This window comes from Sphaerodactylus townsendi, linkage group LG05, assembly GCF_021028975.2.
Source record: "Sphaerodactylus townsendi isolate TG3544 linkage group LG05, MPM_Stown_v2.3, whole genome shotgun sequence".
In the NCBI taxonomy this organism is placed as follows: domain Eukaryota; kingdom Metazoa; phylum Chordata; class Lepidosauria; order Squamata; family Sphaerodactylidae; genus Sphaerodactylus; species Sphaerodactylus townsendi.
Genome location: NC_059429.1, coordinates 83,709,946 through 83,835,447, shown reverse-complemented (window position 1 = coordinate 83,835,447; position 125,502 = coordinate 83,709,946). Strand labels below are relative to the sequence as shown.

At 43.1% G+C, this 125,502-nt stretch overlaps 2 protein-coding genes across 2 annotated transcripts; both read left to right on the top strand.

The window, feature by feature from the left end:
- Positions 1–3,807: 3,807 nt before the first annotated feature.
- Positions 3,808–14,190, top strand: PGC (progastricsin). Its single transcript, XM_048496179.1, has 9 exons — positions 3,808–3,863; positions 5,042–5,192; positions 5,420–5,537; positions 6,171–6,289; positions 7,173–7,372; positions 8,839–8,961; positions 12,895–13,042; positions 13,748–13,846; positions 14,038–14,190. Exons 1-9 carry the CDS (start codon positions 3,808–3,810, stop codon positions 14,188–14,190), a joined length of 1,167 nt encoding a protein of 388 aa, XP_048352136.1.
- A 5,227-nt stretch (positions 14,191–19,417) lies between these two features.
- Positions 19,418–106,349, top strand: TFEB (transcription factor EB). Its single transcript, XM_048498668.1, is given in 10 exon segments — positions 19,418–19,592; positions 88,581–88,817; positions 89,059–89,307; positions 90,902–90,946; positions 90,948–90,986; positions 94,911–95,031; positions 95,153–95,209; positions 100,008–100,083; positions 101,431–101,578; positions 103,796–106,349. Coding segments are annotated over 9 exon segments (1,383 nt in total). The 5' UTR covers positions 19,418–19,592; positions 88,581–88,619; the 3' UTR covers positions 104,246–106,349.
- The last annotated feature ends 19,153 nt before the right edge of the window (positions 106,350–125,502 follow it).

Here is a 125,502-nt window from a genome sequence, read left to right as displayed (position 1 = left end):
TTTCAATGTAATTAGCCCATTACAACCTATTATCTATTAAAACAACAATTAAACAATACATGGGAAGGAGGGTCAGTAAAAGAACAACAAAGCCAGATAGATCATTAAGTTCTATACTATACTAGATCATTAAGGTCTATACCAGTGGTGGCGAACCTTTGGCACTTCAGATGTTATGGACTGCAATTCCCATCAGCCCCTGCCAGCATGACCAATTGGCCATGCTGGCAGGGGCTGATGGGAATTGTAGTTCATAACATTTGGAGTGCCAAAGGTTCTCCACCATGGGTCTATACTCAAGGTCAATACTAGCACCTTGAGTTGGGCCTGGAAGCAGGAGTCAGCATAGGTGAAACAAGACTGGAGTTATATGGTCCCTATGATCCATGCTAGTGAACTTTCTGGTTGCAGCTTTTGTATCATTTGTAGCTTCTGGCAGTCTTCAAAAGCAGTCCTATGTAAAGCAAAATGCAGTAGTCTAATCTACACATTCTTTTAAAAATGTTTTTATTGAATTTCAAAACAAATAGATAAAATAACATATAAGTTGCTGTTAGGAAGCAATACATCCTTTTCAATCCATTTCGTGGAAATAGCATAGTACAAACATCTCTCTTCCATTAATTTTCACAATATTGTTGTTATATGCACTTCCTTTACTATACCACCTCCCCCACTAACGTATATTGAGGAAATAGAAGATTGCTATTAAGGTTAAAAACATTAAACATTAAATGAGGGGATCAAACAATCTACCCATTTATCTAGATCCGTGGTGGCGAACCTATGGCACTCCAGATGTTCACAGACTACCATTCCCATCAGCCCCTGCCAGCATGACCAATTGGCCATGCTGGCAGGGGCTGATGGAAATGGTAGTCCGTGAACATCTGGAGTGCCATAGGTTCGCCACCACGGATCTAGTTTCCCCTCATCTTAACACCCTCCCCCCTACAATGACTTCCTCTACAGAGCAGTTATCTGTTAGTTATTTGTTATAATATATCTAAATCTTGTTGTAATATTTAAATAAAAGTAAAATCTTAACATCTTGATACTTTCTTGATGGTTATTAGTAGTTTCTTGTCTGCAAATGAAAATAAGAATGAGCAAAACTTAGTAAATGTATCACAACAAAGGGAATAAATTCTATCATTTGTTATTATCTATTAATATTAGTAATGCCTTGTTTCCTTAAAAATAAGACAGGGTCTTATATTAATTTTTGCTCCAAAAGACACATTAGGGTTTATTTTCAGGGGATGTCTTATTTTTTCCCCACAATTTTGTGCCCCCACCTCATGTGACTAGGTCAGCTGCACTGGGGAATCTGTAACTAGGGCTTATTTTTAGAGTAGGGTTTATATTTCAAGCATCCTCCAAAAATCCGGAAAATCATGCTAGGGCTTATTTTGGGGGTAGGTCTTATTTTCGGGGAAACAGGGTGTTAATAGTATTCATTTTTATTATATTAGTAGCTGAGCTAGTATTCCATCATTTCTCCATCATTTCTTCACGCACCGTGTGATTGGTGTTTGGAATATGCTGCCACAGAAGGTGGTGATGGTCACTAACCTAGATAGCTTTAAAAGGGGCTTGGACAGATTTATAGAGGAGAAGTCAGTCTATAGCTATCAATCTTGATTCTCCTTGATCTGAGATTGCAAATGCCTTAGCAGACCAGGTGCACGGGAGCAGCAGCAGCAGAAGGCCATTGCTTTCACATCCTGCATGTGAGCTCCCAAAGGCACCTGGTGCGTCACTGCAAGTAGCAGAGTGCTGGACTAGATGGAGTCTGGTCTGATCCAGCAGGCTCTTTCTTATGTTCTTATGTTCTTTACACATTTGACTTACCGTAGCTTCATCAAAAACTATCATAGTCTGAACACTTCACACAGCAACTGTGTTTCAGCCAATGTTCGCTATTTTACAGACCATCCTGATGGAGCATATGTGAAATGCATAGGGGTCTCAGAATTAATTAAAATTAATTCTCCCACTTTACTGTCTATTTTATTTTATGCTCCATTCTTGGTGCCGTGTTCCTTTTTTCACTTCCATATTCAAACCTAGCACTTGAGCAGTGCCACTTTACAGGTGGAAAAAAACACCAGGAGCCTCTGGCGTGAGTAACAGATGACCTTGAAGGAAACAAAACAGAACACTTTTGGTTAGCCTTTTCTTTGAAAATCACAGGGAGGTCTTTCCATTGTTTATCCAGCTGGTGACCGATAGTGTTCATTGCTTACTTCGATGGATATTTTTTTCTCTCTCCTTGGTTCTGTGTGATACTGAGATTGATAAGGAAAATTTGCCAGACTTTATGCTTCATAATTACATAACAGTATAAACAGTACCAGTTTTTCCATGAAGGACTTATACTGGTGTTTCCTGCCACACATACTTCTTAAAAGCCTTTCCCTAATGTATGTCATGAATAAAAGACATTAAAACATTTAGCTTAGTCTACCTTTCAAAAAGCTATTTAAATGTGCTTGACTATCACCACTGCAGCAATTAATTTCATAATTTCATAATTTCGAAATAGTTTACCCCTCCCTCTCCTCCCTTGCATGCCACCCCTCCCTCCTCTCCCTCCCTCCCCTTCCCTTGTATGCCACCCCCTCCCTCCTCTCCCCACCCTCCGCTTGGGTGGGTGGACCATGTCCAGATGCTGGGACCCCTCCCTCCCCTCCCTTGCATGCCACTCCTCACTCCCTTCCCTCCCTCCCTCCCTCCCCTTCCCTTTTTTCTCTTCTGAACCTACCACCAATCAGTTTAATTTGGTGACTCTTCAGTTCTAGTTTTTTGAAAGATGGAGGGGAAAAATCCTATCCACTATATCATTCATCATTGTACAATTAATGCCAATTTTAATCTTATTTTTCTAAAATTTCAAGTTACAGACAATTTTGTTACCATCTCTGTCCTGATTATTTAAACTCCAGGTTTACATTTTCACTAATGGTGCACACAGACTTGAACAGTGAGCTGTTCATCACAACTCCAAGATCTCTTTCTTGGGTAGCCACAGTCAGTCTGAACTGATCCCATCAGTATAAATACAAAATTAGGGGTGTTTGTTCCAACATGGTTTATTTTACACTTATATTGTATCTTATTTGCTGTTCTAATGCTCATTCATCTAGTCTGGAATGACATCATTTATGTATAAATAAAATAGAATGGGCTCCTGTACAAATCCTTGAGAGATCCACTACTTATTCTCCTCCATTATGAAACCTGTCCATTTCATTTCTACACTGTTTCCCATTTTTAACTGTAAGGGCACCTGATTTGAGAACAATTCTTGCCAATAGTCCATGACTTCACATTGAACAAATACTCCCCACACTGATTATCTGTTATTTAGATTGGTAGTAGTAGACAGCAATAGCATGAAAAATCTGCTGAGATATAGCTTGTGAATACCACCCTTTTCATTTACTTGTTAAACAAGACAATGGGTTAATAGCTTTTTGTTCAATGGATTTAAAAAAAAATAACTTTGGGGCTGAGGTGAAGAACAGTATATCTTTATCTTAATAACCCCAAGATAGCTATATTTATTGCTCCTTATCATATCTAAATAATCTCATATGAATAGTTTTTAAAAACAATAAAATGGCAGTGGGATGATAAAACCTTTCTTAGTATATTTTAGGTCACTGATAATGGCTGAGTATAAGGGAAATACAGTGTAAACTTCTAAGGTATAAAAAGCAGGAGCTCCAAAACTGAGACTTCAGCGCAGTTTCTGTGGCACAAAGCTCATTCAGGCACCGTGTGCAGGAGAAGCTGAGCACCATGAAGTGGTTGATCTTGGTGTTGACTTGCTTCCAGCTTTCAGAGGGTCTAATAACGTGAGTAGTCTTGCCCATCTTCAACAACGACAAGTACAATAACACTGAACTTCAAGTAGCTTAGCAATTTCCAGCAGCTTAGCAACATGCAGCTATTTTGATCGCTGGGAAATCAGGATACTTTCTGACCTCCTCAGGCAGGCCATTCCACAAGGTGGAAGCCACAACAGAGAATGCACATGTATGGGTATGCATGTGTTGGCAGGATGGCACCCTCAGAAGGCTTTGTAAGTGGCCATTTGTGCATGCACTACTTACCCTGTGGCTGTTTGCTTTGCAGTGGGGTTTTCCCACTTTTTTTGTTTGCACAGGGATTCTCCCCCTTTGAAATGTCTCTAACCAATCTTTAGCCATTTTGTAGACATACCACTTCTTTGTTCTTTCCTTGCAACCTCCATTTGGGGAGGTTGACTGACACCCGTGTGCGTGTGTGTGTATGCGCGCGCGCATGCATGCGTGCTGTCTTTGGTCTAGCATTATTTTGTTAGACCAGGTCAATTTCATAATTTTAAAAAAGACTTTTTGATTGTTCTGACATGGTGGCCTGAAGAGTAGGAAAAACTGCTATTGTGTGGACAAGAGAAGGTGGGGAGGAGTGAGAAAACTTGAGGAAAGCTTAACACAAAGAGATCTCCTTTGCTTGCCCTGCAAAAGGAGGCAAAAGTTGCACTTTGGCTTCAGAAACTGAGGGGATTCTCTGAACTGAAAGTGCAAAGAGGGGGAAATGTGTGCATAACTGAGACTCAGACTTGAAGGCAATGTATGCTCAATCCGAAGAAGACCACAAGTATGTAAATAGCCAGTAACTTTTTTCAGCATTAACAGACTGAGCCTGGAATAAATAGATCTAGGATTAAGAAGATTCATAATACCAGCAAAATGTTTTGTCTAAGTTGCCATATGGTAGGATCTTCACTAAGTACAACATACAGCACACCATCAGTTAACCTGTGTGTAACAGACTTCCCTCTCTGATACACCTCTGAAGATGCCAGTCACAGATGCAGGCGAAACGTTAGGAACAAGATCCACCAGACCATGGCCACACAGCCCGGAAAACCCACCAGAACCAATTAAAACGATTGGTTGATGTCCCATTTGTGTGGCAATTGTTATTAACCAAAGAATGTTTAAAGGCTACCCTGTTTATAATTTACACTTTGCTTCTCCCCTTTTAGTGTACCTCTGAAGAAAGGAAAGTCGATTCGAGAGGTGATGAAGGAGAAAGGTGTGCTGGAAGATTACCTGAAGCACCATAAGTATGACCCAGCCAAGAAGTATCACTTCAATGAGTATAATGTTGCTTTTGAACCAATGGCATACATGGATGTGAGGCTCTTTTCTTTTCCCTCCCAAGTTTATGTTTTCTCCACAAGGACAGAACTTAAATATGTTTTTCTTTGTTCTATGTGAAATCTTAAAAGGCAGGAAATCAATGCAGTTTGCTCTTTCTGTGTCTCCTCCTACATCTTCCTCACTTGATCCTTTCAGTCCCATTTGGGCCACTGGACACTAGCATCCTTCTAAAATTCAGATTGTAATATGCTTTTCTCTAGGCATCATACTATGGTGAAATCAGCATTGGAACTCCACCCCAGAGTTTTTTGGTGCTGTTTGATACTGGCTCTTCCAACTTGTGGGTGCCATCTGTCTACTGCCAGAGCCAGGCCTGCAGTGAGTAGTCACTCTTCAAGTGTTCAAAACTAGCTTAATTGTCAACTGTGATGGAGTCCACTGTGGTTGGATAGAGACTGTGTTTCAAGAATGCCCTGCTACAAAGAAACTGAATTTCTCAGCACATTGCTGTTTGCTGCTTTAAAACAAAACAGGAAATGTAGAGAGAAATAGGAAGTGCTGGAAAACCTATACAGTGCAATGAAGAAGTTCTGCATGATGAAAGGACTTCCCACATAACCTGTATCACCTGCACAGTTTTCCCAGCTGCACAAGCATCTACATTATCTAGGTTTACCAGGTCCTCCTCAGTCAACAGTGGGGAATGGGATGCCAGATCCAGGTTGGGAAGCTCTTGGAGATATGGGAATGGAGCATGGGAAGGACAGAGACCTCACTGGAGTACAACGGCATCAATTCCACCTTCCAAAGCATCCATTTTCTTCAGGGGAACTCTTTAGTATGAAGTTGAGCTGTAATTCTGGGGGATCCCCAGGCCCATCTGAAGGCTGGCATCCCTAACTCTATCTTAAAACGGCATTGTGACTTATAGGGGTTAATTGAATTAAGTGAAAGAAGCTGAAATATCTGTGCAGTCTACTTCACATTATTTGATATCCTTTTCCCTTCTAGGTAGCCATGCAAGATTCAACCCCAGCCAATCCTCCACCTACTCCAGCAATGGGCAGACATTCAGCTTGCAATATGGCAGTGGCAGCCTCACTGGATTCTTTGGCTATGACACTCTGACAGTAAGGGCTGCTATGGTTTATCTTCAGAATTAACGTTTCCAACTAATCATCACCAAGATCTTATTGTCAGAAATTCATAATGCACAGCCCTTGGCTGGAACCGAACTTGCTGACTTTTCTTGATCGTTGGGTAGACACAAAATATGGAATCACATAAGCCATTGCCTTTCAAAAAGTTGTCAGATAATAAATGCCATTAAATATCTATCAGATACCAAGTTGTGTTGATGGCCAGCTGTAAGATATTGGTAGATGATAAACATCATTACATACCCACTGTCAAAAACATACATTTACAGTCATAACTAAATGCAGCCTACTGATGCTACTTTCTAAGGCACCTTTGCTTGGGTGAAAGTTCAGCGGAAATCTGTTGGATTCATTTAGGAGTAAACACAAATAGGATAGGATTATAAATAACATTGCTTATTCTCTAACCTGAATGACTATACACAAAATTCTATGCCTTTCATCTATCAAATGCAATCAGATGTTAAATACCATTTCATGTCAGCTTTATATATAAACTTTCAAATGATATAACATGTCAATAATCAGATATTGTCAAATATCAAATATTAAAATCAAATAAGATGTGAAACACCCACACCCACATATATATCAGAATTTCAGCAAATATTCATGTATTTAGAGAATATCTGGAAACATTTGCAACTTTGAAGAGAATTTCAGAGATCAAGATGGTTTCCATTCAAGGTGAGTCCAGCATTCTGTTTCTGACAGCAGATGACTTTGGAAGTTCACAAGCAAGGCATGAAGCTGACAGCAGCTTCTGCCTTCATTCAGCATCTCGTGTCATTCTGTTCTTTTGTATCCTGTGTCCATCCCATGTGACAGACTTTCTTTTTTTGGTCTCCTTTAGCTCCAGAACATTGTTGTCACAAACCAGGAGTTTGGTTTGAGTGAAAACGAGCCTGGCACCAATTTCATTTATGCCCAGTTTGATGGCATTCTGGGAATGGCCTACCCTTCTCTGGCAGTAGGGGGTGCTACCACTGCTTTGCAGGCAATGTTGCAGCAAAACTTGCTAACCCAACCAGTCTTCAGCTTCTATCTAAACAAGTAAGGGTTTTTAACTATGTTTTCCTCCAGTTTTTTTGTTTTTGTTTTCCCCATTGTTTTGCATATATCATGTTCACAAAGTATGTAAGTGATTATTACATTATTACAAAGTATGTATCATGGTAATTTTCTCATTTTCTCATTTTCTATTTTATTTATTTGCATTTATTAGCCATCATTCTACCTCATAGAACTCAAAGTGGCTTACAATGTAAACATAGAAATAGTTGGGGTGGGGTGGGGGCAATATCACCCAAATGACTCTTCCTGACTAATATGTCTGTGTCATCAAAAAATCATTAGAGACCCCCATACTTGTGCTTTATGGTGCTGTGCAGCCCGACACAGCATGGGACAGTCACTTCCCTTGCCCAACAAATTCATTTTAAATTATTTAAATTCATTTGACTTTTATAAAGTATTCAGTTGATGAAGCAGCAGTGACCTAGATGAAGTGGAAATGACTGCATTAACCTAATTCTGACCGTGTTAAAAACAACAACCCAGATTAACTCACTTGAGAATTTTACTCTACTGCTTGGGCAGCCCCATCCAAAGCCTGAGTAGGATGAGGACAGTGCTGCTGCCACACCTCCCTGCTGCCTTCAGAGAGCTTTCAAGGTGGTGCTAGGAGGCAGAAAGAATAAAAAGCCTTCCCAGCCATGCAGAATCCTTTTATGGGACTAAATGGACTTATCTCTTTTGGGTGGCATAAGTCTGGGGCACTGACTGCGGCACGCGGTGTGTGAAAACATAGCTTGAAGCTGACAATAGTGGGCTGCACCCCTGGGAACTCTCTGACCTGCCCCTCTCTCCCCATGCTGGTGTCCAATTGGATAACAGCATAGTTCCACAGCAGCAACCATTTCTGGGTTTGCTGCTGCGGGGCTGGGGGGCTGTTGGACACCATTGTCCTTGCCCTCTCTTCTGGTTAGGGTGCCCCTTATGCTGAGGAAGGGGGCAAAGATCAGTAAGAAAACAGGCAATTCACAAATTTCATTATTATCAAAGTAAACAATGAATAGCAAACTACTAACAACAGTATATATCAAACTGTATTTTAATATATGGGACAACAAATTCAGAATATTTAATTTTTTGTGAACATATGATTGGGATAGTTGTGAGACACAAGAAATGCCCACTGATAATTCCTCTCGGAGGTGAGCAGGATGGCATTTACATATATCATACTAAGTCTACATCTTTATACAACACACTTTTTATTTATTTACTTCCCAATGGGAACCCAAAATGACTTACAACATTCTCCTCTTCTCCTTACAGCATCCTTATGAAGTAGGTTAGCCTGAAATTTGAGATAGCTTAAGGTTTCCATGTCAGATTGGGGATTTGAACAAGATTTTCCCAGATCCTAGGTTAATACTACTCCCAAACTGGCATTTTTAGTAATCCCATGACAATTAGTAAATTGTGAAATTTAATTGTTTCTCTTGTGTTTGCAGCCAACAAAGCTCTCAAACTGGTGGTGAGGTTGTCTTCGGAGGAGTAGACACTCGCCTTTACTCTGGACAGATCTATTGGGCTCCTGTTACCCAAGAACTTTACTGGCAGATTGGGATTCAAGAGTAAGTTGTATTTTTTTGTAAGTGATTTTTAGGGAAACTCATAAAAACTGTTGGAAGAATTTCCCAGCCTACTCGCAATCCCTCCATTTAAACAAGGGCTCTACTCCACTTTTGGAGAGATTTGAGTGATATCCTTTTAGTGGTTTGAGTTGAGGTGTAAAAGCCAGATGTAAAACCCCTTCTCCAATTCATCTTCTAAATTACTCCATTGGTTACTTTGCAGTTTTTCCAGAGTAAGCGATCATACGAGAACCTTTGGGTACAAAGGCTAGTTAATGTGTACTTCTGCCCTGTGCACTGAGAATGACTCAGAGTAATGGAGTGTGTTAAAAGCACAGCATAGTGCAGCCACTGGGCACATAAGTGACACATATTCTACCATCTGTACATTTGCTGAGGATAGCGTGAAATGGCCACACATCTACTGTTGTACTGAGAAGTTTCTGATCTGGTTGGTAAAATGGAATTAAAATCAGTGTCATGACAGATCATTATCTGAATAAAACAGGCATGTAGTGGCATCTTAAAAACTAATGAAATTTATTCCAGCATAACTGTACCCTCCAATCTCTCTGACTCATGTAATCTTGCACTGGAATACATTTTGTTAGTATTTAAGTTTCCAGGAGCCCCATGGTGCAGAATGGTAAGCCACAGTACTGCAGTCAAAGCTCTGCTCATGACCTGAGTTTGATCTGGACAGAAGTAAGTTTCAAGTAGCTGGCTTAAAACTGAATCACCTTTCCATCCTTCTGATGTCAGTAAACTGAGTACCCAGCTTGCTGGGGGTAAAGTGTAGATGACGAGGGAAGGCAATGGCAGACCACCCCATAAACATAGTCTGCCTAGTAAACAAGGGTTGAGATATCATCCCATGGGTCAGTGCTCACACATCTTTACTTTTAAGTTTCCACTGATCTCCAGTTTTACTTTGCAGCTAATCAATATCATGGCTACCCATCTGAAAAGATTATCTGCTGAGGGTGAATTGGGTTTTGCAAATGGGAGGAGCAGTCAGATTAGTCTATCTGCCACTCTTTGCACAGTATGCCAATATTAATGTAAACACATTGGCTATCATCATGCTTCTTGGCTTGTTTAAAAGAATTGGTTCTAATATTCAGGGACGGAGTGAGGGGGAAATTGCCCGGTGCACTGGTGCATCCTCCACCCCTGCCACGCCCCATCTGCCCCGTAACACCCCCAGAATGCCCTCGCCACACCCCTGCAGGGACGTGTGCCTGGTGCGTTGCGCACCCCCTGTCCCCTTGGAGCTACGCCTCTGCTAATATTTAAAGCCCTTCATGGCCTGGGCCTCCAAACATCTCTCTATATGAATCCAGTTGCCATTTCTACTTGGCCTGGCCATCAGTAAGGACTGCTGCCATCCACTTTGAGAGCTTCATCTGTTGTTTCGCCAGCCCTTGGAAGGGGATTCCAGAGGCTGTGTGGAGGATTCCATCTCTTTCATCCTTTTGGAAATTATGTAAGGCTGTGTTTTCTGAGAGACTTTCTTAGAGATGCTCCAACTGAAGTGATCTAAATCTGGGATCTTTGGATTTGTACTGTGTACTCTTTATGGCATATTATTTGCACTATGGATATGCTTACTGTAGGTCAATTTTGTTGGCCTTTGTATTTGTTGGTTTTTTCTGTGTCACGTTTCCTATTGTTGTAAGTTATTCCAAAAATAGGTTAGCAAGTTTTAAACAAACAAACAAACAAACAAATAAATGCCAACTGCGGTGCATACAGATGGGTGTCCTTCAGGGAAGCATTTTTGAATGTAGGTGCATAAGATCAGACTGCAAAATGAAGATGACAAGCCTCAGTCTCCACAAACACAGGCTCCGCTGTTTCCATGCATCCTGGCAGCCTTCAAGCTGCTGATATCAGGTTGCACCATCTCTCTCCAAGTTCTCAAATAACAGCAGTACAGAGGGAATTCCACAAGTGTAGCTGAACAGTCCAGGTTGGGGAAGCCAGAGAATTTACAAAAAGTCAGTAATGCAGTCCAAGGGTCAAAGTTCCAGGAGTCCATCAGAAGGGCCTCAGCAGGTTCAGCATTAGCAAACTAATTGTATCCATGCCCAGCAATCCCCTTCCAGGAGGTTTCATAGCCACTGACAAGGAACTCAACATCAGAGGCATTGGGGGGGGGGGGGTGGCACCCAGGGAAAAACCTGCTCTGGGCATCCCCCACCCCCTTGCGCTCCACTTACCTGGTTGAGCCACCACCGGGCATGCCCTGCCCCGCCAGGCTGCTCCTTCAGCCAGCGGAGCTGGGTTGAGGGGTGCCCAGCAGTGGCCCAGCCAAGCAGCTCCTTTGGCAGGTGGAGGCTCCGCCAGCTGAAGGAGCAGACTGGCGGGCTGAGGGGAGGGGTGGGGGGAGGGGATTCTCTTCCCCCCATGTAACCAGCTGGCATGCATCTCAGGACATGTGACCCCACATGTCCCCATGAGCACTCCATCTCTGCTCATCATACAGCCTGCCTTCCAGGAGTCATCCTGTGAAGACTCATCCCCATTGTGAGACTGTAGCTTGCGTTGAGCAGCTAGGTGCACAAGCAGTTGTGGGATTCTAATGCTATAACTACCGGTTCAGCCCCCCCCCCCCCACTGCATGCCACCCGCCACATGCCCCCTGCTCCGCCCCTGCCACCCACTTACCTATCTGCTGTGCCCCCCCTTTTCAATGTTGGGCCGGGGGAAGGCAAGTGGCGGCAGTGGCTTGGCCCAAAGGGGCCGGACTTCTTTTACCGGCCAGCCACAGTCCACAGTGAAAGAAGGCTGTACAGCCCAGGGGGGCCTTTCTCTGGCATTGGCCAGGAGGCTTGAGTGGGCAGCAGCAGCTGCCACCCCACAGGAGGTTGGCTGGCCACAGATTGGGCTGCATTTCTGAGCTGGTGGCGTGGCCAGGGAGAAGGAAAGATGGGACTTTAGTGCCTCAAAGCAGCCGGCCGCTTTTAGCAACTGGTTCGCCCAAACTGGTGAAAACCTGCTGAACCCCACCACTGTGCACAAGGCATCTTTGCGCCTGCAGTTTTGCCCTCAGCCACTTTCTATGGCAATGGTTTTCAACCTGGGGGTCGGAACCCCTTTGGGGGTCAAACGACCCTTTCACAGGGGTCGCCTAAGACTCTCTGCATCAGTGTTCTCCATCTGTAAAATGGATAAATGTTAGGGTTGGGGGTCACCACAACATGAGGATCTGTATTAAAGGGTCGCGGCATTAGGAAGGTTGAGAACCACTGTTCTATGGGATTCCAGGGGGGTTGGTGACCTTGGAGAGCTGGCACCAGGTGGCTGGTCTGCCCTGGCTGCCATAGAGTCAAATGTTGGAGGTGCCTTTGAGCTAACTGTTAACATTGGCTTCCTCCTGGCCATTGGCCAGCTTACCCCAGTGGTCAGGACTTTCGACTTATGGCATTTTAAAATGTGCCATAAGTCTATTAAGCCCAATAGGAGGCTTCTCAGGCATAGGGAGGCATTTTTGCTTTGGAAGCCTCCCCACACCACCGGGAAACCCTTATGAGAGCGGTCAAGCGGTGCACCTGCGATGCTGCAGCTGGCTTCCTGGCTTCTTGGTTGGTCAGCCCATCTCTATTGAACCGCATGAGTAGTTACTTACTTACTGAATATTGATGTGCAAATAAGTACTGATGTGCAAATGTTGAGTGTGACTTGTTTGCTTGTGCCAGCACTATGATTGAGTGGGTATCAGCATTTAATCATCTCATACTTTATGGGATGCAATGTCTATTGGTCTATCTATCTACTTCTGCCTGCATCACAATGGAAAGCTGTGCGATGGAGACCTCTTCCTAGAGGCAAATCCTTTAAAACTGCATTTGAACCCAGTAGGAACCATGTCTTTCTGCATGTGGTTCACTCCAAACTTTACACAAAGTGATGTTATATGTTTTCCCTCAGGTTCTCTATTGGGGGACAAGCTACTGGATGGTGCAGCCAAGGCTGCCAGGCTATAGTGGACACTGGAACATCCCTTCTCACTGTTCCTCAACAGTTCATGGGGAATTTCCTGAATGCTGTGGGTGCTCAGCAAACTCAGTATGGAGAGGTAGGTGGGATTTGATGTTATAAAAGCAGGGATATCAAATCTTGTTGAATATGTGGGCACTTGTGGATTTTGAGAACAGTAGTGGGCAGTTGCCAAGTTGGTGCGAAGGCACAATCAATCCCAAAATGGCTGCCACATGTGCATAAAATGTTGGAAGGTTCTATGCCAAATGTTTTTCTGCAATGGAGGCAGCTGTTTGACTCTTTGCTTTGAGAAGAGATGCTTCACAGAAGAAGAAGAAATTGAGCACCAGGGTGCGCCCAGATTCCTATGAGTGTCACATTGGAGACGACTGTTTAAAGGATAGCATACTGAGCAGGGTGAGACTGACACAGAACTGCATGTAGGAATGTGTGCAGCTGTTCACAGAAGTGAGTGTGACAGTGTGTCACAGAGTCATGAAGAACCCTGGAATTGATGACTGCTAAATAATTCAGTTAGGTCTATGCAGACCCAGCTGCCTACTGCTATAAAAGATAACTGCACCCTGTTTGAGGTTGCCAGCTCCAGGTTGAAAAATTCCTGGAAAACTGGGAGGGGTAGCTTTGGGAATATTAAGTTTGGGGAGGGAACTCAGCAGGGATGTCATGCCATTGAGTCTTCTTTCCAAAGTTGCCATTTTCTCCAAAAGAATTGACCTCTGCACTCCAGAGATCAGCTGTAATTTTGGAGGTTGGCAAACCTAATCCTGCCTTCTTTTTACAGTACGCAGTTGACTGCAGCTCTGTCCAGAATCTGCCCACCATCTCCTTCGTCATCAATGGAATCTCCTTCCCTCTGCCTCCCACTGCCTACATCCTAAGTGTACGTATCATGGCTTTGAATGTCACTCATCTGTGTTCTTTCAGCAGTAGAACTGTAGAAGGGAGAGCTAGAGTTATGGAGACTTGGGGAAGGAAAAGACAGCAACAGCCTTATGGGAGTTTCATCATGGTGTTTATCTCACTGTATTTTCATCTGAGTACCACTCACCAGTCCTCTTTATTGTTTCACAGAACAATGGCTATTGCACAGTTGGGATTGAGCCCACCTATCTGCCCTCCCAAAATGGACAGCCTCTATGGATCCTGGGAGATGTCTTCCTCAGGCAATACTACTCCGTCTATGACATGGGCAACAACAGAATTGGCTTTGCTACTGCTGCTTAACCATCTTTGCCTTTGCAGGAGCTGAAAGAGTTAGTTCAGTACCTTCCCATGTTCCCATTAGGAGTTCCTCACCCCATTCTTTTAAGATATTTGTGTACCGTGGATTTTGAGCTATCTGGTCTGTGGGCCACGCTTTTTCTTCTCTAATTATCGGCTACTGTTAAAATGATTCTTGCAGTGGGTTGGACAATAAATAGTTAAAATTATGCTGAAGTCTCCTCTGTTGTTTTGCTATCAAAACAGGATCTCAAAGATTTGTTGTTGGAACTTGTATTCTTTGGGATAAAAATAGTTTATGCTTTTTTAAAAATCCTTTCTACTTTCCAGGGAGCTCAAAACAGTGTATATAATCTGCTGTCTACGCTCACAACAACCCCACCAAATAAGTGGCAAGGAGAGTGACTGGTGCTGAGCAAGTTTCATGGCAGAGTAGAAACTGGAATCCAGGTGTTTCAGATCCTAAGCCAGTGCTAACAACTATACAATACCAGCGGTGTTTTTCATGGTAGCTCAGAGCAATATTTGTTCATAATCCTTCCCTATTTTGTTCTCTAAGCATTATGAGGAAGTTAGGCTGAGAAAGAGAGACTAATCCCAGATAACCTAGTGAGCTTAAGGACAGAGGGGGAATTTGTCCTCTGCTCTCCATTATTGGTCGAAATATTTGTGGTGGCCTAAGGAGATATCCCATAGTTAGAGAATAGTAACAACAACAACAACAAAAACATTGGGAACCCATAAAAAGAGAGGGGCAGAGAGAGAAAGGGTTTCCTCTGTAATTAGCTGCAGGAATTGGACAAAAATGTGTCTTGGAATGAACACATGGAGATATGCATAAGGACACATGCTTGCGACTGTTCTTCTGCTTCCAGTGAATTTGTCAGTGTGTGTGTGTGTGAGAGAGAATTGTTTTATAGAATCATAGAACTGAAAGTGACCAAAAGATCAGAACACCAAAGTCATTCATCTACTCTTATAGTTAAATCCTCACAATTCAGATTACAAAAATATAACAAAGGATAGAGTGTGTGCACTGCAAGATGTGCTGAAAGAACAATAAGGGTCTGCATTTCTCATGCTAATGACCAGCAGCATATGCACATACAGTGGGTCATCAGACAACCTGGCCTATTGCACACCCTGCAAATTCACCATTCAAGCATCTGGAGACCATGTGCTCTTCCTTCTGTGCAATTCATACATGTTTTAAGAGCAGTAAAACAAAATGCTGTTTTTCAAACAAGAATATTGTGCTGTGAAGGTATTTCAGATTTTTCCCCTTTGGATCAGCAATGGACAGTAGAGTTAGAAAGCATGATACACCAGCAATATTTACACAGACAATGAAAAGATTAAGGGTGTTAACTCACTTTAATTGACATCTACATTCTGAATGGGCTTGCACATTTGAATGGAAATAAGAAGGTGCACGTCATTAAAAGAACTGCAGATTGATAACACATAAACGTTATGTTTCATCTAGCACAGTGGTTCTCAATCTTCCTAATGCTGCGACCCTTTAATACAGTTCCTCCTGTTGTGGTGACCCCCAACCCAACATTTATCCATTTTGCAGATGGAGAACACTGATGCAGATAGTCTTAGGCAACTCCTGTGAAAGGGTCATTGGACCCCCAAAGGGGTCCCAACCCCCAGGCTGAGAACCACTGATCTAGCAAGTGATACATCCACCAGCTAGTGTGCACACATCTGTTTAGCTGGACTGTGAGGGAGTGGGGAGCAATTCCAAGTCCTAATTAACAGAGAGAAACATGATGATCTGCACTGTAATACTGCCCCCTTGTGGGTCTTGGTCTACTTTCCTGCCCAGAAATGTGCATATATTATGGTGCTGCTGATACAGGTCCAGCAAGTCATGTCTGATTATCTGGAACCTGTGGCTTAGTCCCAAATGTATTTGTTTCTTAACATGGCAACCATCCACTTGAGGCTTTTATAATGGCTGGCTTTTATAATGGCTAATTATGATTATGAGGTGTGGAGAAAAAGGCATTGTTCTTACACTGAGAGGCACACCCTTTACTTCTTTATTAGTGCATATATTCCACAACTGGACCCAGGACCTGCATTAACAGCTTTCACAAAGAGAATCACAAGCTTTATGATTTATGATACCAGCTTCCAGTTACTCACATTCGGCATTCAAATTCCATCTCCTACAATTTCTGCTACCATTTTGTCACTGGTTCCTATGCATGGCAAGCTGGCAATTACCTATGAGGTTTCAAAGAACATTCTTGCACATTCCTACTCAATCATTTGGGACTTATGGATTTAAAAAATGCCACATTTATAATTTGTCTCTCAGGTGAAAGAACTTCTGTGGTTTCAGTCAGCGGTACTGAAGGTTTTAAAGTTCATTATAGATTTATATTCCCATCTGTGGATTTCATTAGAGACCTGTAGAAGCTGTTACCACACGTGATTAGTCATTTGTTTTATTGGTATATATGCATATGCATGATATCCCAGGTTAATGATTTGTTGAAATAGTCTGTTAGACCTGTTAGCCATGCAGAAATGAGGAGATGCTCTACAACACCCTTGGAATTTACAACAGGATGCCTGCCTACATCAAATAATTGTAAATAATGATGGAGTCCTCTATGAACTGGCTGAACTGAGATCCTGGATTACTGAGTCTCAACCATACATTTGGTTTTTCTGAGCTTTTAACTGACATGCTGTAGCTTGATATTGATACTCTATTTCTAAACAATGTAACATATTTTACATACTTTTATCAGCTAATCAAAATACACAAACTTGGGGTGGGAGGGGAGGGGGAGGGGGTGGTGTTTTGGACATTGGGACTATCATACCCTGCTTCCCCAAGTATAAGATATCCCCTGAAAATAAGACGTAGTAGAGGTTTTGCTGAAGTGTGAAATACAAGGCATCCCCTGAAAGTAAGACGTAGCAATGTTTTTGTTTGGAAGCATGCCTGACAAACAGAATACAGAAAAATAAGACATCCCCTGAAAATAAGACATAGCACATCTTTGGGAGCAAAAATTAATATAAGACACTGTCTTATTTTTGGGGAAACACGGTAGTAGCAATGTATGTTATATGGTCCAACCTCAGATACAACACTGAAATCCACTGAGTTGTATGCAGACAATGCTGACTTCCTGAGAATTCCTTTAGGCCCCTGGCAGACTCCCACAGAAAACCACCCTGATAGCTAGAGATACATAAGCACTATATAGCAAAATCCTCCACTACACTAAAAGGGCCTACAAGCCAACAGGAATGTTATTCATGATGATACTACAGCACAGCTGGCCCCAACCATTGCCTACTTTGTACTCACTCACAATAACTTCTGATTTGGGGACACTGCATTTTTATATTAACAATAACACTGTCACACAGTTCCACATGTTCATCACTGATTCTAGAGCTGTTATGTTCTTCAGCACGGGGATTTCAAAGGAAAGCTTCTGCATGAAATTGCTGAATTATAATTTAGAAGAAGAGTTTAGATTTATATCCCCCCTTTCTCTCCTGTAAGAAGACTCAAAGGGGCTTACAATCTCTTTCCCCTCCCACGCCAACAAACACCCTGTGAGGTAGGTGGGGCTGAGAGAGCTCAGAAGAACTGTGACTAGCCCAAGGTCACCCAGCTGGCCTGTGTTGGAGTGCACAGGCTAATCTAGTTCCCCAGATAAGCCTCCACTGCTCAAGTGGCACAGTGGGGAATCAAACCTGGTTCCTCCAGATTAGAGTGCACCTGCTCTTAACCACTACTCCACTGCTGCTACCTTTTTAGTCAGAGGTATGGCTGCATTAATGAATTAACATTGAATAATATTCACATGAGCTGTCATTCCCTGGTTGTTGAATGATTTCGTGATACCTTCACAATGACTTGTTATCTTGTAATTTAAAAAAAAAACCCTTTTCCAAAAAGCCTACAAAAATCCTTAAGATTCTTTTTTTGTGGAGTAACAGGCAGAGTCTCTGTCCTGGAGAGCCAGTTTTTATATAGCTAAGCAAAAAAGAGCCTTAAGGATTTTTGTGAGCCCTTTGTAGAGAGACTGTTTGGTTTATGTTTCTTTGTGTAAATTATCATACAGCAATAAGCCTGTGTAGCTATTGTTTATGCCACACAGTATAAAATCTTATTTATAATTGTTTAAGTGTATGTGTATTGAATACTAGGGACATGGGTACATTAATACCATTAGCCATACAGGTGCTTACTTGGATTGTTAACTTTTGAGCAACCTCCCCCACTTTCATCATGGTTGATTCACAACCTGGAGGGTGGCAACCCTAACTGTGGAAGCTCACCTTGGGACAGTCACAAATTCCCAGCCTAACCTACCTCACAAAGCTGTTGTGTGAATAACAGTGAGTGAGGTGAGCAGAATGATGTAAGCTGCTTTAGTCCTTTTGGGCATAAATGGAGTAAATAGAAAAGAAATTAAGCTAAAGATAGGGGGGGGGGCATATTAATGGTAGGTTAATTAGTGGGAAAGAGAGAAGGAAGTAGGGAAAAGTGATGTTATTGGAGTTGCCAGGTGGAGGAGGGGGGAAAAGCATTGGGGCATAAGAAGTGAGGAAATAGAGTTCCCTCCACACGTCCTTCAGGTCCCACAACAAAACGTGCTCTGGCTTAGTGTCTGATGCCACACAACTGAGCCATTATTTTTTCAGGAAGAGGCTGCCAGGGAGAGGGAAAGCTGAAGACTATGGGGCAGAAAAAAGGTAGGTGGGAAGGAGAGAAGCAGGGAAAGCGAAGAAGCCACAGCCCGGAGTGTCGAACTTATCTGTTGCGAGGGTCAGACAGAACATCAGTGTGCTTCTTTGGTCCAGCCGCCTGGTAAGGCCGGGAGCGCACTTGACGAGCGCCTGGACTGGTGAGCTCGCAGAGGGGTGGGGTTGCCTTGAGAGGGCTTTTCAGGCCCCTGAGCCAGCTAAGTCCTCTACCCACCCCAATCTGGCCTGACCAGACCAACCCACCGGGAGACAACGGAGAAAAGTGCAGCGCCCAACGCAACACCGACCTGTGTGCCCGTTCCTAAAACTACAGCGTCTAAGCAGAGAACTATGAGACTCTCGGAACTACATTTCCCAGCCGGCAAAGGAGAAGGGGGTGTGGCTTGATACAGTTGAGTGCTGCCCTCTTTTGGGTACACCTAGGAAGTTGAACGGGAGAAGGTGACAGCAAATGAGGGGGAGGGAGAGCTCTGTCGCGTCCGGGGGGCTGCGGGAATAGAGGAGCCCCAGGCGACGGACAGGGGAGTGAGCGCGACGAGTGACCGGAGGCAGCGCAGCGGGGACGGGGAGGCGAAGGGAGGTTGGCGAAGTTGAATCCGGTCTATCGAGTGGCTTCGGTGGTTTTGCCTAAGTGGTCTGACCTTCACGGGAGGGTAAGTACGGAAGGACGGGGGCTTTGCTTTACACACTGCCGGGGGGACGGCACTGTCTCGAGACGATGCTTAGTGTCGGTGGTCTTTTCTACCGGGAGTAGCAACTCCAGTTTCGCGGGTGAAGAAGTGGGAGAAAGGCCGGGAGCGCACTTGACGATTGAAACCCCGTTTAACCTTACCGGGGCGCAGGAGTTTCTAAACTAAACCTGTGGAGGAAGGCACCGGGGGGGGGGGGGGCAACGTCGCGTGCGGGAGGCGGGAGGCAGCTATCACAATTCGGCCGGGGTGGTGGTGGTGGTTATTGACAAGGGGGTAGGAAAGATGCCGCCCGCCAGGAAAGGAGGGGGAGAGGAAGAGTTGTGCGCAGCGCGACTTTGCTTGTTTGTTTGCAACAGAGTGATTTGAGTCGGCGTTGCACCGGGGGAGGGGGAAAGGGGATTAGAGAAATGTTGGGTCGTGATTTCAGTCTTCCCTAAAGAGCGTTTGTGATCACAGGAGGACAGAGAAAGAGACACGCTCCGTTAAAGGGGGTTTGCGGAACTAGCAGCCGGGCGGCAAAAACAGTTGGGCGTGTTGGGGAGGAAAAGGAGCGTCGTTGTCCTCGTGAGTGCCTCCCGGGCTGAGGGGTGAGTGGCGAAGAACTGGGGTGCATTGCTTCCCTCCCTCCCAACGCCGTCCGACAGGGGGGAATCAACGAGGGATCTTATGTAACTGTTACTACCGAAAGCTGGAAGGTTGAGCTGGGCAACTGCGGGGTCAAGTGGGGTTAGCTGGCCTTCGTGTTTTTTTTTTTTTTTTTTGCACCCGGCGGGGATGGTGTGTCTAGTCTTTTTTATGCTCCCTTCGTCCTCACGTTTAGAGAATGCGAAAGAGTGCTACTCGCCTGCCGCAGGACGGAAGTTCCTGGTGACAAGCCTGGAAAAGATCCTCATTAGCTGTAATTAGTGATTGTTATTGTTGATTGGAGTCTCGGGGCGCTCCCACGTGCGTGCCATTACGAGAGGGCGGAAAGGAATGCCGGGTGCCTTACCCAACCGGCCCGCGGCGCTGTTTTGTAGTCCGGGTTGAAATTCAGCACCGAGTGCGAGCAGGGTGACGTTGCAGCTCAACCTTGGAGGCTGGAGTTGCGGGTGGACTGAACTCCTCTGACCTTACAAAAGAAAAGTTGGCTGTTTGGTTTTTCCTGGCCCAGCTGTTGCATCTTTCTGAACTGCCTGATAGAAAACATAAACAGCGTGGTTGTAACAGTGTCACTTGCAGGCTTCATTTCTGTCGATCAGGCAGACATACAAGGGTAAAAACAATGGCAGTGAAAAAGTTTGCAACCTTAAGGGAAGATTCTGAACAGGTGCAACTTTTCTCACCTCTGCAACACTGTGATGCAACAGGTTGCAGCTCTTGAGATTCTACATAACTATTAAATGTATACACAGCTTACACAACACAAGTGTTTCTACTGTCCAACCAGAGTTGCTGTAGTTCAGGATTCAGCAGATGTGTCATAATTTAGGAACTCCATCTTTATATTTGGCCTTGTTCCTGTGCCTTTAACAACCTGAGAGCCAGCATGGTGTTGTGATTAGTGTTGTACTAAGATGGGGGAGACAAACGTTTGAATCCCCAGTTTGTCAAGGAAGCTAACTGAGTGACCTTGGGCCAGTCTGTCAGCCTAATCTACCTCACAGGATGGTGGTTGCTGTGAGAATAAAGAGGAGAAAGGTCAATAATATAAGCTGCTTTCAGCTCCCTTTAGGGAGCAAAGTAAAATATAGCTGTGTAAACTTTAAAATGTAGGTGCTGTATCACTAGTACAGGCACTGCCAGGATTAAGATTTAAGAGTTACAGAGAAACCAAAACCCTGGGTGGGGAGAAGATACTTGTGTGTGTTACAGACCGAGTGTGTAAGCGAGAGTGTGCCTTATTGTTTGAAAAAAGAACACTTGTTTAATGTAGTTTATCAGTTGTCACAATTGCTAGTGACACTGGCATTGTTCACTGTACTTTTCTCCAAAAGAATTTTACCTTTGTTGCTGAATCATATTACCTGTCAGGTTCTTACAGTGTGGAAATGTGTACAGCAGCGGTACACACCAGAGCATTTTGGGGTATGCGGAAAAAATTATGTAATGGGTTTGCTAATATGGGGGTACAATTTTAGGAAAATGGGTTGCCAAGGGATAAGCGAGTGAAAAAAGGTTGGGAATCACTGGTGTACAGTGATGAGTCAGGAGAGATTTTCATGGGTGGTTGATGCTGATTCCCTCCCCCTCCCCTAGGCTCTATGCCTTTAACAGCACCCCGGCAGCCTGAAGTGAAACTTTTATTGTGATAGTTATAACAAGGGGAAAGCTCTCCCTGTTTAAATTCTGCTTTTTAGGATGCTGTTGAAAGCACAGGAGGAAGTCCAGTACAAAAGTGGAATTCCTAACCTTAAAGTGTGTTCACTGAATAAACCATTCCATAATTGTTTGAAGTGATTTTGAGGACTTTGAAAAAAGTATCTTTTTATCAATCTGAGTCTTGGTAATTTTCTTCATGGTTCAAGATACAAAATGGGACAGATGGCAGAAATGTGGACATTCGTCTTCATGCCGTTAATTTTCTGTATTATATTTGTTCGACTTCATGGATGGCTGCCCTCCAGCAAGGGGGAGGTCTGAATGGAGCTGTGCAGGCAGGTCCCTGCCTGCTTTTTCTTGGCCTTTCCTCTGTTTACAGTTGCTGGATATACTATTACAGGTGATTAGCAAGCAGATCTTGTAAATAATCAAAGCAATATGTTCTTTGTTGATAGCCTTTCTTCATTAGTCATGAACTTAAGTAGAGCTTTCCCCTTGAATTAGAAGTTAAACTGACCTGGATCTGTTCTGTAGATTTGAAGGCTCTTAAGTTCAAGTTTATTTTTTTAAATACATTTTTATTGTATCATTTGAATTTTACAGTTTATAATAATTCCTTCTTCATACATTTTCAAACAATACATTTTCCCCCTTTTCTCCCTCCCCCCGTTCCATCTTCCTCATAGTTTTGTCACATAAACAGCAGTAAGTTTATTCTCTGTAACCTCTGTAGCCTTCTTCATTGACTCGAGCTTCTTTCATCCAGTCCACGTATATTATCCATATCTTCAAAATTTCATTCTGTTTATCTTGCCACATCTTCTTTTTGGTTAATATATCGAAAATATCAAGTGTCACTTGTTCCCAGATATATTCTAGCCATTTCTGAAATGTCTATTTTTTCTTTTCTTTCCAGCCCAAGGCTATTGTTGCATGGGCTGCTTTAATCATTATTTTATACATATAGCTATATTTTTATCCACCCTTCTGTCCTCCATTACACCCATGAACATTAAGTCATTATTTAAATCAATATTAATCTTCACCAGTTTCTCGATATATAACAATATAATTGTCCAAAAAATTTTCACTTCTGCCCATTCTATCCACATATGGCTATAATATTAAGTTCAAGTTTAGAGCCTTTGTGGTATAGTGGTTAGTAGCAGGTGGACTTTACTCTGTAGAACTGGGATTGATCCCCTCTCCTCCACATGAGCAGCGGACTCTTGTCTGGCAAACTGAATTTGTTTCCTGCTCCTACACATGAAGCTTACTGAGTGACCTTGGGCTAGTCCTAGTTCTCCAGAACTCTCAGCCCAACCTACCTACCTCACAAGGTGTGAGGAGAGGAGGGGGAAAAGAGTTTATAAACTGCCTTGAGATTCTTTTACAGGAAAGAAGAGCAGGGTATAAATTCAGTTTTTTCTTCCTTAGGGATTTTTAGGCCTGGATCTCTGGAGCCTTGTTTTTATTTTTATTAATGCACCCCATTTATACCATGTCTTTCTCTTCAGTGGGACCCAAAACAAGCTTACATTGTTTCCTGTCCTCCATTTTATGCGCTCAGTGACCCTGTGAGGTAGGCGAGCCTGAAAGTGTGACTGGTCTAAAGTGACCCAGCAAACTTCTATGGCAAAGTGTGGATTTGAATCAGCCTGGATCTCCCAGATTCTAGTCTGGCACTCTAACCACTTCACCAGATTGACTCTCTTTTAAAGCTTACGTATCAAATGTATATGATATAAACCATATGTTGTAGATGTATGGGGTTTCTGGTGGAAAATCTGCAAAAGCTTCAGTGAACTCAAGGCTTGCTGGATCAGATAAGTTCCATATTCTAGTTCACCCAACATATTGTTTTCCTCTGTAGCCAACCAAATGTTTCCAGGCAGCCTGCAGGCATGAAGGCAACAGCCCTCTCCTGTTGTTGCCCTCAGATTTGGTATTCATTGATGTACTGCCTATGAATATGGAGTAATTAAGAATTCTAGCTTGTAAGAAGCCCCTGATAGGCCTATAGCCCACCTTCCCCTTTTAAAGCTCTCCTAGCTGGTAGCTGTTACCCCATATTATGGTAGTGAGTTCCACAAACTAACTGTGTGCATTGTGTGAATCAATTCTTTCTTTTGCATTCTCTGAATCTATTGCCCATGAATTTCAGTTCCACATTTTAAAGAATGGCGCAGATGTGAAGTGTCATCAGGTATGGCTTTTTACATGATTGTTCTACAGTGGCCAGAGAAGCTACTTTAGATAGCCTAATTGCTCTATCCTTTCACCTTCACAAAGAATCCCAAAATAAGGTGGTTTGCACCAAATATACAAACTCTTGTGCCTCTGGAGCAATCCGGAATGTTGCATGAAGTTTGAAACTGTGGCTGTTCCTCAAATGAAGGTCAGCAGAAGTAGCATGAAGTAGTACTCCTGATGTGAACACTGCTGTAGGAAGTTTTCATACATGCTTTTAAAAGAGATCTCGGAATTTTGTGCATCCTAAAGCAAACGTAGAAGACGATCTGTAAAATGTTTAAAAGTGCCACAGGCAATATTCTCAGGTGTGTATACACAGTGCACAAGTGGTTCATAAGCACCATTGAAGTCATGTGACATTATGCCATAATGATATGGGAGCCCCATCAGTGGCTGGGCCTGCTAGTGCTAGAAATCTAAATGCATTCTGAACCCGTAAAAGCCATGAAAGCAGCTGTGCAAACACATCTTATTGAGGTGTCGGACCATTCTCTCTGGTTGGCAGGAGGCAAGGAAAAAAACATACATATGAGGTGACTAATTGTCAGAAAACATGTGACTGAGGCAACCATTCATTCCAAGCTACTAGAAGGGGGTGGGGGAGAAATGGTAGATGCTGAGATATTCAGTTAAGTGTGATTGTTGGAGCCTCATTTGATGTTGTAAAATACAAAAAAAAAAGATTGTCAACTCAGGGTTTGAGATTCTAGGGGTGGAGACTGGGAGTTCAGTGGAGTACAATGCCTTGAGTCCAGCCTTCAAAACAGCCATTTTCTCCAGGGAAAGTTGTAATTCTGGGAGATCTCCAGCCCTACCTGGAAGTTGGCAATCCATGAATGTATTGTCAATCCCAGAACTGTTCACTCGCATCCCAATCTCCAGTTTGATGTAGAGAAGAAATAGAGAAGAAAGGGTGCAGAGAGAAATTCTCTTGATATGCAATTCAGTGATCTAAAGAGCAAAGATAGCCATGCCCCATGCGCGAACTGTACTTCTGGGTACATTATTCAAAATTCTGTTGGTTGCTATAAACAGTGTTAGCAAAAATGATTCAAGCATAGCAGGATGTATAAGAGAGTGGAGTTGTAACAAAAAGTGGGCATCCTCAGGTAAAAAAGACCCTTTTATCTGTCTTCCCTACACTGATGGTCTTTAATAATTTTGTCTGATGGTCTTTTATCATTTTAATGGTGGTGGAAAGTACCATCCAATTGGAGCCCACTTATGGCGACCCTGTAGGGTTTTCAAGGCAAGAGACATTTAGAGGTGATTTGCCATTGCCTACTTCAGTGAGCTACCTTCCCTGTTGGTCTCCCATCCAAATATTTATCATTATGGTTGTGTCTAATTGGAATTGAAATTTCAGAAATAACAATCTCTGTGTAGCTCAGGACCCTGACCTGAAATAATGGATAGCCATTATTATCCAATCAGAGATGGGTAACTTTTCTGATATGTGGCCTGGGGTGATAATAGTCTGCCTTATGGAATACTTCAGTATGGTGATACTTTGGAGTTCTGGGATACAGTGGGACCCACAAGCGACTTGTGGAAGTTTAAATCCCTTTTCACCTCCCCTGATCTCCCTCTACTTCTTTTAGTGTCTATTACTTACTCGTCGCTCTCATTTCACCTCTCTCTCCAAATGTCTACTGTCACTCCTTGTCTTTTTCTGCCTTCCTCATCTGATCATTTTTTCTTTCTTCATCAGTCTCCCCCACATCACACTCCCTTTCTTCATTTGTGGTGGTGGCTCACCTGGCCACCTTTCCTGTTCACTGTTGCTGCAGCTCACTCAGTCCCTTAGCAGGTTCATGTTCTTTGTGGTGTGGCAGCACCTCACCTAGCCCAGCAGCTTCACTGTCTCAGCTGGTAGCTAGCATGGACAGGCAATGGTATTGTTTGGAGGGATTTAACCCCCCAATGCAATTTTAAAAAACTATTTCAGATTTTTCTGCAAATCTTGGGGAGATCCCCCAGGTTTGGTGAAAAGTCTCCTTTCCCTTGGTATGGTCCACAGATTTAGATGCCCACACTTCAAAAATAAGTACATTTTAAGCAATGCATATGGGTCTCTTGTGATAAATGGATGACAAATTGGTGCTTGTATGTCACACAAACACACATTTGATTAACTGGGAAGGTGATTAGCACACTTTTATGGGTAAATATTGTTGTCTTAAAACCTGTGCTTGACAGTAGAGAGATGCAACACTTTCACCTATTGTTTATAGAGCGATGTCATGTTGATTGTGATACTATTGCAGTGCCTAATAAAGGTTTCTGATCTGACTAGTGCAGTGATTGAGACATGAAGCCCTTCTGGAGTCTGCAGCCATGGCAGTGGCCTCTGTGAGGCTGCAATTTCATGAACTGTATGAACCTTCAATAACCAATGTTGTGCAGGCTTTGGTGCTGCCTTTCCTGGCCTTTGTTCATTGCTCTAATGGCATTAGCTGAGTTTTCCAGAGTTGCCTAGCAGCTACAGCTGTGTGGAGTACGTTTGGCAAGAAGCCTATTAGGTAAACTGCTGACTGAGACATGAATGTTATGTTTTGAAGTAAGTGACTCTAAGCCCTGCTGCAAGGTGCTGCAACAGTAGCATAAGGCACACAGACTGCCAGCAGGACAAGTTTTCTCTCAGGTGAGGCTTTTTGATTGTTTATGGATGTAGTTGTAGAGGCATCACTGGTACATGTCATTATTGACAAAGTGGGTGTATGTGGACCTCTCAATTATGATAGCTAGCAGCATGTATTGGAGTGTTCATGCTAAGAGCTCCATCTGAGGTCCACCTCAGATGAGCTACTAAAAAGTTGCTTATGCAATCAAGATGTGGAGGTTATCGCAGGAATTTTATCCTGAGATGACAAAACTCTGTTTACCGGGAGAAAGAATGTCAGGGTGTGTTAGGCACACCTCCTGGCTGATGATCTTAGATCCTACCAGTGAGGGCCTCTTCACCTGTTTAAAAGGGCAGTGACAAGCATTTCTTCTGTTCTGCTTTCCACTGTTGTTTGTAATTTGGAAAAAGGGAACTTGCAAATCTCTCCTGTGAGGAAATACTTTGGCTCCAGCTGTATGTGGGGCATATTCATCTCTCCAGTGGGGAACTATAGTTTTGCTTTCCCCCATGATGAAAGAGAGGTGAGCAAAATACCTCTGATGACTAAGATGGCAGATCGTAGGTGTATATAATCGCCTCTCAACTATTAAATGAATAGCAGCCATGAGGAACTGGTCATTTGATCCTAGTCAGTGATGCTCAACTCTTCCACTGTATGTAATTTTGCTAAACGTGGAAAAGGTTTTTGCGTGAATGGTTTTGATTGGAAAATGAGAAAAAGCTAAGCATTCCTTCCCTGCTACTCCCCAGTTAAATTTGGTGCTTACCGTTAACTGCTTTTTATTAACCCAAACCTCACTATCAGTCTGAAGTATGCACCATATATAGGGTGGCCAATCTCCAGGTGGGGCCTAGAGATTTCCCAGAATTTCAACTGATTACCAGATTGATAAGCTCAGTTTCCCTGGGGGAAAAAACAGCTGCTTTGTCGTGTGGACTCAGTGACATTACCCTGGTGAGGTCTCTCCCCTCTCCAAGTTCTGACCTCCCCAGGTTTCACCCCCAAATCCTGCTGAATTTCAGAACTTGGATTTGACAGTTAAATGACAATCTAGTATGGCCTTTAGCTTTCCAGGTTAATTTTTATTTTGTTACATTTTCAACATGCTCAGTGTTTTACAACATCTCAGCAAGGCAGGCTGATTGAGAGACTAACTGACATGAGTCCACCCATTGATACGTGTTGCTGTAGGCTTTTAAACATGGGCTTCTCACTTCCAGTTCAATTCTATAGTTACTGCACTGTCCTGGCTTCCCAAATGTTGAACATACATATCTCCTCTCCTGTGTCGATAAAGTGCAGACCAGAGCAATAACTTGTGATCTGCTCTACAAGGAAGATTCCAAAGGAGCCAGAAAGTTGGGTTTTTTTCTCTTCTTTTCAGTAAAAATTATCTGCATCTCCTTTGAGACTAGAAACAAATCTGAGGGGTGTTGTCCCACTGCAAATGACTGTATTGACTGCCCTAACCGTGCCTGACTCCTTACCATCTTCTGGAAGCACAGCAATCTCTTTGACATAGTCTCTGCAGAATTTGAGGTTGTTTCCAAACATTCATCAGCAGTCACTTTAATCAGCATTACTTAGTTCTTAGATTTTTGTCCTGTTCTTCCTTCAAGAAGCCCAGGGTGTTAGAGACAAACATTTTAAAAATTTAAGTCTGTTGGAAGAAGGCAGGGATCAGAACAATATATTGTTGAAGATATATTTTTCATCTTAAGGCACTACCCAAAAGGTTTACAGTACTATCTGAAGCAAAGTTACACCCAGTGGTGAGATTCAGCAGGTTCGCACCACTTCAGCAAAACTGGTTGTTAAAATGGTGCTTGTAAACAACCAGTTGTTAAATTATTTGAATCCCACCACCGGAACCGGTTGTTAAGTTATTTGAATCCCATCACTAGTTGCACCCTTCCATGTCCATTGAAGACTTAGAATAGGGTAACACTGCTTAGAATGACACTTAGTTAAGGCAGCACATCACTTGGCAGGGCTTGGCTAGGAACACAAGCTTCGTGTGTATCAATGCAATCCACTGCATCACACTTTCTTCTTGGCTGAACATAACGGGGATTTCTAGTCTTGTAAGGCTCCTTAACTCAGAAAGTTCAAAGATCTGGTTGGCTGGTGGTGATTTCCTGAGCGTGAGTCACTGAATTTTGGTGGCTGCTTCTAGATAAGATCCTAGTGTGCTTTATTTTTGTGTTGGGAAATTCAAGAGGAACTTTGCAGTTTTACTATGCTTTTTAGTGTCCTTAAAGATTTTTTTAAAATGACTTTGAGACAAAAATTGCAGGAGAGCAAGTCAGCTGAGTTATAACTAAGATGGGAGGAAATTTAGGCAGGCAATATTATTGTCTATGGGAGAAGACTAGTCTTAAGAAAACAAAATCATCCCGAGTACCTGTGTCATTGGTTATAACAATCCACATGCTTTAGATGAAAAATTATTCTTGATAAAATATATATGCGATCAGCTAGACCAGTGGTTCCCAACCTTTTCCCACTCATGTACCCCTTGGCAACACATTTCTCTAAAATTATACCCCCATATTAGCAAATTCACCAATTTTTTGAGTACCTCCAAATGCTCTGGTGCATTCTCTTAGGAGTGCATGTACCCCAGATTGGGTAACCACTGAGCTAGATACTGAAGATAGAATTCCACAGAAACACAGACAAGGAAAAGCCTGCTGTTTCCTGTTGCTTCACTTACAAGAAGTCTCTCTCCAGGGAGAATCCATTGTTCTCTCCTGCTTTTTATCCTCACAGCAACCCTGTGAGGTAGGTTAGACCGAGAGTCTGTGACTTGCCCAAAAGCCATTCAGCAAGCTTTCATGGCAGAGTGAAAATCTGAACCTGGGTTTCCTAGTCCAATTGCAACACCACACTGTCTTTTCTTTGGACCTTAACTTCAGGAATTTTGGATAACCTTGTGTGGTGGGAAGATCTTGCATTACCTGCCATAACGCACATGCATCTTGTTACAAAGATTCCTAACAACATGTAAGGAGGTTTATTTGTTTTATTTACGTATATCTTATCTTTCCCCCAATGGGGACCAAAAGAAGCTTACACATTTCTCTCTCTTCCCTTTTGTCCTCATAATATCCCTGTGAAGTAGATTAGACTGAAAGTAAGACTGGCCCAGGGTCACCAAGGAAGCTTCCATGGCAGAGCAGAGATTTAAACCTAAGTTTCTCAAATCCCAGTCTGACATTCTGATTGCTATACCTGCTGGATCAAATGCTGCATCTAGCTCATTGCTGGGGTTTGGAAAATAATTTATGTGCTGAAAGATCTGCACTGGCTGCCCATTTGTTTCTAGGTGCAAATCCAAGTGATAGTTCCTATCTTTTAAGGAACTAAATGTTTGGGGCTGGGTGCTTGTGACATTGTTTATCCTACCAGTTAAGATCCTCTTCTCAATTCCTGTTTGTTTTGTCTCTGCCTGCCAAAGTGAAGTGAGTGGTGACTACAGATAGGGCTTCGTCAGCAGAGGCTCTTTACTTTTAGGATGCTTGAAACTCTTTAAGACTCTCATAACACTTTCTTTAGCATCAGGCTTTTAATGGAAGCATTTCAGCTGTTTCTGCAGCTTGCTTCTATCTTTATGCTGCTTATATGATGTTGATGTTCGTGATTTTTAAAATTATATTACTGTATTTGCTTTGTGAGTTGCTTCAAACAGTTCTCTAGGGTAGGCTGCCTGTGAATTTTCCAAATAAAAGGTCTCCCACCATTTACCAGTATTCTTGATTCACAGGTGGAAGAGTGTGTTCCACTTGGGGACTTCTGAAGGGCTCAGCATTCCCATGTGTGCCATATTAGTGCAGAAACATACGGTCTTCTATACCTCCCTGTCCCAAATCAATAGCATTTTAAGGTGTGTGTTTTTAAGGTTCAAATAGCATTACCATGTTTCTTGGAGAAAAGAATTTCTGTTTTTTGTACAGCACCGGGTTCTTTAACAAATGCTTCAAACTTATTAGATAGATGCCATTTGAAAATGACAGTGAAGATGGTGAATTTCTTGCTTTAATCAGCATGAAGTTCTGTTCCTGGAGAAGAGAAACAATAGCAAAAGTCTCTTTTAAGCTGAAAAGAGATCAAATTGCTTATCTTGGTGTTATTTCAGCTTCTGAAAATTTTACTGCAGTTAATGAAACTGTAGTGTTTGTTACTTTGGAATATATAAAAATGTTTCAGTGAGGATTCATCCTCTCTATTCCACTCACCCCCCTGCGGGTTTGGCCCCTGACTGTCTCTTGCAATGTTATTGTGTTCTAGTCACATCAGCTGTTCAAAATCAGGTTTGCTTGGAGACTATCCTGTGCTCAGCCTGGGCTTTCTCATTCTGTGTATACTGGAATAATAGTACCCACTTTACTGTAAATATGACTGAACAAGGGATGCAATATCACATGGTAGTCAGGAGGATGTTAGTCTACCTGCATCCATGTGGTTACCTGCATCCTCATTTAGAGGGGATTTCCCCTTTCTGGGCCGTGGTTTCCCCTTCAGACCTTTGTGCTGAATGTTGAAGTATGGTAGGCACATAGGTACAGTCCAGCTTTGTGCTGCATCTGGTGTAAATGAACTGTAACACTGTGCAATGGGAAATTAAAGACATAATGGAAAGGTCATTCTGCACATGGGCTGCAGCATTTTTCAGCTTGAAGCCTTTTCCTGAAATCATTCTAGCTGTTTAATTTAAAGTTTGTGCAACAACATGGGAAGGAAGGTCAACAGATATATTGTTCAGTGTAGACATTTCCTCCCTCCATACAGGTCTTTAAGATTACCAGTACAATCCTATGCAGATTTGCTTCAAACCCGCTGTGGGCTGAGACTGGAGTATCTCAGCATAGGATTGCACTGGTCCGTATTACATTTTTTTGTGTACATCTTTATTTTGTAGGGATCCTTAAAATAAACATGAAAGTGATAAACAAATGTTTACATGTATTGTACAGGTTGGCTATTGCTCAGAGGTCAAGAGAGACCCAGGCCATTTCCAGCTTTTGAGGCCCCTAGCTATCATAAACATTAAAAGTGATGATGTTGTTGTTGTTGTTGTAAACACTCTTTAAAATCTATATCAGTTAACAAAGCAATTGTACATTTGATTAAATGCTATCTCCAGTTTGTAGTTTTAAAAGCAGAGTGTGTGACATTGTAGAGCAAGTTGTGAAATTTATCAAATGCAAAACAACTAACAAATGTTTAAGTTCGAGGCCTTTTTGAGCTTGAAAGCCAGACCACATGGCCTTCTGCCGCTCACTCCAATTGTTCCTGGCTGTATGTTTACATTTGCAAGCTTGGATTTGCAGTGTGTGGAAAATCCTCTAGGAATTCTCAGAAGCTAGAATATAATGGCCCATTATGCATGGAACGCTTATCTTGGTGCTCTTAGCTGCGCAATGGGGCTGTAGTGTGGTCTCCTCATGTATTTTTGTTTATATGTGAGGAACACTGCCTACTCTGCTGCTAGCTTGCTGAAGTCTCAATGGATCTCTGCTTTTCCTGGTTCTCTTAACTCTGCCTATCAACTCCCTCTTAAAGGCACAGATCTCATCACACCCAGTAGCAAGATAAAAGCTTTGTTAAAGCCAGTGGTGGGATTCTAATCAGTTAACTACCAATTCGCCTCTCAGGGGCTCCCCCCCCCCCCCGCTGACCTGGTTGCTTTTTGATGTTGGGCTGGGGGGGGATGTGAGGGAAGGTGGTGGCCTGGCCAGCGAAGACAATTGGGCTGTGCACCTGGGCCAGCAGTGTGGCCTGCCGGGGTGGCCTGTCCTAGCCAGTGATTGGGCCTGTGCTTTGCCGACCGCTGATTGGGCCTGTGCTTTGCCATCGCTCTGGGTTTCTGCAGCCGCATCCCTGTTAATAAAGAAAAAAGGCACACACCCAACAAGCCCTGAGTGAGCAGTGCACTCCAGAGGAGTCGAGGCAGCAGCAGCAGCAGGGAGATGATTGGGCAGCTGGCAGGCCATGGAGGAAGGGCAGCCAGCCACGCCACCCCACTGTCAGGTAAGAGCTGTGTTTGTTCCCCCCACCCCTTTGACTGAGATTCACAATGGCAGGTGGAGGCTGTGGCACTCTGGCTCCTTTGGGCAAGGTTTGTTTGGTCTGTGCACAGGATGCGCGCTGGCTCTCAGCTGTCTCCCACCGCCGCCCCCAGGTAGGGGCTTGCAAACTTTTCCTTCTTGCCTTGGCACCACAGGAAATTGTAGGCATGACAAACCGGTGGCGCCGAGGCAAGAAGAAAAAGTTTGCAAGTACCTATGCAGTGGCAGCAGTGGGAGGCAGCCCAGAGTCGGCGCGCGCCCTGAGCACAGACCAAATAAAGGAGACCTTGCCTGAAGGAGCTGGAGTGCCACAGCCTCTGCCTGCTATTGTGAACCTCAGTCAAACGGAGAGTGTGTGTGCATCAAACGTGGTGCTTACCTAACAGTGGGGTGGCGTGGCTGGCTGCCCTTCCTCCATGGCCCGCTGGCTGCCCCGTTGTCTCCCTGCTGCTGAAGTTGCCCAGACTCCTCTGGAGTGCACTGCTCACTCCAGAGGAGTGCCTTTTTTTGTTTATTAACAGGGACACAACTGCAGGAACCCAGAGCGACAGTAAAGTGTGAGCCTGGTCTGTGGCTGGCTGGTCCCCTGTGGGGGCTGCCGAGAGACCTGCACACGCGCGCGCGCGCACACACACACACACACACACATCCTGCTGCTGCCATGGGAGAGGAGAGAGGCGTATTATTAAATGGTTAGCTCACCATTCCTGATTCATCCTACAGACATCCCTTCCCCACTGCCAACCTGTTGTTAACTACAGCGGCTCTCAGTGAGAGCATGAAAAAAATGGTTGATCCTCCATTTGGAATTTTTCAAATGCAATAAGACAGCGATTTTGCCGTCATTCTCTGCTTATATCAATATAGTGATATAATAAATAACAAAAATTAAAATAATAACAAATCTGAAAAGCGGGAAGGGGAGAGATGTGCATGAGAGTTCAAGTGAGTGAGCAGTGCACTAATAGTATGCTAATAGTAGAAGCATTCGACCTAAAATGGGGGAGCTAGAGTACAGAGTTTTGAAGGAGGACTTTGATATAGTGGGCATTACAGAGACATGGTGGAATGAGGAGAACCAGTGGGATGCTGTTATACCAGGCTACAGGCTCTATAGGAAGGATAGGACAGGGCGCATTGGGGGTGGAGTTGCCCTTTACATCAAAGAGAGCATAGTATCACATAAAATAGACAATGCAAGGGGAGCTGGTTCCCCTACAGAATCACTGTGGATATCAATACCAGGTGTGAAGGGACAGTTTAATGTCATTAAAGGAATATATTATCGTCCCCTGACCAAAAGTGCACAAGAGAATTCTGAGATAGAAAAAGAAATTAGAGAGGCCAACAAAAACAAAAATGTAGTGGTAATGGGTGATTTTAACTATCCCTTGATATAGAACAGTGAGTGGTGAACCTGTTGGCAAAACTCAGATGTTAAGGACTACAATTCCCATCAGCCTTTACCTGCCAGCATGTGCCAATTGGGGGGCTGATGTGGGGGTGAGTCCACCATGCTGGAGAGCAAGGTTCGCCCTGCACGGGCCATAAGCTAAACTGGAAAAAATGCGTATGTGTTCCAGGGTTCATAGTAAGGAGAGAGAGCATTCCTGGATATGCTAAATGACTGTGGCTTAGAGCAGATGGTTGTGCAGGGAACCAATCCAGGGGAGATGTGGATCCTAGATCTAATTCTATGTGGGACTCCAGGGACCTGGTGCAGGAGAAGAATCCAGTGTTGTTGAGCGATAGGGAACAAGCGACCACAATGCTGTCCAGATTCAGTATCTCAGCATCTTGCGAACAAGTGGCAACTACTAATGTAGTTACATCTAAAACCTTCAGAAAAGAGGAAATTTCTCAAAAGATATGAGGGGGGGATAGTCATGCGCAAGGAAAGCTGGAAAGGGGAAAAATCAAAGAGAGTCAAAACTCGTCCAGGGATGCTTGGAGGTTATTTAAAAACATACAGTAATAAAAGCTCTAGCTGGAATGTGTTCCACAGGTTAGAATAAAAGGCAGCACCCAGTCCAAAAAAAAGAAAAGCCACCATGGTTAACAAGAAGAAGGTTGAGGAAATCTATCAAGAAAAAAGAAAATGTCTTTTAGAAAATGGAAGTCCAGCTCTTGATCACTGATAGAAAGAGATATGAGAGGGAACACAAATGGTGGCAAAAAGAGAAGCAAGTTAGCTGTAAAGAGGGAGGCAAAAAAAAAGTTATGAGGAACGCATGGCTCTGCGAACATCAAAAGACCAGCAACAAACAAGTTCTTCAAAGTACATCAAAAGCAGGGAAAGCCAGCAAAAGGGAAGCGGTAGGCCCGATTAGATGACAAAGTAGAACAAAGGGTGTGCTAAAAGATGGCAGGGAGATTGCAGAGAGAAGCTGAATGAATTTCTTTGCATCTGTCTTCTACCCAAAGAGGAGGTGAGGAACATTCCTGCACCTGGAACCAAGAAAAACTTCTTAGGAGGCGAGATCCGCAGGGAACTTCATGCGAAGATAATAGTGATAGACAAGGAAAGAAGTTCTGGCAGCCATTGATAAACTAAAATGTATACTGCCGTAAATCCCCTGGCCCAGATTGCATTTCACCCCAAGAGTTCTTAAAAGAGCTCAAGCTATGAAATTGCTGATCTTCTCACTTTAATATGCAACTTATCCCCACAACTTCAGGCTCCATCCCTGAAAAGAGAGACTGGAAGATGGCCAATGTCACGCAATCTTTTAAGAAAGGATCTAGGGGGACTCCAAGGAAATTACAAGGCCAGTCAGTTTGACATCTGTTCCTGGTAAATTAGTAGAATCTATCATTAAAGATAAAATTATAAAAAACATGTAGGAAAAAGCAAGACTCATGCTGAGAAAGTAGAGTCAGCATGGCTTTTGCAGAGGAAACAAATCCTGGTCTTTGGAAACTTTTACTATAAGAGTTCTCTTGAGGGTGTAAACAGGCATGTGGACAGGGGTGAACTGATTGGACATTGTCTTGCTTGGATTTCCAAAAGAGCTTTTGACAAGAGTTCCTCACCAAGAGACTGTTGGAGAAAAAACTCCAGCTTAATGAAAGGAGATAAGAGGGGAAGTCCTCCTATGGATTAAAACTGGTTGAGAAACAGAGGAAACAAAGAGTGGAATTGTAAATGGGAGAGTTCTTTCTCACAATGGAGAGATGTTGGGAGTGAATTGTCCCCCAAGGATCCGCTTTTGCCAGGACCAGTGCTCTTTAACCTATTGCATAAAATGACCTGGAAGTAGGGGGGTGGAAGTGGCGTGAGTGTGGCCAAAGCTTTGCAGATGATACCAAATTATGTAGGGTGGGTGGAGAAACCACTCAAGGATTTCTTGAAGAGCTCCAAGGCGGACCTTTGATAAATTAGGTGGGAAGTGGGTCTCCAGAAATGGCAAAATGCTACAGTTCAATGTAGCAACCAAAATGTAAAGTGATGCACATAGGGGCAAAAAAATCCAAACTTCACATTGGCTAACACACTACAGGGGTCCCAAGTGCTATATCAGTCAGCTATGACCAGGGAGAAAGGGATTTGGAAGGCTTCTTAGGCTTGATAGTTCCCGTATGGGAATGTCAACTCAATGCATGGCAGCTGTGAAAAAAGGCAAACTCTCTATGCTGCTGGGGACTCATTAGAAAAGGAATTGAGAGTAATAAAAATTGCAAAGATTGTCATGCCCTTATATAGAAGCAGTGGTGCGCACCTTGCGACTTGGAGTACTGTGTCCAGTTCACGAGGTGGCTGCATCTCAAAAAAAGGATATTGAGGGAGATAGAAAAAAAGTGCAGAGAAGGGCAACAAGGATGATTGAGGGACTGGGAGCACCTTCCCTATGAGGAGAGGCTGCAGCGCTTTGGGACTCTTTAGATTTGGAGAGAGGAGAAGCTGGCTGGAGGGGATAATGATTGAAGTCTACAAAATTATGCATGGGGTAGAAAATGTTGACAGAGAGAAATTTTTCTCTCTTTCTCACCATAACTAAGAACCAGGGGCATTCATTAGCAGAAAATGCTGGGGGGAAGAATTAGGACTAATAAAAGGAAACACTTCTTCACGCAACGTGTGATTGGTGTTTGGAATATGCTGCCACAGGAGGTGGTGATGGCCACTCACCTGGATAGCTTTAAAAGGGGCTTGGACAGCTTTATGGAGGAGAAGTCGATTTATGGCTACCAATCTTGATCCTCTTTGATCTGAGATTGCAAATGCCTTAACAGACCAGGTGATCGGGAGCAACAGCCGCAGAAGGCCATTGCGTTCACATCCTACATGTTTATTTATTTATTTATTTATTATGAGATTTATAAGCCGCCTCACCCCCGAAGGCTCCCAAAGGCACCTGGTGGGCCACTGCGAGTAGCAGAGAGCTGGACTAGATGGACTTTGGTCTGATCCAGCTGGCTTGTTCTTATGTTCTTATGAGTGGGAGGGGCTGGTGGTGGGTGGAGGGAAGATGTCTGGGGCAAAGCTGTGCTTACTGGCAAATCTCCCCTGTTCTGGAGGCAAAGAAAATTAAAATCACACTTAATGTGTTGATTGGTGTGGGGAGAATGGAAATTGAAAGCGGGGGCTCGGGAAATACATCCATAAAGGAAATCTTGCTGCAACAGACATTCATCCCTGCTCCGCAGCAGACACCTGGTGCATAATGGGCCCATGACTACTATTCTTAATTAATGAAACATATGAGTGACCCTCGGGGATTCAGTTCTGAATACAGGAGCCTGTGGGATTACCCATACCTGGTTAAGAATTTGTATAAATCCTGTAGGTGCTTTACAGTAGTCGCTGGCTGTGTAAACCGTTAAAGAGATCTTTGAAAGGCATAGATTACTGAAAACAAAGGTTTAAATAGTATGCAGCATTTAAATAGGAGCTTGAGATCAATGGTCTGCATTCTCAGCAGTGGACCATAGCCCTCATTGTGAAAGATTTACGGGAAGCTCCTTCAGAATGCAATCGTTTGCTATCTCCCACAGAAGTTAGTGGGAGTTGTTCTGATGCAATGAGGGCAGGGCTTCAGAACAGAAGTTCCCTACAGGAATTTGTGATATGATCTTTGTAAGGAAAAAAAGGCTATGCAATTTTTTTTCTCATTCTTTTACATTAAAAGAATGGGATTGAAACTCAGAACTGTAACTTGCAGTCTGAATGTTTTATAGTGATTAGGCATCCTCAGCCAGCCCAAGAATCCTGATTAATTTTTGGGTTCCTAATACTGTGGTTCAAGAGGAGACCCACAAGGATTCTCTGGGTAAGGGAAATCCATTTCCTTTCCTGCCTTCCTCTGCCTTTCCCTGCTTTCCTCCCGTTCCTTTGGTGACATCCACCACAATTTTTATGCATACTTCTTTGGATTAATATACTTGACTAACATGTTGTCAAAGGGTTGATATTATATTAAATTTTAAAAAGAACTCAGCGGTTCTGGTTTGCAGAATCTCAACATGTTATTGTGGCTAGCCTTTTTTTGTGGATTTACATATTTACACGAGGCCCAGTCAATCCCAAACATCTCTTTGCATCAATGCTTAATGTTTTGAGGCATTTTGAGGTTCAAATCCTCATTCTGCCTTGGCAACTCACCAGTTACATACTCTCAGCCTAACCTATCTCACAGGTTGAGGGTAAAATAGAGGAGAATTATGTCAGCCACTTTGTGTTCCCTTGGGTCAGGAGGGCAGAGTATAAATGAAATAGATAAATATTCACACCTGAGCACTTGTTTGCCTCTGTATTGCCAGGACTTTTTTAATTGACTGGATTGTTATCACTGTTCAGTTGGGTAAGTTACTGATGCCCAAGCGTTAGACCATGGTGGAAATTAGAAAACATATTCAAACAAAATCAGCCTCACATAACTTCAGAACTGTAAGCTTTATATCAGGTTATGGATGCTGTTTTGTAGGTTTAAAAATGTTGATGTGGACTGTCACAGAGCGTCCGTCTCCGTCTCACCAAAGAAGTCTATTTCTCTCTTTCCGTGTCTCCAGTATCTGGCTCTCCTGTTAAGAGTCAGAACTATGAATGATATTGACAAAACATGAAGCTAAAATCATAATAATTAGCCATATAACATGTAAGATAGGACAGGGGTGGCCAACCTATGGCACTCCAGATGTTCATGAACTGCAATTCCCATCAGCCCCTACCAGCCCGGCCAATTGGCCATGCTGGCAGGGGCTGATGGGAATTGTAGTCCATGAGCATCTGGAGTGCCATAGGTTAGCCACCCCTGCGATAGGAGGAGGAAAGGAGATCCTGTAAGTAAATCCAAACTACAGATTTCAACAGACCAGATAACACTGGAGAGATTTAACATACCTGAGGCCCCATAGAGGGGCCCTTCAGGCGTGTCTTTCTTTTGTCCGAAGGTTCTATGGAGCTAAAAGCTTGCCTTCTGTTTTCACCCAAAACAATGTACTCAAAGCTAACTTCCAGTTTATGATGGTTTTTCTGGGCTAGCATTGCCTGAGTACTGGAAAAGAAGCTAGGTCAAGTTTGCTTTATTGAGTGAGAGAATTCTCCAGCTTCCTAGATAAACAAAAATCATATAAGTGCTACTTTTTCCTCCCATGACATAGGTACTTTGTTGAACTGTTTTGTTCAGGAAGACATTTGACACAGGATGGGTGAAACTGTTTTTGACTCTGTGGGTGGTAAAAGGAAACCCATCCCTGTTCTTCCCTGCAATTGATTTTGGTTTTCCAGTGCAAATGGGAATGAATACCTATTTAAACATTAGTATTTAAATTAGTATAAACAATAACGTTTTTTTTAAAAATGCTGTTGCATTGATAAATGCAACTATAAACTGGGAGCAGGTTTCTTTTGAGAATGTAGTTAAGTAATTTATGGAGGTATGAAATGTCCTGGGCAACTTCATTCTGAGCTTTTTCTCTTTGCTTCTAGGAATTTTTCTGATCATTAAGGAATTTGGTGAATGTCTCTTTTTACAGTTGGTTGTTTGGCCTCTTGAGCAGGAGTGGACTGGATATTAAACATATCAAGTAAGTATGTGGTGGGCCACTGCCCAGGGCTGGTGGTGGCCAGGTATAAGCAAGCCAAGCCCCACCAGCTCTGCCTGTGCTTCAGAGGCTGCTTTCCTCTGTACCAGCAATGTGAAGGGTGTTTGGTTTGCTCATTGTCTGTTCCTGCACTACCAATGCTTTGTAGTTTGCAGCCATGTGTGATCTGATGCCAGCCTCTAGGTGGGACCTATGGATCCCCTGGAATTATATCTCAGCTCCAGACTACAGAGGACAGTTCCCCTGGAGAAGATGGATGCTTTCGAGGATGGACTCAATGACTCACCTCACTGAGGTCTCTGTCCTTCCCAGGTACCACCCCCAAATCTCTAGGAGTTTCCTAACCTGGATCTGGCACTCCTACTCACAATCCCACATTGGTGGTCAGAGGGTCTTGGCAACTCTAGCTGATGGCCACTGGTGGTGCTGCTGGGCAGATTGGAGCTGATCAGCCCATGCAGTGTTGGCTCTCACCACTGCAGTGTCTGCAGAGCTCGCCTTTCTCCTGGAACATTGAAGCATCCCAGTTCATTCCTGCTCTTGGAGTCCTTGCATTTTTTTTCCTATTTGTGAACCAACATTAGTACAGCTGCTTTGATGATAATAAAATCTTGTCTTTCTTGGTTAAGCCAAGCTCTATGTAGTCTAACATTTTGTTTTGAAGTCATTCCAACCAGATTCCCTGGGAGAATCTCATTTTTCACGCCATGTTAACTAAGTGACCATTGCCACATCTTACAACAGTGGATTTTGTTTTGTGCAAAGGAGTCATTTCTTTGGTCTGACTTGAACTTCCTGTAAATGAACTTCACTATGTGACCTTGAGCCCTGATTTTAGGAGAGGGTTTTTTATCCTGTTAATTTTTTTGTGGGTACTTGAGGAAAATATAGGTGTGGAAGATGATTAAATTCTTTGTGGATTGCAACATGACTAAAGGTTGCTACCAGCCAGCAGGGATGTAGGTATAGATTTTTTATGGGGGGGGGTTGGGGGGGCACACCCCCACCCGCCCCTAGGGCATGGCCATGCCTCCCCAAGCCCCGCCCCCCACCTAGCACTCATAAAAGCAGCTCTCCAAGGCTGGGGATGGCAGACTCCCCTGCCCTGCCCTCCTCTGCCCCCCATCAGCTGAGCTCCCAGCCGTCAGCTGGCAGTTCCTTCTGCCCTCCCCTCTGGGCAGAGGCATAGAGGGAAAATGGAGTCCAGTGCAAAATCTGAGTTTTGCCCCCACCCCTGGCAGCTGCTGTGATGCTGGAATCCACCCCCAAACAGCATCACTTTCAATGGTGTTTAAACTAGAGAACCCAAATTCTCCTTTTAAATCCACCTTAAAGGGAGAATCTGGGGTCCCCAGTTAAACAACATTGAAAGTGATGCTGTTTTGGGGTGGATTATCCCCCGCTGTGAAACAGCATCACTTTCAGTGTGGCATAGTGATTAAAAGCAGGTGCATTCTAATCTGGAGGAACCAGGTTTGATTCCCTGCTCTGCCGCTTGAACTGTGGAGGCTTATCTGGGGAATTCACAGGCCAGCTGGGTGACCTTGGGCTAGTCACAGCTTTTCGGAGCTCTCTCAGCCCCACCCACCTCACAGGGTGTTTGTTGTGAGGGGGGAAGGGCAAGGAGATTGCAAGCTCCTTTGAGTCTCCTACAGGAAAGAAAGGGGGGATATAAATACCAACTCTTCTTCTAAACTGAGGGCCTCCGATTCTCCCTTTAAATCCATGCCAAAAGGGGTGGATTTAAAAGGAGAATCTGGGGAAATTTGGGGGTGCCTGCTGTCAGGGGTGCAATTGTTAAGCTAGCAGCACCAAACTTTTAGGGTATCTTTAGGAGAGACTCCTAATGATACCACCCAGGTTTGGTGAAGTTTGGTTCATGGGGTCCAAAGTTATGGACCCTCAAAGGTGTAGCCCCATCTCCTATTACCTCCCATTGGAAACAATGGGGGATGGGGGCACCCCCTTTGGAGATCCATGGCTTTGGAGCCCCTGGACCAGACTTCCTACAAAACCTGGGTGAGTATCAGTAAGAGACTCTCCTGGATGATACCTCCCAGGTTTGGTGAAATTTAGTTCAGGGTGTCCAAAGTTATGGACCCTCAAAGTGAAGCCCCCATCTTCTATTAGCTCCCATTGGAAACAATGGAGGATGGGGGCACCCCCTTTGGGAGTCCATAACTTTGGACCTCCTGGACCAAACCTCACCAAACCTGGGTAATATCAGCAGGAGATTCCCCCAAACAATCCCTGAAAGTTTGGTGCTGCTAGCCTAAACAATGCGCTCCCTGCAGGCCAAAAACCAAAAAACAGTAAAAATGTTTTTAAAACCCACAAACGGGTGGGCGGAACTTCAGACATGAATGGGGGGGTTGAACCCGAGAAACCCCCCTTACCTACGTCCTTGCCAGCCAGCTATGTTTTCATTGCCTGAAAGAGAGGATTAGAATCTAGGCCTCAAGCATCAGGACTACAAATGGTTACCATCCGACTGTAGTTCTAGTGTTCCTGGACTGCATTGGTCACTTCACCTGAAAAGCCCATCCCCCTTGACCCTTTCCTCTCCCGAAAATGAACCTTGGGTATAAATATTTGTACTGAAATCTGATCTGAGCATTGCCACTGGGAGTGAGAGGCACTTGTTGGGCTGACTTTGTTTTCAACGATGATGTTGACAGCTCCCAATAAGTAGAGTTATTCCATAAGGGAATATTTCTATATTGGGGTGCTGTGTGGTTTCCGGGCTGTATGGCCGTGTTCTAGCAGCATTCTCTCCTGACGTTTCGCCTGCATCTGTGGCTGGCATCTTCAGAGATCCTCTGAAGATGCCAGCCACAGATGCAGGTGAAACGTCAGGAGAGAATGCTGCTAGAAAACGGCCTTACAGCCCGGAGACCACACAGCACCCCAGTGATTCCAGCTGTGAAAGCCTTCGACAATATATTTCTATATTGTTTGTAAGAATTAAACTTTTTGTAATTTTATAGCACTGAGAAGATGCCCTAGAGTTAAGACAAATGGGGCTGTGATGAGAGCAACAGTTGAGAAGTAAAGTCATAGTCTGTCCTTTTCACTTGTTTATTATTGGGCCTTAAGGACAGCTGCAGCCCCTGTACACAAGAGAGAGTAATGCAGCCTCAGTATAATTACAATTTGATAGCCCTCCCAGCTAGGAATTGCACGTTTATAAACATTCTCCTGCCTAAAACTGTGTTCTATACCTCTCAAATAATGTGGGGTGAAGGGAGCAAAGCGTGTTACACTTTCAGGGGTCAGATTGCACCTGAGGGTTTTTCTTTTCTTGGAAGAATGAGATTCATATACCTGATTTTGTATTTAGTACTGAAGGCCATTGTGGGTGTTCTTTGAAGAGGTGTGGTTTGTTTTCAGCTTTTCAAAACAAATGAAGATTAAGCTGTACCACATAATCCTTAAGAGGTCACACAGTGATGAACCTGTAATTAATTGTACTGGTTAGCCTAGTTTATTTGCTGATATCAAATAGTTATCATAGCACTGGTTGTTGTTGTTGTTATTTTTTTAAAAAACCTGGTGTTTGAAGCCGCAGTCATTATATGTACAGTTTTCCATTTTGTTTCAATACAGAATGTAACTGTACTTTTTGGTGTTGGGGCGGAGGAGGGGTGGCGTTAGAAAATAGTAGGAAACCTATGAAGGATTGTCATGGATGGGCATGCTTACACATTCCTTTTGTGGCATGGGCACATCCTGGAAAACTCTGTTCAGTGACAACATCCAGTGCATGTACCTGATGATTAGTGAGTTGCATGCTATTTCCTGTTCGGAAGTTCTTTCTGTAGGAATTTGTATTACATTGGAAGCAATCCAGTGATCAGAATTCTGTAGTTCAGAATGAGGAACGCCCATCTGCCTTCTGTATTAAAATTATTTTGAATGTGAGCATAAAACGGCAACTTTGCCAACCATTTGGCCTTTGAGCTTCCTTTGTTCCTTCCGCTCTCCACTTGTATAGTGACCTAATTGAGATACTTAATTTATAGTGGGTGAGTCTAGGAGGAGTTCAGAAAAATTTCTTTGTTGTTCTATGATGTAAAATGAGGTATATTTCCATTATTCTGAGCTCTAGGTTCAGAAATAGGATTCTGGTGCTGAACAGAAGAGCAATGGCACTAGTGCTTCCATCATGTTTGTATCCAGAATCCATTCCAGAAGTTTCTCCACTGGAGAACTATGGGAAGAGAGAGTACTGCACACATTGTTTTCAACCCACCTAAAAATGTGTCTGTACTGTCTGGTGTACTTCTGGTCTGTACACCAGAACCTCTTCACCCAAACTACTACATCTTGTCTGTCAAGTTGTACCAATAACATAAGATAATAGTACAACACTAGTATTAAATAAACAATTTCTGATATCTGATAAAAATCTCATGACAATGAAATGCAATATGTGTTAATAAAGTTTCCTAATGAGGCATGACTGAAATGTCTAGGGATCTTTCTGTCAACTACTATTACATCTTAAAGGATTTGTCTTTATTTTCTATTTTTAATGTTTTCTGGCATTGTGACAGTTCAGGAAAATGAGACAGGGTGGGGGTAGGATAAAAGTATTGATTTGCTTACTTCCATTGTGTGGGGCCTAGGAGTCCCATGACACAAAGTGGTAAGCTGCAGTCCTACAGTCAGTGTTCTGCTCATAATCTGAGTTCGATCCCAATGGAAGTTGGTTTCAGGAAGCTGATGGATGACTCAGCCTTCCACCCTTATGAGGTTGGTAAAATGAGCATCCAGCTTCCTGAGGGTAAAATGTACATAACTGGGGAAGGCAATGTCAAATCCTTCTTGAATTGACAAGCTGGAATGCAGGAGGGTGACCAAAGTGGTAAAAGGTCTGGAATCTATGCGCTATGAGGAGAGACATGGGGAGCTGGGCTGTTTGATAGTGGAAAACACTGCCTTGGAGTGTGATGGAGTCTCCTTTGGAGGTTTTTTAAGCAGAGGCTGGATGACCATCTGTCAGGAATGCTTTGACTGAATATTCCTGCATGACAGGGGGTTAGACTCAATGCCTCTTGTGGTCTCTTCCAAATGTATGATTCTATTATTCTAGAAGTGCATGTAGAGCAGTTAAACAGAGTTGGAAAGCTATAACATAGACTACAGGAGGAAAGTCGCAGTCTCGTCTCAGATCCAATCCTAAGAACACTTTCTTGGGAATAAGTCCCAATGAATAAAATGGAACTTGATTCTGAGTAGACCTGTTCGTTTATTTGGAAAAATGTTTTATGCCATAATAAATATTAGAAGTTATTAATTAAAATCCAGAATTAAAAACCCAGCCAGAACATCAAAAAATAGATAATTGAGCTGTTTAAAATCAAGTGGTGTTTAAAATAAAATGGTGTTCAAAGATCAGCCCCTTAGCTAAAAGCCTGGGTGTTTTGGCTGGTGTCTAAAAGATGACAACATAGGCACCAGGCAAGGCTCAGGGGGAAAGGCATTCTTCATTCTTTAACATGTGGCGGAAACAAGCCTTTCCCCTTTGCCATGTGGGAGGAGGAGGAGAAGCAGCTGTAGAGAAGGCTCTTGGAAGAAACCACCACCACACAGGGTCACCTCCTCCACCTGCAGCACTCTTGCTATTGGCCAGCTGTTCCAAATTCTCCTGGCTAGTGGTAGCACTCATAATTCCTACTTGAGGTTAAACCTGTTGACCATTAGCATGCATGTACTTTTGTTGCAGTTGAAAAAGAAGTTAGGGTGAAGGTGGTGAAGAGCGCTGAACCCCTTCATTTGAATTTTGGTCTGGCAGTGAATACATGTGCAGTTTTATTTTTAAAAGTGTGTCTAAAGATCAGGATTTTCCATTGATATGATTAACTCATGACAGCATTCAGGAAATCATGGGTGTCCCTGGCATATTGGAAGCGTGAGCTAATGTGTATATGTTGGCTGTACAGTTTTAACCATGCCTATTAAGAGAAAATGCTGCTGCTGACTTTTATTCAGTTTGGAGGCAACTAGGACAAATGTCTGAGTTTTATACAGAAAAGTTTGGCAGCTAGCCCAGTGGTAACTTAATACCTCCTCACCCCCTATGGTCAGGTTTCTTTTCGTCATCAATCCTAACACATACTCTACAATCCTCTATAGTATGCTTAGTTTCTGGGGCAGACTTATTTGTGCATTTTTTATTCATTTAAAATGTTTGCTAGCCACCTTTCTATCTTACAGGAACTCAAGGTAGCTTACACTGTAAAAAATAAAATGCACAATAACCACTAGTTAAAATCAATAATTTAAAACTGCCAGTAGACTGAAGAATTAATCAAATATCTTCATGAATTAAACAGTCTTCAGCTATTTTCTAAAGATCAAGGGGGGGGGCAGTATCTCTTAATTGTGGGGCTGCCAATGAAAAACCCTCTCTTGTGTAACCAACAGATGAACTTTTTTGGTTAGTGGGACAATCTAGAGGGCCTCTCCCTATGATCTTAGTTCCCAGGCATGAATGTATGGGAAAAGATGGTCCCTCAGGCACCCGAAACCCAAATAATGTATGGCTTTAACGGTCAAAACAAGCACCTTGAGATGGGATTGGGAGCGGATCAGAAGCCAGTATAATTGGTGTAGAATTGGAGTCACATGCTGTTGATATCTGGTCCCAACCAGCAGTTTACCTGCAGCATTCTGCACAAACTGCTGTCTCAGAACACTCTTGGGGGGCTGCTTGAAATATAGCTCATTGCAATATAACTAGAAACAACGAAGACATGGATCATTGTGGCTAGGTCAGACTGCACTAAGGGCACCAGGTGAAAGTAGGCGAAAAGGCTCCAAACTACAGCAACTATCTGATTTTCTATGGCAACTGTTGTGTGGAGTAGCACTTGTAAGCTGCAAACCTGGCTATTCAAGGGGAGCATAATCTCATCCCAAACAGGGGAGATCTCCAATCCCTAGGCAGCTCTTCTACTAACCCAGTGAATCTCTGTCTTGTGCAGACACAGACCCTAGAACAGTGATAGCGAAACTTTTCGAGACCGAGTGCCCAAATTGCAACCCAAAACCCACTTATTTATCGCAAAGTGCCAACACGGCAATTTAACCTGAGGTTTTAGTTTAGAAAAAACGGTTGGCTCCAAGGCGTTTGTTACTCAGGAGTAAGCTTGGTGGTAGTCGGTGGCTTTGCTTTGAAGCAACCATGCAACTCTTCCCACAAGTGAATCACGACCCTAGGAGGGTTTACTCAGAAGCAAGTCCCACTGCCATCAACTGAGCTTACTCTCAGGTAAAGGATCACGCTTTAGTTCTTTGCATGAGAATCAGTGGGGTTTAACAGCGCTTAACAGGGTTGCCTACACTGCTTCCCCAAAACTAGGTCTTAGGTTTAATGCCAATAATCAAGCCCAACGGCCCAGGCCAGCCTAGATGTGTGTGGGGTGATGGGGGCGACTCTGTTTGCTCGTGCCTACAGAGGGGGCTCTGAGTGCTACCTCTGGCACCCATGCCATAGGTTCGCTATCACTGCCCTAGAAGGTCAGAGCAGAAGATGGGAATCATGGTCAATGTAGCAAGTCTGCTCTTTCTAATATTAATTTCTAAGTTATATCATTAGTTAATAAAGTTCAAACGGCATACTGAATCCTGAAAGTTATTCATAAAGAATGTGACAAAGGAATTGAAAAGTCACTGGAGTGTCATCTAGATGTGATGTCGCATCTATCCCAAGCTCCATTCTCCTTAGACATCAACCCCCCCCCCCCAAAAAAAAATGTCTGGATGATGTTGTAGGAAACTTCCTCCATCTCTTTAGTCTTTATGGTAGAGATAAGATAAATGTAGTCCGCAGGGCATGGGATGATGTCACATCACAACATTTGGTGGGCAGGCTATGTTTATGGGGTGGTTTGCCATTGTCTTCCCCAGTCATTTACAATTTATCCCTAGCAAACTAGGTACTCATTGATATCAACCTTGGAAGGATGGAAGGCTAAGTCAGCCTTAAGCCACGTACCTGAAATTCACTTTTGTCATGAATGAATTCAGATAATGAGCAATACTGCAGCTTATCAGTCTGTACCATGGATTTCTTGAAGCCTGTTTTACAAATACCTTTTTAAGTTGTTTGTGGTGTTTTTATGCCCTTGCTTGATTTTATTAACTTGTTTGTTATTGATTCTGGAGAAGCAACATATATATATTCTAAGCAAATAAATGAATGACAGAGAAAGTATCTCTGAAAGGTTGTCTGTCACTACTATTAATTCTATACAGTATGGAGCCACAAGAGAATGCTGTGGTTGAGGGCTTTCTTTTAGGTATTTTGGAGCAAAAATGAAGACCAACAGACTTGTCCAATATCTCTGAGGGGTCTTCCCTAAAATACTGCCCCCAATATAATATCATCTGCAAATTTCTTAATTTCATATTCACCACTTAGATTCAGTCACATTTCTCTGCTAAAAACCAGCTTTCTGTACAGATGCTCTTACAGGCATTGTGAAATATGCCCATAGAAGTTGTGGATTTCCCTTTTGCTTTGATAGAAGGACCATTCACAGGTGTCTACATGTTATAGAGTGAAAGATGTTCTATGACATCAAAGAATTTCACAGACTTGCATTTAATGTTCTTTGGAAGGCTCAGTAATGCAGGCAAATCCCAGGAATTCATTTTCCTCCTTGTTTGAGCCAGCTCACAACCTGCCTGTGTCTTGGAGCTGCTTTGTATCTTACATGAAACAGCAAGTGGAAGACAGGGAGGGTCTCTCAAACTTTAAGAAGCCTTGTTCCTGAATCATTTGTCACTCCTCCATTTCCCCGCTCCCCAGGGTTCCCTGTTCACAGGTATGAGAAGCAATGGCCAGCATGGTCATGCCCACATTTTGACATCTGTTTTTCAGCATGCCTTGTATTAGATTATTCTTCCTAGTTTCAGGGTACATTTTGTTGGAATGTTGACTTCTTTCATGGGCCACTTTCAGTAGATCAGGCAGTTTCAATCTTCCTGCTTCTGTAGATGTTTTGCCAATTCTCATTCTCACTTTTGATGTGGCAGTCTTTTATGATGTTATTTTGTCTCATATCTTGCTTACAACTGCAACTTTGCTTGGTGGTCTCTGATTTTACAGTCCCAGGTAGCATAATGACAATTTTATTTATCTTCTTTGTGTACACATGCACTTCTAAAGCAGTATGAAAGTGGTGGGATGCGGTAGTGTTGCAATAACTTTTAGACAGTCATGTCTGTTGGTTCATTTATGAGGTTCATGAATCCCCCTCCAGCCTGATGTCCTCTGCAATAATTTCCCTGCTCACATAGACCGAAGCAAGACTGTTTTACAAAAGTGTGCATCTGACCCAGACCCAGACTGGGGCAGAGAGAGTAGGCTGTTCAGAACTGACCTCTTCTCTTGCCCAGTCCTGCCTATTTCGCCAAGCTGCATGTAGGAGAACTCCCTCTGGAGTAGAGGAATTCTTTTCTTGTGATGCAGGCTATAGAAATGCTGTCAAGAGCTGAGAATAGCGTGAGTGTCACCAGAAATCCACCTGGCGCCTTTTCCTCAGCAAGGGTTCCTGGGATATTATTTTGTGTTTTTTCACTTAAGGAGGACCATTCCAATATCATATGCCTCTAGGTCACAGACAACTTTGCTGGGAGAGGGGGCCTTTTGCCAGAGTTGTGCAGTGTTAACTCCATGCTGGAGTTAAACAATATTAGCTCCATGCTTTTGCTGAGTTCGTACAGAATGACCATAATCAAATAAATCCTCAGTTGAACAGAGTATCTTGGAAAGAGACTTACTGCACCTGTGATTTAGTAGATTTCTTCCCGGTTCTGCTAACATTGCAAGCATAAGATGATACCTTCACTGAAATGAACAGGTAGACAGTTAGTTTCCCTAAAGGTTGTCTGGCAGAGGTTGGGGTGTGAAAGGGTCTAAAGTAGACATTCATGAAAGTTGGAGGTGTCATGAAAGCTTTCCTGCATAGATTGGAGGTTTGTGTTTGGTAACAAATGCTTCTGTGTTTTGCAAGGTTATTTAAAGCCTCTGATAAGTGAAGAGCTAAAGATAGGCCCCTCAGCTGGCCCTGGAAACATGTTGTAGTGGGAGGCCTGTTGTGGGTACTCTCTGAATCCCAAATACAAAGGAGAAAATGTGGCTAATAGCTGATAAGGGAGGGTGTATATTGCATTTCCCTCAGGCATTGATGCCAGCTGGGCAGATGGTCTTAAACAGGAGCCTTGTTGGTCCCTTATCTTGGCTTCTGTTTGAAGTCAGGCTTCCTAGTATTGCTGGTTGTGGATGTGAGGCTCCTGACAACGGGCAGCTCTTAGTGCCAGGAGGCTCCTGTCTCTTGCCTCCCCAGTATGTCCCTCACACATCCATCCTTCTTTCCTCAAGAGCCTGAATGTGAGGCACTCTGCTGCTATCTGTAGTTCAGTATACTTTTGACTACAGTACCAAACACTGGTGATTTTGAGATGATGGTGATCCCAATTAACAATAAAACTCAAATAGTACAAAATGAAGCAAACAAATTAACACACTTTAGAACATGGATCTTTATAGCCTCTTTATACGTAGTTTGCAACTGTTCATTTTTTTAAAAAGAACTGGATATTTACCAAGTGTGTAAGGGAAATCAGACAAAACCTCCAGTGCATTAACACAGTCCCAGTTCACAGAAGCAAGCAGCTGTGTGGTGGTTTCTTTACATTGAGACAACTCAGACTGAATTGTTGTGCAGTGATCAGTCTATGTGTGTAGCATTTCCAATGTAGATCTGATGTTTGCCATGTGTGTCAATATGATTTGTCATGGTGTGATGTGATTGGATCTGTATAGTCAAGTATTACACTCAAATGACTTACTTCCATGCAAAATGGACTTCAGTATCCTGTCTGGCTCTATAAATAGGGCTGTAATATCTTTCCTCTCCAGACTAAAAATTAATCCCCCCCCCCACACACACACACACACTTCACATATCCCTGGTGTCCTCTGGGGCTGATACAGAATTGTAAATGTTGGAAGAGCCATGATGGTATCGCTAGACCAGGTGTTCCTTTCATACATAAAAACTGCAGGAGGCCCTGATTCAGATTGGAACAGTGATGATGTGGATTAACACGTTATCATGCACCATTTTCCCAACTTTAAACAGCCCCATAGAGCTGCTGTTAGCTCTTGGATGCTGCTGTGTAATGCAGGAAAATGGCATGTAAGGGGAAGAGTTACATACTGTCTGCTAGGTGATAGTTGAATTGTGGCCTTCTGTGGCTGCTACTTAGAAAGAAAAAACGTTCTGGAGATCTAATAGTAGATTTCTTCAGCACCTCTTCTAGTTGGTTTGCCTTAACTAGAAAGGTATTTTGTAGTTTGTGGTTTTTTAGGTACAAATAATCTATCTTCTCGCATTAATTATTTTTTTAAAAAAGAATTACCGGTAAACAGTAATTGCTTGCCACAAATGCTACCAATACTGACATCTAAACATTTGTAGAACAGGTGACTTCTCGCTGTTATGCTAGTTTGGTATTCAGTGTGTGCTGTCATGTATTTGGGGGTCTATCTTGTCCCTTGTGTTTATCAACATCTACATGAAACAGTTGGGTGAGGTCATCCAGAGATTCAGACTGGGTTGTCACAAATATGCAGATGACACTTGGCTCAGTCTCATGATTTTGACTGATCCCAGGAAACTGTACATAGTCTGAATTGTTTTTATGCTTCTATATGTGCATTTTCACTTGTTTGGTGATGTGTTTTTGTTTTGTTTTAATAATTTTTAAGGCATGTTTTCATTATGTATGTTTTTAATCCATTAGCTGCCTTGGTGGCCCAGATAGGGGCAGGTAGAATTCTGTAAATAAATGTTTGCTTCTCTCCCTTGAACTGATGGGAGGGAGGGAAATTGATGCATAGCTCTTAAGATAACATAAAAGCTTTGCCAGTTGCTCTGGTTAAGTGAATGGTGGGTAAGTAAATTTTGGGGGCATTTGGGACATTCACAAGGGTAGGTATATTTGGGAGATTAGAATATCTTAGGTAGCCTTTTAGTTGGGTGGTGGCTGGGGAAGTAGCATTATAAGATGATCAAGGGATGATCCACAGAATGAGACATCATGTGACAATTCTTTCTGATGTATGGAGGTAGCTGGAGGCTCCTTAGTTAGATTAATAATAAAATATCTTGTGTCAGGTAGAGTTAACATATTCCCAACCCATTTACTTGCACCTTTTTAGTGAGTGTCTGACTGATTGCTCCTTTGCCTTTGCATCTGCCTGTTAACTCCTTCTACACCAGAGTGGAAAGAATGTAATTTGTACAGCAGTGCTCTCTTATGGAATTCTTGGAGAGGCATGCTGGGAGATGGAGGTGGCCTTTTTGTGTAAAGTCTCAAATCCTGATGATTAAAGGTCACATACTACTTTTCATAACAGTAATAGTGTTCATAATAGTGTTGACCTAGTGAAATTCTGACATGGCTAGCTAGAATTTATCTGTGCAGAAATCTCTCCAGCATGTCTAATGAATCATGGGCATACAGGCCACAGATTCATTATAATTTTTCTCTTAATTTGCTAAATTTCCTAGGCTCTTATGAGCTTTCTTAGACTTTCTACCTAAGAAATCCTATCCACAGCATCCTTTTCTGGTGTCTGAGCCATCATCAAAGTCAGGTGCTTAAAGGAAGTTTTCAAGGGAAATACTACTTCTTTTCTTCTTGCCCTCAGTTCAAACTTTAGGCTTGGCTCCTTGCCCATTCAGGTGACCAGGTACACCCTGCTTTTGCTGAAAGGGGCAGGGATCTATAAATCATTCATCCTAATGAGGTCTATATTCATTTCCCAAAACTGCTCAGAAGGTTGGCTGCTGTTCCTAAAATGGATGCCCATGCTTGGCAAGTATGAGCCATGCCAGCCCAGTTTCAAAGCATAATCAACAGACATGTAAGTTTCTGTTGGAGAATAGGTTCAGTTTCAGATACATTAAGGAATCTTGCTTTCCTTTGCCTGGTTGCCTTTTAAAATCCATTTTGCTTTTTGCCAAATTCTTACTGTTCTCTTTGCTGAGTACATTCAGTTTAAATTCTAGTCCAGCCTCTTCAGCTTTTCAGCTCCCTATTGCCCATCCTGCCAACTGCTATGTCTGTTAGGGTCAAAGTGCCTATTGTTTTGCACTGGTATTTTGGCAAACTTTGTCTCTTTACCCTGACTTAGTTTGTGCATGTCTTCCATCAACTGAGATGCCGTTCTTTTTATGAAAGTTATTAACAGCTTTTGGTATCTTTTGGCTTTTTCTATTTTAAATCTATTCTTTTAATAAATCCTCTTAAAACTCTGCTGGGGTTCTGTTGTCCTAGTCACTCTGTCCCTGCAAAAGGACAACTCACGAAGAGTAACAAATTACTAGGAGTGGCAGCGAAAATTATTACTAATCCAAGGGTGAAAAAAAGGCAGAGGGGCTGAGGAAGAGGCAGGGCAGCCTGACACCTGACAGGAGTCCTTGACTGGTCCTGCCACTCCCAGCATCCCTCCTTCTCTCACAATTCCTTGTGGATCCTCCTGGCAGCAAGTGTTTTTCAGCAAAATAGCTGAGTTGAAAGCAACCCAGTATGCCCTGTACCCAAAATATTTCTGGCACGCATCATCCAGCTTTGAGAACTTTAGGGGGAAGGGGATTTGATCAGAGGTGGGATCCAACCAGTTCTCAACACTTCTCTAGAAGTGGTTACTAATTTTTTCTGAGTGCCGAGAAGAGGTTACTAAAGCAACCTCCCTGCCCAATAGGGACTGGAGGTGTGTGTGTGCGGCGGTGCCACTGTTTGAATCCAACCACCATCGGAACCTGTTATTAAAATTTTTGGATCCCACCACTGGATTTGATTCATAGCTGGGTGAATTTTGATTGCACAGAAACAAAACCATACTTCAAGCAGAACTGCATACTGCATCACTGAGAAAACTCTCAACTGTTTCTCCCAGAAAAAGGGGTGTGTGTGGGATTTGTGGTAAATAAGCAAGGGAGCCAGTATGGTGTAGTGTTCAAGGTATCAGACTAGGGCCTGGGAAACCCAGGTTCAAATTAAGAGGAAATATTATTAAGCTCTCCCTGGCCACTTCTTCCTTCTGGATTCATGGATACATTGCAAATACTAGTACCCGAATGCCACTTTAAGTAAGATTAAAGACACAGGCCGTTTCCCCACTTTGAAAAGAAAAGCAACGCTTACCAGGCTTCGTTAACCTTGGGTGTTTCTGACCGCACAGTCATGCTTCCCACTGCCCACGCTCTGCGCGGGGTTTTGCAAAAGGTGCCATTCTGAACAGGGGCAGAAATGACGCGTGCTGAGGGGTCGCGAGGGCGGCAGAATCGGGGCGGCTGTGTTGTCGCTGCTCCAGTAGTGGGGAGTGCTGCTGGACCCTGCATTACTTGGAGCGAGTAGCGCGCAACAAAAGGCGAGTGGGGAAATGGCCACAGTGTGTAACAGACTTCTCTCTGTGATACTGTGATACTAGACACTGTGATACTAGATACTAGACACAGAAGTCCAACAGACTTCTCTCTGTAATACACCTCTGAAGATGCCAGCCACAGATGCAGGTGAAATGTTAGGAACAAGATCCACCAGACCATGGCCACACAGCCCGGAAAACCCACAACAACCAGTTAAGTAAGATTGTTTCCCAGTCACAGCTCATGTTCAGTTCTAACGGAACAGGCAGTTAAATACAAATGTATGTTTACCTCAGAGCAAGCAACCTGAATTCTAAATAAGTGAAAGTAAATATGAGCAATAAGTACCAAAGCAATTTAGTTATACCCCTGTTTAAGTTGTGTTTGTATTGACTATTGAAATTGATAGATACCACACACACTTTGAAGTTTGTCCCTGAAGTTCAACATTTTCTGTGAAATTGATGGTGTCCAACTTGTGCTTGGTCACTCAGTTAAGAGCCCGGGGGTTAATACTAGATCCTGAATTTTCCTGAAAAAGCACATGAATGCAGTTGTGAAAATGTATTCTTTTAGCTCATTGAGCCCAAAGATGGTCCTTTAACCCTGACTCCATGGAAACTCCAGTTGGTACACAACACCACAGCCTAGTTACTATCAGGCATTAGGCAGAAAATGCAAGTCACACCCATTCTGCTGACAAGCTATGCATTGCTGATCACTTACTGGGTTCAGTTCAAAGTTTTTTGTTGTGCCTAAATGTTCTTAATGACCTTGAACCCTCATACCTCCAGCCCCACCCTTTTGCTATCCCCTGTGGGCATGTTGTTTTCCCTCCTTGCTGTCTGTAAAATTAATCAACTTATTTACATGAAAAAGAGCCCCATGATGCAGTGATGAGCTACAGTACTGCAGCTGAAGCTCTACTCATGACCTGAGTTTGATCCCAAGAAAAGTTGGTTTCAGGTAGTCAACTCAAGGTTGACTTAACCTTCCATTCTTTCAGGGTTGGCAAAATGAGTACCTAGCTTGCTGGGGGTAAAGTATGGACAACTGGGAAGGGCAATGGCAAACCACCTTGTAAACATAGTCTGCCTAGTAAACGTAGTGATGTGACATCATCCCACGGGTCAGTAAAGCTTGTACCTTTACTTTTATTTGCATGAAACTGTTGCACTGTTGCTTGTACTTCTTGTGCATTGAACTTTTACCTTTTTTGCTAATTGCAAATGTTAAGTGGTTCGCAATACAAAATGAAGGGTCATTGGCTCTCTGGAAGCATAATGGTTTAAGGTCATTTCAGGACTGACATTTAGTTATAAGTGTACCTTTTTTGCTTGAGAATAAATTTAATCAGAACCCAAACAAGGGTACATTTTAAAGCTGCTTCTCTGTTTCCCACCAACAAAAGACTTCAGAGGCCAATTGTTAAAGCCAGATGCACTGGAACGAGGGGCTTTTGGATGTTGCTGGATTGTGTTCCCATGGGGGAATCCTGGATAGGCTGAAGAAAGGGAAGACATTCAATGAAATTTTGAGAATCTTGTTTTGTAAAATGTTCCTTGCACTTATAGTGGCAGAGTTGGAAATGAGATTTCCTCAAATGTTTCTGTAGTGATGCACTGCTGACCCAGCAGCACCGTGGTAGAACGTTGGGACGCCAATGGACCTACGGCCTTGCTGGTCGCACCGCACCCCCACTCCTCATCCCCCTATGAGTCACGGGTCATGAACTGTCTGGCTCAGTCACCGGGCGCAGGGACAATGGTCTTGCCCCCAGGTGAGGATTAGGCTCAGACGCTTACGCTCCGCTCCGCACGTAGCCAGGTGAGATCATGCATCACATGATGATCTCCAGGTCTCCCGGTCTCCCGCTCATCTCCCTACCCACCTCCTTTACACGCCCACAATGAAACCCTAATAAAAGGTGCGAGAGACCAGCACAGGGCAGAGTTGTCAGGATCATGAAAACCCGCGCTTCCTGTTGCTGACGCTCTCTGCCAGATGAAACCTCCTCCGCGTCTCGCCTATTCCTTAGCGACGACCCTGCGGGGTTGACTACAGTTTCTTAATTAACTTTGAAGACCTGTGAGGGTTTGTGGAGAACCTTGAATTCCAGTGGGAAATCATGATTCCATTGCTGGTGCTTTGATTTGCTGAAGTGGAGCAGATGTGTACAGGTAGACCATCTTTAAAAAAAATCAGAATGGAGAACTACAGTTGGGTCATCGGGGATGCTCCTGTACAGGCAGCATTTGGGACTGACAATCATATTTTAGCCCTTTTCTACCCAGTTCTGGTGACATGTCAGCTGAAGTTTAGGGAGGAGGAACTGTGGCTGAGCACTCAGGCGCCCTGTGGGAGGAGAAATGGAGCCTTGCTGGGAGCTCCTCCTAACTCATGGTTCTAAGGTTGTTTGTTTAGCCTTCTCTGTTAAGGTCTTGGTCACATTAGGAGAAATAGCTATGCAACCCTGCAGTTTTGCAACTTCCTCTCCCTGGTGCTGCTAAGCACTAAATTAAAAGTGAGGCCCTGAAAAATGAGGAAATGCAGGGTGTGAGAACTAGAAAGCGAGAGCTTGTTTGGTGAAGAGGAGATAATGGCAGTCACCCCCTTTCTTTGGCAGCTGTGAAATTCTTTCTGACTGTCTGAGCACTAAGGTAACAAACAGTGTGAATAATGAGTATATTATGCACCCATAGTTTAGGTTAGGGAGCAACCTAGGTGGTGGCACCAATCAGTGGGGTTTTTCAATGGTTGAAGGATCTACTGGTATAAGAGATACTTGTATAACTGCTAAGTATATCAACATGTAGTTCCAGTGTTCCTTGCAAGAGGGGTTGAGAGATTCATTTTCAGAAATATGTGGAAAGTCGTAGATTTTTTAAAGTAGTGGGCAGGAGAAAACCAAGAATTTGAGCAAATTAGATGTGCCCTAAGATATCTTTGTTTGAACACCAAGGGGAGAAAAATAGCTGTATTTTTCTTAACAAAGATTAGAGTAGTCTATGTTGCTGGTCTCTTTTGCTTGTCAGAAACAGTGATAAAAATGAGCCAGTTATGTGTGGTGCATTGCTTGCTTGCATTTTTACCATGTTCACTGAAATGTGAAGTATGCCTTACCTAAACTGAAAGAATATTTATATCCTCTGGAAAATTGTCCTCAAAAAATGCCTCAAATTCAAATTTGCTAGCGTTAATATTTTGTCTGGTGGTTTGTGTGACTCAGCCAGACTAAGGATACTTGTCTTTCATAAAGTCCCACTGAGTAAATGCATAATATGGAACACTTCATATTCAGAATTTGCAACTTTGGCCCCTTACGCACATGCAGAATAATGCACTTCCAATCCACTTTCACAATTGTTTGCAAGTGGATTTTGCTATTCCACACAGTAAAATGCGGCTGCAAATTGCATTTAAAGTGGATTGAAAGTGCATTGTTCTGCATGTGTGGAAAGGGCCTCTGATTAGCTTTGAGGCAGGAAACCCAGTGATTTGGGACTGTATTCTGACCAGGTAAGATATTCTGAACTAGAACATTGCTCCTGGAAAGTTGGTCGCTACCTTGCAAAGATCCTGAGTCTCTTACCATATCTCTGAACAAAAAATCTAAACAAGTATTGCTAAAATAGGCCCTGTTTATCAGATACATGACTTGGAATAAGAATAAGCTAATTAAAATATGAGAATAAACCATTATCCAGATGTTCATGATGCTGTTATAAGTCTTTTTCAATTTGCAATCTTCCTCAGTCTTAATCTATGTATGAAAAAATAGCAAGACTCCAACAATTAGGAGATTGGGGTGGTTTTGCTTTCTTGTCAGAAAATTCAACTGAGGATCTTTTTCTTACTTCTGTGAAAGTTTGATTCTTGTCAAGCGTGGGATCCTGCTTTGTCCAACTAGGGCCCACTGGCTATGATTCAGATCCTGATACCTCTACTCAGTGTAAGTCAAAGCATAGTAAAAAGTTTCCCTGTATTCTTAAGGAAAATTGTTCTACATTTAATCATTACATCTGCAGGCCTGTAGCCACAGTGGGGTAAAATTATTTCCCACGCCCCACCAATCAGTACTAGGAGTCAGTGTAAAATATGTCACTAGTCTTTCAAGTGTAAATTCTCTATGTAAAGTAGAAAAGGAAAGAGCTGAGGCAAAAAGGTGTGAACCCTGTCATAAATCTTTCCCCTCCCTCCCCCTGTCCCCAGGGTGGATAGGCCCCCACCAGATAACAGGCTGCCTCCCCCTCCTCTTCCCTACCCTTTCCCCCTTCCTTCCTTCCCTCCCTCCAGGGTGGGTGTGTCATAACCAAATGACAAACCCCTTCCCTCTTCCAATAATTTTCTATGCAATTGGCTAAAACAGAATGAATAGTTAGAAAGGCTGAAAAGTCCTGATTTTAAAAGCCTGCAAGCACTGAAGTAAAATTATGTTGGAGTAAAGAGAGAAAGAGATTAAGTAATGAAGGGGTAAAAATCATGTTGTACCAGATTCTGAACAAAGCAAAGAAAAAGACTGAGAGGGCAGGACAGTTCCACAATAGTCCCGAAGAACTCTTATTGCTTGGGAAATTATTTTGACAGGTTAGGAGACAAATAAGGCATAGAGGTAAGTGAGCACAAATCTTCTGCTAATTAATGTGACTTCATAGGAATTTTATTCACAGGTGAGAATTGTGGTTTTTAATGTTGGGAGTTTCATTTGACATTAGTTTAATAACTTAATCCTGCAAGAAAAATGGAAAGGTCCCTAACTATAACTCAACAATAACTAAGGCTGATTCCACATGGGCCAAAAACAGCAGTGTGAAAACGGCGTGAAAATGGTGTAAAAGGGTTTATACTGTTTTCACACCATTTTCACACCACTGTTTTTGGCCCATGCAGAATAAGCCTAAGTTTCAGGCATAGAACTGCAGCAGGGACTATGGCCGATTTTTCACGCTGAAATTGCCCCTCTGTTGGCACAGGGAATGCCCCAGTGCAGTTAAGAGTTTTGCACTGCTCCCAGTCATGCAGCGTGGCTGCCATGTTTCTGCCCCGGAGCCACCTCACGGCATTGGCTTTGCTCTGCGAATTTCCTGAACTGCAAAGGTTAAGGTACTTTTGAAACGCCTCTTTGTTGTTCCAGAGACTTCCACCACTGTGCAAACTCCTCTGTAGCAGAAATGGGGCCAGTTTTCCTGCCTCGCTGCTCTGGCCTTCCCCACCAACGGGCAGGTGCTGAGAAGCGGCACCCCCCCCCCCCCCGGCAGTGAAAAAATGGAGGGAGAAACCTTGGTTATTAGAAAGGAGGGAGAAACCTTGGGCAGAAAAGTGGCGTGTGCAGGCGCTGCGAACAGGAGGGGATTCGGAGGATTTTAGATTTTAGACGGAGGGTGGGTGGAGGACAGCGATCCCATCGCCCACGCAAGGATTGTAGAATGGGGGGGGGGAGGGTGCCGATTCTCAGCGCTTGTTTTGTGTTCAGAGTCATTTAAAACTAAAATAGTGAAAGTGAGTGGGGGGAATGGGGCAAGGTTCAGCCAATCCAAACGCAAGAAACAGAGGCTGCCTGCGCATGCGTGAAAGAGACTATGGAAGAGCTTGTGGTGCTTAAGTGGTGCTTATGGGAAAGCCCTGGGCTTGTGGGAAACCATTTGGGGCTTCTCACACTGGCCCTGACTTGAGTGAAGGAAAGAGCCAGACAGCAGTGGGGAACTACAAACAGGGTGAGAAGCCCCGCAGCAGCTACACTCCCCGGCTAAGCCATGGAGCATTTAGAAAGTGCAAAATCAGCCTATGAGTTTTTAGAGCACTAAATTAATTTGTTCCCCAGACTTAGGTACAGAAAATCACAACCTCAGCTTGTTTATCCCAAAACAAAATAAGAACTCTGACCAGTTAGCTTCAGAAGGTATGGTTGGTGTTCTTGGTTTGAAAACTCTGTTTTGAGTGACAGAGCTTTCTGTTTCCTTTGTATAAAATGTATGGAGAAAAGAAGGTTTGCAGTTTCAGATGTCAGTCACTGGAAGAAAGGCTCCCACACTTCTTTAATTCTGCAAACTGTGAAAAATAGTTGTTTGGGAGAGCATTTTTATACAGCTAATAGAGAACAGGACTGCAGCCTATGCTACAGCTATTCCAACATAATCTTAAAGCATTCCTTTCATTTTTTGTGATTGCATTTTCTGCATTGCTTGACATGCTGTGTCTGATACTTTTTTGCACTCTGAATTTTTGTAACCCTAGTTCTATTGCATTAGAGATCTCTCATGCGATTTGATTGCTTTGTACCATGCAATCCAGTTTGAGTTTCAAGTAGAAAATGGATCTATAAATATAATAAATAGTGATGGATGACCCCCGCCCCCATATACTCATTTGTGCCCTGATAAAACATTTCTAACTATGGGCCTGGTGTGTTCATATGAAATGCTGTGCTGAATTGATTTGGAACCAATTCAGAACTTAAGGAGTTGGCTTGTTTTAGATGGGGGCTGAATGCCCCTTAATTCAGCTTGAGGATACTTCTAGGTTTGTGATTACAGGTGGATGCTTGTGTCTCATCTGTGACGATTAATACCTTTCACCAACTACAGCCTTTCCCTGGGAACCAGAATCTAACCACAATTATCTATTATTTGGTCAATCAGATCAGGTTGAATCAGTGAAAATTTATTCCATGTGCTCTTTCCTTTAAAGCCCTAAATATTCTGTGGCCAGGGTACCTGAAACATCACCTGTTTACATATGATCCTACCTATTATTTAGTTATGATTTTCTTTGGAGGCTCTGCTTCCACTACTTGAGGTAAGGTAGGTGTCCACCAGAGAGAAGGCCTCACCTTTGAAATTCCTTCTCTACCACTATTTGTTGACGTTGAGTTTGTTAAGCTTTCTTTGGGTAAGCAAAGGCGTCCTGTTTTTTCCAGAGATTTTGTGGACAGTTGCTTTGGGAGTGATGAGTAGGATAGAATCTGCTCTACTGTTACTTTTTATGTTTGCTGTTTTGGTCACTGCTTTTCAGTAATGATTTTATCGCTCTGTGAGATTCTGTAGAGTGCATTTCCCTTTCTCAGAAACATTTCTGTTCCTGCCAGTAGTTTTAATGATATTTTAAACTTTTATAAGCCACTTTAGGAGAGTGGGGGATAGACACATCTTAAATTTATAATCAACCTCTTTCTAGTAGGTGGGGCCAAGTAAATTCTGGAGCCTCAGGATGCAGGGAATCATTTTGTGTGTGTGTCTGTAGGGAGTGGGGAGAAGCTGGTGAATAGTCACCTGAGATCTGACAACACCGAAGTTGGCAGTCCCTTCCTTTAGCATCAAAGCCATAGCCAGGTGTCACTTCTTTGTTTACATCATGCTCATGCTCTGCCTGGGCAAAATCCTTGCTTTGGAAAAATTATACTAATCAGATTTAGTGCACATAGGAAGCTTGGCTGCACCGTGTACAGACTGCCTTTCAGTGTACCAGAGGCTGCGTGTGTTGGTCTTGGCATGAGCCTGGGAATGCTGCCCTCCAGGATGCCTTCTCCCTGCTTGCTGCTTAGTGTCATTAAAAAAAAAAACCAAGAAGAAATGGAAGGGAAATCACATGCAGTTGTTTATATTTCTTTGTTCTGTATTTCCTTTTCTGATGACTTTTTACATGTTAAAGAAGCATCACAAGGCAAAGGGCAAGGATCAGATTCCTCTCTCTCCCACCCTCTGGAGCATTCTGTAATTTTTGGTCCCTACTGAGACCTTTGAGCTGGCAAGGAATTTTGACATAGGTTTGATCCTGAAATTGATTTTTCCATTCATAAACCAGCCCTGTCAATTGTAAAGCAAACACTGCGTAAGAGCAGAGAAGAGGAGGGGCATGGCTCTGAGATGGCGCAAGATTGTGCAGAGTCTCTCTTTCATTGTGGGCATGAATATGATGACAGCAGTGGAGGAGGGGGATTATGAGATTTATTCTGCAAAAACAGAAGAAAATGTAGGCAGAGAACCTCTCCAATCCTATTGGACTCTTTCATTTTTTAACCTGTATTCTTATGCTCTGGGACAAATATGATATGTTATGATTCCTGGGAAGGAGGATATTCAATCCTTTGAAATCCAAATACTTAATTATATATGAAATCTAGCAAACAACTAGTGGGAAACTCTATTCAATGCATTTAAAATACTTTTGCCCACTTTTCTCTTGATCAGGGGGATTCATAGTGGCCGCCTCTCAGAGAAGAATGAATTTTCCAGACTGGCAGTGCCATCCTTCTTGAGTAGGGCAAGGGATTTGTAACCTAACCCACCCCTGAGTGTTTTGCATGTGATAAAAATAGTGGCTGTTCTCTTAGAAGTTTATTTTTGTACTACTCTGCAAAGATATTTTTGCAGCTAGTTGCTCCCCCGTGTCAAAGATCAGAGTATTGGAAAATTCAGAATAACTTGTGATGAATTCAGAACTGTGCAGGAAAGAGCTACAAATATATTTATTATAAAAAACCATGGAGTACCTCTTATGCTACTTATTAACCTCTAAGTAAGGGCAGCAAGGTCTAGTGATAAACTAGCCCCAAAAAACCTTTTAAGTTGCTAAGCTATAACTTCAGTGTACACCTTGCCATTGTGGTGCATCTGAGTTAATGTAACAGGAGGTGCTGTTCATTGCTAGATTTATGAACTGTGAATTGAAGCTGACACCTAGTATCTAAAGTGTGGTGCTTGTATTTTTCCTACTTTGCAGTTGGTGATATCATTTGCCTCTTATGTGACGTGGTATCCTGTTGGAATTCTCACTTACACCTACAGTGATGGTCACCCAACTGTTTTGCATTCTCTTTGAACAGGTGTTCCCATGTTTTAAAGTGATCTGTACATCGGCCAGAGCCCTCCGGGGGTGGGCGATCTATCAAATTTAAATAATAAATATAAATAAACTGTTTCTCAGTGTGTAAAGCCACTCGGAACTGATACTTTGGTACTTTAATGTCCCTGTAGGAGGTTCTAGCAAAATTATCCTGCTTCTTCTTAGAGAGTATTTCAGTCCTGATCCCCCCATTCTATATATAAATCAGTATCCCTCTTCCACTAACACCTTCCTCCTCTCAATAATTTAGATGCACGAGAAAATACAGGTAAATAAGCAATGAATATTTCACCAAAGATTGCCCATCTGAAACAGGTCCTGTTTATGATAATTGTGGGAAATGATCTTTGAAGTTAGATGCCACAAAATCATGTGTTCTTGAAGCACAGTAAATAGTGATTCTGGATCTGATTTTGCTGGTTTCCCTCCCTTTACATCTCTGCTTCGGCTTGCTGCCTATGTAGCAAATTGCCACTCACCCAGTGTAACAAAAGCTGATACTCTTTGGGCACAAGCAACATTTTCTTCCATTATAAGCTCAACAAAGTTACATTCTTTGCTCAAGTTGCTGTGTACCAGGTTACTTTTTTAGGTGGATTCTTATGTTTGACATGGCTGTAGATTCTTGGGTAGTACATTGGGCAGACTCTCTTATTTTACATTTGCTAACTGGTCAACATCATTCCTATAGCCAAAGAGATCTAAGTGCTGTTGGTCTTGGTATGATGGAAAAGAAAGTAACATGCTTCCACAGTAGAAAATAGTCCCAAACAGCTATGAGCATTATAACTTGGGCACTAGTAGTGACATAGACTACCCCCTCCCTGGACTCCCCCCCGGGCTGCCCCCCCCTCTCCCCAGAGAGAGTTTAACTTGCCAGAAATGGCAGGCTAGTGATTGGTGAGTTGAGGGTGGGGGAGAGGCCGGCAGGAACAGTGATGGGTAATTGAGGGGTATGTTGGGGGGTTGGAAGGCAGGTGGGCAGGAACAGCAGCTAGCCCAGCTTGGTGATTGAGGTGGTGGGGAATGGGGAGTCTATCTCTGAGCCTGGTGGGAGAGCGAGCATCAGAGTGTGCAAGCTCGGTCTGGAAGAAGTGAGAGCCCCCACGATTGCAGAGCTTGCAGGAACAGGCAGGTCAAGTTAAAACAATGAGCAATGAGATGGGGGGGGGGCAGAATCCCACCTTGCCTTTCCTCTGCACTTGGTGCCAGGTTGGTCTCTATCCTTACTTGATTGTGCATAAACACTATGGTGAGAAATGGACTTTATCTCTCTCGCATCTTCCACCCCCTTCTTTCCTTCTATGAAACACATCCTCCTATGTATAATAAGGTGTTTCTTCTTATGCAATCCATAACCTTCTCCCCCTTTCCATATAACACTTTTTGTATGGCATTTGTGCACCATTTGGATAGAATAATTAGGCAGGGGTTGGGAGGAACCCTTTGCCCCTGCATTTGAGAAGTAGTTCTCTTTTTTTTATGGACCCCCCATTTACTGTGTTTATGCTAATACTGCATGTGATGGTTTAATCAAATCCATTTGTTACACGGCAGCTTTTAAGAGAATGAAAGAGAGAGGGACCCTGCTTGGGATGGCTGGAAATCTGTCACATAGTTAAGGAAGCATGTGCCTTTTGTCATTTGTCATCATATTTTGTGTGCACACCCACATAGTTGCCATTGTGTGTGTGTGTGTGTGTCACTTTTCCATAGCCCCCAACCCTCCACCCTCACCTGCTTTTTGCAAAGGACTCTGGACAATAGCCCCAGCTCGCCTGTTTTTGGTGCCTTGGCTCACCATATAAGCCTTCTCTTGACCCAAAAACTGTGTTGGGAGGGGGTCACACTTGTCACTTTGGGCTTTCTTTTTCTGCCATTTCTGGCAAGTGAAAAGGATCAATTTGAAGTGAGTTCTTGAACCAGCTCATGCAAAAAAAGGAAAAAAGTTTTGGTAAGTGTTTTTGTCTTTTTGTCTTGGTGTTCAGCATAGAGGTAAGATTTAGAAGGTGGGAGGAGGACCCAACAGGAGCATTCTACAACAAAGAAGGTCCAGAAAATGGCCGTAGATGAATTCACAATTGTACTTAGATCCTTTGGTGGAAAAGAGTATATCAGATTTGGCTTGGGTGATTCTCAGGTTTCACATTGGCTTGGATCCTAGGGTTTTCCTTTGTTTTAAGCCCCCCCTTCTTATAGGAATTAGTAGCAAATGGCTGGGGGCCTATTCAGAGGCCCATAGAATTGAACCTCTTGGTCCAACTCATTTGAAATTTGGGGGCTATTTAAATGACAGGAACCCCTGATCCAAAAGCCAAACCAATATTTGAAAACCAGGAATACTAGGGGTTTTTTTTGGCTCTCTAACTGGATCCAACCCCCCAACCCCCCATTTCTTCAGCTGCACAACCCTAATGTGAATGCTAGCTAGGAGGAAGCCATACTGAAGGGGTTTGTGAGGGAATGCTCCCTTGGATAGCTTAATTCATTGACAGGCGGCCTCTTGTTATCTGTAGTATCTGATGTTTGGTGAACGGCTGCCAGATCAAAGGCTTACTGTGTTGTTCATCTCCCTCATGTTAATTTTCTAGTTTTTGCTTTTTCAAAACGTCTTCCTTAGAAGGATTTGTGTTGTCTAGACAAGACCTGATTCTAGATGTTGGATCAAGTTTTACTGGATTAAGCTAGCCTTCTTAATTGCCTTTTTGTCTTTGATCATATTGTTTTAAATTGACAGTTATAGTTTGTGTTTCTGTATTTGACTTCAATGTTGTAGGCTGCTTTGGGAGCCAGTTTGGATGAAAAAGATGAACAACAGTGTAAGAAATAAATACGCCCCCTCCCCCGAAGATGAAGAAAATGGAAGATTTTTTCCCTTCAGGGCTCTAACGGGTATTTCCATTTATCAATCAATAATAAATTTATTGCACTCAGCCATAGGCCTTAACAGGATATTTCAAGTTATAAATTTGTCTTGGATTACTGAATTAATTAGTTCCTACTGTGGGACCATTCCCTAATTTCCTAGTGAGGAAACATTTGTAGGGATCCTAGAATGACTAGACAACCACATCGTGAAGGATTGGATTTCACATTTGTGGTTATCTTGATTTACAGAATATTTTATCTTTTCTGTTTTTTACTGAGCCTTATAACCAACAGGAGTCAGTGCAGTTCATAAAACTGGTTTCTTAGACTAAGACTGGGGGAAAAAATGATTGAGCATTCTCCAGGAGACACGCTCCTGGTTATAAAATAGCTACTGTGTGAAAAAAATTAACTATTACAAAGTTTTCAGCAGTATGTACAGCCTAGATGGTGCTTAGATTCAGAGTGGAGGTGATGCTGTTTTATTGTCTGGTGACAAGGGAGATAACTTTGGCAGATACAACTTTTCCCCATTACAGTGAGACACAGAAGGGGCAGGCATTGCAGTAATTTGGCACTACATATGTTGCTCACCAGTTGTAGAAGTAATAAATATATCTCTAAAAGCAAACCAAAAGTTTACTGAGGACCAATAAACTGAAGCTTGGTCCAGACAAGACTGTGGTCCTGTTTGTCAGTGGGGAGACGAGGGAGCCAGCCCATCCTGTTGGGGGCTGCACTCTCCATGAAGGAACAGGTTCATACCTTGGGGCTGGCTGTTGGATCCTGCTCTACCTTTAGAGGCTCAGGTCTCCTTTGAGGCATGTAGCACCTTTTGTCAGCTTCGACCAGTTCACTGGCTGCAACTGTTCCTTAAAAATCAGAATCACAGTGATCCATGCTCTGATCACATTCACATTATATTACTGTAATGCACTCTATGTGGGGCTGTCTTTGAAAATGGTCGAGAAACTTAAATTGCTCCAAAATGCAGTGGCCTGGCAATAGGCAGGTGCTGGTTACAGGGACTGCATCACCAGTGTTATGAAAGATTTCTAATAGTTACCCATCTGTTTCTGGACACAATTCAAAGTGCTGATTTTCTCTAAGGCCCTAAATACTTGGGGACCTGAAGGACAGTCTCCTACCATACTATCCAGCACTCCAGTTAAGATCTGTCTCTCAAGCCCTATTCTTTATGCCCACCACCTAATTTTACTAATTTTTAGTAAGAAGTCCCCCCCCCCCCAAAAAAAAATCAAGACAATCATATCTTCCCAGGTCGTTAAGCCACAACTTGGCTTTGTCTTCTTTGCTTTGGTGGGTTCTGTTTTCAATTTAAGATCATTGCTTTGTGATGTTGCTTGTTTGTAGTTTTTATGTGTGATTTGATGTGTTATCTTTTTATTATTGGGCGTTTCCCCACTCACCACGATCCCCCCTATGTTAAAGGCTGCTCTCAGCGTATCGCTGCATGCTCTGGCTTGCATACTGGCATCCCCTATCGAGGTCATCAAAAGAAGCCACTTTACTTGGCTAAGAGCACCAGGGATGCCGCGCGCTGAGGGGAGGGCAGAAGGAACTGCCAGCTGGGAGCCCAGCTGGTGGGGGGTGGGGTGAGTGGGCAAGGGGAGTCTGCCATCTTTGGCCTCGGAGAGCTGCTTTTATGAGCACTGAGGCAGGGGGCAGGGCTTGGGGACGCGTGGCCACACCCCCAGGGGCGGAGGGAGCCCTACTCCCCCCAAACCCACCCCATAAAAAATCTATACCTACATCACTGGACAGGAAAAGAAAAGCATTTCCTGCCTGCTTTTGTTTGCTCAGCAGGCAGCAAACATCTTCAAACCGGGTTTGGGGGAAAAGATTACTAGTTTAGCGACTTTTGAAAAACCCGAGTTCAGAGGAATAACATGGGTTGAAGTCACTTCAGAGAAGAGAGGTGCGTGAAGTTGTTCCTCAAAACACTTTATAACATCCTAAAGACATTATATTTATTCTGTGTGGAATCCACCATGTGTTTAATGTTGCCTTGGGAAAAATTTCAACAATCTCTGCTTTGTGATTTCTCTGTGGAGTATGTCCATCTCTGGTAGTGGCATTTTAATTTTGTTAAACATGCTATGAGATTGGTGAACCATATAATAATGGTGGCTGTAATGATAGCCAAAGGGTGCAAGACAAGCAGGACCAGTTTTCAGTACCTCAAGGTCTCGAATGCATCCCAGCACTACGACTCAGTGGTCCAGCTATTGGTTGTTGAAGGGATCTTACTTTTGCTTTGTCTCATGGGGTGTATGCTTCATGTTCTACAGGATGAAAGCTACGTTTTCAACAGTTCTATTCAACCTGCATTGCAGTAGAACGCAGCACTGCAATTTATACTTGCGATGAATGATTTAGCACTCTGTTAACAAGCTTTGCTAGATTCAAGCTGTGAATGTCAAGGGCTCTTGAGCTGCATGTCTGTGTTGCTGTCCATACAATTGGATCTTGCTGGGGATATTTTGAGGACAGGAAAGTATCTCTTGTGTGTCTAGCCTGTAGACTTCATTATCTGTCTACATTAGGTATGAGCTCTTTTGTGTTCTAGAATCCAGCTTCATTTATGGTCAGATGTAGATCTCTGTAGAGGTATGGCAGCTTCACAGAAGGCCATTGTGTGTATTTTGGTAATCTGTCACCCCAACCCTCACCATTTGGGTACAGATTCATAACTCCCTCAGTCAGCTATAGCAATTAAGTTATTTTATAATGGGGAAGAAAAATTGAGTTCAAATGATCTAGGAGTTCATCTTTGTGGGTCTTCTGTGCAGGCGACATTGGGACTGCACACGCACAGGTCAACCATGGATGGAATAAACTTATTTTCTGTTCTGTAGCTTTAAGAGGCACTCACTCCCCTCCCTTCATTTAAACAGGAACTTTCCTGCCTATGTGTAGCATGTAAAGGGAGGGGGAGGAGTGCCTTCCCCTCAGTTCTTTCACCATCGTGGAAGATAGATATAGCTCTGTTCTTTCTGTGTCTTTGAGCCTTTTGACCATGATTGAACCAAAAAAGGACAATGTGGTGTTTAAAAAGTGGGCTACTTGTACCACAAAGATGGCTAAGACAGATCTGCAGAATGAGTGCTTTGGTATCTGGAAGAAAGCCACATTCTGTTGATGCGTAAAGCCTGCTTGTCCCTCACTCCTTGGGCAAGGGAAGGTAGGGTCTCCTGCCTCCAGATGGATTTGTATGAGAGGGCTCTCCAACCAGCAGAAGGCTTTACACATCAACGGATAAGTTGTCCCCCCCTCCCCGCATCCTCTTGGTGCTGACTGGCACTTCAGCTTTAGTGCCCATTCCTCTTGCTAGGACTGTTTCTGAGCCTCTGGTAAAGAAACCTAAAAAGAAGAAGTGAGGGGACAAGTGCAGAGACAAAAGGAGACTGGTGTTGAAAGACTATGGCTTGGCTGATCCCAAGGTGCCCTCTACTTTGAGGTCACCACCCCACATCATCTCAGCTGAGGGGCAGAAGCCGCACACAGTCTGTTCTGACTCATTGGAACGGAGACACTTGGCATTGCCCTCTTTGATGAATAGGGAAACCCCCGGCTTGGCACCAGGCTTCATGCAGTTCTGACTGTTGGTTGTGGAGGATCACTTCCGACAGATCTTACCTCTTAGTTGTAGCAGATTGTCTTCCAGGCACTTGACTATGACCTCCTGAACAGGTCATCAACTGCTGAAGGTGGTGATGCAACTCGGTACCAAGTGCCCTCCATTATTGGATGACAATGTCATAGTCATTCCTCCCCCCCTCCCACTACCTCTGGTCGAATCACTATGTTCTCTGCCAGGGCAAGGAGCCTAGCCTTCTTCACCGCTAGCCCTGCGCACCAGGCAACCCTGGCGACCATTCACTATGCCCTGTGGATACCTTTCACACATCCAACTTCCTCATCATTGGAGGTATTGGCATGTTGATCAGCACCATTGTCACACCATGTCTTTGTCATTGTCAGAAGGTTTAGCCAAATACTCCACTTTGGTTCTGAAAGACTGGCATTGATCCCTGGAACCCAGGAAAGAGGCATCAGAACCAACTCTCATCCAAAAGACTGTGGTGTCAGACATGAATACCCTCTCCCATCATACTGCTTCTCTGTACTCCACTCATTGGTGCTGATGGCCAACTCTGTGGCTTTTGGAGTACAGTAGTCACTGCAGGTCTTCAGATTCAAAGCCATCAAAGTGTAAGCACTCCAAGTTGCCTTACAGAGACTCTGGAGTGGATGCTAAACCGTCCGATCCAATCCCATTAACAGTCTTCTCAGAACCAAGATGGTCCTCAACCAGATTGGAAGGTTACCTGCCTGCCACAAGTGATTGCGAGAAAGACTCCATAGAGGTGGATCATTTTCCCGAGGAAAACTTGGATGAATCATTGTCCAATACACCCACGGAAGTCTCAGGATCTTCTCTGAGCACCTAATTAGAATGACCAAGGTGTTCAAACTGAACTACCAACTGGCCTCACAGGAACTGGATGACCCCATTATGGGCATCATGTACAAATCCATTAATAGCCTTGCCATTAATAAAACATTTCCAAGACTTGGCTAAGGCAAACTGATGCAGGCTAATCACTGGACATTCCTCTCAGAAGAAGCTGGAGGGACTCTGTAGGGTCCAAAGGGAGGATTGTGACTTTTCTTTCGGGCTTCCGCAACCCTGCTCCATGATTGTGGAGAAAGTTCCATCTTACAGTAAAGGAATTTCCCGCTCCCCCACCAAGATAAGGAAGGCAGGAAATTAGACCTAATTAGTTGTAAATTCTACTCTGCAAGAGCCTTAAATGTCAGTATTTCTAACCTGATGGCCATAGTGACATGCTACCAAGTCTATTTGTGGGACAGAATGCGCCTATTAATAGATGACCTCCCAGATCAGTCTAGGCCACACAACAGGAAGGGGTCAAATTGGGGAAGCAGCTGCTAAATGGAGACAGGCACTTGGCTGATTTGGCTATAAAATCTATTTCTACTGTGGTAGCATTGCAACACCGCTCGTGGCTTAGGTCCTTGGGTCTGCCTACTGAAACTCGGAACAGGATTGGGAACCTTACTTTTGATGGGGTTAGTCTGTTTGATGAACAGACAGATGATGTCCTCCACAAAATTAAAAAGGTCAACTCCACTGCACAGTCAGCCCGGCTCCTTTTCAACACTAGTTAGGTCAGTTGTGGCCAAGGAATAGGTGTTTTCCTAGACTGAGGTTTTTACAATTGTCAGTATAGACCCCAGGTTGCACTTACCTGTAATAGTGGTTCATTGAGTGGCTTTCTGTGCAGGCATACATGCCCTCCCTTCAACCCACCATGGGCTGCGATTTCAAACACTGCAACCCTCTGCAATACCAATTATAGTCATGGCAGTGGTAGGAGAATTGAGGGGATGGTACTCCTCCCCATCTCTTTTACATGCTACATTTAGTCGGGAAAGTTCGCACCTAAACAAAGGGAGTAGGTGTGGCAGCCTCTTCAAGCTGCAGCTACAGAACAGAAAATAAGCTTTCAATTCTGTCTGTTGTAGGTCTGTGCATGCACAGTCCCAGTGTGCTCCTGTTACAGGTAAATGCAACATCATCTTTTCTGCTACCAGTCAAATTCCCTAGAAGAATTGCCATTATAAAGTCTCTTGCCAGTGGTGCCAGAAAACATTGGCATCCGCATTATGTTCTTTTTGAAGGCACTGACTAAGTTCAACAGGATACAGGGAGGACTGTTTGTCCCTCCCATAGAACCCAAAGTCTCTCCTTAGCTTCATACAGTTTTTTGTTTGTTTCTAGTGCCGATCTCAGGATCACTTAGAACATCATGCATGTTTGCAAACAGCATACATATTGTAAAGAGAAAGTGTATTCCATGCACAAGTGGCTTAATAGGATATTGTTTCTGTTTGTCACTGGCATTGGATTTTGTGGGACAGTTCTTAAATTGCTGATCTCATTTATCCAAGGCCGAGGAAAGAGGTGGTGTTTGGGGAGAAGATTTCAACAAATTACACTTTGGTATGTGAAGTTCCACAAAGGGTGATCCTCTCCCCATTGCTTTTAAACATCTACATGAGAATCCTGTCCAGCTAATCAAGAGCTTTTGGCTGGGTTGTCATCAGTATGCTGATAACACCCAACTATATCTGTTAGTAGTTGGCCAGCCAGATACCATCCCAGAAAATCTGGCCAGATGCTTGGAGGTTGTGGCAAGGTGGCTAAGGCAGAGCTGTTTGAAACTGAACCCATTGAAGATGGAGATCCTGTGGTTGGGTTGTGTGTGTGTGTGGGGGGGGCAGGACAGGGCTGGTTTGGACTGGGGTGCTCAGCTTCCCAATCTGGACAGAGTCTAGCTGGAGCCAGCTTCCTCCATCAATAGTTTGGGAGTGATACTGGATACTTCACTTTCTTTCGAGGCCCTTTCTTTCGAGTTCATATAGACTGCCATGTCAGCATTTTTCCACCTCTGACAGGCTCAGCAGCTAGCCCCTTACCTGCGCTATACCAATCTAGCCACAGTGATCTATGCAATGGTCACCTCTAGATTAGACTACTGTAATTCTGTAATTCGCTCTTCGTAGGGCTGCCCTTGAGACAGCTCCGGAAACTACAACTGGTTGAGAATGAAGCAGTGCAGGGATCCCCTATAGAGCCTGTATAACACTGGTGCTCTGCCAGCTCCATGGGCTTCAGGTTGAATTCCAGATAAGCTTCAAAGTATTGATATTAACCTTTAAAGTTCTAAGTGGTCTGGACCATTATATCTGCGGGACTGCCTCTCCTTATGTACCCCTCAGAAAGCATTATGTTTGACTCATTCCAACCTTTCAGTGGTTCCTGAACCTTAAAATATCTGGCTGTCCTTGAATACAGCCAGGGCTATTTTGGCCCTGGCTCTGACCTGGTGGAATATTCTGTCTAGTGAAACCTGAGCCCTTGGGGACTTAGCCCAATTCCACAGAACCCGCAAAATCGAGATGTTCCACCAGCCATATGGTCGTGGACAGTGCAACAGTAAAAACTGCCGTCTGATCCTGCCCCACACTTCCCTCTTCATTCTCATTCTTTATGTTGCTACCAGCTGCCAGATTAGACCAACTCCTGAGAGGATACTTTAGAATTAAACAGCAGATTATGTGAACTTTATCATTTATTCATGTTTATTGTAAACTGTGGTTTTTACATTTTAAAATGTATATTTTATGTGTATTGTGTATGATTGTAAGCAGCCCTGAGCTTGGCTTGCTGGGGGAGGGCAGGGTTTAAATAAAATTTCTGATCTCTTCAATGAAGACTGTAGTCGACCCACGTGGTCAGCGCAAGAACGAGACGAGACGCGGAGATAACATCTGGTGGAGATCGCCAGCAGCGGGCCTTGGAGAGTCCGTGTTCCTGGCCCGAATCTCCGTGTGCTGGTTCCTGGCACCTTTATTATTATGATTTACTAATGGAAGTGTAGAGGCGGGGCCGGAGAGTCGGAGAAGCGGAGGCGAGGAGATCATCATGTGATGCATGATCTCACCTGGCTGCTCTACGTCTTGAGGAGAAGGCGTGGCGTCAGGCCTAATCCTCACCTGGGGGGCAGATCATTTGTCCGCTTTGTCTGGGCGCCCGGTGAGGAAGCTGAGCCAGATAGTTCATGACCCGTGACTCATCACGGGGGGGTTGAGGTGGGGAGTGCTGGTGCGACCAAAGAAGGCAGTAGAGTCCGTTGGTATTATAGCGTTCTACCACCGCCAGTGCTGCTGGAGTCCTTGGTGCAGTACGTACCCATCTCCTCCTTTTACATTTTAGAAGAAGAGGGACGAGAAATGCTAGGGAGGGTGATTTAAAAGGGGCGGCTTGTCTCCTCCGCCCGTCTGGTCAAAGCTGACCCGAGCTGCTTGTGTAACATTAGAACTTGGTTGCAGGGTAAGGGAAGTCGAGGGGCTACACCGTTACAGGCAATAATAGACACACACACTGAAGCTGAAACAAAGATCCGATAGCGAGGCATACAATTAAACCAATGCAGAGCTGCACAATAGCACTCAACCATCCTCCGGTATGCCAGCTCCAGAGGGCTGATGACCACCAATAAGGAGCAAAACATCATATTTCAGATTAGATACAACTTCTTGCAGCTCACGTACTTTCATATGAATCAATTGGGAATTATCAGAAAGATTAAAACAACACATATTATGTACATTCTCACAACCTTGGTGATGTAATAGCAAATACAAAAGTGATCAATAAGCGACACGATTATCTAGGAATTAAGCAGCGAGATTCACTGCTGCTTTCGGAGGCCAGAGCATCAGAGCAATGGAGGTAGGATTGATGGACTTCGCAGGGGCACACAGGCCAGCCCGGCCAATGGTCTTAAGCGTTGTAAGCGGAAGTCGGGAACTCCCACTAGGGAAGTTCGCGAGGGAGGCGAACTCAGCCAGGAGGGCAGCCGCATCGCTCGGCAAGAAGAACCGAGGGAGCAGAAGCGGAGGCAGCGGCGGCGCCGAGGCTCCCTGGGAGTGGGAGAGCCTGAGAGCAGGGCGATAGTGAGGCGACTAAGGCAACAGAGAGTCCGGCAGAGAAGCGAGCAGGGATGTAGTTGGAAGTTCTCTCCCGCAGAGTCCACAGAACCAACCCTTTGGGAGCAAGATGTTTCCCGATGCAGCAGAGGAATGTCACTCGATGAAGTGTGCAGTTCCAGTTGGCCCGAACGGTGAATGGGCCGGAGGTGGGAGTTCCTCGTCTCGTCAGCGCCCGAGGAGATCGCGGCCCGCCAGGTGTTGGACTTCGTGATTAGCGAGCAGTCTTGGTATTTGACAGGAAGAGCGCCGGCGGGGAGGTTTTAGACTGACGGGTCCCCAGTGGCAGCTCATAAGATTACTTGATGGGCCGAAGCATTCATAAAGGGAAAAACTAAGCCAGACTCCGCTAAGGAAGTCTCAGGGGCTTTACAGGCCAGGGGTGAGCAGGCAGGGACTTAGCGGGCTCTCCCGACTCCTAGGTACTGGCAGGCAGAAAAGATGAGAGGCGTTGGCAGCTGACGGCAAACTGCTCCCAGATGTTGGTCTACAGTGGCTTCGTCAGGGGTGGCGATTGCCATGGGTAGGAGGCAGCAGAGCGAGCGAAGGATAGTGTTGGCGCCCGAGTTAAGCGGTGATGATTACAGAAGGCGGCACAGAAGGTTCACCGAGGTGTCTCGGGGTGGCCTTGCTGGTGCAGCAATGCTCTTGAAGCTTGGCTGGCGGTCGCTTTGGCGATCTCCCAGGTCATTCCGGTCTTTGAAGCGTTGGCGGCGGCGTTCCTGTTGAGAACCAGCTGGGGCGGGATCCTTTAAGAAGATGTGTTCCATCTCCGGGATGGGGTTGGTTTCCTCCTGGGCGCCATTCCATGGGCGCAACCCCTGTCATGGCGGTCGAATTACAGGGACCTGTAGGAAGAAGGACTGAAACACACCCCTTCCCCAGGTTATGGGAGGGCGTTTGAGGTCCCCTTGAGGCTCGGTTCCTAGAGCGGATATGGCCGGAGGAGATCCGAAAGATGGGGAGTTTTTTTGTTTGAGTTGGGGTTTAATATAAGAAGGCTTTAATATAAGAGTTTAATATAAGAAGGCTTGTTTTGCAGCCTGCGTGAAGGTTGCTTTTAATGCAATCCTACTGGGGGCCGCCTACTCCTCTTTCTTTTAATTGTTGTTGTTGACAGGGAGGGGCAGGAGGTAGAAAGCGACCCTGGTGGGAAATTAACTTCGAGCGTCATCAGAGATGCGTCAAAGTAGTCGAGCCTCGAGGGGAAAAGGACGAAGCCGGGTCCTGGGGGGGATTGTGGGTATGCATGCTTAATCAGCAACCACAAAAGGGGCTTTGGAGCGCCTTTGGGGGGATGGAATGCATCGAGGGAATGAAAGCAATCGAAGCCGATTAGAGGCAGATTCCTACCATACACACAAAAAAAAAAAAGGGGGGGGAGTTTCTTTGCAAAGGGAGTTACTTACGTGACATGCAATTGGCCTAATGCAGGAAGGCTGGAGTGGTAGCGAAATTTGTGATCGAATTATCTTTTCAGGAGATGCAGCCGCTGAGGAAACCACTCCTTAAAGGCGGTTTTAGGCCAAAGCGTCTTTCGAAGTGATGATGGTGCTATAATGCCATCATCACCACTGGAAGCCCAAACTGGTTTGTGGGTGCGGTGGAATCGCGGCAGCCTCCTTTTTAAGCGCTGGGAGGCCTGTCACAGCAGTGCTGCGGTATCAGGGCGGGCCCAGATTTTTAATCCAGAGGAGGGCCAGTCAGCCAATTGGCCCTCCATGCCTTTACTGGTCGAAAAACAGAAGAGGAGAAAGAGAGGGGGAGGGAAACGGTTTCCTCCACGGAAATTGAAAGTGAATTCCGGGAGGAGCACGATTGGGATCAATGATCTGTGATGGCTTTACCCATCCCAGACCAAAAGTCGTTTTATTACACGGCTCATGAGGTCCCTTCCCCAGAGATTGACATGGATGTCCTAAATCGCTTGATGGGCGGACTGGCGAGCTACGCTCGAGTCCTGGAGCTATTGACCGTGTGCCCGAAGGCGGATGCTCCGTCTCGGCGGTTTTGTCTCCCCACCCCCAGATGTCTTGGTAAAGCCTACCGATGCGTACTGGTCGGGCCACTTTTCGGCTGCTCTGATGACGGTTACATCTAGCGCCCGGTGTCTACCAGGCCCATGAACATACATCCCTTCTATAGCCCGAGCTCCAGAGTATGAAGCGGGGAGCTTTCCCGACCGTCATCCACCTTTCACGATGGTGGTGTGGGCACCACACCATGTTAGCTGCTGGGGCTTAGCAGCGCTTTATGTAGATTACGTGGCGGAGCAGCGCGCCAGGGGGCAAGAAGAATCAACTGGCGCAGCTGGCTCCGACAGGCAATTCCTGTGGGATGTTTGTGTCCAGACCTGGAGATGGATGGGTCGCTTAGTGCGTGGAGTCGATCACTCGGGGGGCGATGAACAGTCCCTGTTCAGCGGCAGAACGCTGGCAGCACTAAGCTAATAGTCGACCGGTAGGGGTAAAACCGTCATACTGGGTTGAAGCGACAAGAACCTGCGTGGGGGAGCAAAAGGAGATAGGCTGGGTGCATCGCGGCGAGATGCCACGGGGAGGTGGTTTGGCAGGGGCCTTGGTGTTTGGAGTCTGCTCTAGTACTCTCCTCCTTGGTCCTGGGCTGAGGAGATGCCGGTAGCGGGGATTTCCCAGCAGACGGTCGCTTCTCCAATGGAAGCCTCTCTGGCAGCGTGGGCACCGGGTCTTGGGCGGCCTTCTCCTCTTGGGGGGGGAGGACCCTCCTCCACTCGGGGTTGTAGGCCCCCACCCGGGCCGCCTACACTCCCCGCCGGAAGTGTCGGGTCTACCGCCAGTTAAAGCAGTCATCTGAGGCTGCCTCCCGCGCCCGGTGGAAGTGCTGCGGCCGAGGCTAGCTTGGTGGGCGGAGGAGAGATCCGATGTCCTGGCAAGCCTTAAGCATGTCGGCCAGTTCAGGATCTTTGCCCAGGCCCGTGATTGCTCCTCGCGGCACTCCGTGGAGAAGCGTTCTCTTTAGCGGCGCGCAGGAGCTTCGTTTTGGGCCTCTTAAGCTATCTACCTGCCTCTTGGCTTCCTGGAGCCTGTTCCTAAAGCTTCGGCATAGGGCTCTTGGGGCTTTGCCCGTATGGCCGGGAAGCTCTGTGGGCTTCCAGCCTGGCAGGAGTAGGGGACCATGACTGGCGCCTTGTAAAGCGCCTCAGAAGGCGACCGTAAAGTGGCCTCAGGCAGGTTCAATCTGATTGTTGGGGTTACTGTAAGAGGCATCGGCAAGCCGTAAGCTGATCGCGGCGGTGTAGCCGCGCGGAGGGTAAACTGCTCTGCTAAAAAAGCATTGCTGGCGGAACTTCGCTCCCCAGATCTAGAATTGATGCAGGGCTCCAGGGCATCGCGGAAGGTGGTTTCCAGTCGTCGGAACCATTAAGTGATTCCTACCAGCGATTTGCCTCCAGCATGCCTCTCACGTAGGGGCTGAAAACTGATTTCCTCACGTCCGCATGGCTTCGCGAAGACTCAGTGAAGGATGTTGCCAGCAAGAAGCGGTACTTTCGGAAACAACCCGCGCGAACAATGCCATCCTCCCCTCGGTATCCCTGTGAAAATGGGCCGGAGGGGCTGTCTGAAGAATCTCGGCATCGTCTTCCGTCCAGGGTTTCTTTCTTTACCCAGATCGTGGCTAATAAGCTCTGCGGTTTTGAAACCAGCGCCATTCGACGTCAAGCGCTAATGAGTCTTGATGGCTTGAAAATGAAGAGGCGAACAAGGAGGCGGCTGAGCGGCGGGAGAATTTGAAATGGGCGGAGGAGCAAGGGGGGGGGGCAGAAGGAGGACCAAGCGTCAATTTTAGCCGGATAGAGAAAATTCGAGGTTGAAATTGAAGGTGAAAGATGTCGAAGAAAGGAGGCTGACCTACAGCTTAAAGAGGAGCCACATAGGTCTGCAGAGCTGATGGCGACATAACATTGTCTCCGTCGAAGTAGCAGTGACATCGGTAGCGAGGCTCTGTCTTGAAAAGAGAGTCTAAGCCGATGTTTTCCCAGTCCTTAAGATTCCAATGTCCCCCCTCTGTAAGGTACCATGGACATTGAAGGCTTCAATCTCCTCTCAGCCAATTTGCGCAGCTCCTTCTCTTCACGAGGACCCTGCGCATTATAAGCTAAGCTTTCCAGTTAGATCCAGCGTTAGCTTGTCACTTAAGCCCTGCTTTTGCAAGCTCCCATACTCACGGTGTTCGTCCGGACGAAGTGTCCTAGGGCCGGCGTGTCTCTGGATCTGCGCCCGATCCAGAAGAGGACAGAGGCGATACCCGAAGCAGTGGTCCCTGGATAGCGCGATCCAGCGGACTTGATTATGGCGGTGACCTTTCCCGAAGCGGCGGTGAGCAGGGTGGAGGTTAGAAGGATTCCGGGTTTTGGCACCAGCTTGTAATTAAGGCCGATGGTCGAAGCGCTTAAGAACGGAGGCGAGGCGGAGATAACATCTGGTGGAGATGCGCCAGCAGCGGAAGCCGGCGGAGGTCCCGTGTTCCTAGCGAATCTCCAGCGTGCTGGTTCCTGGCACCTTTATTATGATTCTAATGGAAGTGTAGAGGGCTGGGAGAGTCGGAGAGGCGGGAAGGCGGGGAGATCATCATGTGATGCATGATCTCCACCTGGCTGCTACGTCTTGAGGAGAAGCGTTAAGCGTCTGGGCCTAATCCTCACCTGGGGGCAGATCATTGTCCCTTTGTCTGGGACGCCCGGTGACTGAGCCAGATAGTTCATGACCCGTGACTCATACGGGGTTGAGGAGTGGGGGTGCGGTGCGACCAGAAGGCCGTAGGTCCGTTGGTGTGCCAACGTTCTACCACGGTGCTGCTGGGTCAGCAGTGCATTACTACAGAAGACCCCAGTAGAGGAGTTAAATAGAATTCAAACATAGATACAGTGAGAATGCATGATATAAATAAATTCTTGTCCTTTTTTGTAATGAGTAGCACAAAAACAAGCTACTACGGGGTACTTTAGTTTAATAAACTTGAGTTACACATTACAACCTTTTTATGGTGCAGAACTGGGTTATGTTGCACACAGTCTTAGTTGACATATGTAAAATCTCTTCTGTAATGACCATGCCTAAGGCTGCTGTACTTTGGTAACATCATGAAAATACAAGACTCACTGGAAAAGACAATAATGCTAAGAAAAGTTGATGGCATCAAGAAAAGAAGATCCAGCATGAGATGGATTGACTAAATAAAGAAAATTATGGCCTTCAATTTTTTTTTAAATTTTATTAAATTTAAAATACATACATATTATATAACCAGTAAAAGCAAGAAAAGGAAGAAAAGAAGAAAAGAGGGGGGGGGAAGTAAAAATCTTATTATCTAACATCTTTCCTGCAATCCAACACAATTCCTACAAAATTTATACAAAACAATTCGTTTCACATAAAACTAAAATGACTTCACAAGTGAGCTCTGTTGACTTTATCTTCGTCCATCACTTTGTTGCAATCAATCTGTCGTTCTAAATTCCAAAAGGAGAAAATAATCATATACATTATGGCTTATATCTCTGTAAAAAAAGAGAAGTAACATCCTCTAATATCTAATATATATCTTTCCTATCTTAACTTACTATAATTATCACTTACATGTCTCTTAATACAATTCGGTTTTCATGTACATATTCTTGTATCTTTATTTGGTCTTTCCATCCAGGTATACTAGATACGGTTGCCAAATTTCGTTATATTTTTCTGGGTTGTCTCTCAAAATCCATGTTAATTTATCACAATTCATTATTTCATAAATCCTTTTTTCCCATTTCGCATATTTTATAGATGTAACATTTTTCCAGTTTTGATTTATTTCTAATCTAGCCGCTGTTATTAAATAAAGAAAGAACGACATATTTTTTTAAATTATTTTATCATTTGTAATTCCCAAGATGAATATCTCTGGTCTCCTTTTTAACTTGATTTTAAAAATCTTATTTATTGTATTAATCACTTTATTCCAAAATGTAACCACTTTTCCACATTTCCACCACATGTGGAATAACGTTCCTTCATATTTTTTACAATTCCAACATCTGACATTAGCATCTTTACTTATCTTTGCTAATCTAGTGGGAGTGTAGTGCCATCTATAAAAAGTTTTATAGAAGTTTTCTTTTAAGTTTTGGCAACACATAAATTTATTATAATTTTTCCACAATAGCTCCCACTCTTCCATTTTTATTTCTTTTTTAATATCTTTTGCCCATGAGATCATATTTGTTTTAACAATTTCTTTTTCTGTTTTATACTTTAGTAGTAGGTTATACATCTTTTTAACTATATTACGATCATTTTTAAGGAAATGAAATTTATGTCTAATTCTTCATCTTCCTTTACCCAAGGAAAATTCCAATTTACTTTATCTTTCCTCAAAAAAAATCTCTTTCATTTGCCGAGTATGTAGAACCATCCACATTTAATTCCCTCTTGTGTAAAGTTCCTCTCTTTCTTTTTAGTACCCATCCACTTGAGTTTACTTTTTTTAGAGTGTCTCCTTATATGTGGGCCCATTTTTTTAGAGTCCCAGCATGTTCTTTATTTTGTATAGTTTCAGATCTTGAGACCCAAATGGGTGTTTTTTGGTAAAACATATTTCTAAAGTTATTCCACACCCTTCCTAATGCTTTCCTTATTATATGTGAATAGAAATTTCGGTAGTTTTTTGACTGTTCTACTGGCCATAAAAAATCGTGCCATCCTCTCATTAAATTAAATCCTTCTATTGCCAGCAAGTGTTCATTATCTAATGAGATCCAATCTTTAATCCACAGAATGGCATTTGCTTCAAAATTAATTACCTCCAAAATTTCTGTTCATTAATAGCCGTGCACAGTTCTTTCAAATTGAAGGCCATAATTTTCTGAAGGCCACAAAAAAGGCCATAAGAAAATTATGGCCTTCAATTTGAAAGAACTGTGCAAGGCTATTAATGAACAGAAATTTTGGAGGTAATTAATTCATGAACTGCCATTAAATTAGAAGCAACTTGATAGCATGTAACACACAACAGCTATCCTCATTTTTTTACCCTTTTGCGACTTGATCAATGTGTGAGCCAGTTGACTATCAGCATTTCTGGGTGGTGTTTTCCTCATATGTGAGCACTGCACTGTTTGTGCCCCACTGTGGCAGTTATAACTGGAAAGTGATGCTTCTGAGATCGTATCTAAACTATCATTTCAGATTGGATTGGATTTATTGGATTTACTATGCTGCCCCTCCGCATTCGTGCTTGGGGCAGCTCACGCCATGTTAACAACAAAATAACACATATAAAACAATATAGAGAATGTGAAAATATCAACAACATCGAATAAACTTATAAATATTTATTAAAACCAACCAGATGCCCATCAACCTAAGGCAAAAAAAGACTGCTTTATTTTCTATGAATTGTAAGTCTCAGAGCCCAGATGAGATCCACATATTGGTGCATATTGTGCTATTGTTGGATTATCAGAATCATTCATCTCTTGATTGTCTTGTCCATCCAGGAGAATTCTGGAGACAAATGATTAGAATGCGCTTATTTTCCCCTTTATGTAGTTACATCCCACTTTTCTCCCTAGTTGGGACTCAATATGGTTTGCAACATTGTTCTCCCCTGCTCCATTCTGTCACAACCACCCTGCAAAGTAGGCCATACTGAGAGTTTATGATGGGCCCAACGTCACCTAGTGAGCTCCATGGTAGAAGTGGCGATCCAAACCTAGGTCGCCCAAGTGCTCCACACAACCACTGGGATCGATATGGTTTTGTACCAGCTTCACCCCGTGTAACAATCAAATTTCTGACTCCAGTTGGGAACTACTACTTTTTCAGGGAACCATGCTCAAACTCAGCTCGATTCCAGTAAAGTGCGGAATCTCTGGTGCCAGGAGTCCCCCATTCAGCCTAATTTCCCCCCTCTTCTTTCTTGCGTTCGAAGCGATGGCTGGTCACACAAATGGCGCACAATTTCCACGTACCAATGTAAGCGGCCAATCAAAAAACGCCACCCTCATCCCTCCATTCCTGTGGCAGTTTTTTTTATAACGTGTGTGGGGATAGACGGAACATGGCCATAGAACAGTAGCCAATCGGAATGGAGCGGCAAAGAGGCATAGTGGGATCAAGCTGGGATCAAGCTGGTTGCAGTGGGGAACAACAATGGCTTCGACCTAGGTTAGTACCCTTCTCAGGGAACTGGGTCGAACCTATTTTACTCGTGTGCAGATTCGCCCTTAGTCTGCTACTTTATCTGCTATGCTGGCCCTCCGTGAAGAGAATGCTATCACAGAATGGCACCATGTCCAACAGTGTGTGAATCCAACCATTCACATGAAAAGCTGGAGCCTAACAAAACCTTCATTTTCTTTTGTGAGGTATTATGTAAGCTATTTTCTCTGTTATATATCTTTTTTATGCTTATGTACAGAACATAAATGACAACACTGTTATATACCAGCTGGACTTGATTCAAGAAGGTCTGGGTTCAGATGTCTCCTTAGCATGACTCTGAGAAGGTGACCTTGATCAACTTGATATCTTGCATAATATAACCCAATATATAGTTCTGAGCTGCTTAAAAGAAGAAGAAGAGTTGGGCTTATATCCCCCCCCCCTTTATCTCCTGTAAGGAGACTTAAAGGGGCTTACAAACTCCTTTCCCTTCCCCCCTCACAACAAACACCCTGTGAGGTAGGTGAGGCTGAGAGAACTCAGAAGAACTGTGACTAGCCCAAGGTCACCCAGCTGGCATGTGTTGGAGTGCACAGGCTAATCTGAATTCTCCAGATAAGCCTCCACACCACAAGCAGCAGAGCAGGGAATCAAACCCGGTTCCTCCAGATTAGAGTACACCTGCTCTTAACTACTTCGCCGCTACGCCACTGCTGCTCCTAAAAGAAGGGAAGCATATAAATAAGGTGTGTGACTATTATTACATCTGTGGCATTATATCTGATCATGCTGCTGCCTTTGAAATGGTCTTTCAAGGGTCATCCACAAAAGCTAAGACAGTGTTTCCTAAATTGTTGGTACCTTGAACAAATTTTTTCTGCAGTAAAATTGGAGGGCTGTTTTGTTGTTCATGCTCAAGGATGCATATAGGTTCATTTGATCAGCTGTCAGCCAGCATTTCATCCTTCTTTTGCCCTGTCAGAGAAGATTTGGGATTGGAAATGTATGCATCGTTGTTCCCTCTCTCCTTATGCTGCTGCCCATGTATTGGCTCAGAAGAAGAGATTGATACTTAACGCAAAGTTAGGATGTTTGTAGAACACACTTTTTTTTAACAATTTTCTCTTTTATGAAACTCAAATGCAAACTGTAGCACATTTTAATGAAACATTTAAAAATGTAATTATTGTCCCAAGCTCAAAGTGTTGTAAAGTGAAAAGGCAGAAAAGTGAAGGTATTCATCACAAAAGTGTTGTAGCTTGTGAGAAGGTTACTACAGAATTCAAAGAACCAATTTACAGCAGCTATTTTAAGTTAACTTTAGAGATGCTGTAAGTGCTGTCATAAGGTCAAGTTAGCCATTTGGTTATTTGTTAGAACCTGGGGTGTTGTGGTAAGAAAATTGATTGGAACCAGCTTTTGGAATCTTTCTATGGGCATGATTATTTGTGATCTAGGAATAAGTTTGGTGGGGAAACTACCGTTGAGCACCAGTGTGGTATGGTGAGTAGGGTGTTGTTGAGTGGTTAGTGTGCTGGATGGCGGAGACCCAGGTACAAATCCATGCTCAACTATGATGCTAGCTGTGTGACCTTAGACCAGTCACTGTCTCTCAGCCTAGCCTACTGTACAGAGTTGTTGAGAGGAGAAAAGAATTGTTTGTTGCTCTGAGTTTCTTGGAAGAAAGGTGGGGTACATAAAGGTCATAGATCTAAACCTGCTACTTGCACAGAATGGCAGTAATTGCACACGTTTCCACAAACATCTTCTATATTCAGGAGGAAGTGGTCTTTCCTTAGGTAATTTATGTGGATAAAATGTGATCAAAAAATAATAGTCAAAAAGAAAATGAGAGGGTTTTGCTCAGAGCTTGTTCTAATGCTTTCTTCAAGTTTTCATGCTGAAATGCTGAAACCTTTTACAGAGCAATCTCATAGAGTTACTCCAATCTAAGCCCTTGGAGTAGATTACATTGTGGGTGTCCCATGTGTCTACTGGCTTCCATTCCCTCCCCCCTGCCTTCCTTGCTTGTTTCCCCACCCATCCTGTGAATGAGTCAAAGTGAAAGCAGAAGCTGATAAACGTTAGTGAGGGTGAAGCCAAGCAGAGCCAGCAGGGCTATTTTAAAACTGTCTTGGTTTCTACCGGTAGTTGTCCCTGTTCTTTGTACAGGGCCTAAACTTGCTTTGTCCTGCTTGGTTGGGGTTAAATGTCCTTTGGAGGCAGGGTTCAATTTCATGCAGGAATTTCCTAGGGGAAAAACTGTGGGAATACTCATGCATGTGACATTGTTTCTTCCAAAGTAGAGGGAGGGAAAGAACCACTGTAGTGAAGACAAAGAAATGGCTTAGATTAGTGAAGGATTAAGAAAATGCTAACAATATTTATAAATGTAGATCAGCCTGTTAACAGGGCTGTTGCTAACATCTAGATTTGGGGATTATTGCAAGGCAATAATTACAGTGTCTTTCGTTTTACATATACCTGAGATGTTACAGGGAGAGATGAGTAGCTCAGCAGCACAGCATCTGTTTGGCATGCAAAAGGTCCCAGGTTCAATCCCTGGCATCTCCAGGTAGTAGGTGAAAGACCTCAACCTGTCTGAGTAGGCAGTCCTTGATGGACTGATGGTCTAATTTAGAACAAGGTAGCTTCATGAGGCCCTACACATACCTGAGGAACTATAGACCATGACCACTTGTAGGCCATAGAAATATTTTCAGATGATCCATGAGGCTGCAGCAAAGATAAATTCCAAAGGGTTTTGCCATGCTATGCTCTTTTCCATGAAAAGATGACAGTAAATTTGTATATTAATCTGCCATTTCCTGGACCTTCTTTGTAGTAGAATGCTCTGCAGAGGTCCTAGTACCTACCTAGTTCTTCTAGGTAGGCACTAGAATTGCATAACCATTCTACTACAGTAAGAAAGAATCAAGAGGTAACAGATGTCTCTAGAACCTGTAAGCCATTTAATGGGAAAAGGGTATAATCTGTTTCACTTACTGCTATCAAGACTCCCATTGTACTTAAAGACTAATGGATTTATTGTGACCTAAAATTTGAACTAGAACACAATTTATCAATTTCATGAATTGTTGGCAGATACATGTAGGGCACAGAGGAAAATAGTAAGCAGGGACACCAAAACCCATGAAATGAAAGGCAACAGTATGCGTTTATTCATACCTCACATCTATACAAGATGAGAACTGAACTCTGTTTACCTTTTCTTTCCCTCTGTGACACACATACAACCCCCTCCAATTGAATATTCAGAATATTTCATGAGACTCATAGGCATAATTTTATTATTAATATAGGCTTCAGTAAATTGTGGAATATTTTGGTAGTGACTGATGGGAGGGTCGGAGCATCTGGGGACAGGTGGTGAATTCTGAGAGCCACTGGGAGGCAGAATAGTGAACAGTATTTCCTGCAAAGAGTCATGCAGCATGATGACACTGTATAATATAATATAATATAATATAATATAATATAATATAATATAATATAAATAAAAACTTTGAAATACAGGCAGCCCTGTCTAAAGCCTTATTGATATGCAGTTCAAAGCTTCATTTACAACTCATTATTATTAAAGCACCCTTCCGGTAGTGGGATTCAAGTAATTTAACAACTGGTTTTGGTGGGTTTTCCGGGCTGTGTGGCCATGGTCTGGTTTCTTCTTGTTTGCTTTATTTGCTTTACATTATTTATAGTCTGTGTTTCTCACAGAAACTGAAGGTGAATTTACACAGGGAAAGTCAATACAATCAACAGCATGAGACATTCAGTAAACAATGCAATAAGATTTGGACTGCAGAAATGTGAAAACAAGCAGAAATCTGAAATAGAGTTGAAATCTGAAACACTGAATGTTCAACTATGCAGAAATTGTGCAGCAGGTTCATACTTACAGCAACAGATGGTATGCAGTAGTATAGTCCACAATCCCTATCCTTTTATTAAAGCATCTTCCTAAACCATTTCTTTGCAATACAGTCCTATTACCTGTGTATTAGGGGCTAACATTTCTTGAGATTGACTAGTATTTGTGGTGACAGCTGAGCTGAGAGCTCTCAACTTTTCTGCGTAGGCATGGTTTTTACAACCATGAGTGAAAACATGGGATCTTTTTGATATACTTCATTTTGCCTTGTATCACAAATGTGTTGTACAACATCTTATATCAGTTTCACACTGTGATTTCTGCTGCTTGTTTTCACTTCAGGATGATTTTTTTTTCTTTTAAGCAGAGACTGAAAGGGAAACTAGTGAAGATGTTGTCCAAGTCTTTATCCCTGAGCATAGGTTGCAATTTCCTGGACCACTCTAAATATCAGTCAAAAAGAGGTTGAAGCCAAGCCCCCTGAGGTCTAGCCACCTCTAAATTCATGTTGAGAGAGTAAAACCAAGTTAGAAAAGTTATGTAACGTTGGCAGTGGCTGAATGTGCCTGCAAAGAAAAATTAGTAAAATTAACTAAAATTAATTTGAACACTGAAAACTTGTTTTTGATTTGCTGCATGTACACTTCTAATTATCAGTGGCTGCAGTTAGTACTAGTAGTCAGAATGCCTTACAATGAACAGTTCTTATATGATTTCATCTCTTGCAAAGATCTCAGCGCAGCTTTTGCAACATTTGTCTTGACTACCTTAACTCCAGCTGAGTTTCCGTTTGAAAATTTCTGTGCAAATGCTATCTGTTTTTGTAGTTTATGTGACACAGACCAAAACAAAAATAAAAATGTGGATGACAAAAAAATGTGCTCCCACACAATAACCAGTAAGAATTGAGAGGTTTGTGGCTATTATTCTGGTTATAATAACTTGTAACAAATAACTCTCAGTGCCTATAAAGTGCCAGTGCACATAGTGCACATAGTGGGTAAGTGCAGCTTGAGTCAATGACTAGGCCTATGCTGTAAAATGTGATTGTTACAGTATAATCCTTCACAGAGTTACTCCAGTTTAAGCTCATAGATTTCAGTGTGTTTAGAGTAGGTAGGCTACTAGTTTTAGCGAGTGTTGCCCCCAACATAATGAAGTCACTTCTGGTTTTTACCATATATTTTACCATATATTACCTAATTTCCCTCTGGAGGTTGCTGATTGAAGCTTACAACCCTAATTTAGTCTGGAATAACTCATAGGATTGCACTGTTTGTCTAACATTGGCTTTTTCTGCATAAGTCAAATGTTTGCAAAACATTGTCAACCCCCCCCCCCTCCCCAATTTGTTTGTGATTCTTGGCCATCATTTTGTGCTTGTTCCTTTTTAAAAAAAATTCTCCACAGATTTGATGCTTCAAACCCTTGTACTGCAATTCTTCATAGGTTGTGTGCTTGTGGCTTCAAAGATATCACACACACACCTCAATAAAAAAAACTTGATGGAAATAAACAGGTGAGATGATTGAGTGAGCTCAGAAAATGGAAGACATGGGAAACATTTTAAAGAAATATGCATAGCAAGCCGGAAAGTCTTCAAAACGTTTCAACAAAAGAATTGCTAAAACTGAGCTTGCATTTAAAACATGTTGAGGCTGGAAGTAAAATGTTTGGGCTAAAAATATTGTGGAACTCCTCAGAGGGAACGTTTTGTTTTCTGCCTCAAAATGTTTTATTTTGTTTGTGTGGAAAAGGCCATTATCTCCATGGTGAATCTTTGAGGCTAAACTCTGTAACTTTCTTTTCTAGGACTTTAAGTGACCCTTGGGCAGAATCAAAGCGTGCACTATGGCGTCACGCATTGGCCTGCGGATGCAGCTCATGCGAGAGCAAGTACAGCAAGAGGAGCAACGGGAGCGCATGCAGCAGCAGGCAATGATGCATTTCATGCAGCAACAGCAGCAAATGCCAATAGCTCCAACCCCTGCCATCAATACGCCGGTTAATTTCCAGTCTCCACCCCCTGTGCCCGGGGAAGTCTTAAAGGTACAATTTCAGTGCTTCCTTAATTAGTAATGGTTTTTTGGTCTTACATTATTTTCACATGAGCTGCCTTGAGCAGTCTCTGTTACAGTCTGCATATTAATTTTTGAAATAATACATAATAAAATTCCATATGTTAAAAAATCATTTTTTTCTGAGTGCCTGAAAATTGATGTCACTTTTTATATGATTATTCTGTTTCTCTTCTCGTCCCTCCTCACACCTTTGAATAACTTGCTTTCAGGTTCAGTCCTTCCTGGAGAACCCTACCACTTACCACCTGCAAAGGTCACGAGACAAGAAGGTCCAAGAATACCTGTCTGAAACGTATGGGAACAAGTTTGCTCCTTTGCTCAGTGCTCCGTCTCCCAAGCCTCCCCCTTCAGCATCACCTGGTGTCCGGCCAAGCCATGTCATGTCGTCTTCTGCAGGGAACAGCACCCCGAACAGTCCAATGGCCATGCTTAACATTGGCTCTAATCCAGAGAGGGAGGTGTGTATGTGGCTTCCTTGCATGGGGGCACAGGGGTTTGTTGGATGGTTCTTGCAGAATTACAAAATGGAGTGTGGATACAGCCTTGCTATTCCCAATACCTTTCTGTAAGACTTCATGAAGGAAGTAGTAAGTAGTGAGCCCACATCTACTCCAGGATCTGCCTTGCCTCAAAAATTATCCCTTACAGTTATACTATATAACCAGCCACGCATATGCTGCAACTCTTGTTGGACTGTACCACTTCACACTGATGGCACAGCATGGAGTGTTGGAATGTTGCCCTGTATCAAATATACCATCTAATTAAAAGAAAATGAGGGAGTAAGGACCTAGAACAGGGGTAGGGAACCTGCGGCTCTCCAGATGTTCAGGAATTCTTCTAATTCCCCATCAACCTCTGTATCAGCATGGCCGATTAGCCCCGCGCTGGTAGGGAGCTGATAGTTAATTGGTCCTATCTAGGCTTTCTGGGATCTCTAGAAATCTGAGAGAAGATTAGGCTAAACGTTTAGTTCCCCCTCCATCTGTGGTAAATGCCATCTTACAGACACACTGCTCTGTTGTCTAGCTTGGCTACTGGAATTATGCAAGGAGATATTGGAATTATGGTAGAATGTAGAATAAATTACAGTGTCAAGGGAGATACGTGATTAGGATCTCCCATAGGATTTTTAAAGGCAAAAAGCAACTGCAAGGGGAGCGAAATTTTGATCAAGAGGAAGATTTACTCCTTTCCAATCCACATGATGAGGATGGGGGTATATGCCTGGTCCAAATTGACCCTTCTGTCCCTACTCTGAAGCAATTCCCTCCCTCCCTCCCTCCCTCCCTCCCTCCCTCCCTCCCTTCCTTCCTTCCTTCCTTCCTTCCTTCCTTCCTTCCTTCCTTCCTTCCTTCCTTCCTTCCTTCCTTCCTTCCTTCCTTCCTTCCTTCCTTCCTTCCTTCCTTCCTTCCTTCCTTCCTTCCTTCCTTCCTTCCTTCCTTCCTTCCTTCCTTCCTTCCTTCCTTCCTTCCTTCCTTCCTTCCTTCCACTTCCTCACTTAAAACACACAATATTCGGATTATTTGTGTCATGTATATTTATTTTATTTATTTATTGTTTCGATTTATAAATTACATTGCCCATCCTAGAGGGAGTCTCCTGAAGTAGATGAACAACAATGTCCCACATATACCTAGTCATTCAATGTCGATAACAACAATACTTAATAATCCATTAAAAGCTACTTAAAACAGCGGTTAGTATCGCAATAGGTGCCCCTAATATGGCCAATTCAATTAAGATCACCCCAGTAAAGAAAGGGAGGTCAGGTGGAGTCCTCTCTGGGAGGATAATAGGTAGTTAAAGTGCATCAAAGATGGTATGTGTGCAAGAAGATCTTGGGGGGGGCAGGATAGTCGACTCTAAGTTAAGAGGGATATGCTGGCTGTGGAGAAACACTTTTTTCTTTTCAACAGAAAACTAAGCATTTCTTAGATGAAGTTCTTAAACTTAGAGTGTGTTTCCAACATCTGTGCATGTGCCTGAATAGTTTTGTTTTTGTTGTTTTAAATCTAGCATATTTGAAAAGAGTGTCCCTTTTCCTTTCAGATGGGTAGTGCCAGTGAAGACATCATGCAGTTGGCAACTACTGTAGGGCTGTAGTAATCAAAGCAGTATGTATGCACCTAATACTGTGAGTCCCTTCCTTTTGCCTTTGACAGTCATTTTTTGGGAGGGATTAAAGGCAGAAGGAGTACCAGAAGACCACTGTCTGGGCAGAAGGGTAGTAAACCTTTAGTGGAGCTACATTCAAATGTTTCTAGAGGCAAAATAAGCAGCCATTTGCCCCTGTTAAGAAGCCACTTCCTCCTTCTCGCACATATTGTCAGTTTGGGAGTTCTTGTGGGGATTACTTGCCTTTCACCTCCCATTGCAATAAACAAACCATCTGAAGGAGACCCCATGGGAATGCAATAAACAAACCATCTGAAGGAGACCCAATAGGATACCCCTTGCCTTAGTAAGTAGATAGGGTATGGGGGAGATGCTGCATTCCAACAACTATAATATTTTCTGTTTGAACATGAGTGCATTAAGAGGAAGAATTTCACTGCAGAAAAGTGGAATAACCAGAGAAGATGTAATACATGGCTTGACCCTAGGCAATGGATGGTTCTCTGCCCTCTTAATGCTGTAGCCCCTCCTGTGTGAACATATTCCCTTGACTTGCATCTGCATTTTCCAAATGATGGAGGTCAATAAAATGTTATTTAATCTCTTTCACTGAGGTATTTTGGCAAAAATGAATATTTTCTCGTGCTTCCCTGTGTACTTACTTGTCAAAATGGTTCTCAGCTTTGTTCAAATGGCACCCTTCCCTCTCCGTTTGGCATTCTTTGCTGCTAAATTGGAAGTGTGGGAAGTCAGCAAGGAGATACATTTAAGATGCTTTGCGATTATGCTGTCATGTTATGTTGCAATTTAACAGCTGCTGGGGGGCAGAAGATAGGCACGCACCTCTCTGAATATATCGTGGGTATAGGATATGAGCTTCCATAGTAAGTCCAGCTGTATTCCCATTATCCATACTAGAAGTTTCCCATCGAACTGGAAGTGGCTTTTTAAGTGTGGGTTGGCATTGCTGCTTCAGATATCACATGTCAGGAATTGACTTGCAGACCTTATGCCTGCAAAGCTGTACTAAGTTATAACTTCTTCCTAGAGAAAAAGAGGACCTTATGGCTACCTGTGAATCCCATTTCATGGGCCTACTGTAGATCAGGCAGGAATTATTCCAGGGTCAGACTAACAAGTCTCCTTATTTTCCCAATCAAAGGAACAAACAGTCTTTAGCTTAAGCAATTTGACAAATATTGAGCACAAGGGAATGATGGCAATAAAATGGTGTCAAAGTGGGTGGGAGGTTTGAGTGTGTATCCTGCAGTCCACCTTGCTGTGGTCCCACTTTGATGTGATCTTTCAGCAAAGCTTGTACAAAATCAGGTTTCAGAAATAATAGCAAAGCGGAGGAAAACTCAGAAAGTGGACAAAATAAAGGCAGTGCTATGTGAATACTAGAAAGATCACGAAATCCAGAGGGGCAATTATTATCCATTGGAGCTGAAAGTTCAGCCAGCTCCTGCGCCCACGTTTTCTCTTTGGGCTTTGTGGTTGAGTTTGAAGCACTTTAGTAGATCTTAAGTCAATTTCAAACTCAATTGTGTCCATCTTATCAGACAACTTTTCCCCCCCCTTTACTTATGGGCACGCAAATTGCTTCATTAGGAGAGTTATCTGGAGAACAGTAACTTTGAATTGCAGGATTATAGGCAAGTAAGGTTGGGCAAGAAGGGGAATTTCCAGAGCATAATACATCCCCAAGGCCTCTGGAACAGGAATTGAGGAGCAGAATTGAGAGCGCAAAACATCCTCCACTTCCTCAAGGATATTATGTTGGTGCAGGAAAAGGTGGATTTCATTCAGCGGACGTCTCCAGAGTTGCTTCCACTCATCCACTAGTGGTCTTTGATTCCTTTGGAGAAAGCTTCTGAGGAGAGTCCAGTTTTGTTAGAGTTTCCAACAGCAGTAAAACGCTTTGTTGAACTCCTTTAAATTTGCATTTCTCTTGTCCGGAAGGTGTAGCATGTAAGGTGTCCTCAATGAGTCTGTGGATAGTAGTATTCCTAAAGAAAAGCATATATTTTTAATATCATACCTTCTGGAAAAAAAAAAAAGTGGCGATGTTTCAACAATAGTGAAGAAGGCATTTTAGATGTACTAAAAGTTAGGGCAATTCTTTTATAGTAATCCACAGGGGGCAAAAGTATTCACATATGAAGTCAACTGAGTCTTGTTTGGAGCACACTTTAACAACTGGCTCAAAGAAGACCTAATTGCTCTATAATTTGACCACCTATTTTGGTTTAGCTTGGAATGTCCAATATACAACACCACTTGCTCTTTTGCAAAATGCTAGCGAATTCATATTAACTAGCTTTAACTGCCGGGTGGGGCGTAGGCCTTGAAGGCCAATGGGCGAGAATGTCTGAATAAAAGGGAGCTACCGCGTCAGATCCATTTCCTGAAGCTTGTATCTTTAAAATTTGATGGGAGATCAAAGATCTAATTTAGCCCCCAGGGTGGTACAAAATTTTTTAAAAGTAGGTCAAGAGTTTTTGAAATTAAAATCAACTCATTAGAGAAAAGTTCCTGTCGAATGTATAAATTGTCATGTGTTGTAAGTTCTTTTATTCTTGTTTGGAGGCTTTTGTAAACTTGGAATTAAAAGCATCCTGTTTTTCCTAAACCAGTTGGAGATGGGCTTGTTGCAAAAACTTCTTCTGCAGGGCTTGGAAACATATCCTCCAGCTCCAGGTTAGCTTCCAATGGAAGCAAATCTATTTGATGATGTTAAGCCCTCAATTGAAGATTGCCTCTCCACTGGAGGGGTAATTGTCGGTGAAAAACTTGGTCAATTTTAGTCTGTTTACTAGACTTCTGGCATGGAGAGTGTGTGGGGATGAAAGGTACCGTTTCCTCCCCGTTCTTCATTTTTAGATAGCAACCGTAAAACAATCAGACAATGAGTAAAATGATATTCACACTAGGAGCAGTTATTTACACTAAGCTAAAACAGACGGCTTAAGGAGAGATGGCAAAAGGCTGACGCCATAAAAAAATACTTCAAGAGTAGCTAATAAAGGGTTAAAAGAGCAAACTTCAAAGAAAGTTCATTTAAACTTCAGAAGTTCATTGAAAATATATAATATAAAAGAGCAGAACCTTGACAGCTGGTGTTAAAAAAAAACAAAACTTTAGTATTAGAAGTCTCAAGGCTTTTTTAGCTGAGGAGTTGGGGCTGTGGCGTCTCTCACACCAGCTGGTCAGGGAATGAGCCAGCAAAAAAAAAAAAAAAAAAAACACCCTCAAACTCTCTGGTTGGAGCCAAGAAAATAAAAATAGAGATAAAAATAATAGAATGATAAACCAGCAGTTCAACCACACCTGATGATAGGGAAGCTCCAGGCTTCAGAAGTACACAACTTGTTTTAAAAACAAAAGGGAAACAGACTCATTAGTCAGCACTGCTATTATTAAAGTATTGTGGATTTTAGCCTGGTTTTAAAATATCAGCTCAGAAGGTTCTTTATTATAGTCTGTCTCAACAAAATTGCAACAGAAAGCTCTAATTTAAAAGAAAGTGCTAAATGCTAAGAGATAAAACTACAAAGGGTAGGAGAAATTTAAAACTTATCTTTAAAAGGTGGAGGAGCTCAACGAAGAGCGACCGCTCGGCACCAACTCCCACGTTTACAATCTATGTGAATACTAAAAAACCCAAGGAAGACGTCCTCGTGGGAACAACCTTCAACTACCATAAATTGTGTAGTCTCACTGAAACAACCATGGCAATGGAGTCCTTCATGGAAACAGCCTGATTTTTAAGAAGTCCTATTCTTGGTTAGAAGTTACTACCACTCACTGAGGAGGCGTGGGAGAATCTGGTTGTTTGGATCCACAGCTTTTGCATATGGCTACTATTTTGCCCCTTACTCAAGCAAGGATATTTCTTATGCCACAGTCAGATAATTCTTTCTTTCCCTCTTTTTTTTTCCAGCTACCACTCTCTAGCAGCCATATGAATGTATACAGCAGTGACCCTCAGATGACACCCTCCCTGGTTGGCATCACCAGCAGTTCCTGCCCTGCTGATCTCACCCAGAAGAGAGAACTCACAGGTAATATGGTAGGGTGTGAGCAATTGGTTCATACCTGAATTGTCAATGGGGAGCATGAGCACATTAAATATTGCATTTGTTTCTTCTGGCTCACTGATTCAGTTGTATTTTTGTTTTTTAGATGCTGAGAACCGTGCTCTGGCAAAGGAACGTCAGAAGAAGGACAATCATAATCTGAGTGAGTGATACCTGTCTGGAATTCCTTTACAATTCCTTCCCTTCCCCACACCAACCCTATGAGGTAGGTTGTTAGCCAGAGAAACAGCTCCAGGCCAGTGCAGGTGGGTATTAAGCATGTAAATCTCTCACAAATCACTCCCAGCAAAACATTTACCAAAAAATTTCAGCACCATCTCTCACAAAACACTTCCAGTGGAATCCATACCCAAACAGCATCACTTTCTATGGTGTTTAAACTAGGCAGTCCAGATTCTTATTTTAAATCCACCTTAAACGGAGAATCTGGGGTCCCCAGTTAACACAACATTGAAAATGATGCTGTTTTGGAGTGGATTCTCCCCCACCCTGAAACAGCATCACCTTCAATGTTTAAACTGGGGACCTCATATTCTCCCTTTAAATTCATGCCGACGGGGGTGGATTTAAAAGGAGAATCTGGGGAAATTTGGAGTGTGCCTGCTGTCAGGGGGGCAATTGTTAAGCTAGCAGCACCAACATTTCAGGGTATCTTTAGGAGACTCTCCTGATGATACCACCCAGGTTTGGTGAAGTTTGGTTCAGGGGGTCCAAAGTTATGGACCCTCAAAGGTGTAGCCCCCATCTCCTATTAGCTTCCATTGGAAACAATGGGGGATGGGGCACCCCTTTGGGGAGTCTATAACTTTGGACTCCCTGAACCAAACCTCACCTGACTTGGGTGGTATCATCAGGAGAGTCTCCTGAAAAATCCCTGAAATTTTGGTGCTGCTAGCCGTGCAGGCCAAAAACTGAAAAAACACTAAAAGTACAAAAAACACACAAACAAACCTGAACTTTTTGCGCCCTCCACTAGGGGGCGCCCGGGGTACCCCATGTTCCTTTGGCAAATACGCCACTGCATGTCAGTATGTAACATGCTGGCATGTTTCTGATGCAACACACCAGTGTCAGGACTGAAACCACCCTACAGGGATATTGTTCCTGGTCTCAACAGTTTGGAATTCTGAGCAACCTCCCCAAGACTTGGCATAGAAAAATAATCCAAACTATGGCACAACAGGGCATACCAGCTTAAGCATCAGGTACAGACCTCAGGTAGACGGGCAGAGTGAAAACAGATGAGAGAGTGTGAAAGATAGCACCCTGTGTCCATTTATAGGGGTTGGCCTACAGCATCAGACAATACACATCAACCTGTCTGTCTGTCTGTCTGTCTGTCTGTCTGTCTGTCTGTCTGCCTGCCTGCCTGCCTGCCTGCCTGCCTGCCTGCCTGCCTGCCTGCCTGTCTGTCTGTCTGTCTGTCTGGTAGAGTTAGTATACCGCGCACCCCCAAAGGGCTCTGGGCAGTGTACAATGTACATATTAAAAACTTTATGAAATAAAACCAATAACAACAACCTAAAAACCATACAAAATATACCATGCATTATACAAAAATATCAGATGGTGAAAATCACATTCCATTTCATGTCACAAGGGTGGTCAAGATGATATAGTCCGTATCAAACTAGAATACAGGTTGGAATACTGATTAAAATACAGATTAAGATACAGCGGGTGGCACTCACTTCAGCGGCTATCTCTCCCCAAAATCCTGATGGAATAATTCTGTTTTCAGGCCCTGTGTAATTGCTCAAGATTCTGTAGGGCCCTAATGGATGGTGGTAGAGAATTCCACCAGGCAGGGGCCAAGGCACTAAAGGCCCTGGCTTGAGTGGAGGCTAGCTGTATCATAGAGGGGTCAGGAACCACCAGTAAGTTGGCCTCCACAGAGCGCAGAGGCCAGGTGGGGACGTAGGGGAAGAGGTGGTCTCTAAGGTATGAGGGCCCCAGGTTGCGGAGTGCCTTAAAGGTTAGCACCAATACCTTGAAGGTGATCCATTGGAAGCCAGTGCAGCTGGCGCAGCACAGGAGAGATATGGTCCCATATAGACTACTTGTGAATTGCCGTGCTGCTGCATGCTGGACCAACTTCAACCTCCGGATCAGCCGCAAAGGAAGGCCCGTGTAGAGAGTTGCAATAGTCTAATCTGGAGGTGACCATAGCATTCATCACAGTGGCCAGGTCGGTCTGGAAGAGGTTAGGTGCCAGCCGTTGTGCCTAGTGCAGATGAAAAAACACGACCTAGGTTGTACGGGCTACCTGGGTCTCCATAGATAGAGATGAATCCAGGTGGACCCCCAGGCTACAAACAGATGTAGAGAGACCCCCTTGAGTAACAGTGGCTGAAGCCCCTCCTCCCTTTGTGACCCACCCACAGGACCTCTGTCTTAGATGGGGTTCAGTTTTAACCTGCTTTGCTTCAACCATCCAGTGACAGTTTCCAAACTGTGCTGCAAAGCCACTGGGGCAGCAGCAAATCCTCCCTCCATCAACAGAATGAGCTGAGTGTCATCAGCATATAAAACTCCATACCAACTGAGCAAGGGGTCATATAGATGTTAAATAACAGTGAGGATAATAGGGCCCCTTGTGGCAAACCACAATGAAGTGGGCACCGTTGGGAAACCCTCTCACCAACCCTCACTTGCTGACTCCAGTCCCATAGGAACAAGGCGACCCATTGCAAGTTCACGCCCTGGACCCCGGAAACAGTCAGGCGGTGGGTCAAAAGACTGTGATCGACCACATCAAATGTGGTAAGATCTAATAATATCAGCAGCACCGATCTGCCCCGGTCATGTTGAATGCAGAGTGTATCCACATGAGATACTTCCCCTTTAGGATTCTTCCAGAAAACCCGTGCGCCAATACTTTTGCCCCCCCCCCCCCCCATCCTTTTACCATCACCAGTTCTGGTTTTCAAAAAATTACTGCTAGTTAGCATGTTGCACTGCCCTGACCTTGGGAGAGCCAATGAACGATGACTTCCAAGGCTGGTATACCTGCTTACACTGACTGGGCCTTCTAATACTCAAGTTAATCCCTGATGGAATGAGGATACAATTGTATCACAACCAACATCAAGGTGTTATTGTTTAGTTCATGCAGCGTAGTGGTTAAGTGCTTGCACTGCCACTCACACGGTCAGGAGTTCGAGCTCTTTGTGGGTCAGATATCCTGCCAGATATCCTGGCAGCTCATGGTCAACTCAGCCATCCATCCATTCCTTGGTCAGTAAATGAGTACCTAGCACATAGCTAGGGGGTAAAGAATATCTGGGGAAATCAATGGCAAACCACCCCACAAAAACGGCTTGCCTATGAAATCACTGCTTGCAGTGGTACCCCAGGGTCGAACATGACTGAAGGGGAAACTTTACCTTTTACTTTAATGCAGCTATCTAGCTTATCCTGATACGGGGGACCCCAGAATTGCAAATGGAGATGTTTCTTGAAAGTTCATAGAACTGGCCTATGCTTGTAGATCTCTTTTCTTTCCTCCTACTGCCTTTGTCTAATCCACCTGGATATCATGTAAGTATTTTTATCACCTGGTTGACTTCCGGCACTATTGTAGTATTCATTCATGTAACTATGCTGCCTCTGTCTGGAGGAAATCTGCAATTGCACAGTTCTCTGTTAGACTTCATTAACAAAAAGAAAAAGAAATACCTGCTTTCAGTAGAATTCCAAGTGAGAAAATGTGATGAGCAGTCCCCCTCCACTCCCATCATTACTGCCTTTGGAACAGGCAAAAAGAAAGTCACACTTTTGGGTTTATCCTAAACATGTGCTGTGACTGGTCAGAGAAGAAGGTAGAATCTTCACATAGGTAACTGTCTCCTCTAAAGCAGAGAGCCTCTTTTTAAAAAAATAGTGAATGTCTTAGAATTCTGTACAGCTACTTCCAGGAAGTAACCTGTTGCACTGTTGTTGTTTTTTAAAAAATCATAATAACCTTTTGACCTGAATGACTACATTCATTCATTCATTCATTTATTCATTTATTTAATCAAACTTATATGCTGCTCTCCCCCATAGGTATCAGAGCGGCTTACATTCAATATTAAAATAAAATACAGATTAAAATAAATACATTACAATAAAATACATTAAATACATTAAAATGAAATACATTAAAATACAGTCCATGTGGCAAGTATCCCTTTCTTTTCAGCCCACATTAAGTTACAAACACTTCTATTTTGTCTGTGTCTCTTGGCGTTGAAATGAGTTCTGTTTAGCTCTATCTTCCTTTGTTATCTCTTATGTCAAATATTAGATTATAAACTTTTTGTACTCTCCAATGCTCAGTGATGAATTATTTCTTTCAATACTTGACGCTCATATATATATATATATATATATATATTGAGAGCCACTGGATGTCACACTTAAACTTCCCAACTAAATTGTGACTGTAGCCATGGGGTCATCTGTTTGGGAAAAATGCTTGAGGGGGGCTGAATCCAAGGCTCAGCATTCTTCTTCCCTGTGATGATTCATCCTCCTCCAGTTACAGATGACTAGAACTGGCAGCTGGTTATTTGTTCTGTAGCAGTACAGCATTTGGAATTATCTGCCTGGGCAACTCCAGTTAATGGATGCAGAAATCAGGTGCTGAGAACCTTCTGTTCAGCCCATTTCCTTTCATGTGGGTTGCTTTATATCTGGATGAGATGGACACACCAGATTCTGAAGAGTTCAGCCAACAGGCTTTACCTCAAGTGAAAGTCAAAACTTAAATCCTGCCTGGACAATTATATTCCACAAGCAGGTAGAGGAAATGGGATGTAATGGGGTAGACCCAATTGAAGGAAGTAATCTGTGAAACTCCTTCACACTGGGTTCACGTTGTATCAGTGCCTTCTGTAATGACTTAAGAAATATCCCTATAACAGCTTCCTGACATTTTTCTTCTTTTCCGTCTTTAGTTGAAAGAAGACGAAGGTTCAACATCAATGATCGTATTAAGGAACTGGGAATGCTGATCCCTAAAGCTGGAGACCTGTAGGTTCTGGTGGAAGTTAAAGTGGGGGGGGAGGGGGAGGGAGGGAGGGAGGGAATTGTGCTATCTCCTAGACAGGACACCAAGCAGAGAAACATAATCAGAGCAGAGCTAGCTATGAAATTATCACTTTCCCATATCCTCTTAAAACAGTATTTTTAATTCCTGCTGCAAAAAAAAAATCTTCACGATATGTTTTGGTCCCTCCATCTCAGTTCTGTTCTGATTGGCCAGGATCTCAGGCAGATAATAGTCTTTCTCAATACTTGCAATCTGGATCCTTCAACTGGAAATGGAGCAATTGAACCTGAGGCCTTCCGCATGCAGGCTTTGACTCTGTTGGAGCCAACACTCTATCTTCCCTCTCACTCTAATAATGATTCCTAGATCTATACAATTGAAAAGGTTTAAAGTATTTGCAAATGCCCACTAAGCTTGATGCGAAAATTTTAATTTAAAGAATCTGACAACTGAATGAAACAAAACTCATTCAGAATAGCGCAAAAGCTATAAATGTTGCTGCTCACACTGTAAATACAACATAGCCTTGAAAATCTGGTTGGTTGTATAAATAGATAATATATGTTGAGTAAATTAACGTTAGAAAGCCTTTACTCTCTGTGGTATCTGTTGAAGGGTTGTTGGTCTCAAATGTAGTTGTACTGTTTCACACCAACACTCCTACCTTCTGAAATGATTCTCTCTGCTTTCTCTAAATCAGATAGGAAGAGTCAGTTTAATCGTGTGTTTTACTGTTTGTTGGATTCCCTTGATCCAATAAGCATTTAGCCTGTTGCTCCAGTTTATTATATAAACTGTCCACTAAGAAAGAGCGTTGCATTAGGGAATGCTCCAGTGGTGATCATCTTGGCCCAGCTCCAGCCACCATTCCTATAGCTAATTGTTCCTAAATATCATCCAGGCATACCATAGAGCTGACTGGTAATAAGCTAACAATGCACATCACATCTAATTAAGTTAGTGTTGTGGAGACACTGGTTCTTCATCAGTTCTTACATGATAATCCTCTGCTGTTGCTGATGGTTCAGTACAACTTTTTCTTGTGCCAACCTTGTGTTTTCTCAGCTGGCATGCCAGCTTAAAAGGCAGACAAGTTTTAATTAATTAATTGTTTTTTCTGGCAGTTAGTTCAGTGTCCCAGGATTTTTTAATGTATTTCTTTGGCCCCCAGGGAAATGTAAATAATGTATTAAATTACCATTATAAATTTTTAGCCCCTTCCTTCATTACCTTGGAATTTTGGACATCAGACATTCTCTATGTATGACTGTCCCAAGCACTTTCCATAATCTAAAGTAATCTCTGATGCCTTCCTTGTTTTACTTCAGGGATGTACGCTGGAACAAAGGGACAATCCTGAAGGCCTCTGTGGATTACATCAGAAGGATGCAGAAGGATCTGCAGAGGTCACGAGATCTCGAGAATCATTCTCGACGTTTGGAAATGGCGAACAAGCACCTCTGGCTCCGCATACAAGTGGGTCTTCAAATTTTTGTGCTATGCTCATGCATTCTCATTCTCTTTTGCATGCTAGTAGAAATTATATTCCCTTTACCTTCTCATGGAAGACATTCTAAGCTTTTATCCATCCCTTAAGCCACCCACCTTAGTAGCATTGTCTCATAATCTGACTTTCAGGTAAGGCATGAAATAGATTAACAGCCCTTGCTACAAAGCAAATGGGTATGTTGGCTTTCAACATTTCACCTGTGGTGGAAGCTTCTTAGCTGCTCACGTGGCTCACTATAACCAATCATAGATGGCTTCCTCTAATGTTTGTAAGAGAGATCTCACTGTTTCAACTAGTTTGGCCCTATGGCAATATTGTCTAAAGACAGAGGATCCTACAAACCAGAAGTGGATGGTGATTGCAATTGTGGATCTTTCCCCCACCCTCTTCCCCCATCAGCTTATTTACAGCTCTGAAAAGGTGATGTGAAAAGCCTAGGAAGACTTCGAGACAATTTGCCAGAAGGGCTGTCTTGAGAAGGCGAAAATGGGTGAAATCATCCTCTTTCACTATCTCACTGCTTGCAGATGAAGGCAATTTCATTCAGTCCCGCCCCCTACCACATGCCCATGTTTTTTGTTCAGTCTTTCCTAAATCTGCTTTTGGGAGCAGTCAGGACCAGTGCAAGGAGGGTAATGGGGAATCCAGAAGTCTCTTTGTACTCATGGTCTGTACGATGCAATTCAGAACTCTAATACATGGGTGACTTGCTGAGGCTGAAGGTCTTTGAAGTTTCCTGCAGCAATAACTTTGTTAGTCTTTAAGTCTCACAGGGCTAATATTTTTTGCAAGAGTCTTAATGTGAATTTTTAACTCGGACTGACCTATGTAAAGTATAAATGTCTGTGATGTGCTTGACACAAGATATCTGGGCAACAAAAGACTGGACATTTTCAGGTTATGTTTGGTTAACAAATGCTATCGGCAAAGCAGGATATTCTAATAATGTTACTTATTCGTTTACTATAAATTTCAGTTTAAAACTCATTGCTATAAAATGACTAAAAGCAACAGAACTTCAAACAGTTATTGTGCACACAAAGCTGTTTTATACCAAGTCAGAGTAGTAGTAGCTCTTCAGGGTCTCAGCTCAAAGTTTTTACTTCACATACTACCTGACTTTGTAAATTGGAGAGACCAAGAATTGAGTCTGGGACCTTGAAAAGTCGGGGATCTGCAAAGCAGAGGCTGTACCACTAACCATGACCCCTTCCGAACAACTGTAGATGAATTGCTTTAGAAACTCAATTTTCAGCCACTGACAGGCCAGTCATAATCATGCAGTGCTCTGAAATACCTGCCAAAGTAAGAATCTAAAAATTATCTTAGAAAATAAAATAAAGATGAGAACTTCTCTGTGGAGAGAAGATCCTTAATGAAGGCACTATCCCTAAGAAGGCCCTGCCTTTCTTCTGAACCAGTCTCAGATGAAGAAAGGAATCAGAGCAAGTCTTCTTCAGGTGATTATTTATGCACAGGAAGACTTATTCAGCATGTATTCTGGGCCAGAGGGAGGTTGGGCCTTTGAAAATCAGTGGATTAACTAGTAAACAAGCCCAGAGTTAATGTAAATCTTCAGCACTGGTGTAACTTACTCCTGTTAGCTCACATCTCCTAAAGGGCAGGCGGCAAAGTTCTGAACCAATTGAAATATCTCAAAGATCTTCAAAGGCAGCCATACTTAGAGCCTATTATAGTAGTCCAGCTGGGACGTTCCCAAGCATGTGTAACAAAGACTAAGGTAACTATATATCTGCTGCGATATGCTCTGTTTATAGTGGACTTCTGGCAAGGTCATTCTAGAGCTGCTGGAATTGATGAGATTAGTGTCATTTCTGAGACTTTGACTTTTTATTTATTTATTTATTTTGTTTAACAAATTTATGTCCCATCTTTCTGCTCTCACAAGGGCCATCAAGGCAGCTAACAAATGAAAACTTAAGTAATAAAATCACACATTAAGATCAACTCCTTTCCCCAAAATGCTGATCATTAAAACGATTAAAAACCCAGCTGTCATATATGCAAAATGCAACACATAAAAGCAACAGTTTAATCAGGAAGGAGGGATTGATCAGAGAATGCCAAACAAAATGAAAAAGCCTTTGCCTGCTGGCAGAAGATAGCAACAGATGGCTTTGCATAAAAACTGTTTAAAAATCTATGTGTACCTTGTCCTACAGGAGCTAGAGATGCAGGCTAGAGTCCACGGACTGCCTGCCACTTCACCCTCCGGCATGAATGTGGCTGAATTAGCTCATCAGGTTGTAAAGCAAGAGGTCTCCAGGGAGGAGGGGACAACAACTGAGATCCAGCAGCAGCCACCACTACATCCTGATCAGGAAACTCGGCACCAGCCTTCCTATGCTCCTCCACAGTCCCCTTACCATCAGCTGGACTTCACACACAGCCTGAGTTTTGATGACAACTCCAGAGGATTCCATGACCCGCTAGACCCCAGCCAAAACGTCTCCTTCCCCTCTTTGTCCAAGAAGGAACTGGACTTGATGTTAATGGAAGACACCATGCTGCCTGTGGCATCTGATCCCTTGTTCTCTGCTGTGTCTCCTGAGGCTTCAAAGGCTAGCAGTCGCAGAAGCAGCTTCAGCATGGAGGATACAGATATGCTGTGACTGGAATTGTCCAAAGCAGAAAAGACTAGGAGTCAAATATTGTTGTGAAGATTCATCTCTCTCCGCCTTGTCCCCACAGACCCCTTCAAGGGTTAGTGGGACTAAACAGAAATGCATCCTGAACTGGAGGCGGTTTGTGCCCGGGGGAGGGTGGGTGTTGGCACAAGGATCAACACCAGTTCTGGGAATGTTAATCCCCCCAAGCTTCCTGTGTGTTCCAGCTTGCCAAAAACTGAGTGGTCCTGCCTCACCTGCCATGGCCACAAGGCAATCATGGTCTTGCAATCCTTTTACAGCCCCTGTGATTCCTCCAGGTGCATCTCAGGTGCCTTCATGCCACGTATCTTTCAAAACCTCCTTGAGTGTTCTGGCAACAGTGTGATCTTGGTGTTGATGATGGCCAGGCAACAGTTTGTCCTATTTGAAAAGTGGCTTTAACTGAGCCTTGATGCTCATGTATTCTTGCAGACCAGTGCGTCCCCAAAGGATCTCTGTGCCCTTTGCTCTCCTTCCCTATCCACCGCCTCTTTAGCTTCTGTCACCAGGCAGTTGAGAGCAATGGCTTGCTTCAGATATGCTCCTACATTGGGTTTTTTCCCCTCAAATAGGGCAGAGAAATCCAGTACACTCTGCAAGAGGGAGGGTGTGGTGCTATTGACTAAAAGTGTGTGATAGGTTGTTTTATATCAGTCCTATGGTATGATGGAGCGATAGTATTAGAACTCTCACAGAATCTTTCCAAAGTTAGATGCCTAAGTGGGATGTAGCAATTTTAGTTAAATTATTTGCAGACTTCCAAAATGCGCACTCCATTAAAGCACATTTCAGACTCCTGGTCAGAACTTATGCTTCTGAGGTCTAAGTTTGGATTTGACCTCTCTTTTGCGTAGTATTTTTGCCAAAAATACAAGGTATCCACATGTGTATGTGAGGGAGAAGTGGGCATTTTGAACGTTAAAAAAACCAACAATTTGCCCAGCAAAAATCGCGAAACTGCTTTAAATAAAAATTAAAATGAAGATTGACAACTGTAAAAACGTTCAAAATACCTCTGTTTTTGTGTATGTTTCTCCTTCAGCTAGGATGGTGGGGTTTGTTCATATTGGGTTTCCATGTAAATTACTGAGGCCACAGGCCAGCTACCTAACTTGGAATCTGGTTCCTGCTGGCCCATGCTCCATTGCATTGACCCTTTTGCACTGGATGTTAGAGCTATGCTACATATTTTTAGAGATCTGAAGAATTCCATCCTTACCCCAAGTTTCCCTCGTTCCTGAAAGAAACTCCTTGAATCCTCATAGATTGTATTCCCTACCTTTCTCCAAGTAGCTCAGGTCAGTGTATGTTGTTTTCCCTCCCTATTGTACCCTCTAAATAACCCTGTGATGTCGCTTAGGCTGAAATACTGATTTATCCCAAGCAAATGAACCAAGGAGCTATTAATTGATCAGTGAGCTTTATGATAGTATGGGGATTTTTAGCTGGGTTTCCCAGATCCCTGTTTTGCACCAGTTTATTTAAATTTGTTCAGTAAATCGTTGAAACTTAGCAGTGGCCTGTTGTAAATTAGCTCAGCTCTAAGGGCAGATTCATTTATCTACTTGCATCAAATACCTGTGTTTGGGGAGAAGCGGTGCTCTTTCACTATACATCCATGTGCATCTGTTTCTATTCAAAGCACAAAGGAAAAGCTGCCACTTTATCATACTTCTTAGTGGTTATAAACTGGCGTTTGTACGTGTACTTATATTTGGTGGTACAGAACACGCAAGTATATGAAACTCTTCTGCCCCTGTATATCCCACTTGGGACTCATGCACAATTCAAATGAAGATAGAGACCATGTACGACACCACCACCACCACCACCCATTTTCCCTCTTTAATTCACCACTGCTTGAAAGAAATAACTTGTATGAGTTCAGGAAAAATGTAGTTTGGCTTACTTTCATAACATTATTTGAGTGTTCTGGCACCAAGAGTTTCCAAAATATTAGATCTCTAGATAGCAGATAGATAGAGACAGATTCTCAGTTGCATTTTATAAATGAGTTTACTAACTATAAAGGGGGGGGGGGGTTTGCATGGAGATAAAATAAGAAATCCTTTCTTTCCTGTTACACATCTACATTACTGTATGTTTGGTTACATCTTGGTACCTATCTGGTGTCTCATGGTCGTGGTGGTGGTGATGGTGGTGTCTTGTCTGCTCAAAAAAAGAAACAGAGTTAACTTTATAACTTCAGATGCGCGTGCTCACTAACGTGTAAGCAATGGCTAGCTGACTGACCAATAGCTAATCAATAGCTCAGGTCACAAACAGTGATTTCAGCAACTGGTTTACATACAAGCAGTTAGCCCTTTTATGACTGAGTTGTGACAGACACTTGCAAAATCCCAACAGCCATCAGTCCCTCACTTTCTCAGGGCATTTTGATCAGGACTCAGGAATGCTTCCAGGCCGTCTTACGAATGGTGTAGTTAGAAACTCTGATGGTCCTGTCTTTTCTACAATTCTGCAGTCTATTTGATAGCCCAAGATTCAGAATATGGTAAGATGCCTCCTACCAGTCTTGCATCGTGTGTATTTTGCACCGGTGTGCTTCAGAGGGAATTCTCAGACATGCTGTCTGTCAGTTGCTTCACACATACATTGCCAGGGGCTTAGCTTCTTGTTTTTTAACAGGAGCAATAGCCTCAGTGCCTGAACGTGAGCAAACAAGACACAGTTCGTAGAGCTGGTGTTTTCTGATTAATTTTCAGTTACATTGGGGTAGACCACAGTCTGTCTTCTGTTATTGTGCTTTGTGTCGTTAGACCTGCAAGATGTTGGATAGACCATGATTCCTACTAAGAAATCCCCCTGGCAAATTTCTAGTTAATCGCTCTGTGATCTATGATGTTTCTTTAAGATGCAAAGATAAGTGCAGAGATCTGGTTGGATTGGGATGCAGGGTAGTGTTTTTGTGGTTGTTTTAAATGTGTTAGTCTGTTTTTAGTCCTTTTGAACTAACTCACAGTGTGGACACCTTAAGGCCTTGTTAATGCTACCTACAATCCAACTCTGAACCTGGATCTCTGAAGAAAAGGAGAGGAATTTATCCTTTGATCCTAGTCTTTCTCAGGATGCTAATCCAAGGATTTAAACAGAGGAAATCCACAGGAGAGCTGATTTTAACAACTCAGGTGAGAGCTCCTTTCTCTCTGAAGCAGTTCTTGTTTGTAGAGATTTTGATTCCAAAACCAGAGTCATTTACCAAAGAGCTATAGAAGTAGTTTATTCCTTTGAGACAAAACAGTGCCTTCAGTCTCCCCTGAGATTATGACATGTTATTGGTTATTTGTAACAGCCAATCACAGCTTCATTTATATTTATCACATAAGATACCAGCAAGATGTTTTTTTCAGTGGCAGTGGTGCAGTCCCCCTCCCCCATATAAAGCAGAAAAAACAAGGAGAGGACATCCTTGTTGAAAGAGGGGAAGCTGAAGAGAATATGGCTTCAAAGACCTCAAAAACTCATCGAAAAGTTCACAATATGGTATTTGCCTTTTGTTTAAGGTATGAACACTCACTGTTGTGGCTATTCAGCATGCAAATGTACAGCTCCCAAAGAAGAAAGTTTGCTTTTGGGTTTTGCAGGGATGGAGAGAGTGTTAAATCACTTGTTATTAAGTGCACTTTAAGACATGCAATTGCATTCTTCACAGCAGTCACACAGATGGTGGGTGTGCTATACAAGGGAAAGTTTTGTCCAAGAGTGTCAGAGAATTTCAGCAACGGTAGAAATCAGGTGAGAGCATATAGTTTTAAAAATGGGTACATCTCAGCATTTTGGTAAAGCCATGTACACTGCTTTAGTCAAATCTACGGCAAGTTAATCCACAGGGGCTGTTTTAATATTTTCAGTGCCACTGTACTTTTGGATTCCTGCTGCACTTTGTGGATCACCTGTATTCTGAATAGCTTCAGTGGGGAACCATGTTGGCTTGCAGTGGAACAGCTATATTTGAATCCAGCAGCACATAGAGCCCAATAAGATTTTGGATGTGTAAGCCTTTGAGAGTCAAAGCTCCTTTTGTCAGATACCCACGTCTATATTTTGAATGTATTTCAACTCTTTTATGCCAAGACACCTTTTGTAATCTCATCCAGTATCACAGTTTTATGGCACAATAATGCATTTGATTCTCCTATTCAATTCTATGTGATTTATGATAAGAAGATTCAATATTATAAAGCCAACAATGAATTCATGTGAACATCTGGAGCCTTAACCAACTGAGCAGCAGAAAGTGGTTTAAAGTATACCTGGAACTAAGCACTTTTTAAAATTTGGTCCACAGATCTCTGGCCCACATTAGTCCTAAATATCACACTAACACGTGGGTCTTGATTGTTCTAGTATTGTGAGTGCCACATGGATAGTGTGTGTGACATTATGGCAACCGCACAATCCCATCCATGCTATTCTCAATAATGTAAATCTTTGCTAGTCTGTTTACTTGTTCCTCCACTGTTTTTATTACTTTTCCTTTGGAAACTGTGCATACCTTTTCCATCGCAGTGGAGCAGATATGTTGCACTGCTACATCAATAGAGTTATTCCCCTCTGCTAGGCTGCCAGCTTTCAGTAGGAAGGGATAGATTGCCAATTTATAAGGGCGTCCTGGAGATCTCACAGAATTACCCCTGATCTCCAGACTACAGAGATCAGTTCCCCAGGAGCAAATAGTTGATTTGGAGGGTGGACTTTATGGCATTATACCTTGCCCTTCTCAGGCTTCTGCATATCTTCAGGAATTTCCCAGCCCAGAATTGGCAGCTGTAGCATAGAGTATCATCCTGGTGACCCTGGATTGGAGCTAGCCCCTTTTCAGCACTTACATTGCCAAGTACCATGTATCTATCCAGGGAAGTACACACAGGATAGATGTGCAGCCACCAGACAGAATCCTGGCTGACTGATTTCATACCATAGTGCCTGTTGCAAAATTGGCATATTATGAAGGGGAAAATGTTCCCTGTAGACTTACTCAGGAACACTTTGTGAGAGGGAATCATAGAATGTATTGACTGAGTAGTGGCAGCCCAGACTTCCAAAGTCTGAACCTCCACATGCCAGAGTTCTGTGCCAACAGATTTACATACTTCTTAGTATTACTGACAATGTGTTTTTGCAAGTGACTAGAGGATTTCCGCCACGTCAGATAAAGAATTTTTTTACCTTCTGGTTTTGAGGTACTGTGTATATGCCCTTGAGCCAGAGAGGACTGTTAACTGTTGCCTGTGGCTATGTGAGTCACATTATGTGCAGCAAAATACACAGGGCATGTTTAGTGCTGCTTGAGTGTTGCGCATCTGTGGGGCCTCATGCACTTGGACCCCAAGATAATGTCAAAATCCAGACAATTTAAGAGACCCTGGTGGACAGAAATGAAGGTGTCAGAAATGTGAGTGTAGTTCATACTTTTTAGTGACCTTATAAAATAATGTGTAAGAGGAGAATGCATAGAAAGACTTTCAGTTGGTAGGTAGAATACACTGGAAGAAGGAGCAGTTCTACTGAAAAGTGATCTCCCAAAGGTTTTAATAAGGGTGGGAGGGATTGCTTATTGCAAGGCTCTTTCTCAGTCCACTGCAACTATTACACATTGGAACTACATGTTCATGAAGTGCTTCTGTGGTGATCACATGCATTATAGAGGATGTTTAACAGATTACAAGGTATGGTATAGGATATGAAAATAGTATTTGCTCTAAAAGCCACTTGGGTTTCAGCCTCTCTTCTTCTCAGGATTCAAAACTGTGACACATTTTTATATTCTTTGCTTGTCCAAGTAGAAAATAGTGGAATCTGCAAAAAATAAATAACTGGGCTTTGGGGTATTAATTTGCATGTCCAATTTGCATGTCACCACATGTCCCCCTCAACCCAGCATGATTCAAAGCCAGCAGACACTGAAAGGCATATGAATTTGGAATTATTAGGAAATACAAGCCATGTTTTTCTTTTTCAAGACATCTAGCAAAAGACTTTATGCCTCTGTTTCTACTTCTGAGAAACTTAAAGGAACCCTATTTTCATACAGCCCTGCACTCAAAGCTCTTGTCTCCTCAATAGTGGAACTCTATTGAAATGCATCATGCAGAATATTTTAAACTAGTGTTGTACTTTTTGGAAGTTTTGAGGCAAAGATCATAAGCTCTTATATCCTTTTCTTATACCCATGCTATCTTATGCTATAGCACAGCATGTTTTATTGACTATGTGATGTTGTGTATATTGTATACACAATGAGATTTAAATCTTGACTGATGCAGTGTATATTATATCTAACTCCCAACTGGAATGGGTTGAAGGTACTAGTTTACCAAAGTCTCTTCCAGTGTGAGAAGCGAGGGGCTGACCCTGTTGTGAGAATTAGTCACAAATTTTTAAATGAATGTTTTTTTTAAAAAAAATAAAATAAAAATGCACCATGCTCTGATTCTGAAATGTTACTACTGTTTTATAAAGAAATGTATAAAATAATGTACTGGAACAGAGGAAAAAATCATTAAAATTTATTTATTTACAATCTATTGATACTTCTGTTTATTTGGGGGGGGGGGATAGGCAACCTAATAGATTTCTAAAGTGACTAATATTTCCCCACATTTTAGTGAATGGGAGGTGGCATATTCAACTAAACTATAAAATATAACCTTGCTATAAGACCACCAGCATATAAGGTCTCCTGTTACAGGGAAACTTTGAAGGAAATGGTGAGCATTATGAATGATTTATGGAAACTTGGTGATAAATGGAAAAAATTGCAATCATTTTACCAGATGTAGCATGGGGGAGGGCAAACTGCTTGCCATTTGAAGTTATGTGTCTAAGGTGGGTCGGTGGGGATTGCAATATATAGCAATCTGGAAGATACTGTTCTTCTTGTACTTAGCGTTTCTATATACTGATTTATTATAGATATTTCTTTTCAAAGCACGCGTTGAAACTATATTCTTGCAAGCTTGGTTCTTGTGAATTTGTTTATATTAGTTATAGTCTCTGCCTTTCTCACAGGAGCTCAAGGCAGATTAAACATAGTGAGCCAGTACAGTCACAAAAAATGGGACATTAAATAACCCATGCATTAGGATTTTAAAAGTTTGGAGCCACCAGAAAGAGCTGAAATATAGTATAAGTATTTACATGAAACTTTAAGCAATACAGAAATAACATAAATAAGATCCAGCTTACAGTAAGCTAAACATAGCAGTATAGATCACAGTCCTTAATCATTTATCCAAGCAGGTTTGTAAAAACCGTTTTTGTACAATGTCACCCTATTACCTGTGCAGAAAAGCTCCCTTGAATAGTTCAGTTTGCACAGTTGGTGGAAGGCCAGAAGACTGGGAGCTTTGCTGGCCTCCTTGGGAAGGGCATTCCACAAGGCTGCAGCCACAACAGAAAAAGCATCTGCACGTGCAGTTGTCAATTCTGCCCATTTGCAGGTTCACACATGCAGAAGGCCCTGCTGACTTAGCAAAGTTGTGCTGAGAGTAGGGAGAGAGGCAGTCCTACGGATAAGAGTTTCCTTAATATGAGTTGATTTAAAGTGGCATGCCTGAGGAAACCAGAGCCTGTGACAAAAGGAATGGAAACTGTCAGTTGCTTCCCTGTAACTCATATTTTGATCATCTATCTCAGTGATGGCGAACCTATGGCACGGGTGCCAGAGGTGGCACTCAGAGCCCTCTCTGTGGGCACGCACAAACAGAGTTCATGTGGGGGGGGGATCGCCCCCCCCCCCACACATCTAGGCTGGCTTAGGCCGCTGGGCTTGATTATTAGCATTAAACCTAACACCTAGTTTTGGGGAAGCAGTGTAGGTAACCCTGTTAAGCGCTATTAAACCCCACTGATTTTCATGCAAAGAACTAAAGCACGATCCTTTACCTGGGAATAAGCTCGGTTGCTGGCAATGGGGCTTGCTTCTGAGTAAAACCTCCTAGAGTCGTGATTCACCCGTTCGAAGAGTTGCATGGTTGCTTCAAAGCAAAGCCAACAACTACCACCAAGCTTACTCCCGAGTAACACACACCTCAGAGCCAACCATTTTTTCTTAACTAAAACCTCAGTATTCAGGTTAAATTGCCGTGTTGGCACTTTGTGATAAATAAATGGGTTTTGGGTTGCAATTTGGGCACTCGGTCTCAAAAAGGTTCGCCATCACTGATCTATGTAGTCATGCAAATGGCTTCTGCACTTGCATGGATGCTGAATGCAAAATCTTCTACAGCTAAACTTTTTGGTATAAAATCCTTTCCCTTCTAAGTCCACACTTACCGCACATACTCAAGGGAGGGCTGGAGCTGAAACTTCCCTCCTTTGGTCTTCCAAAAATAAAATTACAGCAAGTTTTAAACACTCCCTGTTGCAGGGATTGTGTCAGTACACAGATGGTCAAACTGAATATCCGTCACAAGATTAAGCAACCTATTTTTCTGATGCCCAAGATATAATGTCCCCAAAAACATGGAAGACTGACACCAGGTACCTCCCTGCACAGTTTCTGGTATACACATGCCTTGCTAAAATTGGTGGATGTTGCTAGGTACTGATGGAATGTGGTTTGACAGTTCTTGGCAAAAGTTATCATATAACACAGCTTGATGGCACTCAATACCCATTGACTGAAATGTTATGAAGAGACTCACTTTGGCTCTTATTGGGACTGGAATAAAAAATAAATGATACTAAGTATCATCTTGGTCAATGCTTTTAGGGTTGTGCTGTAGAGCTCTGAGGAGTCTTGTTAGGGCAGTCAGCCATGCTATTGTCCCTTTGACTTTCCTATTCTTTCCTATTGTCCCTTTGACTTTCCTATTCCAGGGCATCAAAGGCTTCTGTTAATAAAATCCTCCCCTTCCTTGATCTCATGGACCCAGGGCCCAGGGCAAGGTCTGAAGATGCGCCCTCCCCCCAAATTGTGCTACCAGGAAGGGGCAGGAAAGGGTTCCCCCAATCTCTTGCTTACCTCTCTGGTGCGAGGGCAGCAGGCAGGCAGAAGCTGGTGGGTGGGGGCAAAGGAGGAGGCGATAGCAGCAGGCAGTGCAAAGCAGCTCTCAAGGTTGGGCGGAAAGGAGTGGCTGAATGCATCCCCCCATGTGACACTTGCAAATGGCGCTTAGAGCGTCAGCCCCTCTGTCTCCCCCTAGGTATAAGCCACTGCTTATGGAGAGTAGTAATCCTTTCTTCCAGGCTCCAAACTTTCTCCTCTAAAAGCTCTATCAGCTTAAGCGTCTGACAAGTGAAGTCCATCTTATCCTCAGGGAGGAAAACAAACATGGCACACTTTGTGTAGGTGACTGGAAATGGTCCGTGAGCATTCTTCATCACCTCCAAGTGAATTCTTTCACCTTAGAAATACCTGGGTGTGTTGATCTAACCTGAAACTTACAGACCTGACCAAATGTCTGTCTAAACCAAAAAGGGGTAACCAGCACAGCAATGTAAGTTTCTCAACAACTAATAGGGTCCCCAGGCCCTATCCCAAGCTAAGAGCCATAGGGTAAAAACCCTTTAGTTCCACTTCTCCTTTGGCTCACACTTCTGGTGAAGAGAAGCCTTACAGTTCAAAGGCTCACAGCCCCTACCTCTGAACAGCAACAGCAGAGGGAAGAGCCAACAATCAACCCCAGGCAAACAGACCCTCCTCACTCAGCAACAAACTTGGCAGCAGCTTTGTCCCTTGTTCTTTCTCCCAGCCCAGTTGAATCAGTTATGCAGACAACAGAAGAGGGTACTATAGGATGGAGCTGTGAAAAGCCAGTTTTCTGTAGGGAATGATACTCCACTGATGGAGTTGAGGGAAGTGTTTTAAACTGTATCTTATCCAATAAATTAAAACTGTATCTTATCCAATAAATATTAATTTCAAACTATTATTATCAATGAAGAAACACAACAAAGTTCAAAGCGAAATAAACTCTGAGGAAAGGTCTCTGGTTGATGCTATTGAGAGGAAAGTCTTGCGTCCTCTTCCTGGACATGATTGGTAAACATGGGCTTGGAATGGGGAGCAGATTTTGTGCCAAAAGATTTGGCTCTAGAAAGATTGGATTTAGGATCTGCATCACCACAGATCCCATTTGAGTGATGCACAAAGACCATGAAGGAGAATGTGCATTGAGTATTATAGGGATTACTTCAGTGGGCCTTAATTGTTAGGAAATGGTTTTGTCCAAGCACCATTAATGCTAAAAGGTGATGATCCTCTCCTAGCTGAAGGGTGGGGATAAGTGTTCATATTTGTGCAAAGAAACAGCAGTTTAGATGCTGGAAGCTACAGAATAAAGCAGATAGACACTGATGTGTTGGCTGAAGTACTTGAGGGGGCAGGGGCAAGACCTCTCTGCACAGGTCTGATGTGGTGTAGTGAATACCACTTCGCTTCTACCTGTGCTCTACTTTTATATTTGCAAATAAAGAAAATACTACCCAAAAAAATCTCCAGGGCTCTCTCCTCCAAAGGGAACCAGCACTGCCCTGGAACTTCTCATCATTCTGTGAAGTGGGGAGAGTAAAACAAGATAATGATTTATGGTCCAGTGGTTCTCAACCTGGGGGTCGGGACCCCTTTGGGGGTCGCACGACCCTTTCACAAGGGTCGCCTAAGACTCTCTGCATCAGTGTTCTCCGTCTGTAAAATGGATAAATGTTAGGGTTTGGGGTCACCACAACATAAGGAACTGTATTAAAGGGTCACAGCATTAGGAAGGTTGAGAACCACTGGTTTATGCCTTTTAAACCAACTGTGTTTGAGAATTAAGAGCACAAGGTGGTGCTGTTGGCATGGCAGTCCTGCAGCTTTATAGCTTCCATCTAGTTCAGAGTTGTGACTTACTTTCATTGCCAATTGAGTCAACTAGATGTTTCTCAGCAGGAATATAATTTGTGCAATATGATTTCTGCCTGCTTCTTAGCTTATGAAACTGTTGCAATTTTCACTAGCCATTTTATAGACTTTCAAAACAACAGCTTAAAAAGATGTACGTTTGTTGGCTAAACATTGATTCAGGATGGTTATTAATAATTCACATGTATGTACAAGTCAATATCCTACTGAATGCGTGTAGTTTTTGCATCAGTGTAAGGATTCAACAGACCAGAACTTTCATTGTTGATATAGCTGCGTGTATTAACTTGTTGATGGTTTCAAGCAGTTGGGATTCTGTGGCAGCATAAATCAGTTTAGGGATTGCTTTTTTTAAAAAAAAAAAAAGTTAAGTCCTGGATGGCATTTCTTGCACACCACTCAAGACTGAAAAAATGGCATGGAGTGCCATGCTGGCAAGGGCTGATGGGATTTGTAGTCCATGAACATCTGGAGAGCCGCAGGTTGCAGACCCCTGTGGCTCTGTTCCAGCAAACTATCAGTAGATAGAGGGCAGTTCCCACAGGTGGTTCTCTTTACATGTAGGAATATGTTTGATTGCTTCTTTACGTTTAAAAGATATTTATGTCCACTTTTCCTCTCAGTGTGGATCAAACATGCCTTAAAAAAACATTTTATGTTTACAACAACTCTCTAGTCAGCTCAGGCTGAATGACTCATCCAGCGAGTTTCTGTGGCAGAGTCAGGATCTGCCCCTGGGTTGGCAAGAGGGGAGGTAAAATGAAGGGAAAATGTGATCCTGTGGCCCCGTAGCTCTTCTCTTGTAAACATACAGCAATAACAAAATAAAGGTAGAAGCGAAATATACAAACTACTACACTTTTCATAGATATGATATAAATGGGAAGGGGGTGATTCAAAAGCTGAAATTTTGCATTAGACGCTTGAAGGATTCCTCTTCCCTGAATTTCGGGCTCTTGACAAGTGTTATATGGCTGATTTTTCACAGTCAAAATGCCCCGTGGTAGATCCGGGAGCTTACCTCCCATGGCAATTTTTGCCTGTCTGCCTCTTCACAGCTCCCTGGTTCTTCCCTGGAGTCTTGGCAGGGCCGGTGCATCATGCCCCAGCTGTTTCTTCACGAGCCCGGTGCTTTTCCATTTGCACTGCAAGCTCTCCCGCAAGCTCTTTCAAACATGCGTGTGCAAAATCCTTGCATGTGTGAAGGAATTGCTTCCCTCCACCACCACCCCCTGTCAAAAATCCTTGCATGTGTGAGAGAATCAACGCCCTCCTGTTCGGGGCGCCCGTTCACCCAACTTTTCTATCTAAAAACCAAGGTTTCTCCCACCTTGTTTTTTTCCAATGCAATGAAAGCCACATCTCTTATCAACAGGAATTCTCTCTCACACACGCACAGATTTTAGATGTGAGTGGGGAGGGCACCAATTCTCAGCACCTGTTGATTGGTGGGCATCCAGCACCTGTTGATTGGTGGGGTGGGCCAGAGCAGCGAGGTGGGAAAAACGGCCTTGGTTCAGCTGCCATGGTGTTTTTCATGGCAGCAGAAGCCACTGAAGTGACACAGAGGGATTTCAAAAGATCCTCAAATTTGGCGATTTTTGAAAGCCACAGAACAAAGGCAATGCTGCTGGGTGGCGCCAGAGCAACAATGTGGCAGACACGCTGCAGCACCGGGAGCCATGAAGAATTACTGGCTGCACAGGAGTATTCCCCGTGCTAACAACGATACAATTTTGCCATGAAAAAACAGCATATGTCTGCTTGATGTTCCTTGCAGAAGTCCCAGAACAGCCTTTTGGATGTTTCTAGACACTTGGAACTATTGGTGCGAGGGGTTTTTGGTCCAGGAAAAGGGGGTCTTGAATTCAGTTTATTTTACCTAGTCAGTCTATTTTGTGACCTTTTGTCATTCTGCATTTTGAGTAATGCAAGCAAAAGAAAGGAATGTACCACCTCTGCATTAAAGGCAGAAACACTGCACGCTATCTAGAGGAAGGCAGAACTATTTCCATTCTGTCTGAAAAAGGAGTTGGAACCTTCAAATTGGAAACCACATTATTCTTAATTCAGTAACACAACATGAACAATACTCTAATCTTGTATATGAATTCCAGCACTGGAGAACAAAGTGCATAAATTATCCAAGTTTATGCTACCAGTTAGGCTTGAACTACTGCTAGTTCCATTCATGACCTCCTTCCCAGTTGGGGGCATGGAGGGAGTCATTCAGTCAGATGTTTAGATGCATCCAAATATGTCTGTTCACACCACTGTGTTCAGTTCTTTGAGACACCACTAACTTCACAGGTGCAAAAAGCAGATAATGCATTCTAAAATGCTGATCATTTAAAGAAGACATCCAACTGAGCGGGTATAAAGTGGGGATGAATGGTGAGGGTTCCCATGCTTTTCACAGGCTGTACAGATAATGGCCTCTTGAAACCCAGAGATAATGGCCTCTTGAGTGACCTCAGGGTAGTCATATTCTAAGCCTTACTTGCACAAATAGGTTAAAACAATAGGAAACCTGTTAGGATTTCTAGGGGTCATGTTATTTCTCCTTGTATTTCTTCCCTGCCCTGTGGTGTTTATCTTTCCCCCTGGCAGTCCCCATATCCTTCCCCTTTTGCAGCTTCCTTCTGTTCTTCCTTGCCCTTCCATCTTCAGCTATATTATTTATTATTATTTGCTTCATTTATATCCCACTTTTCTCTCCAATGGGAACCCAAGGCAACTTATATCTTTCTCCTCTGATCTATGTTGTTATTACAACATGTGAAATAGAGTAGACTGAAACAGTGACTGGCTCAAGGTAACCCAGCAAACTTCCACAGCAAAGTGGATTTAAGAAAGAAAGAAAGAAAGAAAGAAAGAAAGAAAGAAAGAAAGAAAGAAAGAAAGAAAGAAAGAAAGAAAGAAAGAAAGAAAGAAAGAAAGAAAGAAAGAAAGAAGGGCCCCGATCCTAATCTGAAACCCAAATGGCTATACCATCCTGGCTGTCAGTTTTCCCTCCTTCTCTCCCTTGGCCAAATTGTAAAAGTAAAGTGATAGTGAGTAGCTCCGGTGAGTTGTGTGCTGGCCGCTGTCAGGCTCTGCAGGCTGTCTCACAGGTTGAACATAGCCCACTGCTGGGTCTAGCTGAGTTGTATGGTATCATGTCATCTGGCAACACTGTCCCATCTGGGTAAGTTGTAGAAATTATGTGGGAGCAAGTTGCACAGTGGTTCCTGCTGGGACTGGCCCTGGTGAGTCCTTGCTTCTGTGCAGGAGGAAGGGGAGCAGAGGTGGACTGGGATGCCAAAATAGCCCTGGCTATTTTTACTGACAAAGCCAAGATTTGAAGGTTAGTAATATTGTTGTGGTTGCCTAACAACTCCCACTGATAATGGAGAACAGGAAAATGATGTAAGCCACTTTGGGACCCAACTTGGGAGAAAGGCAGAGTACAAAAAAAACACATTTTTAAAAAGGTTCAGTAAATATCTGCTCCTGGGAAGAATATCAGCACTGTTTCTTATCTGATAATGTAAAACCTTAAACTATCTGATTTAACATAGATTCCAAACACCTTCTTTTAACATTATGTTTTTTAGGCTCCATCTCCTGAGAAGCCCCTCATAAGTTCCCTTCTGCATATGTGACATTCCCTACTATCTTTAACATGACACAGTCTGCCTCATCAACCAAGCCTGTCGGAACAGAAGCTAATCACATCATTCCACATGCCTCAGAGCAGGCAGCTCAAGTGGTTGTTGAGTAAAGAGTTGAGTGAGAACCCTTCTCAAAGCAGGGCTGAGCTGCCTAAGGACTCATTCATTATACTCTTTGTAATTGACTTGGCAGTGGAGGATGGGTTCCTGACAGCAGTTTTAAGTTTTAAACTTTATTGATTATTCCTGCAACCTATGGCAAGCCTTTATATTGTGCTGGCTCTCAGATTACCCTCTCCTTTATTTGCAGAATAGGTAAGCAGGGGACTACCCCACCTGGACATCAAACTTTGTGTGATTTGTGGAAATTGGTGTATTATTAGAGCATTTGATCCCTCAAGAAGACCAAGACAGATGCATTTGAAATTCAGCTATGCTTAAAGGGTATTCAAAATCCTGTACTAACATGTGGAGCAAAATGCTTAAAGAAAGGTGGGGGGGGGGTTACCTCATGCTTGCTCTTTTTTTGTAATTTATGGTAGCATGGTCAAATCTAGGTTCAGAGAGTTGGAAATCCTAATCCTAAATGTTGAGGTTCCAGTGGCTCAAAAGGGAGCACCATCAGCACCCATAGGTCACTTCTGAGGATGAGGTGCAGCTACTACTGTTGATTGCTACCCTGCGTGACAGTAAGATTTGGTCACCACTGATACATCTCTTCCTTGGCATTGTGGCACTACTCCCACAAGTGGTGGCAGCGCCTCAGTTTTCCACTGCTGGTGCTACATTTCCTGGCAGCCATTGAGCAGGTGAGAAAATGGCAAAGAACGGCAGCTGCAGCAAAGGATAGGGGAAATGAGTGAGAAAGCAGCAATGGTTTCTGCTCCTTGTATACATTGCTGATCCCTGACCTTAGCTGGTAAACGATCAACAGTGGTCACCACCTCCTGTCATCTCCCTCAATAGAGTGATGGTGCCTGATGGGTTGCAACTGGAAGGCAACTTGCAGAAGATCCCACAAAGCTAAGTGTAGGCCCTGAGTATGGTAAAACACAAATTGTTAGTTATGAGAAGAAATCTCCATGTGGTTGCAATGAATTGAAATGTCATGTGACACCCTTGCCATGTGAATTGGGCCAAAGTAAAGCAGGTTTTAAGAGTAGCTGGGCATATACAGTTCTGAACATTTTTGCTGGCTTTCTTAGGTCAACATAAATAAGACCAGCCCCCTAACCTAACATGAAACCTGCGGTAGCATAGATCACACTAAAGCATAAGTCCACCCTTTAACTCAAACTTTCCCAGTCCTCACTTACCTGTTTCCATTTGGGTCCTTTCCACATTATGCACTGTGACACAGGGTTTATGTGCTTAGGCCCTGTAACCATGGTGATGCCTTTTCAGTTGCAGCCCCCTGATTCACTACGCAGCTCACTAATTAAACCCTCGGGGGAGGTGGTGGGGTGAGTCTGACACAAACAATTTACAGATAAAATTACCTGAGGAACCATGTTTGTGTCTTGTACCCTTCACAATCTGTGCATTTATATTAAGAAAGAGAGAAGGTCCTTTTGGTTCAATTGACAATATTCTTACTCCATTGTAGAATGCAATGATCACATCTGATTTTCATTTACAGATACCGTTTTGCAAGGTACCTTTTTAAATTCTTCTCTTGGAAAGGAAATTTTCCAACCAATGAGGCCCAATTCTCAACTTTTCTGCCTTCTCCGGGATAAACTGCTTCACAGCTGATTATGGAACTATAGAAAATTTGCAACATTTGCATGCTCTTAACTGAATAGTTTGAAATGTTGCCAGTTATCAAGCTCCTATGATCTTCATCAGGCAAAGCTGTTCAGAGCAGAGACATAATAATAAATACTGATATATGTTCGGACTGATGTAAATTGGGCCAATTCTGTACTTCAGAACAAAGGAATCAAAGGTTTAAAGATTAGTTTTTTTAAAAGAGGCAATTTTCCTTGTTTCAAACTTTCCAAGTACTCAGTGTTGGAACCTTTGAACTTTTCTTCTGCAATTGTGGCAGCTGGATTTTTTAAAAATGAAAGCTAAATTTTGTTGGTTTTATACAGATTGTCACAATTTCAGTCCTCTAAACTTTTTTTCTTTTCTCCCCTTTGACCCTCAAAGCTCAGAAATCTAAAGGGAAACTAAATGTGTCGTTTAAAAAGAACGAAGACTTTCCAAAAATGCCATCAAATTCTCAAACTGTGAAAAGCCCAGCTCATAACTTAACAACATTTAAAACAGCCTATACTAATATCCAACAAAGTAAGCAAGAGGCGTCCATTGGTTCCTGTGAGTATTGAACCCTGGGGAAATTTATTACATAAATATAATAATTTTGCCACCTTTTAGGTGATGAGTAATCCTGATAGGGCAATTAGGTTGAAACATCCATTTTGAGAAGAAGGCTGCTTATTGACTATGGAGTTTGCCATGGAACTCAGAAACAGCTCTGCTGAATTCCCACTCTGCAAAAGATTCCCTTGGCAAACTTCATATATAGGTAAAGTATTATGCGAAGTTAATAGGGGCCAGATTAAATACCAGCAATGGATGAACGTTTTCATCTTTCTGTTTTAATGCGAGTGTGTAGAGCATCTACTGGGATTCATGGGGCAGTTAAAATCTCATTATTATTACTGCACTTTATTTTATTTTGATTCTTAAAACCTACAATCATGCCATTGTAGCATTGGCTAATATGTGTGATTCACCAAAGTTGCCACGGTTCCAAAGCTTAAAGTGATGGCATGTGGTTTCAAGATGGAAGCTCTTTGAAGAGCTGATCCATTTCAAGCTGCATATGCAGAGCAAACAAACTGTAGATTTATTCAGAAAAGCGACAGAACCCTCTCCGATTGGTCAATGGGAACAAAAATCTGGAAAGTAGATTCATTGGGATGTGGGTAAAAAAAATGGCAGGCAGGACTAATCTTGGAAACTTTATTAAAAGGAAAGGAGGATGTAAGAGGAAAAAAGCAAAAGAGGGAGTTCAAACACTTAAAAAAACACTCATCCTGATTTGATTTATCTGGGGAGTGTGAACACTAAATAGAGAACAACGCCTGAAGTGTGAATTATTTCCTATATTAACACAGAGGAAAAACTGATAGCCTTTTCATGTCAGGAGACTAGCAAGGAGAGGAGGAGGGAAAGAATGACATTGTTCAATCTCAGGGTTTGCTCACTCTTTATCAGGCAGAGATCAAAATTTATTCCCAGGATGAGGCCTGCGGCCTGGCTGAGGCCCTAGAGATTTTTAAGGGCCTAATTAAGAAAACAGGATGAAAATGGTGAAATAAGAGGCCAATTTACTTCTTGCAGAATAGGGAGATCAAATCAACTTATGAGCAATTAATGTGCACAAGGAGAGAATAAAAGAATGCTGGGAGATGGTAGAGGGCCTCATTTTAATGACATGCTCTGGTGTTGGTATAGAGGATTACTCTGAAGGTCAGATGTAGATTGAAACGACCTTGCAAATTCTTAACCCTCCTTCCAATTAATAGAACCAACTCAGAAATGCAAAAGACCAGTCTAACAGTGCAGGCTTCCCTTTAGGATCAGAAGGGGGGAAAAGGGGACGAAAGGAGGTTTCCTTCAGTTAAACAACAGCCATAAAAGAGGGGACTTGGAAGGGTTTGTTGATTACAGAATACAAGCCACCCAGAGTGGGGAAATTTGTGTCTAGGGCCTCTAAGTGGGATATAAAAAGCCAAGCAAGGGTTGCTTGGGGTTGCAATTCTTATTAACTTCCCTGCAGAGTCTGCTGCACATACATGATGCACTAAGATCCTCTGGCACACTGGCCTCTTCCCCAGAGATACAAAAGAGGGAATAGTGAAGTGAAGAAGTACCTTCCTATTTCCTACTCATATTGTTGAAAATATCCTGAATTTCAGGTGATGTCTGTGACCAAACAAAAAAGAAATAAAGTTGGTCCCTAATGACTAATGTATTGTATATGGATGTAACACATTAAACCATATTAAATCCTCTTTAGAGCGTACATTTTGTGAATGGACTCATTTGCATTAGTACATCTCATTTAACGATACATAACACTTGTTTTTAAAGATTTGCATCAAATCCAAAATAATTATGAGAGAGCTATTTCTTGTTAACGCTGTTTGTACATAGGCTATTTTTGGAAATTGGTTTGCTCCTTTAAAAAAATCTTATTTGCAAACACTGATATAAAATATTGTCCTGATATTCTAAGTACTCAAATGTTAGCTAAATGATCCATTAATATTTCATATCTATATTTGACAATAATGTATGATTTCAACATTTGGTTATCTGACTTATAATTTTTCACTATTTGTGGCTGACATCCAGTGGAATTTACAAGTAGGCTTAGCCAATAAGCAGACATGCAAAACTTTGGCTAGCCTCAGCAGCCAGCTGAAAGGCCTAGTCAGGCAGATCCTGTTCTTCCCCCAGAAGAAGACCAAGTTTTCTCTGGCATCATATTGAACTTTACAGGCCCTCCAAGCACTTCTCATCGGGGTGCAGGTGGGATATAAATAAAGTAAAAAAAATGCAGTGTGAGGTTATAAAGTAACCCAATTTCCTGTTTTCGTGTTCACATGCATTGTGTTCACATGTGCAGGCAGTGCTTGAAGTGCACAGAACCAATGCGGGTTGCTGTCACGCCTTTGTACGAAGGTGCATCTATTTTTAAAAATTTACCTCCCACCAATGAGTAGCTATTCAGGAGTGCACAAATGAACCCCCACGGTCATGCTGACATCTCATGATACCACGTTACGACCATCTGCACCTGCGTGGCTACGCAGATGTAAGCCCGTAAATAAAAACAAAAGGAAAGTGCAGCTGAATAAAGCGCCTCCTGCCTGGCTGTTTACTCGCAAGCAGCTGCAACCCGGAATTTTTCAAAAGACTTGCTGTGACAGATGACTGATTAGGGTTTAATTTTACAGTGCAGTTCTGTCAGAGCAAAATGAATTTAATGAGTTAACTCAGAGCTCCACCTGATTGGCTGGTTGGTACTGCAGCTATTTAAAAAGCCAGAGGGTGGGTTTTCTTGAGGAGAAGCTCTCAGAACTGAGAGAAGGAGGGAGCTTTGGTTCTCAAGAAGCTGGATAGCCAGTTTTTAGTGAAGGACTAGGAAGGCCAGGCTAAATGCAGTGCCGAAGGGAAGAAAACTGGCACCCAGGGAAAAATAGTGCCCGCGCCCCCCCACTCTCGCATGCCCCCCCAACATGCCTCATTTACCTTTAAAAGTTAAAAGAGCAGTCTGATCCAGTCCGCAGAGGATGCTCCAGGCCGCTGGGGTGGCTTGAGGGGAGGGAGGAGCAATTCTCTGTGCCCCCACACCTGTGCCCATGGCGTTCCCCCCCCCCGCCCCATGGTAGCTCTGCCTATGGCTAAATGTGAAACCTGAGCCAAGGTCCTAGGGAAACATCATCATAAGGGTGATTCTAAAATCACACGAAGGGCTTGTTTGTAGGTCTCTGCGGAAAAAGCACCTAGATATGGGACTGTGAAGTCTCTGAGGGTGTGTATTATTTAATTAACAGAGTCAGGAGTGGGTTTCCAAGTGGAATACCCCTGAGCCTTCCCTGAGAAGCCCAGTGTGCCTCTCTTTTAGTGAAAGGAGTTGTTTATTCAAGTATCTGCCAAGTTCTGTGAAGGAAAGATTTTCCATGTGAACAGGGGCGTAACGAGGCAGCCCTGGGCAAACTGTAGCCTGATAAGGATAATCCTACTGCCCTCTGCTTGCTTAACTTATGTTTCTCGAGAGTGACTACGAGGTCAGCATATGATCTAGATTCCGACTAGCTTATTCTGATATTCATTATTGCTTGGAGGCTTTTTGCTGTATTTGATTGTATGACAATCTACTTAATGTTATGTTTCTACATAAGTAAAAATTTCATTTTTGCACCCATGTGGGAGGCTTCTTTAACATTAGCTGTAGCACTTTTGCTACAATTTTGTCTTTTGTTGGTCGTGTGGTTTTGTACCAATGCCTTTTTCTGACTATGCTCCTGAGGAAGACACCATGTCTTGACTGTGGGGTCATTCCTTCCCTTGAGGTCTAAAGTTTATGGAGAGCGAAGAGACACTAATCAAAGTTTTGGAGGGTCACTTGTGAAGGGTGAGAGCGGTAATCTGTATTACCTGCTGATGCCCAGTAGTATATCATACTTACTACTTTAAGTAACATTTTCTATATCCAAGTGTGCTACAAAACGTCTTTATATCCACTCCAGAATGTCAGCACATATCAGAAGGTTCTAGAGCATGCTGTAGGTATACATTAAGTTCACATGGGCAGTGCTTGATATCCTTACTGTCCACTTGGAGTTTGATTTAAATATGCTCAGTGTTGTGCTGCAGAAGGCAATCAGTTGTGGTTAGCAATTATGTCTTTCAGAGAAGCTTTTCCATGATAACTAATATTCTCACTGAGGAGTTCCCAGAGGGAGCCCCAGACTCACTGCAGTATCATATTTGACAGTATTTTATAACTGGTGTGCAGTACATCTTAATACTTGATCATTCTTGATGGTATATTTATCTGGCAGTTACAGATAACCTATAATGGTAATTAGTGTCTGACTATCAAAAAATTTGGAAGATTTAATACTTGTAACCAACCGAATCAAAGCAATTAAGAAATACAAATGTCTTATTTT

Bases quoted from the DNA above. Each gene is read 5' to 3' on its own strand.
- PGC (XM_048496179.1), top strand. From the start codon at position 3,808: ATGAAGTGGTTGATCTTGGTGTTGACTTGCTTCCAGCTTTCAGAGGGT. The intron at 6,290-7,172 runs GTAAGGGCTGCT...GGTCTCCTTTAG, and splicing joins TTGGCTATGACACTCTGACA to CTCCAGAACATTGTTGTCAC. The intron at 8,962-12,894 runs GTAAGTTGTATT...GTTTTCCCTCAG, and splicing joins TGGCAGATTGGGATTCAAGA to GTTCTCTATTGGGGGACAAG.